Source organism: Cygnus atratus, chromosome 1, assembly GCF_013377495.2.
Source record: "Cygnus atratus isolate AKBS03 ecotype Queensland, Australia chromosome 1, CAtr_DNAZoo_HiC_assembly, whole genome shotgun sequence".
NCBI lineage: Eukaryota > Metazoa > Chordata > Aves > Anseriformes > Anatidae > Cygnus > Cygnus atratus.
The window spans coordinates 74,513,790-74,635,685 of record NC_066362.1 but is presented as its reverse complement, the minus strand read 5'-3'; the positions used below and the strand labels follow the sequence as shown (position 1 = coordinate 74,635,685).

Below are 121,896 nucleotides of genomic sequence, written 5' to 3'. Positions count from 1 at the left end.
CCAGGGTGCTTCCACTCCTGCTGCCTTGCTGGGGCTCTGTGAACCAGCTGCACTAAGAAAAACGCTCCTTTACCCAGACATGTCATTTCACACTCTGGCAGGCAATTAAAATGCAAATTAAAAATGTTAATTAGAAGTGTTTCAACATCTATTCTAATGCACGAGATGGGAATTCTGCATAGTGTGTGGAGAAGGATGCATTCTTCCTCAGGCAAAACCAGACTTCCAGTCTTGCTCTGGAGTGAGCAGAAATAGCTGCTACTTTTTGTGAAAACTGATTGCAGCAAGAAAAGAAAAGAAGGCACCTAGGTCTCATGCTGATCTAATATGCTGGAATAAATCCACTGAAATCAGGGTAGTCACAGTGCTTTGTTGATTTAATGAGATGAGAATTAAGCCCCATAAATGTACTTACATTGAAAGCGGGTCCAAAAGGGTGTCTGCAGCACAATGAAACTTCTGTGTCACATTATTTTTCATCCCCCCCCCCCCCACTTTATTTTTAATCACAGCAAATCTATATTCAGAGATAAGGACAGACAGTAGCTAAAGTAAGGCTCAAGCACACTGGATTGCAGCCTGAGTATAATCCTGTGGCCATGGGGCTGGTTGTGAAGTTTCTGACTGAACATCACCTCAGAGCCGATGGGGCAACATCTACACAAGACTGGAGGAGCCACCAGAAGCTGTGGGGCTCATCAGGGACAACACTGGGAATACTAGTTCAATGCAGAACAAAAATTATGGGCTAGCAACAAGCTGATGGCACATATCACAGAATTTTTAAATATCAACTCAAATTACTGAGGTGTAACATTAACCAGGAGGAGTCATTTGAAGACAGAGGTTGGCAAGTGCAGTGGCAAGAAATGACTCCTGGTTTTGGTGTATGTCAGAAGGAGCACTGCTGCCATTTATTGTTGGAAATCCTGTTGATATTCACTCCTCTAGTGGTGAAAAGAAATAGAAAGGCTTGTTTCTTGCTTTTAAAACTTCTCACAGAAGTTGTTTCTAAGATGGCAATCACTGTTTCCCACCACCCAAGAAGATCCTCATTCCCTTTATATGCAGATCTGAGCCTGGACTCACAGATGTCCTGCTTGAGCACGACAGCTGCAAAACCAAAGCCCAGATGAACATGGCAAACAGTTTCCAATGAGAAACAGGGTTTCCCTATACTACTGTGATGTCTCAGTGTCTACACCGTTGGGAGACCGTGTTTACCCTATGATGCAGGAGGGTTATGCAGCACCAAGTCCTATAGATGCTTTGTTAAGAGCATGACATAACAAATACAGTTTAAGCTCTTTTGCGACTTTCAACTTCCCCAACTCAGCAGGGCAGAAAGAAAGAGGTGGCTGAGGTGCAGTACTGAATCCCTGCAGCCCCACACAGTGCCTGTACACGTGGGGAACCCACAGAGCCTTGCAGAGCCCACTCTGCTTTGGCTGAACTGCACCTGAACCCCCCAGAACAAGCAGCCCAGGAGTACCTCTGTACACTTAGATGTCACCTCCCCCAAGATGAGCCGTCAGCCCTTAATGGGCAGGCCCAGAAATGTGTTTTTATAATGACTCTGACTTATGCATCCTGGTAGGTCTGCTGTCCATTTAAATATTCCTCCATGTTCCTCCACTAAGGCTCATCCCAGTACAATCTGATGGTTAAGATGACGTTCTTCCCTTTCCTACGTAAAACCTACCTACATCAAAGATGAAATCTGGATGCTCCCAGAGCTGTGATGGGGTTGTTTTTACAGTTATTTGAGCAGCATATTATACCTGCTTATCTGAAGATGATGATATTTGTATTGTTGCTAAGAATTCATGCCAAACATAATTTTGGGGTGTTGTGATGATATCATATTTGCATATTTTAAGTATTGATATAATACAAAATTATTTTTATGTCTCTTTTCACAGTGTAATAACGCTCTTTCCATTGCATGACAGCTTTTAGTATAGAAAAATTCAAAAACAGAAGAAAATTATTTTTTGGAAAATGGATTTTTTTTATCTGGTTTTCATTTTGCCATGTTTGGAGCATCCCTTACTGCTCATGACCTGCTGTATATCATCCAGACAAAAACAGTAATTGCACAGAGATATAGGCACTTCACTCAGTAACGCCTTAATCAAACAAATGAAAAAATGAAATGATTTTTTTTTTTTATTTTACCTAAAGCATGCTCTATTTCTAGCCTTGCAGGCTGTATGCCAGTTGCTGATGTAGAAGAGGGGCCACATATTCTTCCCTTTCTCTTCTTCTGTCCCTTTGACTAGCCTCAGCCTTCCCTTTCCCCTTCCCTACCTAGAGAAGGGACAGGCTCTATTTCTGGTCTTGCAGGCTCCATGCCAAACCCTAGCATAGAAATAGCTGCTATAGAGCCTATGAACCTCTTCTTCAGCCCTTCCCAAGGATCAGACGCTGCTCCACAGCTTGCGAGAGGAAGGCAGTCAGGCCGCTGTCCCCCTGCCCGCTATCCCCTACCCCATGTGGCTGCTCCTGGGGCGGCAGAAAGCAGGAATCGGTGTCCTCTGCTCAGCAATGACATCTCCTCTCTTTGCATTGATGTTTTTATTTTCATAACCGCCTTGGTGATTACATGTAGCAGCAGGAGACCGTTATTGAGGGATTATGCTCAATTTCACTGACATTATCTACCTCTTAGTGGAAACAAATGGGATGTCTGCCAGCCTGCCGCTGCTGGATGGCTGACCACTGTTGTGGGGAATGGCTGCAAAAAAAGCTCTCTTCCATTACAAAGTTGATCCAGCCAGCAGTTTGTGATTTTAATACGAAAAATTACCTTGGTTATTTCGAAACACTGGCAGTTGAATTTTTTTTTCTTTTTCTTTTTTGAGGCTGGATAAACAGTTGGCAACTGCTATCCCTGCCTTTAGGAACTCACTAAAAAAAACAGCATGATTTGATTTGTTTGTACAGTGAAAAGATTGTTCTTAAATCCCCTTGGAGTTGTTGGGTTTGATACTCCTGCCAGTGGAACTAATGAAAAATCCTCTGGCACGATGTGTCAAGAAAGCCAGGGATGGCCCTTGCCACTGCATGTCTCCTGAAGACGGCAGAGCAAGGGACACAATGCCTGCACCCTTTTGCAGTGCTGCTCCATACCAGAAAGCAGTGTGGGGATGGATGCCTTATTATATTCGGTACAAAATTGGACCCAATTATCAAACAGGAGGTGTGGGTGATTCGTGGAAGAACTCTACAACTCAAAGCAAATGAGTTATAAAGTAGGTATGTGGTTTATTTCGGCGCCGGGCGCATGCAGGATAGCTCCCAAAGGCATGTGCGCCCTAACGCAGCAACTTGCTTTGGTTATATGCAGTGAAGAGTTACACATGCATGAAGTTTCCCAATATGCCTATACATATGCATAACCTATCCCCGCTTTGTATTAAAATTAGCTCCAAGAAATCATTTCCATAAACTCCTTCTGTCTGCACTTGCGCAGTGCCTTCTGGTGGTGGTCGTCGGGGGGGTTGTGGGGATGAAGGTTGATAATCCTTCTTCATCACCACTAGTTGACCCCTTGCCTTTGTACAGACTCAGCTGCTCCTTGGCTCTTGTCCAAACCACAAGGTCGGTCTCAGCTGGTTTTTGAGACAGGTTCCCCATTTTTGTCAGGAAACATCCTCTGTGAGGGGCCCCGAGACTCCTTGTTTCGGTTAATTTGCACAGTAGTAAGCAAAGACACTCAGCAATATCTATTTTAATGCGATTAAGCAAGCCCCCATTCTTCCATTCCTGGCTTTAATAAGTACGATTGTTTTATTTAGAAATCATTAATGTGATTAAGCAAGCCCCCATTCTTCTATCCCTGGCTTCATGGGAGTATTTTGAAAAAAAAAAAAACAAAAAACAACAAACAAACAAAAACAAAACACCAAAAACCACACACACACACAAACACAACCACTCAATAATCGTTTATTTATTTTTTTCACAGTGGTTAGATCTGTTCAGTGAAATCCACTATTTAAAAATAATTATTGTAGTATTTGTGTTACAATTTTAGGTGTTCCAAATAGCAATTAATTCTTTAATGAGTATGAATAATTAATTATGTGCATAAACTGTATGAAATAATAACAGAAATTAAATCAGGCATGTTGCACCTGATTAGGGTCAGAAGAAGAAGTTGACATTAAGGAAGAGAGCAGTTTGCAGATTCTCAGAAGGTACAAGAATAAAATTAAAAAAAAAATAGACTAACTGGTTCTTCAGTGGGGCTAAGCTGAACCCCTTTTGGGTTCAGCACAGTTTCTGAAACATGATTACCTGCTGCAGCCTGAGATGCCCTTGGGCACTGGGGACTTCCCTATACGGCTGGCTGATGCCAACACAGGACCTCCCAGAGATGCCCAGTACGAATACCTAACTCATGCTACAGGTGCCTACTGGTTCCAGCAACTGCACCAAGACCAGCCCCTTTCAGTCACTTGCCGATATAGGTGTTTGTATTCTTAAAATGCACTGTTTTCTAGTAATGGAAGTAGGAATTTTTGTATTGAGAGAACATCCTTAAATAACTCTAGTCACAGTCCCCTCTGCTAATCCAGTATCTAAGCATCAATTTCAGAGATTTACAGATAGCCATCAATTTTGGAAAAATTGATGGAAAAATTTTTTTGAAAAAGCAAATGTTCTTTTTGTTACTATTTCAAATACATCCAATTCCAAATGTATTTATTTTATAGTAAAGTAGAAATTACAGAAATCCTAGAATCTATATGAGAAACTATATAGAACATCTACACTCCACATCTCCAGGTCCAATTTGAAACATCACCAAGTGCTTTTTAAACAAAATTTTCTGCAAATCTCCTGAAAAGCTCCAAATATGATGAAACATTTCCCCAGAAAAAGAGGCATTAAATTGGTCTACCCTGGGAATCTTTCAGATTCGTGGCAATGGTTCACATATTCACTAGAAATAATAAGAAAATCAGGATTATGTTCCTCTCTCCACTCTCATTCCAAAGACTTCCTTCTATATATTCATGTGTGTATCACACACAGGACTTGCTCTCTTTTGTATTATTATTATTTTTTAAAATTATTTTTACATGTTACTTAGGAGAAAGAAAGATACAAAATACGTACAGGTGATGAAGACAGAGCTCTTCAGTGTACCAGTGAAAACTAATTCAGGAACCCCACAGTGATGTATTTATCTAACAATTCTTCAGAGCAGGTAAGCATTTAGTTGTTGATATAATCCCAGTAAGCAAGCTCAGATGATCATACATCCTTTAATTATCACAGAAGTTCCACAGACAAAACAATTATCTTTCAATTTCCTTCCCAAGATCTAAGTATCTGACAAGATACACAAACAGAACTTTCTAGAACTGGGAAATCTAACCAGAGGGCTTACTTGCAGTTTACTATTTAATTTATGTATATATGTAATCCTTAAAAAAATTAACCTCATGGCTAACACTGGGAATCTATCTGCTGTTAAGAAGCCAGTGCTCATTGGTAAAGTAGCTTCCTTCCTAAACTGCTGAAGGATGTAGAAGAACAGTTTTTAAAACAGAAAGCTGTGGTGTTGTCACATCGCTGGCATCATCTCAGATTTCATAGCCATTCCATATTGACAATACAAATACGTCACTGTAAGTAAAGGGAAAAGATGCACTGAAAAATGGGATGACTTTCTGAATAATGAAGGCTAATGTATTAAAAGTAATATGTTTGGAAAATTACAATTGAGGAAATTGAATAGGATGCCTTGTAAACCTTTTTACTGAAATTAGAGTATGTCATTAATAAAATGTGTAAAATTAAAAATAAAGAATTTTCTTAAGTGAGTTGCTTTTGGAGATGTCTTTAGGAAGTATTATTTTGACAATGTTAATTGTTGCCTCTTTCTTTTTTGATAAATGGATTATGCAGAATTAATTCCCTCACTATGTAGATTTAATCCACAACACAGGATCACTCTGTCAGAATTTTAAAGTATTTTGAGCTTTCTAATGAATAGGTACAAAAAAAAAAAACAACAACATTTATTAGTTTGAAATTTGAAATTATAAATCCGTCACTATCTGTATCTACAGTTTCTTGCGCTTGACCAAATCCTACTGTAAGAATGCCTGGAGAAAATCTTCATAAGATATTTTTGAAGAGAGAGCTTTATCATAATATTCCAAAATACTAAATAACTCCTCTTCACTTAGGTTGATTTTGTACTCATGAAGAACCTACAAAAGACAGAAACAACTTTGAAATTTATTCCAGCACCTTGGATGACGATGAAGTAAAAACATTAGTTTACCTTGTTAAAATTTCTTTACAAAATAACTTTATGATTTAGCTCCACTTTATCTTAAGTTTCTGAGAATATTAGAAAATCAAATCCTCTTTATTATCTCCTGTTCTTCCCATGTCAGTAATGACTCCCTAGAATGTGTTTCTGAAAAGCTGCATACACATGGGGTTTTGTCTGCTATCCCAAATAGCACTTGCCTTAGGGGGAGGTTTGGGAAATGGGTAGCACCAATGTGTGTAGAAGCTGATTTACAAGAAGTGCATGTTTAGAAGGCTTTCAGTACTATCAGGAGATGGGTTCAAGAAATGGAGTATCTTCCTTTCTATCCTCCTTGGATGATCTGTAGTCTTTACATCCAGACAAACAGAAGGAGTAATGCAGTCACTCAAACTGTGCAAATCCCAAAGTATGTAATAATGCTCATGCTGTACTCAGTGCTTTTAATTTTCACAGGACAAATGCTTGGCCTATAGGCATACCTTCCGAACACTTCAGTGAGAAACCAATTTGAACAGGATGCATCTGGTTCACCTAATGCTAAAAATTTCACAAAATGCCTTTTTCAGTACTTCAGCAGTTTATATGTTCATAATGCCCCAACAGGAAAGAAAATAATTTACTGATTTCTGAGGATCCCTTCTGGTTTCAGATGCACTTCGGAATTTGAGCCCTGCAAGTGACCAGTAACATCATTAATCTTTGTGGGCCATGCCAGTTATCATTAGTTTTCTGGAAAACTCAGATTATTCTACATCTTTACCCCCTAACAACTCAGCATCTGAAATCACTAATGGCCCTGTGCAAATAGTACAGCCATAAACAGCAGCGTTACTGAAGTTACTATAGAGCTAATTTCCCCGTTTCAGTAAATTAAGTTACCTAGGAGATGAAGGGATCCATACCTCCACAGATCACTTTCTATCTTGTCAAATGGCCGATTAACACCTTTGCAGTAGTATTCTGGAATTGGGGATGGCTTTTTGATCTAAATCCACGAGGCATTAGATTTTATTCAATTTCTTATTTATTTTTCCTTATCTTAGGTCATGTTAGGGAAGCTTGATTTGAAAGCTGTTGACATAGCTTTAACTAGGAAAGATAATCATCACATGTCCTAGAGGAGTATGACAAATTAAAATCAAATGTAACGGGCCTGATCTTCACTCCTTCTCCCCTAAGTTTTGTCTGCTGAGGCAGTACCCAGGCAGGCAGAAAGCTGCAATGACAGACAGGGAGCCTCAGGCACAAAGATGATACAGCCACACTGATACTTCTTGTCCCCTAGCCTTCATGCAGGGGCAGCAGGGATTAGGTTTCAGCTATGTGGCAGTGCCAGAAGATATCATGTTCCCAACAATACTAAATAAGTAAAGATTTAAAAGAGCCATTCTGTGACTGGTACAATCTAAAGGGTTTTAGGCTGGTTCTTAGCAATGCTAGGCAGCAAGCTGGCTTCCTGCAGCTCCAGGGAAAAGGGAACTTCAGAAGCACACCCCATGACTGCTTTTTGCATTTAGGCATTTGCCAACTGTGATTGAGCATCCCAACCACCAGTTTATCAGTTCTTTAAAGCAGTAGTGATAAAAAGGAGTTTCCCAATGCATGCAGCATTAAATGGGTTTAGAGACCCACTGTATTATTTTCTTGCGATTGAGTAGCAAATATTCAGAATGCCTCTAGAACAGATTGTGATTATTATTCTTAGTAAAAACAATGTCAAATATTTTTAAATTAATTAAAGATTAAGCTTAAAGATTAAGCTAAGCAAAAATCAAACTCCCTGTGGATCTACATGAAGAAGCAACTCCTGATTCCAGACTCAATATATCTAGAATACACAGGTGTATATTTGCTGTTTGAGGGGATACAAGGTACCAAAATATTTGTAGAGGGTATGGATCCCTCACCTGGTACAAAATTATGCTGCACACAGAAAAGCAAAGAGAGAAACCAGTACAAGGGACTCTCAGATGGGGAGTACTTGGGCCCATTCCGCATTCAGAAGGGAACACATCAGTTGAAGGGCAACAGGATCCTGCAGCTGTAGCAGTGACTACAGGGAGACCTACCATAAGGAACTCATTCAATGCAGCCAACACTTCAATTCCCTTCCCGTGCATTTGTGAAAACTATGTATTTAAATGTTGTATAGGGACTAAGATTTTCTCTGTTTTATCTATGCTGTTATAGCAGGATCCCAACAAGATCCCAGACCTCCAGAAAGTATAATCGCGTGGAGAATGATTATCATGAGCAAAGGTCAGAGCTAAGGTTACAGAGAAGCTAGGATGAGTTTATATATCCTAGTTCAGGACTGTTCTTCAGAAAAATTTCAGTCAGGAAGCTCAGATTAAACTACTGTAATTTTTTGACTATTACCTACTAAATGCAACTTTGTCTGAAATCTGCAATATTTAACAGTCCAGTACGACTTTCATCATAAGATTTAAAAGTTCGCTTCATTGGTCTCCAGCAGTGCAATATCTGGGGCTGAATTCTTGTAATTGCACTGCAGAATGACATGGTTTGTGGTCCAGGACTCATCTAACAAAGTTGGATGAGAAATACAATCATTTACTGACATCATGGGCACAACTATAATGCAGAATGAAAAGGTACTGGCAAGTAATACTGACTTAATCGGCAACTGGTTGTCAAGTAGTTGTTTACATATTATTGTAAGATACTGTTTACATAAGATAATTTTAACCTACAGCATTTTAATATTCTTGGAAAGTGCAGATGGTATATTTACTTAATCACTGTGAACGCCCTAACTTTTTATTATTTGAAACTGATTCTGAAGTCAGTGTTACTTCTCAGATCTCAGTGTTTTTACATGTATCGTGCTTGTCCTTGTTTCAACTCCCTTTTTCAGTAATTTTTAATTGCCTGCAGTGTTCATTTTTCAGTTTTTTTTTTTTTTGGCTTTAGAATGACTGAATTCATAATCCAACTATGGGAGCAGTATGGTATTTAAGAAAAACAACCCTCCATGTACATTTTCCTCAGTACCAAAAATACCTTGCAATCAGTTTTTTAACACCTTTATAGTTCAACAGCTGGAAGATAGTGTTAATTTTACTTGGGAAATAGTGTCTTTTGTTATTTAGCCTGGCTAAGCTCCTTATGTCGTTGTACCCGGAACACATGTGAACTACAGAATTACTCCTTATGGTGAATTCATTCCATTTGTACAAAGCATTAATACTCCGGTATTACCATGAGTAAGGGACTTTGAGAAAAGTCAGCAAGCCTCAAGCCACCTTCAGGATCTGGATGTGCTCTATTACCATTTTATTTTCCTACAGGTCCTGCTCAACTTCTCCCCAACGCTCTGCTGGCATTATTATTTTAATTGGGTAAGCCAATTATGCCACATTTGTGCCAGTTGCACATGAGCTAGTCTTCTGACAAATGTCTCATTGTGAAGGAAATGCACAGTGGACTTTATACAACTGCTTTGTGGACATGGGCACCATGCTGTACCTATTGTTGTAAGAGGCCTGGTGGTCAGCTGCACCATTGTTCTGTGCTCTTGGTGTATTCCTCCTTCAGAACATGTAGCTGAGGAATGTGTGGATACATGAATAATGCAATTTCCAACCCAAAATACTGTGCACCCTTGTGGGTTGAAGGGAGGGAAAGAGCTCTTTACAGCGAATGCAACTTGGGTTATTTTCATAGCTCAGAGCCTGGATGCTTCCGTGAATCCCTAGGACATTGATTCTCTCAGGCTTTTGAGAAATAATTTTGCCTGCAACAAAATAAAATAAAAAAGGTTTTATTTGTTTTATTATTATTATTCCTTTTGATATTTATCTGTATAGCTATTAGGTGGAATGGGGTGAAAAATCTATGAGGAAATTTCATTTTAAATATTACATTATATAATGATTCTCAGAACATGGGCTGAGACCTTCATTATGTTTTCTGAACAGAATAAATAAAATAAAAATGATTCAAGACAACTACATACGGACTTAAAAATGACTGCTTTATCCACTCCAGAATACTGGGATGGAATTTTACTGCATCAGATTTGTATATAAAGGAAACCTTATGTAAGATAATGAGGTTCTTTGATGCAAAACTTACTAGTTTTACCTTACTCTCCCTACTTGTAGTGAATTCTTGATAATTCCTAATGATACTTTGGTAGCATACCTTGGTAGCAATCTGTTTGTCCCACATCTGAAAACTATTCAGTAATGTAATTTCTCTATAAAATGCTGCTACTAACCATATCTAAACTAATTAGGCACAGTAAGAAACAGCCTAAAAATGTAGCAGGCTCGCTGAATGAGCAGATTTGGAATTTGGCACTGTTCCTACTACATAACTTGATTGCGACGCTATTACTGATGACTTCCTTTCTGGGCCACTACAGCCAGTATTCTACATTTCTTCCAATCTTTTCTGCCTTAGAGCGGTACTACTGGCAGAGGGGAACAGCCTATGGGTAACTGTCTTTCATTGCAGCTTGAGGAATAGCTATGTGTGACAGGGAAAGCTGCAAGGGCACAATGTGGCTGATCAGCCCTGGCTACAAGGTGTTCTTAGTGGCCATTAACAGCAGTGCAAGTGAGAGCTTCCTCTGGACTTGTCTTACAGGGCTGGGCATGGGGCAGGGGCACAGCCTGCTATCAGTAGCTCCAGACTGGGCCCTCCTGAGACACATTCACTGCACTTTTTATTTCTAACTTGATTTTTATTTAGTTCAGCAAAAGCTCTTAAATGTTTTCCACTAGTAATTATTATCCACATTTTAGCAAATTTAACCAATTTACCATACAACTTGGGTACAAGGGAGCATGATCACAAGGAGTTAAATCTTCCAACTGAAGGAGATACCAAATGAATACTAACAATTAATATAAGAGGATTACATAAGAGAATGCTAGAATACTATGTCACTACAGAAGAAATTGAAAAAAAAAATGTAATTTTAATTTTTATATGCTTTGTTTGTACCGGTTTTTGTGGCTTCTGTATAATCACCCTTTGTAGCAGTGAGCTTTTCTGTGGTTTTAACAACAATATACAACTCTGAAGGAAGTCATGGTATGCAAATTTTCCATTCTTCTTGAAGTCATATTTTGTTGTTATTTGGTTAATTTCCTCTTTACTTAAACCCCAGTGGAATGTCTCTGCTATATCTGAAATAATACAGAAATGCAGAAAGAATATTCATTTTGTCATTCATAAAAATAGACAATCATTGTACTGTACACCAGTTTTAACAGGAATAATGTTGACAAGCTCAGTTTCAGTGACTGCTGCATAAATGTATTATGCAGCTATTGCTAGATGCAGGTATATACATATGCCTAAACTTATAGGGGTGGCAGTTCACATTTAACAGGGATTCAGGGGACTGATATCATGGTACTTTGGTTTTAAATGCACAAGAAGTATGCCTTCGTGCTAACTGTAATAAATGTTCTGATAAGCTAACATGTTCTTATACCAAGGAGTTTATATCTAATTACACAGGTGCACATTGTCTTATCACACATGCAAATGTCCTAAGAAAAACACTGAGAATTCTGTGTAGAAGAGAACACAACAGAAGAGCAGCATAGCTCATCTTGTCTAAGAGTAAAATCCAAGGTCCTTTGAAATCAGCAGGCATTCACCCATCAAGACCAGAGCAGCCAGAAGCACATACAAGATCACAGTATAAGATTGGTGAAGCTGTTCAGTTATCACTAGGCATGCTAAGGGTAGTGTACTGGGAAGGTGATGAGACAGCTTGTATGCAAACCAAAAGTATCAACAAGCATAGCCACGTTCTCTTTTTCTAAACAGTAGATAATTCTGAAGAAGAACATGAACTCATTGCACCCAAGTGTACAGTAAGCTGTTCTGCTCTGCAGTAGCAGGGTGGTACCTGGAGCAATCACACAGTGGATGCCATCTGATTAAAGTGGCCAATGGCCAGGACATCAGAAGGAAAACAGAACACATCTGAGAATGAATAGAGCACTTTTCAGATGGTAACAAGCCTAGGAAGTCTGACACTGGGATTTCTCCTAGCTTGCCAACATCCTTCTGGATGTCCTTGGATATCCTTTCTTGTCTTATTTTCTATTGTTTCACAGTTAAGGACAGGTGTAGAACATGCCGTTGCTGTCTGAGGACGGCTGGATGCTGGTGTCTAAAAGCAAGAGATAATGGTAATATTTTCTTCCAAGTTTTACTGGTTGTGTAGACGAAACACCAGATGACAAATCCAGTTTCTGGCTTTCCAGACTTGAAACTAATGTATCACCCAAACCATTTTTAAGTCTGATTTGAATTGTGTCAGCAAGTTAGAAAATTCTTAGTGTCAGAATGACACTACTCATTTAATAGGCCTTGACCACTTTTTTTTTTTTTAGTCATTATTATTATTTACTTTACTTGTAAATCTTTAATAGTTTCTCCAAACTGTTTCTTATTAAAGAACAGATCCTGTGTTTAAAAAGACATGTAATACCACCTTAGAATAAACAAATCAATGCAAAGTCACTGAATAATGCAGTAACAGTGCTTTGATTTGTTACTAGAGGAGTCAGTTCTGCAGTGCTTGTGTGCAGAGCCACAGAAAGAATAATGTGAGAGGATTGAAGTGCTTGGTGTCTTTTTGATTGCTGCCTCAGGAGTACTGTGGGTGAGCTGGAAGTAAAGCCCCAGCCTACCTATTAAGGTTGCACAAGCCGTAGTTATGCTTCTAGGTCCAACAAATAATCTCATATTTAGTGAGACTTCCCAGTGCTCCCTCAGGGGTCTCACTGGTGCAGACTTGCTGAGGAATCAAGCACATTTCCATGCAGCAAATGCTGCAGGGATGAATGCTGGTGAATGAACATCAGGCTGGCTGGGGTCTTTCCAACCACCGTGAGTTCTGGGAGACTTACATTCCCTTCCTGTTGTCTTATACTATCAGATCTAGCATTTACAGATAGCAAGGAGAAATTTTCCAGTGCTTTCTCTGAGAACTGGATCAAAGCATGAAGGACACATGCAGCTAATTGCCTGGGCTTTTCAAGAAAGAACCTACAGTTATTGCAATAATTGAGCTAGCAATGGGCCAGTGTTTAGATTTGCCAGCCGTGACAAGTTGTTTGCATCTTTAATTTACTCAATCTGTTTTATTTCTTTTTCATTAGCTAAACGTCTCCATGTAGAACCAGTTAGAAAATCCAAGCATGTTCCAGGCACTGAATAATTCTAAATATTTTATTTTTCTTCTGTAGGCTTGATTATAACCAAAGAACATGGAATAGGTGTGTGTAGATCCACAATATTGAATATTTCTGCCAGTATTTATTTCCAATCTTTCTGTCAGTCCTGTCACTAGCATAGAAGGCCAGAATGGCAGCTGAGGGGGACCAAAGTGCATTATTGACATTAAGCATAGATAGGGATGCCAAAGCAAAACTACTGCCTTCCTAATCCACTTCTCTTATCTCTCTTTGAGGTCTTATGATTAAGTTGCTGGTCTTATGATAAGTCTACCAGTAAGACTAGCAGCCATTAACAGCTGTAAGAGCTGTAATTTGGCATCCACCAAAAAGCAGAACAAGACCAGCAGAATGTAAACACCAAGTAGAAAACTGTAACTTCCAATCCTGCCTAGCCTTCTCAGATGACCATCTACATTTTTTATGTTGCTTTTTCAGCTATCGAGCTTTTGTTTACTTTGTTCACAGAAATGTGATTGTGCTTAAGAATAGAAATTTTATTTGCTATACAGTTCTGATGGATGTGCCTAAGGTAACAGCAGGGAATATTACTGGTATAAATCAATATATATGAGTTGACTTCAGTGGAGTTACGATTTAGCCCAATTTTTGTCATTGTAAAGCAAATATTTTACAAATAACTTCATTTGCTTATTAACAGATTTTCATGCCTGATTTCATGGGCAATCAATAGAAATACCTTCACTGAGTCCCACAGGTATTATTTTCAGCCTATGCACAGAGAAAAAAAAAAGAAAATTCATAAAATAACCACACTTACACTCTTTTGCCCTACTAGGGAAGATAATGTATTGGGACACTCAGGCTGAGAAGACACTTGTGGTTCCTGCATGGCACGGGTAGCTAGCTTGATAGAAGTTGCAAGACTAGTAATGCTGGGAGTGCTTGATGGCATCGTTACGAGTTCTGAGCTGAACTTTCTCAAAAAGTCCTGATATTTCAGCCATCCACCAGCATCAACATCCACTGTGTTCCAAAGATTTTTGAACTACTGAAGAAGCAAAAGATGACTTTTGCAAATGCTGGTTTTACAACAGCATCCCCTAAGGTACTAACAATGTGACAAAATGTATTGAAAAAAAAGGAAGAAGATGACTTAGAATAGAAGGAATCCTAGGGTTCATCTTATTAAAAAAATCATAGTTTCTCTGCAGAAGCCTGCACAAAACTGGGAAAACAATGAAAAAGGGACTTCTGCAGGACATTTTTTAATCGAATTGAGCCCTTAGTGTGCTGATTATACTACTAAACCCTGTGATTAGACACAGTGATTGAGGTGCTGTATAGAAGAATAACATTTTATCATGAGATATATATCAAATACAGTGCACGTGCATCCTGACTAAGTACCATTAAGGAGAATTTCTCACGCTATTGGGTACACCTAAGTTCTACAGCCACCTCAGTAAGCCATTAACGTTCCTCAGTTATTGTACTTGCATCACCAAATTATTTCACCCCAAGGGCAAAAAATGAATCAGCATGAAAGAACACAGCAGAAAATCTTTACAGCCTTTCGAATCACATAAAGTTATGAGATACTGCCAGGAACCATACCTCTACACTACTGACAGCCTGTGAAAGTCCTGGGGACAGCTGCTGATGCCCTTGTTTCTGCTGCCTGAAAGGATCTGTGGAGGTCTGATGGCTGCTTGGCACAAGGCAGGGCAGGTATCCCGCTCTCTGCGTGATGTATGGCACTGTAAGGATGAGGTTGGGCTGTTTTTCACTGAACAGCTCTATATTCCATAAGTAGCTGTGCTGAATTTAATGGGACTACTCATGATATAAGCTACTAATCAAAGCAGGGATTATCACAGTCTGCCCTTAAATAAGCTGCACTCATTTTGAAAGTGTTTCAAGAGTCATCAGTATCCTTTTTTAGGGCCTTCATTTTTGATTTTTAATATAAATCTATTTGGGAACCTCAGATTGCTTTTGATTTGATCTTTTCCGTTAGAGACTTAAACCCTAAAGGAAACTAGTCACCTCTTTGATGAATGTGCCAAGTTGCAGTCAAACTTCAAAGGGCAAAGGATACATTTTGAATTTCCTTTCAACTTTCCCCCATTGGCCTGGCTGCTACCACATTATGAATTATAAACAATTCTATTTTGCACTTGTGATTACACTTCACACTACATGTGAGGATCTCAAAGTGTATTACAAACTTCAATTAAATAGAACAATACCCCAATAAGCTGGGTTACCTATAGTTAGAAACTTTAAACAGACAACAAAATGTAGCCATTTTGAGGACTGCAAATAGTTCAAGCAAGTCAAGGTAGTTCAAGCAGAGGAGGAAAGTGCCTGTAATAAAAAGGGGGGTGTCACTCAGGAAGATATTAATCAACAGCTTGTTTGCCATTTGTTTACACCTTTTATGAGAAAGGCCACACTATCAGAAATTCAGAAGACTAAGAAGCCAAATTTCAGGAAGAAAGTCTTTGTCCATTACTTGATATGGATTCCAAACAAGTCTTGCTAATAGCAAACAGTAAGTGGCCATCACTCAGAAAAGGATAAAAGACAACATTTTTTGTGAAGTCATCCAGACTATGACTATTAGTAACACTTTTGTAACAACTCTGAGCAGTGACAACAGCTTGAACAGCAGGGGTTTGGTTTAGCAGTGGCAAATCCTGTACCCAGATTGGAAGGCTCTCCTGGAGCATCTTCATATAGATATACGTAGGCATATCTTTGAGAGACCTGTCAAAATCAAAATATCTGGAGATACAGGGCTTGAGTCTCACTCGCGCAGAGGATGCTGCTTACATAAATGAGGCTCCTCAGGCTTGCTTCTCATTGTTATTATGCATGACAGTTTCTATCAGGATTTTTTTTCTTTACTTCTCTGAGGCTCTTTTAAGTATAAAATAACTCCTGTGTCCTTTTGTTTCGTCTTGAGCGTAAAGTAGACAGAATCTAGTCTGGACAACTTTTCAGCTGGAGATGCCTGCCTTCCTGCTTCTAAAAAGGAAAAAACAAGAGATTTTTCACAACTCGGTTAGGAGTATGTGTGCCCTCCTGCCTTAGAATCATAGAATCATAGAATATCCTGAGTTGGAAGGGACCCACAAGGATCATAGAGTCCAACTCCTGGCAGCATACAGGTCTACCCAAAAATTCAGACCATGTGACTAAGTGCACAATCCAAACGCTTCTTAAACTCCAACAGGCTTAGTGCAGTGACTGGGGAGCCTGTTCCAGTGCACGACAACCCTCTCAGTGAAGAACCTCTTCCTGATGTCCAGCCTGAACTTCCTCTGTCACAGCTTGACGCCATTCCCGCGGGTCCTATCGCTGGTCACTAAAGACAATGGTCACATCACTGGTCACTAAAGAGAATAGATCGGCGCCTTCCCCTCCACTCCCCCTTCATGAGGAAGCTGTAGACCGTGATGAGGTCTCTCCTCAGCCTCCTCTTTTCCAGGCTGAACAGGCCAAGTGACCTCAGTCGCTCCTCATATATCTTCCCCTCTAGGCCCTTCACCACCTTTGTAGCCCTCCTCTGGACACTCTCCAACAGTTTCATGTCCTTTTTGTACTGTGGTGCCCAGAACTCCACACAGTACTCGAGATGAAGCCACACCAGTGCAGAGTAGAGCGGGACAATAACTTCCCTCGACCGACTAGCAATGCGGTGCTTGATGCACCCCAGGATACGGTTGGCCCTCCTGGCTGCCAGGGCACACTGCTGGCTCATATTCAGCTTGCTGTCAACCACAACCCCCAGATCCCTCTCTGAGGGGCTGCTCTCCAGCATCTCATCGCCCAGTCTGTACATATAGCGAGGGTTTCCCTGTCCCAGATGCAGGACCTGGCAATTGCTCTCATTAAACTTCATGTGGTTGGTGATTGCCCAGCTCTCCAATTGGTCCAGATCTCTCTGCAATGCCTTTCCACCCTTAACAGAGTCAACAACTCCAAGTTTAGTGTCATCAGCAAATTTGCTCAAAACACCTTCTAGTCCTACATCCAAATGTTAGCCATGAAAAGACCTTGGATCTTCCACTCAGTGGTTCACAGGGATAAGGAAACAGCATCACCAAATTTTCACTTCTGCTTTCATCTGGTGTGGAGGCTCCAGGTTTGAGAAGACCTGGCAGTTGCTCTTGATACCTCACTAGCAATATGATGACCAGGAATAGAGCACACAGGCCATTTGTTCTGTAATTTTCAAGGGGGAAGCAGAAAATACTTTGATTTTTTTAGTGCTTTCATTTGCTATTATACATATGCATAGCAGTGCCCAATAATATGGCAGACTCTCTACTGTAATTACAAGCAGACCCCACTCCTGTCTGCAATTTGTAGTCGAAAGTGCTGGTGGGAAATACTGGGCCAAAAAATCAGAGGATATATATGTGCAATGAGCAAAGTACCAAAATAATTTTCTAGCATCTAGACAAGCATAAGAGTTCTGTGTCTTGTCTTTCAGTTTCCAAAATAATATTGATGCAGTCACAGGCATGAAGGTTGGAGTGCTGTTAAGTAAAATATGAAACTTTGTAATCAAAGTTACCTCTGGTTTGATTATTCACCTAGTTTTGGACTAGGAAAAAATCACAGTGAAACATCATTAGCAAAGATAAAAAGTTGTCTCTTTTTACTTTAAATTCAGCAGAAACATAATCTTAGGAAAGATGGGAACCTCAGATTCCACTGAGATTAACACATGTCTAACCAGGTGCTTCGTAGAGACAGATTCATGTCATGACTTTCATCACTCAAGCTAAATTCAAGGTTACATGAACTCTGCTAGCACTAATCTGGGGGAATCTTTAATCCAGAAAAGTAGCTGAGAGGTGGCCGGGAAACATCAAATGCTTGCCCCTTTCATTGTCCAGCGAGGGCAGGACAAAATAGCTACTGAGAAAATGGAATTTGCATTAGATCCCCATGAAAGTACTTTCTATTCCATGCTGACAATGCACCTCCCTGCCCCTCAACCCCATCGACCCTAGAAGTGACTTAACTCAAAATTGAAAAAAGAAACTTTTAAAATAGTGAATACACAGATGAAGAGCTAAGGAAAGAGAGCTACTGCAGTTTAAATTCACAACGTTATTAGCAATAGCATCTCCGTGACTTTGCTTTAGAAAGCCTGTGGTTATTATAGTTCACAACTATACTCAGAGATAAGGAAAAAAATGATATCCCACAAATGTAGCAACAAATGTTCATGGAGTGAGAGTCTTAAAACATTTTCATTTATTCCAACTTGTTAAACAAGTTCTTGCCTATTCAGAACAATATGCAAATGTGTCTATAGCCATAGTCAATTTACCTGTTGTACACTTAAACTAACAATAAAAAATAAAAGAGTTTTCTTACTTGTTCTTCAGTCAGCTGCTGAAAATGTCGGTTACAAATATCCCAGAACTCCTCTTTTGATATCGTGTTATCTTTCGAAGAGTCAATATCTTTAAACTCTTGTGCAATCCTGTTTAAGCAAGCAGTTGCTACTTCTGGTATCTGTGAGAGTTTGCCTCTCTTTGACAGCTCCCAAGAAGATTTAGGCAGAATGACTTTTTGCCCTTCCTCAGTCTAGACAAAACATACACACAGAATCAGTAATGGATCCACTGAATAAATTATAAATCATGGTGTGGCATTCAGCCAGCCAAAGAGGGAAAAGTCCACGGAGAAGGTGGCCTTGGAGATCCCGCAGGCAGTAAAACCTGCTTCCAGGAATTCTGGCTTATACCACAAAAGAGAAAAGGGGCTATGTACATAGTTAAGGGGAAAAATAGACTCTCTATAAATGCGATCCAACTGGTGACAGGCCAACAAAAGCACAGAATTCCAAGACTGACCTACACATTTACAAAGGTCTAAAAAACTGGGTGATCTTACAAAGAGGGCTATTCTGTTAATGCAGAAAAAGGGAAGTAAACGCTAAGTAGTCCAAATATCCCAAATACGTTCTTCTCATCTGAATAGTCTTTAGCACACAGTGGAAATCTCTTTGATTTAAAAGGCACTTCAGTCCTGAAATGAAAGAGAGGGCAATTATTTCCCTTCATTTCTAAGTCCCAGGTATATTCACTGTGGCACTTTCAAATCTGGTCATCCACAGTAGGAATACAGCAGCTAAATATTGCAGTTGAATATTGCAAAGGTAGAGAATGTGTAAAGGTAGAGCAGAGAAGGGGTTCGAAACGTGTGTTAATGCTTGCACGAGGTGTGCACCAATCCTTTTTTCTGTGTATTGCTTTCAATTTAACACCAGTGTGTTGCTGTTAAAATCTACCACCAAAGCTTCCTCCTAACTAAACTCCCATTATGCATTCTGCAGGGTGAAAATCCACACTTTGAGTAAATGCAGTAGGAGGTCATGTGGCAAGCAGAGATAAAAGCTACAAAATACAGTTGTTTGGAATAAACTGCAGAGTAAAGAACTGCTGTGCTTTGGTACAGTCATACCTGAGAATACCAAAAGATTCACTGCGCGTGCAAAAAGATACATTTCATAAAATTAAATATCAGTGAAGCCTATATAGCATTTGCATTCTATCTCTAGCAAGCTCAGTTTTTTAAAATGGAATCAAGTTTTACTTATAAAATTAGCCCCAGGAATGGCACAATAATAGTAATTAAAAAGCAGTACCAGAATTCTGAAAAAACAACTACTTATTTTCAGGAACGGAAGCCAACTTTCCACCCACTGGCACTGTCTAAACTAAATACGTAAAATATCTTGAAAGTAAAGTTTTCACAAACAGAAGCAGTAGCCATCTTTACTATAGCTAAGGTAAGAGATAAAAACAACAAAAAAATAATCTGTTTTTGGTTCAAAGATGTTTCTTTACAGCACGTTAAATGTTACTACTATATTTTATACCTCCATGTTTAAGCATATAAGCTTTGCCATCTTCCTGCTCCATGCAATATGAAATATCAAAAAAGAAACAGATGGCTTTTTGTCCTGAGCTCCTGTTTCCTTGTCATGTCTCACATGATCATTATAACTGAATGGAAAAGAAAATATGTTTCTTACAGAACTGCAAGAAGCCTGCCTCTGATCAGAAGACTCCCCTATTTTCAGATGCAAATAACACTTTTCAGTATTAACCATGCTTTACATAAAACATTTCTGCAGGATAGGTATTACAGCTGCATTACCAAGAGAAGAAACACAAGAAGTGGAATTATTCATGCAGACATGGAGCCAGGTCCTTGCTGTTGTCAGGAAATGAAGATTGCCAGGCATGGTCCAGTACCAGGCATACCTTCTGCCTACCTGCCAGTCTAAGACTAGAAACCACGTCACCTCTGCTTTTAATTATTCTTATGAAGCCAAAGACTTAGAGAAAGCATTACTGCCCTGCAACCTTTTAAAGAAGCATAGTTGGAAAGTGCAAGCTTTCCTAATTTATTTAATTTCAAGAGCTTTTTGTTTATTTCATAAGACCTAACACTCTTTGATCTTAAAATGGTCAGAAAGCTAATAAAAAAAACTTGTTCTTCTTGTAAAGCACAGATTGAAAACTAGAAAACCATTTATATTCAGTTATTGCCTTTCATTCATCTACTACCTTCAGTTAGTACATTCATTGTACACCTGTGACTGTATCATCTGCAGCTAAAATTATCACCTTCAGCTGAAGTAGTCGAGCTGGGGCCTAAAATTTCAGCGTCTGGTCTGGGCATCTGGATTTTTAAGTACACACAGCATGGGCATGTTTCTTAGCTTTGTTCTGTCTCAATTTAACCTCATGACTGAAAGGAAGTAACAGAATGAATCTGATTCAGAGCTGTGCAGGTTATGTCCTAGTGGTGCTTACAGACAATTTATAGAAGAATTTTTTTGGGCTAGAAAAAGGGATAGTTTTCTTTTAGCTGATTTTCTGCTATTCACTGCAAAGTACTCCACTCATCCCATCAAGCTCTTTATTTATCTCATTTCAGAATTCAGGGGAGAGGGCTCTGTACCTTGCTCCTGCTCTGTAGCTTCTCAAATCGCTGTAGGTCTTGGAGAGTTACCTGCCCCACACCATGCCAGCTGCTGCTGTAGGCTCTGACCTCCAGACTACCTGACCATCCTGCTCAGCACCCGTGTACCAGGAAGGCTCTGAGCAGGCATGAGACCTCTCTAGCATCTCTCAGCTCTTCACAGACTTTCCTGTCTCTCCTAATACTTTTTGTAAGAGCCTTCAAAGGATCATGTAAATCCACTTTCACCTCCTGCTTTTGCCAAGAGAGATGAGGCATTATTGCAAGGCTTTTCTCATGGGCTGCTCTATGTAGATCACTTGCTGTTCAAAGTAGGGCTGCATTTTTCTTCTTTAGAAAGTTCTCTGCACAGTCTCATGTCCTTTTCTATAAATGGCACAACTATGCTGATTAGTAATAAAAGAAGGCTCCACCACCCACACCTGCTCAGCGTAGCTCCATTCCTGCAGCTCCTTCCTGTTTCTAGAAGAATTTTCTATTAAGTTTTTTTTTTTTTTAATTATAAAGTAAATCAGAACATCCAGATAAATTACAGTTTCGCTGGCCTTGTCACAAGTCTGACCTCTCTCCCTTTCTGGGGAGGTTCAGACAGCAAAGGTCTTGGGAAACTGCTTGCACAAGAAGCCTCTTGTATCTTTCCCTGAAAAAGGATGCATTTTCCTCTTTGTATGTGAGAATGACCTTTGCCAGGAGTAATCATCCTTTTGACAATTTACATAGTTGTAGAGGTTTCTGTGCTTACCCGTGGGACCATCCTTTACCCTAACAACAAGTATCTTCAGGTAGTTTTCCATAAATTGCTCTTCCCTAAAGATGTGTGGAAGCAGCAGAGTTAGTTGCCTGAGTGTGGTTTGGGGTGGAAATGCATTTTGTTCTTGTGTTCAAACAACCAGTAATATATTGCCACCAGCCAGCCAGTTCTAGCTCTTAGATTCTGATTAAAAAGTTCCAGTATTACAGAGAGGCCTGTGTTTTACCACTGGTTTGTAAGTGGAGCTATATCCTCATCTGGCAATGATCAGTTTAGCTGCATTAACCTGAGTGCTGATTTACGCCTGCTGAGGATTTCATAGCTGGTGGGCAACAAGAGCTTGCAATAATAAGTGTAATTACAAATAAAAGATGAATACTCCAGTAAGGGTCATTTTGTAAGGTAGCATTTTTGTTTTGACCAACTGTTTGCAACCCACATACTCAAGTTTTGAGGTCACATTTGCAGGATAAAACACTCTGTAGTGTTTAGCATTTGTAATGGCATACGATGATTTGACAAAATGATTTAACACAATGAGTCAAAGAGTACTCTTTTTCAAACTTTGCCTTGTCTACAAAAATGCCACAGCCCTCTACATGTAATTAAAATAAGAGCTGTATCAAATAAATATGAAACATTAAGCCTAGGTAGAACTGGATTGAGAAGCAGGAGCCATAGGGAGGACTCCCTGCTCTTCTTTCTTCTCAGCAGTGTCTAGCCCATCAGTACTACATCTGATGGTCTAATACTATGTTCTCAAAACCATTATCGCTCCTTTCTCCTTTTCCTCCTCTTCAAGTAAATATAAAGCGAAGGAGAGGCTTTCATCCCAAGGAAAATTTTACCATTTTAAAATTTTGCTTTCTAGCCTTAAATAGGGGCAGAAGCACAACTAGGGGGAGGCTGGGTAGCAGGAACGGAATTTAAATTCCAAAAGATGCTGTTCTGAGAGGGGCAGAGTAGATTATCTGGGATTTTGTTTCAAGAAATAAACTTTCTGAGCAGTTTTGGTTGTGGTATCCTGTAGGTATTTTTGTTAGACCTTTTTGTTCATTACTCCAGAGAAGGAAAGGGAGGTACAGTGTTGGTGAGCATTGTCAATAGGAAGAGATCTCAAACAAGTAATTCCAGCACAATGAGGGATGGCACATCGTAGTCAAGGGGAGGGCAGTGCAAAGAAGAGCAGAAGCAACGAAGGGAAATTTCTGATCCAGTTTCACTATGTATTATTAGTAACTTGGGGTTGTATCATGGCACAAGGAAAGATTTGATATTTGTCAGCCTGAAGCAGATGTAAAACTGGAAAAGACACTAACATGCACATATCCCAGAAGGGATATTTCCCTGGAGAACGGCTGTTCTACGTGAGGACAAAGTTTGTGGAGCTTCTGACTGAGGATAGGCATGTGATCAGCAGGCCTGGTCATCTCTGGTGCAGCAGGTCACGACTGCTGAGTCAGCTGTCTGCCCAAGTAACTGGCCCAGAGCACGAGGGCCAGAGGTTCAGTAGATGAAGACTAATGAACAAACCTGTAAAACTCCCACCCCCAAAACAGGGAAAAGCACCACATCCGTACAGCAGGTCTTCACATATTCCTGGTGCAATTGCACAGGAAGATCATAGCTGCAATTGAAATTCATCTTCCCATGCCTGAACACAGTGCACAAGGGTTGGCTTAATAACACTGATGAATTTAGGAAGCACGAGTATGGAAAGACTGAGGAGAGGATGCCAATCCTATGTTGCATGGTCTTTTTTGGTTTGTTTGTTTGTTTGTTTTTGGAACAATATAGTTACAATATAGTCATAGTAGCTCTGGAACTATATAGTTACAACAGATACACTGTAGAGTTGCACTCAGTGCAAATCAGAGTTTTGGAGAGTCACAGCACAGTCACCCTCTGTTTGTGGAGCTGGTAAGCTGCATCAATGCTGTCCCCTCTTTTGGTTAGGAATAGTTTCCAAGAGCATTAGGAAGCTGCTTCATTTGCATTTTCCAGGTAGGGGTTGCAGCATTGCTACTGCTGAGAGCAATGTGATGTGAGAGCAAGTGGCTTAGCTCTGTAGACTTTCCAGCAGCAACATGCCCAACACAGATGGAGACAGCAACAACAGACTCAATGCTTTTCATTAGTAAATAGTGGATACTAGTCTTGGGACCTGGAGGCACACTTATCACAGTGCCAGGCTTCAAGAAGAGATGCGCATTTGCTATACTCTCCTGGGTATAATCCTCTCATGGGTACTGGTCCAAAGAGAAACAGGATCCTCTCCGGCAGGAAGAGCAACAAGCATGAATAAGTGAGCCTGCAGTTTTTCAGGCAAGTAGATATGATGTAACTAGCTGGAAACAAAATGTACTCAGCTAGAGAAGAAAGCACTCTGCGGCATGAGACCAACTACAGAGAAACTCAACAGGAAGCTAAACACAAACAAATAGAGAACTTGGTGTGCAAACAGAAAGTTCAGGACAAAGCTAAATCAAATGCCTACTTTGATTTTCAAATGTTTCATGATTTTTCCTGGAAAGAAGTTCTGGAAATCAGCCCAATTTCCAAATTTCATCACTTAACATTAAATCACCTTTAAAAAAAAAAAGCAGTTTTGCCGAATATGTTTCTACTTACTCCCTTGTCAGCTGAAAGACACACATGCCAGCAAATCCCTCATTAGCTCAATTCCTGCCCTTGAATGGGCACAAGCAATGATCTATCCCTTCTCTCCATCATCTCCTCAACCTGACCTGCTCTCCTCCTTCTCACTGCTGGTCTCGACAGAAAAAGGCTTATTAAGCTCGCCGCAAATCACTCATCAGCCTCAGCAGCAGGAAGGCCAAACAACACAAAACAATTGCTGGCAATCCCTCCTTTCCTCTTGTGTTACCCACTACAGTGTAGGTGTGCTGATTCTGTGTAAAACCTTGTTGTCCTAGATCTGACCAGCACTCCCTCTACTATTGCTTTTAACACATTCTTTACTTTTTTCCCCTTCCACTACTGAAATTGCTCACAGTGGAGAAGGATGTGTGAGTACACTTTCTTTTAGGGTGGGAGGTGTCTGATTTGCCCATGTAGCTTTCATTAGGCCAGACTGTGTTAGCCACTTATTTTAATGCAGAAGATCTCCACTCAGACCTTGCTAATCATAAGTCTGGCAGGTCAGCCAAGAAAAGTTCATGATGCTTATTCCCAGCTCCAGAGTCTGGACTTTTACAAATGTCCTCAGAGAGTCCACTGGTGCTTAACAGCATCCCCAAGACAATGCCCTCTCTGCCTTCTTCCTCCTTTCTCGGCTCTTCTGCAGTTAGTTAGCAACATCAGAGCTAAGTGACATAACCGCAGTTCTTCCCTACCTGAATATTAAGCTGCAATCACATTGCTTAAAGTATTTCGTGTTTCTTTAGTTCTATTTTCATATAGCGTATCTCTACACCTCTATGGAGCTGTAATTCAGTGGGAATCCTGCTCATATAAATCAGATCAGATGTACAGATGCCATAGTGTGTATTCTAAAGAGTTAGTCAGAATGTAAAGCTCATTAGCATATGTCAAAGCCATCAAAAGATCCATGTGACGAATAAAACATTTAAAAATCATTTCCGCAAGATTTTTTCAACTTCCCTTATTCAGCTATTTTCTAAGCAAAAAAAAAAAAAAAAAAAAAAATCTAAACCTGTATGGCTTTTGGGTTTGTGAATATTTGCTTTTGTGGTTGTGGGTTATATTTATGAGGTGCCATGTGAGACAAACATCATCCCAGGCTCGTACTTTACTAGTTCAGTAAATTTTCCATACTTTAATGATCAAGCTGCATACTTTACTCATTACTTTTTAATATACTTCAGTGATCAAATTGTATAGCGTAATGGTCAGTTTTCCTAATGTGCCTGAATGAGTTGCATACCTCATTAATTTACATACATACTTTACAAGCCAAAGCTGTAGCATGTTTGGATGAAGTGAATAATTTAACTACCAGCCTTCTCCCAGAACCTGCACAGAACCCCAAGAATACGTATGAACCCAGGGTGGGATGAAATTGCAAAGGCATGGGAGATTTTGGGTTGAACCCAAATGGAAAACATGACATTTGAGAGCATCTGGAAGCTGAACCAGTACTGTGAACCTGGTTCATATTTGTTTTGTCTTTTCAAAAATGTCCCCTTGTGGATTAACTTGATTTTAATGATGGATTTATCCCTTCTACCCCAACACAGCACAGAAAAGAGTTCAAGGAGAATGCTCAATATAGAAAAAAGCAGTATAGGCTCCAACCCTGTCATGGACCAAGTACCTCCTGAAAGAGGTACTTGGGGAGGTAGCTTATTTTTTGTTAAGTTGAGGTGGAAAGTACTCAGGGTCTTGGAGTACTGCTAAAGATATTTCATGTTAAATGTACACTTGCAGAACTTGAACCCAGGAGTGTGCAGCTTGTCAAGTTGTTATGGAAGCTTAGCACCTCCTTGGAGGATGAGAAGACATCACAGCTAAACCTTCCCTAGCAAAAGTAGACACCTGTTCTAAAGTCATTATGAAAGCTTGCTGGTAGGTCAATATTGCAGCACTCAAAAACATTCTTAAAATAATTATACAGATGTATTTCACTCAATTCGTCTTTGGGCTGGTATGATTCAGTTGAAACTTACTGAAATTATATCAGCATAATAGCAGAATAAAGGGGAAATGCAGCATTTTCTGACCTATAAAAAGTATTCCAATGTTTTACACTTGAGAACCATGTAATCTATTATATCTATTAAGACTGCATTTTAATTTTAATAAGCCGAAAATATAAATATTTTTAAATCCCCAACTATTTAAAAATAACTATAACTAAATGTAATATTGCCACTAAAGACAAAGTAACAGTTACACTACTATAAATATTAATGCTAAATTTACAGAGAATAAAAGCACTTAAGCAACTGTATAAAATTTTGAATAAAGCTACACTTACAATAAGTATTGTGGTAAATCTATGCCTATTGGTTACTGACACTCATTGGTAAAGTCACTAACACACTAAAAAACCCTATAATATGTTACAAACTTTTGGAGCTGTTTTTGGGTTCTCCTTCATCCAAAAAGTGTGGTCCCTCCTTCTGCTCTTGTCAGTCACTGCAGCCCTGACAGACTTTCTGACTCAGGACACAAAGAGGCTGAAACAAAGATCTCACTGGTTTTCTAGCTTCTGCATTATGACACAGAATTTAATCACCATATAGCTCTATACGGATTTGTTTAGCACAACATTCTGTTATCGCCATGGCAATAAAGTGGTAGGCTTTTTATATGTTTTTCCACTGGGTGATGATTATTATTTTTCTCATTTTATTTGTGCTTCAAGCATATATTTTTGAAAATGAAACATAGTTACTTCCTAGAACATAAGATGCAAGTTAATACTTTTTTTTTTTTTTTTTTTTTTTTTTTTTTAGAACTGCTATGTATCTAGTTAGCAACAGGCTTTCACATCCTTAGCCAAATTCAGAAATGAACGGTAAGGTAACGTCCTTTGGACTCCTATATGCTCACATCTACTTTCACCCTAATCCCACTGGTCAAGACAGACTAAGATGGGAGAAACTAGAGAAAAGGGAAAGACTGTGAAATTAAAATAGGACAAAGACTTCTTTTACTCACGCCTTTTGATATGTTCCTGTTGTTTTCAAGCTCAGTAAGAATTTCTGCCTGACAAAAGGATGCTGTGAGTATGAGCTGTGGGATCTGCTCCTGAAGCCTGCCTCAAGTGAACTAATCTGGGTGAGACACTGCAGACAAAAACATCTGCCACAGAGAAACAGCAACTCTAATTTGAGTTGTTGCAACAAATATGTTCAGAGCATCAGAACTGTGTCTATGGACACAGTCAAGATTTTCTCTGTGCTTGACTAACCTCCATGTTTGACCTTCCTACTACATCTACACTCCTGCTATTGTTTGGTGCTAAGAATGTGGTGAGCTCCACAATCCACTCACTTTTCTGCTCACCTCCTGTCAGTCCATCTAGACAGGTAAGAATTCATCATGCATATTTGGGTATCCCACATCTTACGTCATCCAGTTGGGTAGCATCCATGGTCATGATTTCAGCTTGCCACATGTAGAGACTTACATCTGCATGAGTGCCAGACTTAACTTCTGAGAGCACTTTATAAGACAATAAGGGCTTTGTGGAGCTTGACAGAGATCAAAAGAAAAATATGTGAAATTTAGATGCTTCTAGCACATTAGATTTTATCAACTAAAGAAAAATACAGCTCAGTAACTATTCTTACCTCTGAGAGGAGGTTTATGTTTCTCAGGAAAGCTTTCCAGTATACTGTCAATTCCTTGCAAAGGTTAAGGTTCTTGAGAAGGTGCCTGAACTGCTTGTCTCGTAATTTAAAGCAGAAGTGGTCAAGTACTTGCCGAAGTTCTAGTGCTTTAATTACTCCAGTGCCTTCTTTATCAGATAGAGAAAATGCCTGAGAAGCAAGATTTCAAATTACCTAAGCAAACCTAGACAGTCCACAAAAGAGAAGTCTTTTTTAGCAGCCATTTAGCAGTTCCTATGGAAATGAGTTCTGCATGTTTTTTACTTACAGATTTTTTTTGTTTATACATAGAGAAACAAAAAACATTTTCCAGAACCTTTCTTAGTTTGAAGTTTTCTGTTCTTTCAAAAATGAAAAGCAATTGTTGAAATAAACCAAAAATAGCCTATATTTCTGTGCTACATATAAATATGCAAATAAAAAACAACCTACAGTAAAAGCAATAAGGAATTGTATCAAGCATCCAAATGTTCCTGAACAGTCAGGGCTGAAGACGCGAGGGGAAACAACCAAAAACATGAGGTCTGCCTTAAATATTTTGAATTAAAAATACCATTAATTAAACTCGCCTGAGCATATTTAATTTGCCTTTTGTTCCTAAAAAGAGAATAATTGTCCCTAGCAAGGTGAGTTTATTTTCTTCTGCCTAGTCCATAACGAACTCAACAGTCCTTCCTTCTCATTAGCTTCACCTTTTTCTGAAGGCTTGCTTACTCTGTTCTCATTCTCCCTCATACAAAGTGCCCTGCCTATTCTTTGTGGAAGATTTCCAAAAGCTTCCCAGGGCAAGCATACTAGATTTAGCACAGCTGCAGCAGGACACACGCAAGAGAGTAATACAGATTAGTGGCAGAATTAAGGTGGTCTGGAAAAGTTGTGGATCATACCACTCCTGTTCTGCCTGGCTGCTACCAACTTACCATGTGCCTTTCTTTTTTTCTGCCCTTCATTTATGATACTACATATATATATATCATTCATTCAAGAAAATGTAAATGAATATTACAGCTTTCAAAACTTCAAATTAAGGTCACACTAGTCTGCTAACTGTGTCATGTTGGTGTAATACAGCAGTTTTTGTTTTAGCTTTAGAACTGTTCTAAATAACAGGTTTAAAAATGTATATTTTAATGTACACAAACCTTGTCTAGCAGTAAAATAAACACTACCATATGCAAAGGACATTGGAAAGGAATCCTTTGAACACTAACAAATCCTAAACTATTTGTTATAAAACTTCAAAGGTTTGTATTCATTTGTAGAAGTGTCGTGGATGGGATGTTATTTTTTCCAACTAGCTAGACTTTAAGAACTGTGCTTTCAGATCTGCCTCTAACAAAACAAACACTTTGTTATAAACTCATGTTGTTAGACTCCCCAGTCACAGGGGAGGCAGCAACTCTTACATAAAAAATGACTCAGAAACAAGGGGAGAACTTTCTTATTTTCTCATATAAAGGAAATGAGAACAAGTTCTGCTTTTCCACAAAAAAGTCTGGCTGTCCATGGAGAAAATGTCTGAAGTTATATTAACCACCAAATGGTATCCTAAAAGATCAAATGGATAATTTGTTCATGTCAGAAGTCATTTTCAAGCAGACAAAACTGTGACCTTCCCCATTTCCAAGGCACCCAGGGATGAGAGGACAGATACTGCCATTTAGGACACCAGGAGTGCCTCGTTAAAATTTACCAGACACTAACCTGGACTATTGTATTTATCTACATCCAATTTTAATGATGCAGAGCACAGTAAGGGGTTTTTCCCTTACAGTGAAAAATGCAAAGTGATTACATGAATAGTTCAGTATGCTGTTTAATAGTTAGTCTATCTGGCCAAAAATGTCATGATGGCCCCAGTAAGTTTACAAACGTCACCGGAGTCTCCAAAGAGCATGGAAAGAGATTTCTGTAAAGAAACAGCATCTCCCACAGTATTTTGTTCTTTTTCAGTTATACCAGTGACATCATTAGTGATGTCTTTGTTGCAAGCCTGTGTTATTTTTAACTGCAGGACAAAGCCCATAGATTGAGAATTCAGAAATGCAGCCATTGATAAAAGGGAATTTCTACCCCCATCATGTTTCCAGCCACTGTTCCCTTTTCTTCCCTTGTGCTGGCAGCAACTCTCCATCTTTGCAGGCAGAAGCTTGCCTCTAAGGCCATGAGCTTAGACTGGACCTGAAACTGCAGGTGCAGATGACATGGCTCTACGTTCCTTTGTGATAGGAATGTTTCCTTCAAGGTCTTTTTGACTATTCTTTCCCATGCTTGAAAACAATCTTACTGTGGCATCAAAAATTATTTACTCTAGAGGCTGCTGCATTTCAGTATGCTCTGACACAACAGCCTAAGACTACTTAACATACGGCATTTTTTTTTTCATTCAGGGCTTTCAAAATTCTAGAGAAAAGGGGTTATTTTTATCATCCTCATTTTACAGATGGGAAAACCAGGAAACTTGCTGCTTGTCAGCTAATGTGCCTTATCTGTCTGTGTCAGAGTCAGGAGTGGCCAAGATCATAACTGCAGATAGTTGCAGAAGCCCAGTTGACAGGTGCTAACTTCTGCAGCCACTAAAATATGTCCACATCTGATCATATGTCTGTATCCTCAGTTGCTACATGTTCTTTTCATCTCACACTGATAAAACCATAATGCCTGTCTGCAGTAGCACGTTATACCTACCTATAGGAAGTCTCAGTTTAGGAAACTCAATGGAGATATTCAAAAGACGTGATTATTTACATGCCTGCCATGCAGTTTGCAGATAACTGGAGAAGGAAAAGGGCTTTGGGGAAGAGAGGAGAGTTCAGATGATTTGACATTTTATTTTTCTTTTCCAATCCGTATCTTCAAAAAACCTCTAGGCTTGATTTGATTTGCTTGTTCTGTGAAGTTACCAGAATACAATCAATTAAAAAGTCTGCAGTTGTCAGAACATACTATTCATACATAGGCCAAGCTTTTTGGTAATACTCAATTAATAGTAGAAAAGTTTTGAAGTCTTTGGGCTAGTCCCCAGCCAGGAAGAAAAAAGAGAATAAAAAAATATTCCATGACCACATGAAACTTACCTTGTACAACAAATCATAAGATGTTGCAACTATTTCTTTTATCTTAATTAAGGTCTGTTCTAAGCTGAGCGCTGAAAAGCTTGCAGGTGGTGCAGCCTGCTTTTGTCTCTGTTGGTATTTAAATGCTCTGCCATCATCAGTTGCTCTCAGGAAATCAAAATAAGAGAGCTTGCTGTCATGAATGCTGATTCCTAAGCTAAGGGAAAAAGCACAAAACGAGATATCTATGATTTTAAATAATTATCTTACTGTTGTCTGCAGTGATTAATTATTATGATTTATTATTTGTACAGCAGCAGCACTTCAAGATATGTTTGTGCTGTCAGTGTACAAATCCTGTTAACTCCAGCCCAAGCTCTTTCTCAGGTCTAAGCCACCAATCCCATCAATTAAATGCAACCACACTCTCAGATGCAGATTCAGACCAGTCTCCAGATGCTCAACAGGAGAACTGCTTTAGCCTGGGCTCAAGTGTACAACCTTCCAGTCCATCAGCATTAATTTGGTGCTTTTTAAGCACAGCAGAGTATTTTGATCACAACCTGCTGCTGAGCTTATCAACACCAATGTGGCCAGAGGACACATAGGCTATCAGCCTTGTCCTTTTATCTCCTTTTCATGTCACAATCTAACAGGCTCTATTGCTGAGCTGCTCCAAATTTAGGTAGTTGAGGAGCTTTCCCTTGACTTTGCTTTACAAAAATACCTTTGACCCACAGATCCTGATGTGCTGCTTAAGCTTCTCAGTATGTCATGGTTATCACTACTCCTAAAGAAAGAAGCAGTACCACACACAGTCTGGTATGCTGGTACCAACCACAAGCTCACATATCCAGTACAGCTCTGTGACACACTACGTGGGTGTACCAGCACAGCTGAATACATGCTCAGGATTTGTCTGCCACATCGTAGGAAACAAAATCAGTTTCCACACAAAACTTCTCCTAATGTTTGAGGTGGAAAGGCTTAACTTCACTCTCAACCTATGCTTCACTTTTTGTGGTTTGGCAAACCACTAGAGAACTTTTCTACAGCTTCTTGGCCCTGGTGTCAGTGGCCACAGCACAAAGGTTTTAACATGAAGTGTGGGCAATGAAATGCCTAACAGAGGGCAGGACTCAGCCCCACTGCATTTCAGGCACTGGCCCTCCCTTCCTTTGGTACACCCCCTGAGCTGCACAGAGGGCTGGTACATGTGGCCCAACAGCTGCTGCTGCTGACTTGCAAAGCCCAGTGGCCCATAAGGGATCCTGATCAGATCACTCGTGGTCAGACTGTACCTGGGAGGTCTGCCCAAGGGCTCTGCAGGCTGCACACACAACTTGCTGGATTTACGTCTGCTAAAACATCTGCTGGATTGGGGACACCGGGGATTTTCATGTTCTGTCACATTGGAAACTCAGTGGGTTACATAGCTGACTACAGATAGCTCTGGGTAACAACACTGAATATATTTTTGCATCAAATATCAGCATGGGGAAAGATGAGCTCTCGCATATGATTTTTTTTTTTTTTTCCAGAGAACTTGAGTTACCAAACTAAATTAACTTTTATTCAAAGATGGATAGTTTACCATAAAAAGACTGGAATTAAGGCAAGTTTCACATACGCAGAAAATATGTGAGAATAAGGGTTATTTAGCATGAAAGATTAAGATGAAATGAATAGCGTTAACCATAACATGAAAAGATACTTTCCTCCACTGTCATATGACTTGTGACTTCTTAATGAAAAGACACAGTGTATTTTAAGCAAGGACTTCAAACCTGCCTAATGAACCTGTAGAATTCTTTACCACAAGGGAGTACAATAGCATCGGCTTGCTCTACTCTTGCCCAGTGTAAATCCAGTGTAGTCAGTTATTGGAATTTCCTACCATGCAAAGACAAACAGAGTCTCCAGAGTACAGTATGCTTTGGGGATTTTTCATACAGGTTTATTGGCTCCCATGGAATTGTTCCAGGTTGACCTTTAGAGTTACCAGCCATGGAGAGGATTTTAATAAACTTTAATAATTTTATAGACAATCATCAGAACTGTAGATAATTTGCACACATGTAATAGGTAAGCAGCTACTAAGCTGCAGGGGAAAGGCTGGGGTTTTTTAGTCTTGCATTAAGCTTATTTTTTTTCTTTCTTTTTTTTTTTTTTTTTTTTGGTCAGAATTATGGTCAAGGCAACACCTAGAGAGCCAAGCCTTCACATAGAAGATGGCCTCACCATGCAACCTGATTTTCCTGTGTAAAAAAGAATTACTGTGATGTACTTTCATCTTCTGTTTCCACAATAAATCACTGGAGACCAATGCCTCAGCTACCAATCACCAGAATATCCAGTTACAAGAATGTCTAATTAATGGGGAGAGCTAGTAAAACAAAGAGGAAACTTTATGAAACAGGCTGGAAAAGAAATTAACTATAGACCCCATATCTGCTACTAAGAAAAGAAAAATTCAAGAGCCCTGATTTTGCATCTTGCAGCTGCACAGCACTCCCACATACTACCCATGTCAATCTGGCTCCAATATTGGAGACAGTGTGCGGAAAAGGAAATAATCAACACCATTTCAGCGGAGAAATAAATTGCCAAGTGGGCATTAAAATTTTAGTAATAAAACTAAATGCATATGCTAATCTACTCAGTATTATTTAGAAAAGACTATTTTGGAACAAGAAATGAATGATCTGCACAAAATTACAATGAATGGAGGTGTTTATCATCAAGAGGTCTTTGAGAAAGAAACAAGCAGCAGATTCCTATTAAGGTTTCAATTCATAAAAAGTTTATCACCCAATTAAAGGTGAACTGTGAAAAGTCTTAGTTAATTTTATTTCAAAAAGAGCCTGGTCTGGCAGGCTCTGGAGAACAAAACCCAGTGCTGCCAGGCATATGACCTCTGAGAGGCTGTTTAGGGCAGAGAACCTCAACTACCTAAAGTTGGAGCAGGTCCTTTGTGTTCCTCAGCTTCTACGAAGAGAATTTTCCTCTTGCTCATATTAACACACTGAATTAAAAGCACAGTTTTGCATAGCAGCAGCATTGGATGACTTGAAAGCTATTCCTATTTTATAACCTGATTTTATTCTGCTTTTGTTTGGAACAGGGTCTCTTTCACCCCTTTTGCTATATTACACTGAAACAAATAAATAAAATTAGCAAACAAATACACAGATTCAAAGCAAACCATCATTATGTAAGCAGACTTTTCATTCTCATTACCTGCAGAACCAATACCTGGCCTAAAAAGGTTTCTCAGTCATATGCAGTTTTAAGCATGTAGCTATCTCTGTTAGTTTTAACAAGGCTTCCGATATGCTTAACACTAAATACAAGATTATAGGTTTTGCTGGGTGTGACCAAAGAGATGACTAGAAGATAATCATACAAACCTGTTTAGAAGACTGCTTAACTGATCATGATCAAGGTAACAGTTGAATTCTTGTAGTATCCTGTGCAGGTCAAATACTGTTACACAGCCATCTCTATTTTTATCCATTTTATGAAAGGCCTTCTTGGAATCTTGGAAGTAATCCCTAAATTTATCCCAGAAAGAGAACAGATGTTTATTCTAGCTCATTTGTTACATCACATGAAAAGGATACAAACAAATACACAAAATAGGGGTGGAAGGGCAGAGAAAGATTTTGAGCTTATTTGTGTGTGGTAAATCCATATGATTTATTCAAAGACTGCCAAATTGTTTACAAATAAACCTCATTCCCCCCTCCCCCCTTTTTATTTGCATGTGGAATTGCATAGCCAAAACCTCCCACTGTAAACAAATGTTACTTGGGTGATTAAGTGTTTACTCTCCCCATTCAGAACTGCAGATAGAACATACAGTCCCCTCTTTTAAAGCCTGTTTGATCAGAGTTACAAGATGTTTGGTGTCAGCTGGTAAAATGATGAGGGTTTGGCAGCATACTTCCTGCAGTTTGAAGCTCCTGGAACTTTGATATAGTCAGAAGAACTGTTTTACAAAAAGTTAAACCTGAGCAAATCTGGGCAAAACTGGGCACAGGGCCTGACCCATGCCCAAGGGAAGAAATGCAGAACTTCTGCTGACTCATGTGGACTTCGGATCAGCATTTAAAATTTTTTCTGATATTGACTATCAATTGGCTATTGACACATGATCAAATTCAGGCCTCAAAATCCTGACTATGCCTTCCACTTTATTTTGTCTCTCATATTTCACTGACATCGGGGACCTTTTGATCAAAGTTTGGAAACCCCAGCAATATCCCTCTCCTCCTCATTCAACAAAAACCTCTCCACGTTTGGGCTCAGGAGGATAAGGCAGGTACAAATATCTTTCCTTTCTGCATGTTTTCAACCAGCAAAATTGCTTAAGATTAATGAAAGGTCAAACTAGTTGTGAACTGTGCCTTGATGTGGATTACCAAGTATACATAAATTAGCTACATATATTCAGCACTTAAAAGAGGATACCGTTATGGCAAAAACAACAGGTTTTAATCTGGGTTTATAACTACAGCTGCACTCCATTTGCTTTGGGATTGCTCTTTCTGACAGCCCTAGGGTACAGAGCACAGAGTCTGGGTTCTTCAGAGAATCAGGATTTGTAGCATAAAAGGCTTATTGCAGCGATAACACTGTTCAGCCATGTAACCCACATGATCAAGCATGATTGCCTCAGTCCCTCAACAAGCTGGGCTGTGGATCTAACTACTCAGACCAGTTCACTCTGCTTCTTGTTAAGCCACCACCAATCAGGCAGCACCCGATCCTTACATCTTCTCCTTTGTATGAATAAGGCTAACAGGGAGCATGCTAAATATCATATGCTTTTTATCAGCACTCAGTAAGTCTTTACAGTGCTCTCACGGATCTGCTCAGCAGCATCTGATCTCAGCTCCAGTTACTGGTGCTGTCTTTCCTCTCACAACATTGCAGAATCCTTGATTTTCCATTTGTTTTCAAGAAGCTGTAAGTTCAGTACAGCCTTTACAAGAACAATACATTTTCCTTGCCAATTGTTTTTCCTAAGAATCCATCCTTTTGGAGTTTACACTTCTTATGAACAAAGAATTATTTTCCCACAGCCCTCAGGGTACAGGAAACACCATTGTGTATGCAAACAGCATCACCTACCTTAAAAAATCTGAATTATAATATGACTTTGGTGGGTTGTTACCAATTTATTATATGCTTCAGACCCATTGTACCTTCCAATATTATACGGACTAAATTAGGAGTACTGGGACTCTCTGCCTAACAAAGTTTCAATGGGAATAAACCATTTTTGAAAAACATTCCTCAAGTTTGGTGAAAGTATGGATCACTTCTCAATTTCACAGCTTCCTTTAAATGTCTTTTAAAAGTCTGAACTCAGCTCACCATTGAATTTATGATACTTGAATTGGAAGTAGCATGTTAAAATCCTTCATTCCCTACAAATCTTTCCAGGTCCAAAATGCTGAACAGTGCATCACTGTTAGACAGAAATTCTGGGACTTCATATGCAAACAAATTCAGCATTAGTATGTGCCATAACATGTTCTGATGTTAAATTCAATCCAAACGCAGATTCAGGTTAATGCCGAAGTCAATTACTTACAACAGGTTCAGATGTACTGATTTCTTTCACATTTTTCAAAGGTCTTGTGAGCCTCCTGTACTCTATGAGGCATATCAGGTCATAATACATTGACAACACTATGCTGTTACCTCTAAAGTGTATGCCACTGAACGCAGAAAATTTTGATCTGAGTTTGTCATATGGGCTTGGTGTGCAATGCCCTTGCTACCCAGCAGGTCGTAACCTTCATGACTTTCCGCACTGTCATCTTCTGTATAGCTTCTCCAAACCCAGCCCACCTTCTTCTGAAGTGGGGCTATTCTTTTTTTTTTTTTTTTTTCCCGATCATATTTCCAGGTATTATGTCATTCTCTGTGTTATTGTCAAGAGTAAGCTCATTGAATGCTCAAGAAAGTATGTTTTTGATCAGTAATTATTTCTCCAACTTAAATTTTATTGTAAAATTGAATAGTTTTGGTTAAAGAAGAATGTAAAAACTCACACAAATTTTATATTCCACAAGTTGGTCCTTTTTTTTTTTTTCTCATGTTTACAAAGTGATTTGTGTCAGCTCTGACCATAACAGACCAATAAACAAATATGTGACATTTCTTACAATCACAAAGCAGAGCCAAAGCTCTGCTCTCTTAGTCTCTACCTAGAATTATGGTGTTCACAAGTGCCCTAGAAGCATATGACATGCATTTCCACTAATTATTTTTTGAATAATACTGTTCATAACCCATTTTTTGAAGATTTTGTCTATCTTTTAGTGTCAATACATGTAAGGCAAGTAGTTGTCTTTATAAATGCCGTACATTTTGAGGGTTGGAACTAGATCTTTAAGGTCCCTTCCAACCCAAGTCATTCCATGACTCAGGAATGCTTTTCCCAATTTTACAGCCCAGTATTTTGTGTGGTAACTCAAAAGCTACTTGCACAGATTGTCAGTGTGATATGAACTTTCATGTAATATTCACTGTGCTAAGAGGCTTCTGGACACCCTCATTATCTTTGTGGATGGCACATTTGTAACAAATCTCTTCTATCACGTTTCCAGTTAATCTTTTTTGCCATCTCACTGTCCTTACATTTGTATTTATCTAATTCTACTTCTTCAGATTCCCCACAGTTTTTCTCCCTACTCAACATCTTCAGTACCTATTTAAGCATCCATAGCTGCTTCAAGTAAATAGCTTTTCTAACACTTTCCTTTGAAGACAAGAAAAGGATTTAAGCCTGAAGGAAGTCTTCGCAAGCAGAATGTTCTGTACAGTGATTTAAAGATGCATAGTGTTAAACCCTTGACATCCAAGGAAATTTACTTGGATCCAGCAGAAGAATCTGAATTTACATAAAATGTTTATTTATATTCATAAAAATGTGTGCAGTCATTTTCCTGAAAATATCCTTTATAGGACAGTAAATATAGGACAGTATCTGTCCTGAAAGATACACTTAGCCCCATTTATATAAGGACAATACCAGCAGCCTGCCTTTTGACGTTCCTGTTGTTAATTGGCTCTTCCATTTGTAAATTTCACAGCATTATTCCTATGTGATCCAGCTGCTTTATGAGCTTCTCTCTCATAAACAGAGGAATGTTGCTAAAAGCACAAATTGTTGTGAAAATACAATTTTATATTCTGTGTCTACTTTATTTCAGACATGAAAAATTTCTGGGCACGATCTCTTACAGTTCCTTCATCAGATTCATTTCTTTAATCAAGCCCAGAGCAAGACATATTTTAGACCTAATATTATCTCTTTCTGAGCATAAACTTAAACTACTGTTTTTATCTTCACTTTCCAGTTTAATTTCATATAATCCTTTAGTAGGAATTAGATTCTTGGTAGACACCCTCAGTTTCAGTAGTCTGTCTTTGTAAGTGGAGATTCGTAAGCCAAATTTTGAAGGTAACATTGAGCACCAGTTTTGAATTTAGAGGTATTTTCTCTCAGCCTGCAGATCCCTTCTGCAGCTTGTGCAAATAATCTCTGCTTTGTCGCATGGTTGGTTTGTGCACCCTCATACAGATCTGGGAGTGTGTGGGGTACTCTGTGTTGTTTTTGCTTGACCAGTTGCAAGGTATTACAACGTTATTTCTTATAGCTGCTGCAGTATTTCCAAATTCCTGGACATAATTTGAACCTGCGAATTTTCATATTTTTCACTTTTGTTACTTCTTACTGATAGCTCTGAAGGGTCTCTTCAAAACTGTGTATTTTCATTTCATGACATACGGCATGTCCTCTCCCCTTTCTGATGTTTTCTACTACCCCTTACAACTGTCCTAGCTTGACTAAACAGATTTTTCCTTTTTTTTTTTTTGAAAAAAAAAAGAAAAAAAAAAAAGAAAAAAAAACACCCTACCTTCCTGACATCTTTTCAGTAGCTTTGGATCTTGGATTCCAATCAGCATCTGATCCCTTAAAATGGAATCTCTCAAAATGTCATAACTACTTGACTGATTCATTATTTTAAAATCAGACAAAAATTCTTCAAAGGATTCCTCCCTGTGCATTCTCATATGAAACCTGTGTCTTTCAAAAGTTCACGCTTCCTTGGGAGTGCAATATTGAACTTACTTTCAGTAGCCGCATGGATTGCCCTTTCACCCTGCCATTAAAAACACTGATAGCTTCTACTTCTGTAATATTCCAAAAGATAGTAGTGAGCTTCCTTATGATGAATTTAGCCATTGTATATAGGTTTCAAAGCATGATGTGAATCTTTTCAAGGAAACTGCAATATTGCCAGTGTGTTTTAGAGTCTCTAAAAGCCCCTAAAGAGCTATCACCTTTTCTCTCACTTTCAAATCTCTTTTTTTCTAGATAATACCCTCCTCTATTTCACATTCTGCTCCTGTTACCATACAAGATTCAAGGCAAAACTTGTATTGGAAAGAACGTAGAAGGATGCTATGAAAGATACACATCAGAGTGGTGCCATTGCACTCAAGATAGCTTTACTGTCTTGAATCTCCATGTATCTAACTATTAACTAACTAGTTTAGACTCCTTCAACCTCCTCTTAGATATGAGACCCTAAAGATCCAATATCTGCTAATTGGATCTATGGGTTTTAACTTATTATGTTCAGAAGCCTACAGATTTTCCAACAGAGACACAAATCAAAAATCCAAGATCTGCTGACAGGGTTTTCTTTTTTTTTTTTTTCTTTTTTTTTTTGAGTAACTGTAATGTGCCACAGCTTAAGAACTATGGCTTTACAGAGATGGGAAAGGGAGAATAGTGGAGGAGATGGGTGCTGTGCCTCAGCACTCCAAGAGACCAAGAGAGTCACACCTAGGAAGCAGCATACAGTAACATGAAAACTGAAAAAAATAAATCCTGACTACCATATGGGCACTTTGTGATTTCACTGAGATATCGGTTTGCTCCTCCCCTGGAAGATTGTTTAGCACTGCACCTCCCATCTCGCAAGGGTGTGTTTTTAGGATGTGATATGGTCCACATTTTACCCTCATTGCAAAAAAGATTCTGGACTCCTTTACAATTGTATGTTATTTTCAGTGCCATGCTGTTAAATGATAGCGCTCTATCACCACTATCATCTCCCACTTAAATATTCCCAATGAAAACAAAAGCTGAGGTAAAAGTCAAAACAGTTTTTAAAATTAATATTTTTGGAAAATTGAGGTATTCAACATTTTTGCACTCATTAAAGATTTCTAAGCAGTAATTATTCCACTCACAGCAGTAAATATGTGCATGGAGAAAATGAGGATTAAAACCATAGATCAAACTACATTGCCAAAAAAAAACATTCTTGCAAATGTTTTGCATTTTTCTTGAAAAGCTGGAGAGCCACTGTTCAATGTCTGTTTCTAATTTGGGCGATTTGTTCCTGTGAGTTACAACAAAAGAAAAAGGAAAAAAAGTGCACAGCAATATGTTTTGAATTGTAAGACGTCTAGAGCTTTTGTCTGCTTCACAGTGTGTACTCACAGGGCACTGAAACTGCTCCAAAGCTGTTAGGTTGAGGTTTGCAGCCCTTGCAGAGAGCCTGAAGAAAGGACATGGGCTGGATGCAGCCACTGTGCAAGTAGTACTGAAAGCTTAAGCAAGATCACAGAAGGGGCAATGGGTGCTGTTCCCAGAGGTACTAAAGTGGGTTCTTTCACAGCAACTTCACACCTCATGCAACTGTCTCCTTCCAATCAGAATTTGACAGGAATCAGTGAAATGAATCATTTTTCCAATTCTTTCAAAATAAAATGGAGGCTGAGGACCACGTGGATCACCAGGGTTAGATTTTGCAGCCACTTCATCCATTTTTCTGACCGAGATCTTCTTACACTGACTTTTTAGTAGGAGGGCACAATGCCCACCTTCACTTGCCATATCTCAGCTGCTCTATTTGGTCCTGGACTGGAAGGCTGACCCTTGGCTGGATTGCTTCACAGTGGTTTCAAAGCCACTACATGGTTGCATGTCATTTGTCAGACAATGGCTCAGGCGTAAGAGTCACTTATGGCTTTCTGAGGCCTCATGTAAAATCTGAGGAGTTCAAAGGCCTGGATTCGACTTCTCTTGTTCTTCTAGTTTTCCGAGAGGAAAAATCAGACAGGAACCACTATGACAGGACTGTTCCCTCTGGCCAGGAAGTGGGTGGGAAAGTACGGCAGACAAGAGAACATTCAGCAGAACCAAAAGGTGACAAGAATAGGTAACAAGACTTAGTTTTGCAGACCACAAGTGGTTAAGATGTGAATCCATTCCCAGAGGAAGCCACAGGTGCCAGAAATTTGAAAAGATTAAGAACAGAACTGGATGTTTTATGTATCTGAATCAAGAAAATCCAGAATCTAACGAATAATTATAATGCAGTTTTTGAAAAGGTTATGGAAGTCCTGCCTGCAGGCTTAACCCAAATTCTATCATAACCCAGGATTAGACAGCCCTAGTGCAGGGGCAGAATATTGCACATCCATGGACTAGTAGGCTGTTCCACCTCAACTAGAAACACCTGGCTCTGGTTACTACCAGGTAACTGAATCCAGTTATCCTTGGCCCAGTCTGACAATTTCTGTTCTCTTTGAAATTACAATAAAGAAGTCGCTATGCTCTTTTATGTATGCATTTGTTTGCATAGTTGCCATATACATAGGTATATACATAGTTGTTTTACCTTAGGTTCTCAAAACTAAACAATTGTAAAAGATGTGAACCTGCCACAATTTCACATCACTATTTTATTTTTACCCTGCATGTCTTCCCAGTTGAATTAATTACTCTCCAGCTGCTTCAGGGTGAGGATGTGCAGCTTTGAATCTCACTGCACAATTTCTGTTTGTATTACAGCCTCTTCTCTACTTGCAGAATTGCTCTTTATTTATAGCTCTACAGGTAGGGAGGCCTTGCACTTGGCATTGCACTAAACAGGTTAGAAGTTGAAAGTTGCTGACCAAAAGAGCTCTTCATCCAAGTTTAAGAGTACAGACAACCAGCTGGTACAACAAATGGAGCAGAAGAGCCCAGTATGACATAGTTTCGGCCTAAGTTTCACATCAGACAGTTACAAATAGAATAATAAGCAATGCCTATAACACAGCAGCTGCCTAACCATCTCTGCTGTATATTATGTGAATATTTTACAGGTGAAATGCTCATTGATACCTGTGTGTGTCATGAATACAGCTTATGACACTGGGAACTGCAATGCAGGTAGGAAAGCTGTGATGCTGAAAAGAAAGGAGAGCTTTGTCCTTGATTCCTTCAACCTATCTGGAACACTGAAAAAACAGTATTAAAAAAAGCAGGGTAAAAAGCCCAAAGCCTTAGCTTACAGGCATCTCTGTGGTGTCTTTTTTTGTTGTTGTTGTTTAATGATTTCCCAAGCTGCCTCTTTATCTGCAAGACAAGACTTCTCTTCTTTGTTTTTGAGTGTATCACCTTTACCAAAAATGTTATGAGGAATTATCATTATTATCAACAATAATTTATTAGCTCCCACAACATGTAGACCCTTTCAACAAACCAAATCTGTACTCTTGGAGGTATGTTTTTAAATGTGTTTTGCTCCTGAGGGTTTATAGTCCTAAATAAAAAATAGTTCAGGAGGAGAGTAAAAGCATGAGCAGAAAACACAATAAGCATCCAGATGGTGTCTGTCTACAGCCTGGAAATATAAAGTTTTAACATCATTGTAGTGGGACAGAGGATTATCCTGTTGCCTCATTTTGCTGGCAGGTGTGGGAATCCTATAGCAGCAGCAGGCTGATCACTGCTGACTCACTAGGGCAAGCATGGATCATTAGACTCCACTGTGAGTAGGATATCATTTTGTCATTTGTTTGTCAAATGCTCTTCTCAGGAGCAATGACCTATTAACTCTGAGTGTTGATTTTGTGTGATGCAGAGACTCCTCTTGCTTAGAGATAAGATGTTTATTTCTCTTGTATGGAGCCAGGGTCTATCCTTGTCATGGTTGTCTTTTGTTGCTTCTATGCAGCCGTTTACTGACAATTTAACTAGTGGCTAGAGGGCTGTGAAACCAACTGTGCTTGTACTTGGCTCTCATCCAAGGGACAGGGTAGATAAGGGACCAGAGTGTCCTGCACACACAATCATTCCAGCTAAATGAAAAGCACCTGTTGATGGTGATCCGGTAGGTCTAAGTCCATGTTGCCTGGAGCAGTCTGAGAAGAGACCTGTAGGGTGACAAATCTGCACTTTCTTTTTCCCTTCAACCTGATCTAACAGCAGTGTTCAGACTGTAACTACAAGCTGAAACTATACCAATAAACAGGCCAGGGAGTGCTCTGGACACAGAGGCCAGCTGGCACGTCTCTGCTTAGTGAACCTTCTGACGTGAAAAGAGACCAGTTGCCTGCAAACTGACTATTAGAAATAGTCCTTGGGGCATTCTTGCTCCCAAACTGTGCTGGGAGAGATCAAGGAGAATCGTACTTGACACAGGCCAATGCATGACAAGGATTGTTTTGGCAGGTTATCAGCAAAGATGATTGTGTCTGAGAATGTTCCTGGACACTCTGATTTGTCAGAATAGCTCCTGCCATGAAGTCTGTAAAATAAGTAATATACATCCATGGAGAATATGTTAAAAGAAGTTTCATGATGCACTCTAGGGTAGGCTTATCTCTAGCAAATCCAGGGAATAGCACTATGTATAAGCCTGGTCCAGTACCTTCAGAAACTGCTTTTCAGAGACTGTTTGGAAAATTACATTTGTATTACACACAGTATCAGTATCATCTTAACAAACTAAACACAAACACAGGAAGTTATATGCTAAGCTCGTAAGATCAATTTACTTGATCTGTTTTTTTCATTTTTCTTACATGCAGAGCTTTAGTGTGCTGTTGCTGCTGCTCTTCCAGCTTTGAATGCTTCTTTTGCTGATTATTATAGTTTGCTTTTAAACATGTATAGGTGTCCTCTGTGCTGTGTCTGCTGAGCCCTGTGTCAGCTGGTGCAAACTCTATCCCCAGTTTCTGTAAAAATTTTTGATGAGTAAGATATCCTTTTGCATCTGTATCATACCTAGAAAAAGAAATGCTCTTTTTAAATAATCAAGTGTTCCTCATAAAAATGCATTATAGATGATCTTAAGTGACTTAGTAGCTCAAATCTCACTGACTTCCCTTCCTTGCAGAGGTGCCATACCACACTGAGAGTGACTTTACATGAGATTCGAAAGATAGGACTTCGCTTTGTAATCACAGAAAACACTATCCTGAGCACCAAATTATCAGGAGTATTTTCCAGCTCTCAGAACTGCTGCATTTCAGTGTCTGACTTGAGACATAGAGAACTGGGCTCCTAAAAATTCAGCCCCAAATATCTCAAACAGGTCATGCATATCTGAGATGTTCAGAACTGTAATCATCCTTCAGAAATATGGATTTAGCCTCATAAACACTCTTCATATTGTCTTAGGTATAAACCTTTCCATAGTTTTTTCCCCTGCAGTTTCTCCCCCTGCTAGTGCTCCAGTGCATGGTAATGCCTAATTTACCTTCAGCTTCACTCTAATTCCTTTATTCAAGTTACTGACATATCAGGCACATAAGAGATTTTAGCAATTCTATAAAAGGAGGGGCTGATGGGAGTGGAGTTGTGCAGCAGATAACTACATGAAAAGGATACTCTTCAATGTGCCATGGCATCCATAAGGAATAAGAATGGAAAGTAAAATCTAATGGAGTAGAAAATAATTCAGAGATGAATCAGTACTAAGAAAAAACATATATTTAATGCAGTTTGAAACCGAGAAGCAATACACCCAGGTTCTATACATTAAGAGAGAGTGATGTTTTTTTTTTTTTTAAATAGATCTGTAATGAAGGCAGGTTTTTATATAATGTCAGATACAGCTGATATCTACGCCATTTCAAACACAGTCTATAGCACAGCTCCTCTTTGTTGAAGGCAGACAAGCATTTTACCCATTTCACAACAAATTAGTTGTCTATAAAAACATTTCATGATATTATTTGCCATTTTTACACAGCATGAAATTACCTTACTCTCTTTTGTTATGTCTTTGGTATGCGGCATTTTTCTTTTGACAGAATCACTTTTCTTTAGGTAGAAAATATTGTAAACAATTTGCTCTGAAAATGAGAGGCTGGTAGCACTGACTTCAGACAGGTACATAATACAGACTCTATGGACCTCCTTGATGGAAACTTTCTGTGTATTTCCAAGCTGACCTGAGACACTTGGAACTGACTTTCATGCACCACAAACTAACGCAAGCATTTTGTGTGTATAAAACGAAATTGATGAAAAGGAAGTTAATTTAGCTGGTGACCTAAAGTGCCATTCAAAGAGCAAATGTATGTTAAAGGGATCAGTAATACTGAAATCAAGAGAAAATCCTGTCCTTGAATTCATGGGAAACTAATGTACCTAACTGTATTCTTGAGCTCAGTGTTATAAGATGTAGCCTCCTGTAACATGGTGTCATGACCTAAGGTCACAATCATAACAAAATAAAATATTTCTTGTGCAGCGTAATCTATTGTCATTCGCTGCACTACCAAAGGCTTTGTAATCCTATGGAAGATACATTATTGCAAGAGCTAATCATTTAGAGTTGTCATACCTTGGCCAAAGCTTCTTAAAGTCTTCTGGGGTGACTGGAATGCCAAATCTGAACAAGACTTTTTTCAAGTCCCCTGGCTGTATAATGACATTTCCCTCACTGTCAAATTCCTGAAAATTCTGGAACATAAAAGAAATCATCACAAGATGATTCTAACAAGAACCAACAAGTTCGACTATATGTTTGATCTCTCTATAAGCTTAATGAGTAATGGGAATTGAGAAAGAAATATAAAATAATGCAATAACATGTCCGATTTTCTTTTTTTTTCCTTTTTTTTTTTTTTTTAATGTCTGCCCCCACCAAATTGTTTTTTTACTATTTCCTACTTGATGGATGTGCAACTTTCACAAGCTTGAATGAGGATTGACATCATAGGTCAAACAGATTAAATCAAGGTGATGTAATCTGTAAGTTTCTTACTGATGGCAGAGACAGGGACACGAGCATAAGAATTATGCTTGCAGCTGTGGGTACACCCATTGCTGAGGTATGCCAGTGGAAGATGAAGGCACTGGAAAATGGTAGACATGCAGATTTCCTTGCAAAGTTCTTCTATACCTAATATGAATGAGATTTTGCCTTTTTTTAATCGTTCATTTTACAGTCTGACTACCAGTACTATTGTCCAATTTATGCAAACATTTCATGAAAAAAAAAATATTATTTTTCCTTGAGCTATTCTATTGTTGAAATATTGCAACTACTCAACAAATTAAAAAAAATGCTGAAAAAAATTATAAGACAGTTTTGTGAGAGTCTCTTTGGATGGTGTAAACGCCCCAAATCAATGCTTCTGTGTGCAGGGCAACACTGGGAGTCAGTAAAGCAATAGGTATGTGTTTGTGTACAGCACGTAATCGAATAGGCCTCGGATGAATCCCATAATTACTCTTATAACAGAAACATTAAATAAAACCAACAATAGTAAAACATGAAGTTAGTTTCAGAAATAACTGTAATAACATCTACTATATAATTAGCATTACAAAAATTGAGCATTATTCAAATTGTTTTTTTTTTTTTAACTCACACAGTAAGTTTTTATCATTAATGAGCTGTTTTGCATGGGTCTTTTTGCATATTTATAGACTCTGAAGATCAACATTGCATAATGTTCTGAAATCTATTAGTGCTGCTTATTTATTTAAAGAAAACATTCTTCTTACCCTTGCTAGGTCATGCCATCTGGTTCTTGCTTTGATAACAAGGTAGTAATGAGCCTCATCACAAGCTAGCTCTGCATCCGTTATTATCTGTTTGCTTTTTGTTGATTGTTTTTTTTTCTTCTCAGAAAATAAAAAAATAAAATAACAACTGTGTTTTACATTAGTGGGATCTTTAATCTCTACAAGTTTCCTTTACTTTTGTTGTTCTTCATGGTAGTTGTGGTTTTATTTCATAGTTTAAGATACCCATTAAGAACTGTTACTTCACATCTGTGCAAACTTAATTCTTTAAATATTGCCTTATTTCTCGAGCTGCAGGTTAGTGAAGATGTTTTAAATTTTGTAATTCCCTATTTATTTTCAAATCAATGTTGTTCAATTCTCCCTCAAACTCAAGAGCCCGCGTGGATCATTTGTACGCATAGAAGGAAATGTTAATTATCTCTGAAACAATTAAATCCTGGAGTGACTCCAGGAAGATTACCCTTGATTTACATCAATAACTTAGAACAAAATTGTCTTTGTGAACCACCAAGGCATGGCTAGTAAATTTAGGGAGTAAGACCCACACTTGCAAACAAATTCAATCACTACCAAGTGCCTAACTTCTGGGACCTGGTGCAGTCTTGGCAGGTAGGGAAACATGGGTGCCTCAGATCAGCATCCGGCACAGCTGTCACACTGCACAGAAAGGTGACTAAATCCACACGCTATGCAAGGACACATCTTACTGAGAATTGAGGGAATGTTATGTCTCACTGTTCTTCGAAATTGTGCACCTTCCTCCACATAAGAAGATTCCTTCTTCTGGTGACCACTTCTCTTCAGCCTTTCAAAGCACTTCCAGTTAGAAAATTGAGGAAAGCCTGTTCATTTCTCTTAACACACTATGTTCTAGCACCAGTTTCTTCCCTGTTGTCCTGGTTTCAGGTAGGACAGAGTTAATTTTCCTCCTAGTAGCTGGCAGGGTGCTATGTTTTGGATTAGAATGAGAAGAGCGCTGATAACATGCTGATGTTTTAATTGTTGTAGAGCAGTGCTTACACCAAGCCAAGGACTTTTCAGCTTCTCGCTCTGTCCTGCTAGCGAGCAGGCTAGGGATGCAGCAGGAGCTGGGAGGGGACAGACCCAGGACAGCTGACCCAAACTGGCCAAAGGGGTATTCCATACCATCTGATGTCATGCTGAACAATATATAGGGGTGGCTAGCCGGGGTGGAGGTGGGGGGCCGGCTGCTCGGGGATAGGCTGGGCATCGGTCAACAGGGTGGTGAGCAATTGCATTGTGCATCACTTATTTTGTACACATTATTACTATCAATACTATTATTATTATTATTATTGTTGTTATTTTCCCTGTCTTAATAAACTGTCTTTATCTCAACTCACAGACTTCACTTTCCTGTTTCTCTCCCCCATCCCGGAGAGGGAGGGGGGAGGGTGAGCGAACGGCTGTGTGGTGTTTGGCTGCCAGCTGGGCTAAACCACAACACCTGTCTATTGCTTTATAAACAAATACTGCAGACACAAGGCTTCAGAGCCTGGTTCAGCTGCACTCTTGGATATGCTCTCAAACAAGTGACAGAAGAATACCAAGTCTACAGAAGAGGCAAGACGCGATAACAACATCTGGACTGCCTGCTGTGTTCTTGCACCACCCATGGCACGTGCAGAAACAGAACCAGGTCCTGGAGAACTGCTGCATTGCGAACTCAGGCCCTTCCGAGCTGCCAGAGCTCAGGGCTTCAGCCTTTGCTGAGGGTTCCATCTAGATTTAGACAAACGATTGCCACAATAATCTATTTTAGGTGCCTGGGAACCTGTTGATTTTTTCCCCACTCCCACCATTTGAGAGAAGATTCCATAAACCTAAACTATTCACCAGCAGAAATGGTCTAAAAACTTGGCTGGGAAACAGAAGAGTGTTCTGAAGGCTTTTGAACACCACATTATCATTACTGGACTTCTAAAACAGTAATAGTATTTGAAAAGAGAAAAACCTGGAGCTAAATCCAAACTGTTTCAATGCCTAGCTAAGTCCAAGCTGAAACAGAAATGACAGCGAGACATTAATTGGTCTCAGACTCCTACTGTTTGCAAGACCCAGTCACCATCAGTTTCCTTTCTTGTTTGTACTGGGTTGGTCTGGGATGTTAACTTTCCCTGCAGCAGCCCATACAGTGCTGTGCTCTGTACTTGTAGCTAAAACAGCAGTGGTATCACACCAGTGTTGTGTCTGCTGCTAAGCATTGCTGGCACAGAATCAGGACTCTTTCTAACCCTCCTAGGGGTGGGCAAAAATGTGAGAAAAGAAACATCACCAGGGTAGCTTACCGAAACCAACCAAAGAGATATTCTATACCATATGATGTCACACTCAGCAATAAAAGGTGGAAAAAGGAAGAAGAGGAGGGGGGGTGGGCTCTTCTTGTGAAAACGTCTGTCCTCCTCCCAAACACCGGCTACGTGCGTTGAGGCCCTGCTTCAAGGACGTGGTCAAGCATCTTTCATTTGTGGGAAGTAGAGAGTAATTTCTTTCCTCTGCACTTCCACATAGCCTTTACTTGTTTTGTTTAGTTCTCCCTTTCCCCCTCCCTTTTCTCCTTTCCCTTTTTTTCCCCCCTTTAGTTAAATTGTTAATTGTTTAGTTAAATTGTCTAGTTAAATTGTTTAATTAATAATAATCTTTCCTTAATTATTTCTTTTTTCCTTTAATTAAATCATCCTTATCTCAACCTGTGAATTGTTCTTTCCTTTACTTCTTCCCCTCCTCATCTAAGGAGGGGCAGTGAGAGAGCGGTTGTGGTGTTCAGCTGCCTAGCACAGTAAAACCACCACATTGTTTTAGACTGATGTCCTTGATTCACTCAGTTGTCCAATTCAGAAAAAAAGAAAAGCAAACCAAGCAGATAAATATTACTAACAACAGAGCCCACAGTAATGCTGTAATAGACAAATGAAAACTGGGAAATAAGCCTATGTGTATATATCACATCTTCATTGCCACAGCAGAGATGAGACGCTGATCAGGAGGTTTTTCAGTCCTGCTGTACTACTGTACCTTGTCATTATTTTTTATGACTTTCTCTCTGTTTGCATAGTTAAACAGTTTCACACTGAGTTTTTAGAATGTATTTTTAGTGCCTAAATGATATTCATTATTTCATAATTTATGCATTATTTCAAACTTTAAAATCTCAGACATTTTAGGCAGCTTCACTTCACATAGTAAAGGGGGCTGCTGCAATACTCTCCCTATCCTCTGCCCACTCTGCAGCACCTCAGCATTTCTGTGCACCTGATCTGGTCTACACCCAGTTCCCTAGTGGCATGAAGGTCTGGAGCGGAGGGCCTAGGGCTATGGCAGGGTTCATTGACAATTAGATTAGTCTCAGAACTGACAGAAATGATTTCTGATTCCCAAACCATGTCCCTATTTCTGCATGCTTGTGAGATACAGCCCAGTTGTCTATCTCAGAGGTTAGCTCAGCTCTAAGACTCCAATATGGTTACCAGTATATATATTTAACATTATGTATTTAAACAGACCCCAGGGTAATTCCACAATTTTAACTTAGAGGTGGATTTAACATCTGATTTTTGTCCTATAATCATTGAGCACTTTATAAAGCTACCCAACTTCAGCTTGATAAGGAAATATTAAAATATATTTTCTTTCAATCATACCTAATACCAATTTTCACACAGCATTTTCGTTTCTGTAAACACATCAGATTATTGTAGGTACAACTCAACTTTTTCTTTCTTACTTGCGAGATGGCACCAGCCGAGGGTGTACATCCTCAGTTTCCTGGGTCTGGAACAGCTGACAGAATTCTTGGTATTTTAACGTGGTGGTCAGGTTCATTCCCAAGAAACCAAGTAGGTGCAAGAACTTCTCATCTCTAAGACCACACAGAAAGCTGTCCAAGAATTGCTGAAAGTCAGGCATGTTGATGATACCATCATGGTTACTGTCTGTTTCACGGAAGGCAGAATAGGTGTCCTAACAAGGAATATTTAACTAAATATATTCAGTATGTCAACTACATATTTTAAAACACAAAAAATATTGCTCTAGACTTGTTTTGACAACAGACAAATATTTTAATGCAGTTTAAGAATACAAAACACCAATAATACTGCCTTACTTAACACTTGGGTTAGTCTGCAATAAAGTGTAGTCCTATTGCTTTCATCTTAAGCATGTACAGAACTGAGCAAAAGCAGCGAGCATCAAAAAGTCATGCCCCCAAAATTTACAAAGTAGCCTCCACTTTCCATCAGTACCATACTGAGAGGTGACTCATCTTTACCCATCGTCTTGCACACCCTTAGAAAACCTGGTATGAAGAGAGACTTTACAGCAATTAATCTTCTAGCTGAACACATTCTCCCATTAAAATAGGCGTAAAATGCTCCAACACCTTTCAAATGGTGCAGATCTACAGAAATCCGAAGTAATACCTGTCAATATGATCAACTTTTTTAGGGGTGTCCAGGCTGGTTTGAACAGAGGACCCCACACGACCCCCAGAGGACTGCTGATCTTTCCAGTTCTCCTAGTGAACAGGGATAGAATGAACTGAGCAAAAGGCTAATGACTGCAGCTTCTCTCCTTTTGTAAAATATGCTCTTTTGTATGCTGTGCATATCCATGGTAGGATTTCAAGGGGTACATTCTAATGGTAGTTACAGAAAATAATAAGCAAACACAGAAAAGATGGAAAACAACTCTTGATTAAAAACACCGTGTTGCAAACTTTAGGGACTAAGAATCTCTTCTTTAAAGATCACTGTCATGAATAGATGGACTGTTCCATGAATGAGTAGCACGGAATTATTCTCCTCTAATTGTAGAACCTTTAATAGCTATGCTCACAAAAGGATGGGAAAAAATAACTCGGATTTTATTTTCCTGGCAAAGGCTGCAGAGAAGACAATTAGGGGGAAAAAAAGTTTTTGCCTTGAAAACTGAATGTATTTGAAATGGAAATTTCTGAGAACACAGAAGACATGAAATCTAGCATAGTTTCAAGTCACTTTTCTGACAGCTACTCCAAACCAACTTTTAGAACAAGTGTTTGTATCACAAGTAGCAACCAGCTTCACTGCCCAAAGCAACCCATGTCTTGATGTATTTACCCCATAGACTTCCATCAGCTTATCATTAAGCTGACTGAGACATTCTTCAGCAGTCATGTAGCGATATTTAGCATTATTTACTCTTTGGTTTAGGCTGTTACATAATGTAGTTCCTGGCCCATTCAATCCAGCATATTGGAATAGAGAAATCAGAGTGACAAATTTTGAAAAGATGGTATTAAACATATCTGATAAATAGCACTGTAATATACCATAAATAAAACAAGAAACTCTGCAATCATGTTCTTTACAGCCCAAACATGATGACGTATAGTAGCTGTATACAATACTAGGGGTGTCCACCCAATTTACAGTAACTGCCTCAGCTGCTATAGTTTTCCCAGTACAAGGTGAAGAAAGGTCCTAGTGGATAGTCTCAGTGGAGGAAAGCACAAATGAGACAAGGTCTTTTGCTTTTCCTTTAGCCTTCTCTAGAGTCTGGCTCTTTTGAGGAAGGAAGGTATCAGACTGGGGGATGAGAAGAGGAATACCGTGAAAGCCATGATTTGCTGTTGTATCGTCTATCTCAGTGAGGGAACTCATGGTCTGCAGCTGCTGCAGACAATGTTACAAAAATTAATTTGACTTGTCTTTGACTGTGTAGTACAACTACTGCATGCTAGACCTTCTCCCCTGAAGCATTTCTATCACAGCTAAGCCCTCCTCTGTTTTGAATCAAAGTAAACTATTTCAGAAGACCTGACATCAAAATGATCCTTACTTTCCAGTTCAGACAGAGTATCTCACCTCAGACTATTTCGCCTGATGTTCCTTTCCAGTAAGATTTAGTCCTGCACAAATGGCAGCTTCATATTTTCACAATTTTAATTTGTTATTGCACAACCCAGCAGGATCAGGAATAGGAGACAGCCAGCTTCCCAGCAGGGCACATGTGTACTTCCAGTCCTGAAGGGCTAAGGTATTTTTAGGCCACAGAAAAGCTATTTTGGTCTCTGTTCCAGATCTTCCTGATTCCTTCTGCATATTGTACAGTGATACTCCAGGAAACCATTTCACCATGGTTTTGGGGAAGAGACTAAATAACATATTTTGACGTCTCTTGAGCATTTTATAATTTTTCTACAACGTATGGGGCATACAGGGGATATACAGCAAAAGCATAAATGTCACTGGACAAAAGGAGAAGATTATCTGTGAATGAGCTCTTTGCTATGAAACCTCCACACTACATCCCAGTGTCCTGTCTCACACGGATATGCACAGTGTTCATTGACATATTTGCTTTGTTGAAAAGGTGGGTTTTTTTTACACTAAATCTTCCTTAGGTTTATAGAGACAACAGTTCATCAAGAAAGACAGCAACTCCTAAAACCTAACCAGGTGAGCCATCCCTATGCAGCAAAATGGTTTACATAGCTGAAGCTACAACAAGATTACACTGTACAGCATGTAGCCTCCCAGAAACCTTTGGATGAGAAAAAAAAAAATAGCAACACCCGTATGTCTTCCAATTGATTAAATATTGCCACCAGCTTGTAGGTATGTCTTCCTTCATATGGTTAGCAAATTTCTAGTATGCTCTATTATAACTTGAAAGTAATTCACATCAGATTTTAAAACAGGAAAAACTTACAAAAAACATATGCACTGACATTTCAGTACACCTTCCTCCTCACTGATAAGAAAAATTCTAAATTAATGGTCTGTCCTCAAGGAATGTTTCCTTTCTTTTTACATTATTTACATACTCCTCCACACAAAGAAACCCCCTATAGCTACTTGATGAGATCACTAAATTGTATTCACTGCATCATTTTTCCATTTCTCCCGATTTGATTCTACAAACTGTACTCACCCATACAGACACACGCATCCCTCCCTTTTTTCAGTTCCAGTCTGTATTGAATTTTAGTCAAAATTTCTACTCATGTTATCTTCCTACTAAAACTTACCAGAAGAAAACTAGGACTCTTTACCAGTAATATAACTATAGACAAAAGGGTCAGACTTCTCCCTACCTTAATAAATTACAGAAAAATAGAAGTTAGGGCTTCTTTTTCTTTCCCTTCTGACATTTGAGACTTACTTTATATCAAACACTTCCTCTTACAACTATGAGATAAAGTAACATCCTGAAAGAAAATCTGTGATTCTCAAAATTGATAAAAAGCAAAAGCTTTAAAAACAGGAAAAATACTGTTGATTCTTGACTTAAATCAAAAAGCTAGCACACTCACTTTCACCCAGACCAATCTGCTTCAAATGTCGTTTATTAGGCTACTGGATGAAAGCACGTTATATTGATGGACAGATGTTTAGTCAGCTGTAATCACAAACTTCTAAACTTCAAGGTCTGAATGAAGAAAAGTCTGAATATTATGTCAGCCAGCCACAAGTCAGCTCTCCCCCTTGTCTTAGATCTAAAAAAGAAATAATGACAGCAGAAAATAATAGTAGCAGTGTGGAAAATAGTAAAACCACACCTCTGACAAACACAACAGAGGCATAATACAGAAGTTAATACAGGCCTTGAAGTTGCAAAACTTCCATTGATTTTGGTGGCATCCAAATTTTATGCAGGAAGTCTAGGCATAAAAGAACAATCATAGAATCATTCAGGTTGGAAAAGATCTCTAAGATCATCTAGTCCAACCCTGAACCTAGTTCTAAAGTCCACTGCTAAACTATGCTATTAAGTTCTACATCTACATGTTTCTTGAAGACCTCCAGGGATAGTGGCTCAACCACTTCCGTATTCCAATGCCACACAACCCTTTCAGTAAAGAAATTTCCCCTAATATCCAACCTAAACCTCCCTTGGTGCAACTTGAGGCCATTTCCCCTCATCTTATTGCTTGGTGCTTGGGAGAAGAGCCCAATTCCCACTTTGCTCAACCTCCTTTAAGGTAATTGTAAAGTACAGTAAGGTCTCCCCTGAGCCTTCTTTTGCCCAATCTAAACAACCCCAGCTCCCTCAGCCGCTTCTCATAAGACTTTTTTTCTAGACCCTTCACCAACTTTGTCGCCCTTCTTTGGACACGATATACAAGAAGATATATAGAAAAAGATATACAAAAAAAAAATACTAGCTTTACACTTCACCCAGGGTTCTATCCTTAGAAAATGAATTCAGATTCCATCATATTCATTTTTAAGAGTCAGAAATCAAAACATTTACTCACAGGGCCTTGAAATCAGTGAAATTACTGATGGAGTAAAGCGAATAGCTGAGGTGAAAAAATTATGAATATATTCCTCTGGCCTGCATTCCTCAGCAACAGTAAATCAATAATGGACACCACATCTTCATAATATGGGTGAACAATTCATCTATGTCTATAAAATAGTAAACCTAGATCTCTCACTGGGATTTTTGCTACTCCAATAAAACTATCAATTAATTTATAGATAACCACATTTCAGCATTGTCTAGTAGAGAAGTCCCTTAACAGCTTTAACATTCAAAAGCACTACTTTAAATTAAAGCCATAAACCAATAAGTAACCAGATCACACCACAGAGTTCCAGCTGTATATAGCACCACTAAAAAACTTATCACTAATGGCTTACTAACAGATCTTTCATTCCTGAAACGAATAGTTATTGTCTTTTTTTTTTTTTTTTTTTAAACACAGAACAAAAAATGTTTCTGGACACCACTACGACAAAATCATTTGTTGTAATTTAGGATATAACGCAATCCCCAGACTGTGAATAAGAGTAAGAAATGACGGTGACGACAACACACTCTAGGCAGAGAGATCAGTCGGTCACTCTGCAATCTGTTAGTCACTCTGCAATCTCCATCACACCTCTCTGTGGACTTTTGGCCACATCCCATATGTTCCAGTTTCCCTCCAGCCCTGGGTCAGCTACTCAGCAGTTTAACTGGATCAGAAGTGAAAGAACTACAGAGAGAAAGGTCATCCATGTGCTAAAAATCATACCACTGATCTCTTCCTAATTTCACAATAGTATTTTCTTGAAAAAGAAAAGTTCTGTATCTTCCATGAAAGGATTTTTTCATGCTGTATTGGTGCTAAAGTTACTTTACCTTCCAATGTCGCGACAAAATCCAGATAACTCAACCCTCCATCTGCTACCCCTAGCTTTTTTGTTAGTAGATTGAATTGACCGTCATCCACTGGCATGCCATGATCTTCAACATTTGTTACAAGAGAAATAAAATAAGCTATATAATGGCCCATTTTGTTACTTAATATGCCACTTCGAATAGTAAAAGTCTGAATGTTTTATCCTATGGCTCAACTTGAAATTACTCTGAAAATTGTTCTCTCTTCCTTATATTTGCAGTAAACCATTTAAATATAGATCTACTCTGCACAACTTCAATTCTACACAGAAAGAGACAGAGCAAAATTAGACTATTTTTGAGACTGGCATTTTAAGCAAAAGCACCAAGTGACAGACTAAGATTAAATTTCACCTGGGAAGTAAAAAGTGAGAAGAAATAAAGTTCACTCATTTAGCAGACTGGAAGAAATCTGTCATTTGTAGAGTTTGCTACTACACTTTTCTCCACACACCTGCCAAAAGTACTTCCTGGACAAGAAATGCTGCAGAATGGTTTCAAATCCCTGAACCATACATAGCTGCAGCCAGGTGGAAGGTTAAGATCCCTTCTTGGTTGCTGCTCTTCAAAGAAGATTTGGGGATCCATTTTAGGTAATCTAATTCGTCAAAATCTTTCTGATCTTTCTGTGTTCCTCCTATGTCCCCTTCTCTCTCTCTCTCTCTCTCTCTCTCTCTCTCTCTCTTATTTTTCCCTCCAGACCCTCTGCCTCTCTGTCTCCATCTAAGAGCCAGAGTGCTCCAATATGGCAGCAGTCTCTCATTGTAATGTTACCTGGTAGGTGACTGTAGAGGGGTCCCTGTTTTTCTTCCCCTTTTCCCAGCTCCTGTTTCCCTGAAAAGTTGTAGTTGCAGCCCTTGCTGCTGCTGAGGGCTTCCTGTAAAACCTTTCATTACTTTCAGCTGCTTTGTAACTCCTGATTTAGGTGTTTCCCTTTATAACTATCCTGCACAGCTCTGTCCTGGTTCTCCAAGTGTTCCTACAGTGATTACTCCTGTTATTATATTTTAGTTAATTGCACAGATTAAAAGAAACAATTCATTAAATGGCTGAACTCATACAGAGTGTTAAAAATAAGAATAATTAGCAAATTACCATTCCTTTCTATGGATGTAAAGCTTCTGGATAAGCAAGTACATTTTATGTTCAGTTGAATAAGAATTTACCATTAGATCAAATACATAAATAGTAGCGATAAGAAAATCTGGCCATACAAATCCAATCAAAGCTGAAGAGAATCAGTCACAATAGCAATGTTGGTGACTACAGCCTCAACTATTAGCACTTTCATCTAGAGAAAAAAAAAAATTGATAAAATTCTTCCAAAACTACATGCAAGATTAAGCCATATTAAATTCTAAGACTAGGTCATAGTCTTGTGCTGAATAGCTCACAAAATACATAGTTTCTAAGTCTTATTTAAAGGAAGATGATTGATGACAACCTCACAGTGAGGAGATACTGTAATCCTTCACAAAAGTGAACCCACATATATAACACAAATTGTGGACGTTACTCCAGGACACCTGACAAAACTTCAGTTGCCATCTTCCTGATTTCCAACTACATTAATAATAATCCAAGTCCCAAGGTGCAAAGGCAAGGTCTATGCCTTCTTTCCCTGCTACTAGGAGAGTCAGGCCAGTGAAGCCAGAGGCGCTACATTACCCTTTGGTAAAGGAAATGAAGTTCTGCATCCCCCTTCACTAACCTTCATCATTCCTTTGGTACTGCATAGGCAAGCAGCTAAAAGGTGTCCTTATGCTGTAAGTTGTAAAGAAACACACAGACAACTGGCAGGGTTGGTATAACCCTACAAAGGCTAACTGGCGATTTTTTGTCTGTAGTTTTTAGTTATTTAGACATACAATGATAAGTTATCCTTCAGAGGAATGTAAGTGTGTATTCTGTCCCTTAGTGTCCCTTCTGTCCCTATTCCTCCCTTAGTGCTACTCTTACATCATGTTATCCAAATAAACAGAGCTTATCCACTTCCAAATTAGGCAGACATCTTTTGCCCATTTCTATGGTTTGGCTTGGAATAACAAATCCAAACGCAAACATCCTTTTATGTTTACCACTATACTATTTACTGTTCGAGTAACTTGTTCCACCCTGGAGGACAAGCAACACTGTCCAGCTGTACATTGGCTACCTGGCTGCTCTAGGTGAGTCTGTAGGTCAGAGTAGTACTTTTCAAACTTGACATAAATGTAGGCAGTGAGGTTGGCACACCTCCCCAGCTACAGAGTCAGGATCCAGTCAAAGAAGAGTAGACAATGTAGATCACTTAACTTCAGCGTTACCCAAAAATGCATCACAAAATACCCAACCATATGCACTTAGGACAGGTTACATTGCCTGAATATTGGTGCCCAGTGCCATCTATGATAACATGATGTATCAAAAACATTTACACGTGGCTTGCAGTTGTGATACGGGGAGTCCCACATTCTTCTGAAGCAGAAATTGAAGGCCAGGGTAGATTCCCCACAGTGCTTACAGTGGTAGTAGACACCTATTTCTAGATATTCTTCTAGAGAGATCAGGGGGTTTTGGTTGACTGCAAGTTGAGCATGAGCCAGCAGCGCGTGCCCTGGAAGTCAAAAGGGCCAACTGTACCCTGGGGTTCATCAGGTATGGCATTGCTAGCCAGTCGAGGGAAGTATCAGTCTGCTCTGCTCTGGTGCAGCCTCGCCTCGAGTACTGCATGCAGTTTGGGGCACCATAGTATAAGAAAGACATAAAATTATTGCAGAGTGTCCAAACAATGGCCACAAAGATGATAAAGGGTCTAGAGGACAAGACGTGAGAGGAGCGGCTGAGGTCCCTTGGTTTGCTCAGACCAGAACAGAGCAGACTGAGGGGAGACTCACGGTGGCCTGCAGCTCCCTCACGACGGGAGCAGAGGGGCAGGCGCTGAGCTGTGCTCTCTGGGGACAGCGACAGGACCCAAGGGAATGGCATGGAGCTGGGACTGGGGAGGGTCAGGCTGGGTGTTAGGAAAAGGTTCTTCACCCAGAGGGTGGTCGAGCACTGGGATAGGCTCCCCAGGGAAGTGGTGAAGGCCCTGAGCCTGCCAGAATTCAAGAAACGCTTGGACAATGCTCTTAGACATAGGGTTTGGTTTTTGTGTGGTCCTGATTGGACCCAGGAGTTGGACTTGATGATCTTATGGGTCCCTTCCAACTCGGGATATTCTATGATTCTTTATCTACCACTGAAACTCCACAAGCTCTGGGATGAAAAGCAGCTGTTCTCCTAAACAATTCGGGGCAGGGGTTGATGAACATCTTAGTAGAAATGTCAGGGAAGTTAAAGCAGGAGCAATGCAAAAACTCCCAGCTGAAATTCCACTTGGACGAAGTGGTTAAAACCCCTTTGTTTTGTAACAGGTTCAGAGATTTTTGAAGATCACGAGTGATGGTGACTCAGTTTCAGCTTGCATTTCACCTGGAAATACACATGCCCAGACAGCTCCCAGAGACATAAGGTAGTCAGCCACTTCGGTTCTAACAAGAAATCCCTTTTAATCACCCTTATTCACAGAGCTCTCATCCTCATTCAGTTCAGAGGAGGCTTATTTCACTCAGCATAACAGGCAGGGCAGACCAAGACTATTGCAGGGAAACAGGCCTTTTTTTTGAATGATGAAAAGCAGCAGCAACAGCAGAGCAGAGCTCCTGGACAATATTCCACCTAGCTGGACTCTGCTGAGCTTGCAGGGTTCAAGAACACCACAGGGCAGTATTGTATATATGTGGCTGCACATAGATTATGATTTTTTATCCTTTGCTTATTGCCAAAACTTCAGAAATGCATCATGACTAGTGTAATAAAAAAAAACAAACAATGAAATCACAAAGATTAACTTTCAATGGCTTCTGTTATTAGACAAATATCTTAAATGTGAGTTGTATGCAGACAGCAAATGGAGAAGATAAAGCAGCAGGCAGAATGAGTTTATTCTCCCTAAGAGTGACAAAATGCATGTTACTGCATTAGCTGCAGGCAACAAATAAGCCTCTTAGGTATCACATTGTAGTGTAATTGCAGCAACCAAAGCCAGTATGTCCCAAAGGTATGTGCCACAGTTATCAGATCTATATGGCAGGGATGAGTTGCACTTTAACACATTCTTAATAGGTGTATTGTTAACAAGAAAATTTTAAGAGAAAATAAAAATGTTTTGTGTGTTTTGTCCTCCCTCTTTCCCTTCCCTTCATTTCAAAGCAATTTCACTTTCTGTACACAATTGCAGAAAGATATCTACGTTAAGGGTATGAAGATGTGGCTAGATGTAACTATAGTGTTCATGGGGGAAGACGGTATAGTAACTGAGCGTTCGTCTTATCATATGCATCATGCATTCATGTTAAGACAGGGGGAAAAGAAGGCAACAGATCTGTCATCCCCTTACAGCCAGTACATTTGCCTATGCAACAGTAGCTTGGCAAAAACACGTGCAACCCATGGAACATGGATGGGAAAATGATGTTTATTGCTGAACCACAGTAAAAATAGATTGGGACAAATTTTCCCAAGGGACTGTGCAGGCCATTTTCAAAGGTACAATTCTTTTTTGACCTTCTGACAGTATCTGGACAAAGTGTAGAGTATGAATTACTGTCATAACACTATTTAGCAGCAGCTCTTGCTTAAACCTATGCAGACAAGGGGAGCATTACTGCCATCATATCTCTTTTCCTGCCCCATGTCAACTTTCAGGAAAGCATTTTGCTTTGAAATGTGGAAAGAAAGAAATGTACAGCTGGGTGCCATCAGCATCACAGCTACAATCCCAAATCCATGACCTTAAGAGTCTGTCTAAAGGACAACACGCAGAGTTCGATAAGCAGTCAAGGCTGCGATGGGCCCTGGGAACACCACATAAAAACATACCTCAAAAAGACATACAAAATCCAGTTGGAATCCTTGGCAAGTAAAAACTATACAATTTCAACACAATCATATTGTTGTGGATTCTTTTCCCCAACATATTACAGTGGAAAATTACAACATGCTCAAATCAACTGAACTCAAATAACAGTTAGAGGAAGGTTCTCCTTTCCTATTGGAGAACAGTCAACACTCTGAAATGCTACTAGATGGCTTTAGGAGATATCCCTTACACAACTCCTTTGAAGACAGCCAGGGACCCCAGGGAGTGCCCCCAACCTCAGCATGATTACAAGCCACACTGCAGTCCATGAGAGGTTCAGAGGAGGATGAAGCTCAGAAATCTGAAATATGACGTAAAACTAGTTGACTTAATTCTCACTAAAGTGTCATGCTATATCTGTTAAGAAACTTATTCTTCATGTAACAATATCCAGTTCCTAACAATTACTACTGTGGAGTTACAAAGACAGTTTAAGAGACTCTGAGTTAAGGCTAAGCAATTCTTTAAGATATGCCCACTCACTTTGCATAAGAGGTGTATTAAGAGCTGACATTAGACCTCCAAGTTCCAACTGTGTCTCGCAAATCCCAATTCATACATGTTCTTTTTGACACTGCAAGCTGTTGAAACTTTTAAGGTGAGATGCTGCTACAGGATAACAATTTTATGTCTTTTAACACAAGCTGAGAACCTTTCTCATACAATAACCTGCATGAGGCCTGTTTAGCTCATTAGTGACTGAAACAATCCTGAAGGATTTAACCCTAGCTGTGTGAGCAGGCACAATGAGAAGACAATAAGCATCCTTCTGGAAAAAGCCCAGGAGAGAGAAAAACATTTTTCCTACTTTCTGCAAGCCAGCTTTACTAATTTTACCATGTGATTTCTTGTTGTAGGTAAAAAAGCTTTCTTTAATAGTTGCTGCCTGTTGTATTACTCTGTCCGTCAGCCTTTTAATTACTTCATCAACAGTTCTATTCTTGGCATATTTGTTAGCTTGATCTTCAATCTGCTTCTTTCTAAAATTGAAAGATTGTGCATGAAGACAAATTGCTTATTTTTTGTAGTTTCAAATATTTGATTCAGCAATAATGAAGACGACTAACTACAAACAAGACATGGACACAGAAGTTTTTTTTGATACAAAAAAATATGACAGGTTGATCAAGTAATAGCGCACATTGATTCCAAGGCCTATATTGTGCAAACCTTTCTTAAGTATAGCTGGTTCTTAAGAAGAGTTTAAAAATTTTAAATCTTTTTAATCTTTTAAAAATACAAACAGACTGACATTGCTCTGCAGTATTTATTTTGCAAATGGAGATCCTAGACCTCCAAATCACAGGCTTAGTTTATAATGAGCCTGGGTTTCTACATCAGCTAAGGACCAACCTCTATCCTTTAATACATACTGAGTTAACATGAGAGGACTAAGCCAACATGAAAGAAGTTAATTTATGTCTTTACATCGATTACATCAATTTTTAAAAGGAAAAAATGTCACTTAGGACATATCCTTTTTTCCTGTGAAGGTGAAATTTCCTCTTCTTGGATCCCAAGTAGGTCACTTCCATTTTTTTTCCTTTGTGAGGAATGGACAGCATACCTTTCTTTTTCAGGCCCTCTAAGAAAGTTCATAGATATGAACTGTATACACTTTCTGCTGCAATACCACAACCTTCATCAATAAGCCATTAATGTAAATAACAATTAAATATTTAATAACTTTAAAACACAGAAAATAAATTAATTAAAGGGTATGTAATGTCTCCCACTTGTACCTATTTTGCCTTTGTTATGGATTTACCCCATGAAAATGAATTATAGAACAATTACTTTTGTTTAATCTGAGAGCATGTATTTCCATATAAGCAAAATGCAGAATTATTCAGCACTACTATTTTTATAGATTTATTAGGTATATTTTATAGTATTTCCTAAACTTGAAGATAATCTTAAAATTTTAACTCTCTTTCTAAAAATATGCTAATGAAAAGAGTTATTCTTTGATCTGAGTAGCACATAGAAGATTAACTCTAAGCATCCCAAGAGGAATCAAAAGATGACAGTTACTGGTGGATCTTTTCTGAGTAAGTCAGGTGGACTCATCTGCTGAAGTGACCTGGTCTTCTGAGAGGTCTGCTATCTTGTCTGAATACAAGAGATTGCCAAAACATTACCAACTTTACCTGCCACATCCCATTGATTAATATGCTCTCCTGCTTATCCACACAGGCCTTGGCATGAATGACCCCAAGAAAATGAAAAAGTAAACACAGGACAGGTGAAGAAGGTAAATTCAAATGTTCTTTATATTGTTCCACTTTACTGAAGTTCAAGGCTGAGGCAAAGGCTGGGTGTGTCCTGGAAATAAATGAACGATTACTTGCAGCATGTCATCTGGAAGACTATCTTCCTTGTCAGTGGCTTATTCTTGGAAAGCTTGATAACTTCATAATAACCTTAAGTACTGTGTGTAGTTTTGGGTGCCACAGTATAAGAAAGTATAAAACTGTTAGAGGGTGTCCAAAGGAGAGCTACAAAGATGAAGAAGGGTCTGGAGTGCAAGACGTACGAGGACTGGCTGAAGTCACTTGGTTTGTTCAGCCTGGAGAAGAGAAGACTGAGGGGAGACCTCATTGTGGTCTACAACTTCCTCATGAAAAGGAGTGGAGGGTCAGGCACTGAGCTCTGCTCTCTGGTGACCAGTGATAGGACCTGAGAGAATGGCACGGAACTGGGACATGGGAGGGTCAGGTGGGGTTGTTAGGAAAAAGTTCTTCACCAAGAGTGTGGTCAGGCACTGGAACAGGTTCCCTCAGGGCAGTGGTAATGGCCCTGAGCCTGCCAGAGTTCAAGAAGCGTTTGTGTAGTCCCAAAGCTATGGACAACATTTGGACAATGCTCTCAGACATATAGTCTGTTTTTTTGTGTGGTCCTGATTGGACCCGGGAGTTAGACTAGATGATCCTTCTGGGTTCCTTCCAACTTGGGATATTCTATGATTCTAATAGAGAAGCCTTCAATTAGGATTGAAAAAGGGAGCTGTGCTCATGGGAAAGCATTAAGCACAGCCACCTAGCTGAGGGTCTATAACTACCTGGAATAGGGTCACACATAACACAGTTACACAAGAGACAAAGCCAGACAGAAAAGATCAAGCATGCTGATTGTCAGTGCATGAATACAAGAAAAGTGGTATAAACAAGGGGACATGGAAGTCCTTATGGTTCCTGGAAGACCTTGGAATTTTACCATTTGGTAAATTAAACCTTATTTAGAGTTCTACTGATAAAAGCCTAAGAGAATCTGAGTGCTAAAATTATAGGATGCCTACTATACATCCTCAAGAGGGAAAACAGGATTTAGATTTAAAGCTTTTGGAGATCTGAAGATTTTCTTCTAAGCAAAAAAAGAAGCAAAATCAACCAGGGCAAAAAAAAAAAAAAAAAAGATTTTAATTGGTTGGGTAGAGATTACAGCAGAACACAGGTTGTCCAGTCAATTATCAGAATGTGTCAGTGGTATCCTGTTGATGCTGCAAAATCTAGTGAAGTGAAAATCTTTATAAATTTTATTCTAACTAACCAAGAGAAATGGCTTGAAAAGGCAAAATACAGCTTAGGCAGGAGTGTTGATGGAACAACAAAGCTTATGATTCTTGTAAAAGAAAGACAGGAGAATAGTGAAAAAAAGCATATTTCTACATACTCAAGAAAGTAAGGTCTCATAGGAAATGTGTTTAAAGGGAAAATGACTTAAGTAGAGCTGGCAGTACATCAGTGTAACATGCCATCGTAGTATAAAAGAGAAGCATGACTATATATGACCAAAATCTGAAAGCCCATAACACAATATGAGATTCAGTATCAAAAACACCAAGAGTAATAAGAACTCATTCTAAAAATACTTCAATAATATAAGAGCAATTGAGAAAAATTTGGGCTTTCTATTCACTAGGGAAAAAAAACTACCAACAGATTATATTAAGGGGAATGAAGCTCTTAAAGACTGTTTCTGTATCAGTCTTCAACAAAAAGTCAAATGTGAACAGGTAGCTTGAAAAATGAACACTAGTAAGAAATAAGGCAAGGACACATTATAAATTTTGCTATGTATTCAAATTGGTACATAAAGAACTGGCTAAAATGGTGCCTCAAATTTATGCAGAAAAGCACACACACCACCTAGCTTTAAAAAGAGGAAAGGAAAAGAACTGGAGAGTTAGACGTATTTCTAAGAAAGCTAGGCAGTAATTACAGAGTCACAAAGAGTTCAAAGCCTGTTAAGAGACACAAGAGCCACTAGGGATCCTTATGATCTACCCTGGTTTCAGGCAAGCTTATATTTTAAATTATACTACCCTCCACACAGCACCACTTTCACCTCGGTTTCCTAAGGAAATAAGAATAATGCAATCAACCAACATGAATGGTGGGTAGTCAGGTGACACTTTCAAACAAATGACCTCCTCCCAATAGCTAGTGAAGCACAAAAGTCAAATAGTTGAAAAGGAAAAAAAGAAGGTTCAGGACGATCTGTGACAAGATGCATCACTAACAGGATTGTTGATTTCAGATACTCCTGTCTTCAGAGCTGCTGATGAAAATGTGATCTTTGCACAGGGGGGTAGCCTCTGTTTTACGAAATAGCACCCTTAAAAATGAGGGAAGATAGGCAGTGAGAATACCTTCATGGATGTATTAAGGTAAATATTTCTTACACTGGGTTCAAGTGAAAGGAAATACATGTGTACAATACAATTTTAAGGAAAACAAAGCTCATCACATTAGAATACGTGATTTTTTTTTCAGTTTCTTTTGTTTTTGTTGGTTGGTTGTTTGGTTTGGGTTGTATTTTGTTTTCTGCTGGATTATTCAGACATTTCCATATATTCAAAATAAGAAGTGAGTAAACCATACATCTTTGTAACATGGGTGCCAATATTAGTGATGCTGGTTCAGACAGATGGAGGCCATACATGGAGGCCTGCAGTAGTCACAGCCATTAGGTGTACTATTGTTCCTGAGTAATGAGCCACGCCGGTTCTACAGAGAATCACAAGCTTACTCATCAGATGTTGTCTAAAGGGCAAAACCGCAGTTGTTGAATGGTGCAGTGAGATACAATCCTTGTGGACCCTGTAAAGGAAGCTCAACCATTTTTACCTGAATTCTAGAGTCTTTGATGAATGATCCATATGTGTTTGTTCTCCTGATGCAATGCTCTGAGCATTGTACAACTGAATATATCTCTGTGAAATGAGAGATCAGCTGAGGACAGTACTTACTATTAGAAAAGCAGCACGTACCCTCAGTCTGAGTCATTTTTTTTTTTTTTTACTTTACATAAAATAGAACATTGTCTGTATTAATAACAGTACCTTTTTGAAAGCTCTGTTTGCCTTTTTTCTTCCCTTTGTTGGCCTCCCTTTGATATATGTGAACTGATACCATTTAAGTCACCAGGAAGAACGGCAACTTTTAAATTATCCAAAAGCATCTCGTAAAAGATCCCACCAGAAGTATTATCCTCATATTTAGAGCATAACCTGGATAAAATAAGAATTTGAAAACAATTTCAGAGGTTGAGAACAATACATAATACATATGTCTTAAGGCAAAAATGATCAAAGTAACACATTTCCTTTCCATATATAGTTAGGGGCATTATTCAGAAGGTTATCCTTAAGTATTGGAAACTAGCCTTCCCAGGCTCCTTCTGAAGCCAAAAAGAAAGCGGGAACCTAACGTAAACACGATATCATTACCTGGAAGAGCTCTATTGTCTCTAGAAGGAGCCTAAGAAGAAAAGTATTTCCTGCCTGTAGTTACCCTTTGTGAATACCGTGTATAATTAATGCTTGAATTATATAATGGATGCTTGGAAGAAACTTGGCTCACCCTCCACTATCCTGTCAAACTCAGCAGCACTGGTGGAAGAAGTAGCTAAGATCATAGCCACTGCACCACTAGACCTGACAGAAATCATGAATGAACCCCCTGTCTACCATAACTTGCCACCTGGCATAGGAATGTAAAATGAAATCACTAATGGCTTTATTTAATACTCCTGGCTGTGAACGCTAGCAGTCCAGGGCAGATGCTCTGTTCAGCCCCTTCTGTTATGCTGAAGGTAACATCCAGCCAAGAGGTCAGGTGGGTAACTCTCTGGGCCTATTAAATCACCCTCTTAATTCATTCCCATATAAATTAGCAGAGCTCATGAATCAAAGCCCTTGTCATCAAGTCCTTGTTGTTGCTTCACTGAGCTGTTTAGCCTTCCAGGATTTCATTCATGTTCACAGAGCTCTGGGGAATTCCTGGATTAAAGCAGAATGCTCCTGTCCTTGTTCTGTACTGGGGAAGTATGGCATTCTCTGCACTCCACTTACACCAGAGTCCTGTAGATTGACACTAAAAAAACATCTGTGGTAAAAAAACACTGGTAACTTGACATGTCATGTGTTCCAATGCCTTTCTTCTGAAAAAAATGAAATGCAAGCTTTCATTTATTTTGCAAAATCTAATCCACATCAGGGGAGAAAGTATCAGAATGGAAAGAGGGAAAAGAATCTCCATTTTCTAGTATTTGTTCAGCTCTGCTCAGCGTGGAGGAAAACAAACAAACAAACAAACAACAACAACAACAACAAAACAAAACAGAAACAAACAAACAAACAAAAAAAGAAGTAAAGATTTCACACAGAAAATGGCTGTGAACACTACAGAGCAACATCTGCTTTGTGAGTGTAATCCTTAAAAGTCTCCCAAATGCCCTTAAAAATTGGTCCCTCTTTTCCCCAGTCTGAATGTCATCTCACAGGTAGCCATCTGGGACAAGCATGCCAGCTACTCAGCTGCAGCAATAGCAGTATTGTCCTCAAGTGCCTCAGGATGAGTCACATCAATGCAAAAGTCCAATTATAGTAGAAGACCCCAAAGCAGAAGTATCATTTCAAATAAATAAGACTGATATGGCTGAACCACTGGAATTCAGAATGTAATTCAGTCACTTCATCACCTTTTGCTCAAAAACCCTGCATCCTTTAAAGCACCCGTGCTAAATCCGCAATCTGGTTATGACATTCCCAGCACAGATGTGATAGTCTTAAACCAGTATGTATGCATTTAGAGGAGTCAATTATAATTCTTTTTTTGGTTATTATTTTAAAATACATCATTTTTAAACCTAGCATCTCTTACTGCTGTAGAGCAGCGAATGAACAGTGCCATCCACTGTTCCTCTGCATAATCCACAATGTTTTCCTAGAATAGTTTTAAGTAAGATTTAACAACAACAACAAAAAAAAGCCACATTTGAAGCAAAGAAATATAGATTGGTAAAAAGATGCAAGTCAAAACATTTTTAAAGAGTCAGGCTAAATCACAGAATGACAACTCTAAGAGTAATATACAAAGTAGATTTTTCAAAAATATCTCCTCAAATGTGGATGAACCCTTCTAACTTTATTAGCTAATTTATACTCATTTATCCTAAAACCAAACATTTCTCCAACTGATTAGGTCATCTATTGCATTGCTGAGTATAAATTCTCTCTTCGTCTTATTATAAGAATTACATTTCTTCTTCAATGTGGTCATCAGCTCTCTAGAACACAACCCTGACGAATGATACTACTAAGAACAGGTGCTCTTATTCTTCTGCTAGAGAAGAATAAACAATACAGCATGAATGAGACTGCGTTCATGGACATGGTCAATACAAGACTACATGTCCCTGAATGTCTTCGACAATGGAATTCAAACCTTGTCTTTTAGATGAATATTTCAGAATCCATTCCTATGAAAAGATTCCAAACTCATCCCATCTATGGTGACGCATATCTTGCTTTGCTAAACACAGATAGCTGAACTGTTTAACAATGCTGCAGTTTGATAATGCAAATACGCTCTATGCTCACCATATCAGAAATCCTAAAGTATTAATTTTTTTTCCTGGGGTTTGCTAGAAAACAACTTCAGTGTTCAGCATTTTGCTAGACTGATCTCACAGTGCTTATCTTGCATCCTTTTAAAACAAAGGTAAAATACATATTCACTAAAATCATCAGTGAATTAAACCGTACCAGTCTGCCTTTCACTGCTTTACTCTATGTTGTTTTCTTACAGCGAATGTTTAGAATTTCAAGTAAAGACCACTTTGTGATTCAAAGTGACTGTAATTCCTGACTTTTCCTACAGTACAGATCTCTCATTGACACAAATAATGGTAGAAAAATTATTTAGAAAATTGTATAACTGCTGAGTCCCAGGTAATTCCAAGGATAATTACTTGTTCATGATCAATGACCACTGATTGTGTGCTACATAGTGCAGAGCTATAAAACTGACAGATAATGAAAACATATAGTTATAACAGCACACTGTGCTGGAAACATGACTTTTATGAACCCAATGCATAGCACTCGAAGTTTTCTCTAAGACATTTATAGAAAGGATAATATATACAGTAGAATTGGTTTTACTGATCACATTCATGCTCATTCGTATTTCAGGATCAAAGATAATTTTCCAAAAGCCATTTCCTATTGATGCTGTTGTGTTTGCTGCTCACTGGCAATGATCAGCAGGACAATGGTTGTAAAGTGTCAGACTGGAACTGATTTCTTTGATTTTCCTATTATGTTTTTAAAGGTAGGAAAGAATTTCACATTTTTCTGAAAGTCACTGGCTGTAAGAAGAGAAAGCTAGAGGTCCTGTGAGAGTAGATTAGACCCGATTATGACCCGACTGACCTGTTAGTGCAATAAAATGCCTAAATACAATTCCCTTTCCTTTGGACATAGATATCTTGACCTCATACTCCCCATGCTTGTCGCTATTTTGACTCCCCAGTTTGGGGAGTCTGCTCACATTGAAAATGAGATTTCATGTTAACAATATTAAATTTCATTTCTCTGTTCTTTACAACAATAGCCTACTGAGGAAAGACATAACATTAATTCAACTCATTTTGTATTACATTGTGTTTGGAAATACTAAATAATGCTTGATAATGACTTGGATCTCCAGCACACTAATTGTTCCTTTATAGAAAAGGCTCATGTCACCTTTGAAATAGTGAAATTATGTCAAACTGACAAGTTCCCAACATGTAATTGTCATGGAAATAAGAGATTTACATGCTGCTCATGTGAGGAATGGGGCATTTCCTCCACCAATCTTTTATCTTCTATATGCTTAAGACAAACCAAAATCCTTAATGCCTCCAACTATAGCTGTCATATTAAAAGACAGGAAGAAAGATAGGGTAAGAAAAGAAATTACATTAAATCTATTACAATTCATACATCATCAACTTACTTCATAAATTGTTGTTCTGACAAAGAGGGACAACACAGCTGTAAGACTTTTCTTAGATGACTTCTCTTAATAGTGCCAGTACACTTAGGATCACAGGACTGCAAAGCCTTATGAAAATCTTTCCAATATTCTGTGATTTTATCAGAAAGGATCTCCTCCACCTGACAACTTGTGGTTTAGCCCGGCTGGCAGCCAAACACCACTCAGCCGTTCGCTCACCCTCCCCCCTCCCTCTCCGGGATGGGGGAGAGAAACAGGAAAGTGAAGTCTGTGAGTTGAGATAAAGACAGTTTATTAAGACAGGGAAAATAACAACAACAATAATAATAATAATAATAGTATTGATAGTAATAATGTGTACAAAATAAGTGATGCACAATGCAATTGCTCACCACCCTGTTGACCGATGCCCAGCCTATCCCCGAGCAGCCGGCCCCCCCCCCTCCACCCCGGCTAGCCACCCCTATATATTGTTCAGCATGACATCAGATGGTATGGAATACCCCTTTGGCCAGTTTGGGTCAGCTGTCCTGGGTCTGTCCCCTCCCAGCTCCTGCTGCATCCCTAGCCTGCTCGCTAGCAGGACAGAGCGAGAAGCTGAAAAGTCCTTGGCTTGGTGTAAGCACTGCTCTACAACAATTAAAACATCAGCATGTTATCAGCGCTCTTCTCATTCTAATCCAAAACATAGCACCCTGCCAGCTACTAGGAGGAAAATTAACTCTGTCCTACCTGAAACCAGGACAGATATCCACCCCTTATTCCATACCATTTATGTCATGCTCAGGTTACACTCTTTCCAATACCTTCTAATTAATCACCATTTTCATCTATGATATATAGCAACCATGGTAGTGATGACATACAGCGTTACATGATAATACTATGAACATACTACAATTCAACTCATGGGCTATTCTCACCCAGTATTAGGTCCCCTTGAGGTACACACCGAACCTCCCCATTCTTTTGCATTACCCACCAAGTGCATCCAGGTCCCTGGGCAAAAGCAATCCCATGAATGGGCTTGCCTTTTCCTGAGGCAGGAGTAGCCCAGACTGTCTTACCCAGCATGTTTCTTACGTGCACTACAGGAACTTTATCCCCTTCTACAGTGCGTAACAGGTTTGATTGGGCAGGTCCAGCTCGGTTGGCAGATCCTCTAGTATTGACTAACCAGGTGGCCTTTGCCAAATGTGTTTCCAAATTTTTGAATGTCCCAGCACCCATTGCTTTCAGTGTAGTCTTTAACAGTCCATTGTATTGTTCAACTTTCCTGGAGGCTGGTGCATGATAAGGGATGTGATACACCCACTCAATACCATGTTCTTTGGCCCAAGTGTCTATAAGGTTGTTTTGGAAATGAGTCCCATTGTCTGACTCAATTATTTCTGGGGTGCCATGTCGCCATAGGACTTGCTTTTCAAGGCCCAGGATAGTGTTCCGGGCGGTGGCATGGGGCACAGGATATGTTTCCAGCCATCCGGTGGTTGCTTCCACCATTTTAAGTACGTGGCGCTTGCCGTTGCGGGTTTGGGGGAGTGTGATGTAATCAATCTGCCAGGCCTCTCCGTATTTGTATTTCAGCCATCGTCCTCCATACCAGAGAGGCTTTGACCGTTTGGCTTGTTTAATTGCAGCACATGTTTCACAATCATGAATAACCTGTGCTACAGTTTCCATGGTCAGGTCCACCCCTCGGTCACGAGCCCATCTGTATTTTGCATCTCTACCTTGATGGCCTGAGGTGTCATGGGCCCATCGGGCTATAAATAATTCACCTTTATGTTGCCAGTCCAGGTCCACCTGAGCCACTTCAATCTTAGCAGCCTGATCCACCTGCTGGTTGTTTTGATGTTCTTCAGTAGCCCGATTCTTGGGCACATGAGCATCTACATGGCGTACCTTTACAACCAGGTTCTCTACCCGGTTCTCTACCCAATATCTTGCCACAATGCAGCAGCCCAGATGGGTTTGCCCCGGCGTTCCCAGTTGTTCTGCTTCCATTGCTGTAACCACCCCCACAGGGCATTTGCTACCATCCATGAATCAGTATAGAGATAGAGAACTGGCCACTTTTCTCGTTCAGCAATATGTAAGGCCAGCTGAACGGCTTTCACTTCTGCAAACTGACTCGATTCACCTTCTCCCTCAGCAGCTTCTGCAACTCGTCGTGTAGGACTCCCTACAGCAGCTTTCCATCTCCGATGCTTCCCCACCATACGACAGGACCCATCAGTGAACAGGGCATATTTCTTCTCATTCTCTGGTAGCTTGTTGTACAGTGGGGCTTCTTCAGCACGGACCACCTCCTCCTCTGATGATATCCCAAAGTACTTGCCTTAACAAGTACCTTTTCAAAAAGTTTCTCCAAAGTATTCTCTTTTAGTTGGTGGCCACTGGTTTGTTCAGGTGGGGGGGAAGATAAATTCTCTTTAAGTTGGTGGAACTCTTCAGAGAGTTTCACCACAGCCGAGACGCAGGCCTGTAGGGAAGAGGAGAGATTTCCTTCATACTCCCGGAGTTGTTTAGCCATGTCACCCACTGTGGTATCTTCACCGTTTTTCCAGGTTATTACTGACAATGTGCTGGCCCAAGCTGATGGTGCATTCTGTACAAACTTCCGCCATATGGGTCGAGTACACTGGACTTCATCTGGATCTGTGGATGTTTGTGCGTCGTCTAGGTCCTTATAAATTACTTCCCGTACGGCTAATTCCCTCAGGTACTGAATTCCCTTCTCCATGGTGGTCCACTTGACTGGTAGACATACAAGTTCTTCCTTGTAGGGATACCTTCCCTTCACAGCTAACAGGAGACGCCTCCAGAGGCTGTGAGATCGTGCTCCATCTCCAATTGCTTTGTCAATGCTTGCATCTCTAGCAAGGGATCCCAACCGCTTGGCTTCCCTGCCCTCTAATTCCACATCATTGGCTCCAGTGTCCCAGCACCGGAGCAGCCAGGTGACAAGCTGTTCACCTATACAGCGACCAAAATCTTTTCGCACATCTCGTAGCTCACGCTGGTATAGGGTTCGGGTAGTTACTGTTGATTTCCTGACATCCTCATCCTCATCTTCATCCTCCTGCACACTTGATGGCCCAGCCTCGTCTTCTCCACGCCCAGACTTAGAAGAAGACTTTCTGCGTTCTAAACGACCTGAGTCTCTATACCATTTTTTCACCTTTTCTACAGGGGCAACTTGCACTGCTACAGCTCGCCTCTCCGACCCAGCCACAGGGTCTGCCACAGGGGTTGGAATACCCTCTGCAGGGGCAACTTGCACTGCTACAGTTCGTTTCTCCGACCCAGCCACAGGGTCTGCCACAGGGGTTGGAGTACCCTCTGCAGGGGCAACTTGCACTGCTACAGTTCGTTTCTCTGACCCAGCCACAGGAGTGGGAACGGCTGCGGGAGCTGGAATGGCTGCGGGAGCTGGAACGGCTGCGGGAGCTGGAGCCGGGATGGCTGCGGGAGCTGGAGCTGGAACAGCTGTGGGAGCTGGAGCTGGAACGGCTGCGGGAGCCGGAACCGGGACGGCTGCGGGAGCCGGAACCGGGATGGCTGCGGGAGCCGGAACGGCTGCGGGAGCCGGAACCGGGATGGCTGCGGGAGCTGGAGCTGGAACGGCCGCAGGGTCTGTCACTAGGTTGATAGTAGCATCAATTGCAGCTCGATAGGCACAAGCCAGACCCCAGCACGCCACAGTGATTTGTGTCACTTTGGAACTGCCAGAGTCATGACACCTTTTTTTCAAGCATTCTACCAGTTTTTTTGGATTTTGCAGTTGTTCAGGGGTGAATGTCCAAAATACTGGAGGTGCCCACTGCCCTAGAAATCTGCCCATATCCTCCCACACTCCCTGCCACTCGCAAATATCCCGCCTCAAGACAGATCTCCGGATGAGAGTCCTAAGTAGTTGTTTAACCTTAAACAAAACCTGAAGCGCATTCAGGAGACATAACAACAAGAACATGCTGGTCTGAGTATCCCAAGGATATTCAACATCGTGGAGAGCTACCGTAACTAGCTCGGGGGATAAGAGGGTGGTGAAGGAGGAAGGGAGAGTGAACAGGTAGGAAAAAATATCTTCCCCTGTCCCCTCCAGAGATTGACTCCCTGATGAAAAAAGGCAATAGGTGTAATTGCTAATAGTTTCTGAGGTATGGTTTCCGAAGTATAGAGTCGACGACAGTGCTGAGTACAAATACCAGGTTAGAGTCATGACCAGATATCTCATCATTTCATAAGCCATCGTTACACCACACAGTACCATAACAATCTTGAACCAGGGCCCGGAGAGCATAAACAGCACGACAGGGAGCACATACAGAAAGTAACTTGCTATATAACTCAATTTGGGAAACAGGTACAGCAGACTTTAGATTAAGGCAATCAACATTGTGACTAGCAACTATTAAGCAGGTCGAATACTTATACCAATTTTAGTTTAACACACTCTGGTCAAATCTGTCGATATCTCAACCCTTCGAGCCCCACGTTGGGCGCCCAATGGACTGTTGTGGTTTAGCCCGGCTGGCAGCCAAACACCACTCAGCCGTTCGCTCACCCTCCCCCCTCCCTCTCCGGGATGGGGGAGAGAAACAGGAAAGTGAAGTCTGTGAGTTGAGATAAAGACAGTTTATTAAGACAGGGAAAATAACAACAACAATAATAATAATAATAATAGTATTGATAGTAATAATGTGTACAAAATAAGTGATGCACAATGCAATTGCTCACCACCCTGTTGACCGATGCCCAGCCTATCCCCGAGCAGCCGGCCCCCCCCCCTCCACCCCGGCTAGCCACCCCTATATATTGTTCAGCATGACATCAGATGGTATGGAATACCCCTTTGGCCAGTTTGGGTCAGCTGTCCTGGGTCTGTCCCCTCCCAGCTCCTGCTGCATCCCTAGCCTGCTCGCTAGCAGGACAGAGCGAGAAGCTGAAAAGTCCTTGGCTTGGTGTAAGCACTGCTCTACAACAATTAAAACATCAGCATGTTATCAGCGCTCTTCTCATTCTAATCCAAAACATAGCACCCTGCCAGCTACTAGGAGGAAAATTAACTCTGTCCTACCTGAAACCAGGACACAACTGAATGAATTAGTAGTGCAGGAAAGAGCAAAAAGTGTTCCTGATATTAAACTGTGATAGTGTTACCACATGAAAAACTGTACTAAAATGACAAACATAATTCTGAAAAATGATTAAAAAGTGACTGTGCAGGAAAGCGTATACCTCACTTCATAGACCTGCTCCTTTAAGTGACTGAAGAGACATATGTACTGACTAACAATGCAGGGTTTTTACTGTCTGTCTCTCCCCTTAGTATGGTAAAACAAAACCCACTAGGACTGAATGAGTTCCAAGTGGCACTCAGCTTACTCAGAGCATAATTTGAAGACAACAGGCTTGCACAGGGGAAAATAACGACAAAAACTGGCTTATTTCACCTGTTTTAGGATCTGTCTATAGCAGTAGCAGTTAGAATAAAAATGTACTCAATCTATAAGTGAAAAGGCATTAAAACAAGACGGTTCTGAAAAGAAATGAACATAGGATCGCAGTTTGACAGCAAATCTCCATGTAACTGCAGATCTGGCTAAATACTGTACTGTGCAAAATTTCAGGTGAAAGGAAGGAGGCCGAGATGCCCTTCAGATTGTCTTGGCTGTCTGGAGGCCTAGATGGTTTCCAGGTTCAGGTTCTGCCCATTGCTGTTATTAAGCTTACTCTGATTGAGTTACTTCCTAAAGCAATGATAAAAATGAAGTGATTTCTTGAAAAGGCCATCCTCTTTTATTTGTACAACCTTTAATTGCCTTTTCTACAGGAAAAGCCACATTGATGAAGCTGGCATCACCACTGAGGAGACAAAAAGTAAAGACTCCCATAAACTCAAGCTTACTTGCACCTGCTTTTCATCAATAGCTGGGTACAAACCAGCTATAAAGTCCAGAACAGATCTACTCCTCAGAGCAGAATCTCTCTCCAGGTGTGAAATCACAGTGGTCAGGGTCATGGGTGGCTACCATGTCATCCCAGGTGGTATTTCATCCCAGCGTGACAACGATCTGTGATGCGCAACATTTCCTTTATCTGCCTTCCCCCATGCTAACATTTATTTCATTTGGGATGCTTATTTTAAATGACAAAAAATGGCCACTTTCTGTACCTCTCTACTACAAGCCTAACTGGCATAATTTGTAAATCCAACTCAGTGTGCGTAACGGCTGCATACTTAGGCAATGTCAGCATTTGTGCTTTCCCCAACACGCTAATTTTACAACTACTAAAGTTTGCCCTAAAATTTCAGCCAGACCATTATTCTACTCAAAACCAGCTGGAATGGAGTTGAGCTGCTGCATCAAATGTTGCTGTTGTTGGAGCCACCAGGGTGGGACTCAGCCTGGTTTAACTCCTAAAATCAAAGCCTTTCAAAGCAATGCATTCCATTCAGAGCTGTTCAAAGGGACCTTCTTTTTGTGCATGTAGTATCTCTTGACACTACTCCACTCTTTTGATATCTGTCAAAAACACTATTCAGACTACCCAAAACAAAGCTAAACATGGAGTTAAGTCAGTTGACATACTAATGCAAACCTAAAGAGATTTGATACTCAAAATTATCAACAGATTCTTAATATTAGGAAGATCTGCAAACTGCAGCTTATGTCTTAGAATAATCTGCTAGGCAAAGAAGTATTGCTTAATCTCTGTCAAAGGAGATAAATAGTGAATACCGGCATAGTGAGTTGAAATTTTGACCGCGGGATTCATTATGTATTTATCTATGTACATACATACTGAATATACACTCTGAACATATACTCTCTATGTATGGTGAATGGTTCTAAAGGAAAACATTACAAGGAGGCTGCAAATTCAAAAGGTATCAAAACTGTATCCAGGACAATATACAACCTCTGTGTAGCGTATAGCATACAATTTGAACAGATGTATATTATAGAGAATAAAAGATAAAATAAGAAACAGCAAAATCTCAGCAAAACACATCTGACACCTGAAAGCTAACAAGTACTACTACTGTCCCTCATCTGCTGTACACGCATATGTGAGCTAGTGATTCTGCATAAGTTTTCAAAAACATCACGTAACCATCAGATTCCCTTCCAATTGATGCACCAAAAGAAAGAGTCTAGAAGCACTGATTAAGAAGAAGGTTTACATTGCTGGAAAGTATGTGAACATACTAATATAGACAATAACTGTATGCAGAGTGTAACATTTTACTAAAATACAATGCGGCATTTTGCTGCAGCTGTTATAGGGGAGGTTATCATTAAAGAAATAGCACTTACCATGGATTCTTTTTCTTCAGACAAGTCTAAAAATTCGTGATATTCCAGGTATCCACTCTGTTGTGGATTAATTATCTGGATTAGCTCCTGGAAGTCTTTATCTTTCACTTGAAAAACAAAGTAACGGAAAATGTGATGAAGGTCATTTCTTGTGATCTTTCCCTCTTTTTTTCCTAAGAAAAAAAGAAAGCATAAAAAAATGCATAAAAAAGGTCAAATGTTTACTAAACTAGTGCTAATTCTAACATGCTATTCTATGTGTCTAGATCATCCCAACCTACAACAACTAAGAGCTCTACAGATTTTTCAATAGCATTTGTATATTGAACCTAGTAGTTTTATTCTAGTTCCTGGTGAACATACAACTGGAATATTTCCTGGACAGAAGCCTAGAACTATGGATTGAAACTATAATGACCTTTCCATTACCTTTGCATAGATTATTTAGTGTGCTGATAGACTGTGCCTCATAACCTCGATTTGCACAGACCATTCAGGTCAGCTTATCAGCTGCGTTTTTTTCCTTATCTGTACATGCGGAGCCTTGAGAAATTCTGACTCTTGACAGTAGTTTGTTAATCCAAAACGTTTGACACCTACTGTCTGTGGATTCTGCCTTTCTTTCCTCACGCTGCCTTTGCATCTTCATATGTAACCTTTAAATCAATTCTGCTGCCATGTTGGGTCTGTTGGCATTCTTGACCTGGCTACCGAGGGTGAATCAGCTTTCAGGGTGAATCTTTATCCAGAGCCTGATCCCCTGTCACATTGTCATGCCAATGGATATGCATTTGGACTGTAAGGTAACAGGCAATGTATGTGCTCATGCAAGGGAATCAGGATATTATTATTATTATTATTATTATTATTATTACTATTATTATTTTGCGACATTTGAGGCATAGCTTCCCTCAGTTCCTATGGCAAGTAATATTCTTAATTTATGTAGAAAAGTTTTAAATATGGATTTGTACCAACTCTTTTCTGTGATGGTCTACTGCATTTTATAACTTCAAATTTGTTCCAAACCTTTTTTTATTAGATAATTTATTTATTTTCTCTAAAGAAACCTAAGGAAGTATAATAGGAGGAAAGAAGAAAAAAGAGTGGAATAAAGGCCTTGGAACAATAACAGAAAAATTAGGAGTAAATAATTCCTTCAGTGATTCAGCTCCTGGCTAAGCACTAGAAAAATATCTTTCTGTTCATAAAATTCACCCTAAGAAAATTCTGTTTCCCTTTAGTCCCCCACAGAGATCCAGGGTGGCAGTAATTATATAGAAGATGAGCAATTATTTACTTCATCAGTTGGTCTGGGAAATACTTTGAAGTTTTGCAATCAAAAGATAATGGTCTTCTGAAACTATCTGCTATTTGCATTTTCTTTAGAGACTGTTGTCACTGCATTAAATCATATGGAAACAAAACTTGTTAATATACCTACCTCCCCCAGTAAATAAGTTAGGGAATCTGGTACTGAAGCTAGAAAGATAGCTTGTACTTCACAAGAAACAATTGTACAGAATGAATATGTTTCAACCATGAAGATCTGTTACAATAAAAATGTTTTGTTTAAACCTTAGATAATATGGGAAAGTTAAAGTATACTGCATCAGTATTTATGAAGTAGCTTATATTTGCTTATTTGGCCATCTAGCAAATTTAACTTTATTTAAAATAACCTTATTGCTCAGATTATTATTTAATTCAGTTCCAGCATCAACAGTGTCAATGGAGAAGTGCTGTTTCATTCCAACAACAAAAAAAAAGTAGTAACCATGGTGTTATGTATAAATATAAACATTTGTTACAGGTCTTATGTATAAATATAAACATTTCTTACAGGTCTGTCTTTCAGTGTGGCAGCCTTTAGATATTGCTGATTAAGTGGTTGTTTCTTCAGCCTGTCTTTCCTTTCTACAATCTCAAATACCTTTGTTCAAAACTTCATTCAGTAATGCCCCAGCCCAGTAAATTGCTTAAAATCATGTAGTAAAGAGCCTTATTGAATCATAGCCTGAATGCTGTAGTTTTTATTATTATCTACTGAAATGTATGAAACTGGTTTCTTTTCTTATAAATTGCTAGGTGAATTATTTCTTTTTGTGGTCATATACATACATACACAGATCATATTGTGCACGGCTAAAAATAATTTTTTGTTTGTTTGTTTTGTTTGTTTTTAAAATATAATTATATTGGAAAAGAATTGTGATAGTCCTTCTGAAGATGTGCCCAGTTCTCGTTTTGCTTGTGTCAACCAGACTGAAAGCTTTAATTTTTCAGTCTATTATTTGCTCGTTGAATTTAGAAATAGAGTCTACAATTTAAGAAGTGCAATATGTAAGAAATCAAAGTAATAAAAAAAAAATCCAGAATAAGAAAATCCAGATGTCCACTTAAGGGACGATCACACAATCCAGTGTATGGGACATACATATCCGCATACATTCCATCAAACCTGACAGAAACTCATTTTAGCATAGTTCTGTACATTGTGAAGGCCACAGAACTGAAGATAGACAGTTCTTTATCAAAAGTTCATATTCCAGAACTAGACATGAAAAGGCAATACAAACTCTACAGAAAGTCAGATGAAGTTATTTTTGAAAATGGAGTGAACTATGCAACAGTAGGCTCAATACCATGTCAGTGTCACACATACATTACAATCCACATATCAGATGACAAATTGCACACAAATATATTAGAGACATGATAGCACTTTCTATTTATATCATATGAGCTTGTAATAATTACTGCACAGTTCTAATTCCAATTAACTTTACCTATCATATTGATTTTATCCCTTCATCAAAACAGATTTTCCCTTGCCTGTGTGCACCAGGACCATGGGGATATATATTCAGTGCTATGATGTGTATTTTAATATACATGACATATCCCTTCTTCTCAAAAATGCTGCATCTCAAATTAAGTTGTAGTCTTATCCTGCATGTATTTATGCCTATCTTTAACTTAAATTTCAATCACAACCTTTTTCAGCATGTAATGCTAAATAGGTATACATGTCTCGTAGTTATTAAGATACAATACTAGAACTGGTAACTGTGTACCTGTAAAACTTCTACAATTCTGGAAACAGTGAAATTTACTTGATACCAGGTATCAGCACAAGACAGAAAACAGTTTAGTTTTCTTATGAATCTGATGCATCTAAGAATTTGAGTTAGGAGACTTTCCTGTACCACTTGAATTCCTTGCTCTGAGATAAACAATCTCTTTTTTTAAAACACAACTAAAATATAAATAATGAAATAGTGCATATGAGCAATGACAACTTGATCCCACAATTCTAAATTTCTTCACACAAAGGAAATGCAACAATATGACCCTGAAAGAACTGTGGTGTCACATTTTCAGATGACACAAATGTCAATGCCTTAGGTGACTGGGATAACACGTGATCAAGAACAAGAACTATCAAACAATGCAGGAAGGTATAAAAATAAGAATATACAGTAATAATAACTAAAAAAAAAACCAAACCAACAATAAAATAAGCTCAGCTAATGTATACTGAATATTGCCCATTCAAATTATTTTTAATGTCTTTTTCTTTCCACGTTTTAGAATATATGGAAAACATTTTCAAGATATTCTAGAGGCTAGACAGTTTGGTTTGCTCTCAATTCCTTGGTGTTGAAACACTTGTAAAACTACTTTTTTCTAAGATCTGAGTTTTAAAGTGAATTACAAAATATTCCAAGACATACAACAGAATATCAAAGGGAACTTCATTCACTTTTATAAAACATCAATCTGATTCAACATTTTTGTACTGGGTCTGGCTGGGATGTTAACTTTCCCTGCAGCAGCTCATACAGTGCTGTGCTCTGCACTTGTAGCTAGAACAGCACTGATATCAGACCAGTGTTGTGTCTGCTGCTAAGCATTGCTGGCACAGCATCAGGACTCTTTCTAACCTCCCCCCGAGTCAGCAGGCTAGGGGTGGGCAAAAAGTGAGAAAGGAACATCACCAGGGCAGCTGACATAAACCAACCAAAGGGATATTCCATACCATATGATGTCACACTCAGCAATAAAAGGTGGAAAAAGGAAGAAGAGGAGGGGGGTGGGCTCTCATTGTGAAAATGTCTGTCCTCCCAAACAATGGCAACATGCATTGAGGCCCTGCTTCAAGGACATGGTCAAGCATCTTTCATTTGTGGGAAGTAGAGAGTAATTTCTTTCCTCTGCACTTCCACACAGCCTTTGCTTGTTTTTTTTTTTTTTCCCCTTTTCTCCCTTTTCCCCTTCCCCTTTTTTCCCTTTAGTTAAATTAATTATTAATTAATAATAATTATATTAATAATTAATTATTAATTATAATAATTAATTATTATTAATTAATAATAATTTTTCCTTAATAATTATTTTTTCCTTTAACTAAGTTATCCTTATCTCAACCCACGAGTTGTTTCTTTCCTTTTCTTCTTCCCCTCCTCTTCTGAGGAGGGGGAATGAGAGGGTGGTTGTGGTGGAGTTCAGCTGCCTAGCAAGGTAAAACCACCACAATTTTAAAGTCAAAATTGTAGCTACAGTTACAGGAAATATTTTATTTCTAGATTGCACATTAGAAAGCACTGGTATTAGGTTAGGATTTAGTTTCAGAATATGGATTGACAGTAATGGAACAACAGCATTTTAGACTTCAACACGTCAAGAACAGCTCAGGAAAAAATTAGTTGCAAACAAAAGGCAACAGGCAGTTGCATGAAGGCTAGGCAGTGACATGAATTAGAAGCATGCTGCATGAACTTATTAAAACCTTTTAGATAAGAACATGAATTTATTTTAAGTCCTGCAACAGATAAAAAATTCAACTTCAAATCTTTACCTCCTGAAATAAAAACTGCAGGAAACTTACTTTTGTTAACTCTAAGATATGAGGAAATTTCTCTACTTGGTTTTCATGGGTTTTTCATAATAGCTGAAAACCCACTCATACAGCTCCATAAATATTTAGAAATGCAACAGATTCACACATGTTTAGACATTAAATAATGAGTACAATGGTGAGACCAATGCTCTGTTAGACTATCGCATACAGCAGCTGAGCAGAATAATAGCATTCATTAAGTGTTACTATGCAGACCCTATCATGAAGAGAAAACCATGACATCCAAAAAGATTTTTCTTGAGACTGAATATTTTTCATAGACTTCTTTCTGTACTATCTAATCCAGTGTTATCACATTTCATTTTACCAATAAGGAAATCAACATTTAAAGAAACTACCACACTTGAGAAGAGACTGCAGTAGGCAACAAGAGGCAGAAATCTGCTTGGGCCCAGAGACAGCCCCAAGCAGGAGGAAGACCAGGGAGGGAGGGAATGCAGAACCAGGCTTGGAGATGAACCCTGCATAATCAGAACATAACACTAGATAACTAATTTTACCCAGTCAAGGTGAGATGGCAACAGTTGTGAATTAACACCTCTGGATTCATTCCTTGGTGGTAGCAGCCAACAAGGTTGTCCAGGACTTTGACAGAGGCAAAGCAGGCACTGTGTCCCTTTTGGAGCTGCTTTCCTGGGGCAGTCTGCTGCCTTGGGCGCCGTATACCTTGCTTACACACAGTGACATGCATTTTGATTTAGAAATGAGAACAGTACAGAATCAAATGGCAGATATCAAACAAATGCAATAGATAAACCAGAGAACAGAAACCTTCACATGGAATTATAGATAATAACCATCCTCTAGTGTCTTTCCAATGCGGTCCTGCAGGGGCTGATTTGTAGCCCTGTAATATACATCCTTCTTATGCATACATATGTACATAACATATGTCTCTGTGTGTGTGAGTGCGTATAAACAGTAAACACAGCACTTTTGCTCTCTCTTGCTCCATACACATTTGTACAAATAACCTGTACAAATAAAAACAACCATAGATAACAAAGACAAATGGAACGATAAACTGACAAAGAAAACAAACCACTGATACAGCATGACTCAGAAGATCAAGCACAATCAAAGAATAAGCTTTCTAACAAAGTCCAACATTGAGAAATTGAGAAAATATCCTAGAATAGAAGAGGAGTCTTAATTATAAGCAGCAGTAACTCTGAAAGATTTGCAGGTAACATATAACATATATATATAACATATAATCAAAGCATAAATAAATTGCCAGTATGATGTTAGGCCTAAGGGACTCAAGAAATCCTTGGATGTAGAAACAGGGGAATGTTTTGCAGTATCTGTAAAGTTACATTATTTATTTTTCTGGTACCAATACAACTGCTATGAAAGCACCAATTCTCTTTTCTGTCATAACATTTCATGAAATACACAGAAAAAAATAGCAGGGGTTGAAAGAGAGCCACAGGGATGATTAAAGAACTAGCCAACAAGACTTCCAGTGAAATTCTAGTTCAATAATTTTTCTTTATCAGAAATGTTATTACAGATTATTTAGTCCCAGGTTGCACATATCTATATTAAAGAAACTGGAAACAGTCTCTGCAAGCTACTGTAACACAAAATAAAGACTGGCAGCCGCTAGATTACTTTGAAGCTGGTACACGACACAAATGGTTAGCTGTAAGAGTAGTTAAGCAAGGCAACACCTAACAATAATTGTTCTTACTTCATCAAGCATAAGGAATGCCTGCTTTAAAGACGGATAAGCATCCTGGGTATATCTGCACAGCTTCTGAAGCACAGTGTCACTGGATAAAGCTTCATCTCCTCTAGGTGGATTGACTCTGCAACAGGAAAAAAGACACTCTTGGCAATGCTTTCATGTCTCGTCCTCTTCTGCTCAATACGTTCTTTCTAGAGTAGGAAGAATAAATCACCTCATTAAGACTCAGGGTATGACTGGATTCAAAATAAGAGTGTGCACTTAGAGAAAGCATTGCCAAAAGATTATTTAATATAATTTAATCAAGGGTGATCACTGGTTGGATAGAGTTTCCTCATTTTCAATAAACATTTTTAACACGAGTTACTCAGAACTCACATAAAAAAAGAACTTCTTACTTACTTGTTTTTTCTCATAGGAATTGTCTGCTTGTTTTCAAAGGCACCCCCAGGATCCTCATTTTTTTTCTAAAAATTGTTGCCAAGCAATTTTACCTGTGGCTTTCAGTCCAAACTTGATTAAAAAAAGAAGAACAAAAGAAAAGTTTTAAAAGGTTTTTGTATAAAAACACTCTGCATTCCAAGAGGAATTTTAAATTAGAAACATTACATCATCATTAAGATATCAGTGTGTACAACATTCATAATTAGAGTAAACTTCCACAGCTTTTCTTTGTTACTAAAATGTAAACTGAGCCAACTTATTTTCTCATTTCCAAATGTCTAGCTGTGGAAGAACTAGACCCCAAGTGAGAATTCATCTAACCAAATGTACATGTCTGCACCTGAGTGAGTTACTCCAAATTCCCTTCATAGTCATTGGGAAGAAACAGGCACTTTGAGGACAGGATTCATCTCATCCTAAAGTAGACATCTAAAACCGGTTAGATGAATCCTGCCCATTGTTTCCCTCTAGTGACTATGAAATGCAGTCTAGGAGGAGCAGTTCAGATGTAGATGCTCACATTACAGATGTCTAGAATGACATAATATTTAATGCATCCCTTCTCATTATTTACACATAACAGTAGAGAACCTAACTAAGGGGAATAGTATGTTTGTTTTTTCTTTAATCTTTTGGTGCTGATCACATCCATATGCAAAAACTCCAAAAGTATTGGAAGTGTTACACTGTGATAAAAATCACAGGAACTTAACTAGTATCATATTCGAAGAACAATTACTTTAAAATTAATAAGGACTTGATCCCATGACCCCCCAAATCATTGACGTATTTCCTATTCAGTTTCAATGGTACTGCAGAAAGGCCCAAGTAAGCATGGCTGAATACACTCCTACTTCAGGAGGTGCTTTGTATGTAATTACATTCCTCATATAATATCAGAAATATTCTGATTCGCTACTCTAGTCATCTCAGAAAAGCTTTTAAAACTCCTAATGATCCTTAGAATGGTGGGAGGTGACGCTTAGAGCTTTTGCTAATCCAGGATGCTTAGGACAAATCAAAAAAAAAAAAAAACTAAATGCAATCAGAGGTATGCAAGACTTCCTGGATCTTTTACAAAATCAAAACAAAAAAAAAAAAACACTCAAATTTTTGGACTACATGGCAGTTTCCCAAGCTCAGCCAACAAAGCAAAATGCAGAAGTTACAAGAATCACTGCATTCACTCTGTCTGTCTGAAACTGGACAGCATGTCGTATTTAAGGGAAGGGGATAGAACTGGACTACTTACTATGGTCCTGCCTACAAACAGCACACACCCACCATGGTTTGTTGTCTCAAGGGATGAGCATCTCAGACCACACAAGCAGCACAATTGCACCAGAGCCCAGAACACGGGCTGGGAAGGGCCAAGCACCAAAGTATCAAGGTAGATGAATGCAGAGATAGTGATTTGAGTTTCACCAGGAGAGCCATCTCATGCCCTGCAGGAAGGGACTTTGCCAAGAATACCACTGAGGGATGAGGTATTAAAAAAAGCTGTGGAAAGAAGAAATATTTTATATCTGATTATTGTCTTGGATAAATGAATACGAAACAAACAGTATGAAATAACAGATTATCTTTAAAATTAAGGCCAAGATAACAACTGTTATTTTGAGTCCACAACTGAGATCCCTTCCCACTCAAATGTCTGTGGTCTATTAAATCACTTGAATCATGCTGTAGAGAGCAATTCTGCACTCAGAATGAGCAACCAGCCAAAGCTGCAACACAGCTACAAAGGTGCAGTGGTTTTCCTGCACTCTGCAGATGGTTAACAGGTCACGGAGCTCTTTCAGTTTTGCCCATCTCCCTGTGGCTGGCCAACACAGCCCTTTTCTCTTGCAAGTTCTGTCATGGAAAGGGGTGAATCAGGCCCTCACAGGAACGAGGAAGAAATTCCCCGCAGTAAGTTTTGAGGATCAAATTAAAGCAAGCCCTATTTAGGCAAAGCTCTCATTAAAATCAGTGGGAATGAAACTGAGGAAGGACTTTGGCATATTTTAATGATTTCAAAACAATCCCTCTTTATAGACATAATACTGGCCCTCAGATTTCAAGCTGTGTTAGGAAGGCAATATGTACATAATTTAGCTGCCACAGGTGTAATAAGCGAGGCACAGAAAGATCATTCCACTGTAGGGCCAGAAAAACTGCACACATTTTGAGAGTGGTAAGCCAGCATTTTATCTGCTACTATAGTATGCCAGCTAACTTATTAAAGCAATTAAACAGAACACTGCATTGCTTTTTGGAAGTATACTTAGGGTTATGTCCAAATGAAAAGGAGTATACTTCCAAAAGAACTGACAAATTAGGGCTGTAACAACATGGATATCCAGTAAAGTAATGTGATAAATCATCTCATAGTGATCCTTTACAGTATATTACCCACTGAAAAATTTTCAACCATCAATGCCTTAACATCTGGCAAATCTTAAATCAGAGAAACGAAGCATGAGGGTAACACAAAAAGTTTAAAACTCTCTGCTGCTGAAAACTGTCCTCATGTTTTTAACTGATATAATGTCCAACAAAATCCTGACCAACTGATGACCATGATTTACCTTATATCACAAATGAAGTTCACCAATAAGGAATCTGGGTAGACTCAAGAAAAGGAATGCTTAGAAGGCTAGGCCTGTCATTTGGACAGACTTCACACTGGTCACGTATGATTTGCTCCCTAGAGTCAACAAGAATACCCTTCATCCACACTCCTCAAACTGTAAAGGGAGGTAATGCACAGCAAAGCTCATGTGGTGATACTAAAATACTGTGAAATTCATTCCTTCTACATCACTCTGTGTATAATCTCAAGTTCACAATGTTTCATTTCTGACTGAAGGAATTTTCAACACTAAAAATGATGGAATTCAGGGAATTTGGGACTCGGATGAGTGATGTCCTTTGAGTGAAGTACACCTCAACAGTTTGCCTCTGATGTATTTGATCTCGCTGCAGTGGGGACATATACAGAGAAATAAGTGTGTAGGTAATCTGGTCCTAAACCAGTCAAGGATGAAATCCTAGCTGAAGTCTAACGTAAAACTACATCAAATTCAATGGGCCCTGAATTTTACATGAAAAGTCTATAAGATGTAAATACCTCCAACATCCGTAAAATGCTATCATGTATTATTTCTTATAAACTGCTCACTGCCACGTCATGTCATGTTATTTAAATATAATCTTAAAAACCTTGAAATCATGTCCCTTGCCCGTCAATTACTATTATATTTATTATCAGCTACAATGAAATTACTTTATTATTTGAATTAGATTACTACGAAGAACTTTTGCTGTTGTTCCATTCACCTGGTGGATCTTTTGAATTGCATTATCTGAGAAATATCACCTGAGAGATATGGCATACATAGGCTTGAACATTTCTGTTTACAGCATCATTAAAATGTCACCATATTTTTCAAATGCTAGAGAAAGCTCCAGTGGAAGAATACATGCAGAAATCTTTCCATTATGCAACTGCTCTTAAGAGCAAGATTTACTTCAAGATATAAACTGGCAAGTGACATTAATTGAAAAAACTACAATAGCAATTTTTTGACAAAGTAATAGTTGATCATTGCTATATCACACTGTGAATGACTAGAAGCAAATCTGATTTATCTGCTGAATGCACAAAGCAATATGGTTACTGCAGATGATATTCTCCTACAGCACCTGCTGCTGTAAAACATGTATATGCACTGAGGTCTTTTCAGCTATCTACTGCACACAAAGAAAAAATAATTCAACTGTTTATTTACATGGATGATTCGATTCTTCAAACAATTTAAATGTATAAACTATAAATTAAGGTATCATTAAACAGAGACAAAAGATCTAGTTACTGACCTCCTCACACTGTATGATTTGGGTGCCTTGTCCTGTTGCTGTAAGCTCAAGCAGTATTTTGAAGCAAAAATACTGTGTAAGGGTGAAGCTGTTCTTCCTTTCTCCTTGACTGGCCATGTTCCCTTGGCAACATTGCCAAAGAGTACAAAGTATATTCTGGCAGTATCCTTCTCACAGTTTTTACCTTCTGAGTATAAAAAGATTAATCATGGGATATCCTGGTCTAGATTTAACCAAAAGCCACAAAAACATCTATTCCTATGATATTTTGACTTTATAAAGGAAATATGAGTTTAGGAAGCTAGTCTTCATAAGCCGAACCTAAATCATGTCCAGGAAATCAAATTTTGGAAAATATCTTGTGGCCTAAACTCAGGTTTGCTGAGATTCTTGAAGCAAGGCAGGAAAACGTTTTCTATTCATTTACCTTCTGTACACTATAAAACCTACAAGTTATTTGAGTTTTGGTAATAATAATGCAAAAATATCTGGTTACAGTAAAATAACACATTGACTTGAATTCAGTAGTTAGAATTATTTCTCAACCCTCACAGCATTTTCATAAAAAACATTTACAATGTCAACACCTAAGTTCAAAAGACTTTTGCCTCAATTTAGTTTACATTCAAAATTTCAGGTTTGAAATTGTTTACTGTGCACCACAGAAAGTTCCCTTCAGTTAACTTTTTCAGGGACTAACAATGAACAGGGCAGAGTGAAAGCTTTCAGCATTAGTTTATTCATTGCCTTTAGTTTTACTTCTCCCTTTCTTTTTCTTGCCACACTAGCATATTTTAAAAGGAGAGGCTTGTAGAGTCATACTATCCCTGTGCAATTATGGTACTAACAGTGATGAAGCTGTTCTTCCAGCAAATTCACACACACTAGTCACTTGGATGCAAGACAGTAATGCTCCCTTTAGGAAATTAAGTACAAATTTGTGAGCACATAGAAGAAGGCAAGCAGCAACTTAAAGCTTCTACTCCATTAAACCTCTATACCTTACTGCAAAAACCTTGGCTTTATACGCAGTTATATCAGCTTTTACATACTGTGCTATACACACTGCAAAGCAGGCACCAGGAAGATGAATTAATGATGGTAGACACAAAAAGCAATAATAAAGTTATAAAGCAGCAGTGCTAAAAAGCGTCCCCTAAGAAAATAATACGGTTCTGTGAGAAACACTCCGTGGCCAATAACATAGGCTCAGGCGAGGATCCTGAGTTTCTCCCTTTCTCTGATGGCAATAGAGGATAGTTTCCATACAGCTATTCTCAATCTGGCTGTTGGGTCTCTCCCAGTTATTTGTTCTCTCTGCTCAATTTTCATTGGGCATTTAAGTCTCCACAAGCTAACACCTCACAAGCATCAAACGTGACGGATTGTGGTACATAACCCTCTGTCACATGCACCCATATTTTGAACGGGTATCCCGTCTTACAATTATCTGGTCATGCCTTTTCCAAGTTGCCAATTGACCAATTCCCTTCCCAACAAGTTAGTCCCTGCCTTGGGTAAACAAGTACAAAGGACAAACAAGTACTTAAGTCTCCCTGCTTTAGGTAACTCAGTAAAGTCTACCTGTATACTTTGGAAAGGTCGAATTCCTGGCTCCTGTCCCCCTCTAGGTGGGTTACAGATGACCTTTTTATTTACCTTTTGACATATGGTACATCCTCTGCATATTTGCTTCACAAAAGTATATATTCCTACACAGACATACTTTCTTAGCACAACATCACACATTGCTTGCACCTCCCAATGACTCTCTTGATGTAAAACAATTAATATTTGCCTCGTTGGTGCTTTATTCAGCATTTCTCTCCCATCAGGGAGTATCCATTTTCCTTCAGACTTCATGGCTCCTGATTCCTTAAAAAAATCTTTCTCTTAAAACTTTTTAGTTCTTTCTTAGTTTTCAACAATTCCCTGAATCCTCTCTGAATTTATTCTTCGTTTTCCCTCAGACATTAGATGCCTTATATACTTGACTTCTTTTTCTACATATTGTAATTTATTTTTCAATACTCCCAAGCCCTGTTTTCCCAGAAAGTTGGGAAAGCTTGTTAGTAGCTTCTTTCACAACTGTTTTCCTCCTGTCCTGACCATAAAAGGTCATCCACATATTTGTAACAGTAATACCTCCTTGGGAGGTTGGAATTGCTCCAAAATCTGTTCTAGAACTTGCCCAAATAAATCGGTGGCCCTGTAAACTCCTGAGGTAAAACTGTCCATCTGTATTGTTGCTTCTACCCCCATTTCAGGGTCTTTCCAGTCAGAGGTGAATATATCTTTGCTCTGAGGGCCTGAGAGCGCTCCATTAATAACACAGTTTTTCCAGTCTAAAAATTTACTATTTGAATGCCCAATTTCATCATCAATTCCCTTCCCAACAAGTTAGTCCCTGCCTTGGGTACATACAATAATTGCCCAGTAATCATTTTATCCCCTAGTCTCAGCTTGGTATTCCCCCAAAAGTGGCACCGTTATCCCAGCCCCTTCTACCCCCATCACTTTTAGGGTTTCATTAGTTAATTTAATCCCTGATACTTTACAGGCCAGTAATGACCTAGCTGCCCCAGTGTACTGGGTTCACATGGCAAGATTCTGGGGGGGCTACAGTGGCAGCCCCCATGAGAAGAATCCATAAGCCTCCCTGTGGCAGATAAGGGACAATTTCAGCCGGCCCCGAAGCAGCCCACCGCCGCCCAGAGCCAAGCCATGAGCAGCACAGTCTGTGCCTCTGTGAGAGCATATCCAAGAAAGCGAAAGCAAACAAACAAAAACCTGCTGCTCAACAGCAGCTGGGATAGCGAGGAGCGAGAAACCTCCCCGCAGACACCAAGGTCAGCACAGAAGGAGGGGGAGGAGGAGCTTCAGGCACTGGAGCTGAAGCCCTCCTGCAGCCTGTGGAGAGGCCCCTGGTGGAGCAGGCTGTCTCCCCCGTGTCCCATTCCCTGCCCCCCCCCCCCCCCCCCCCCCCCCCACAATACTTGGGAAATTGACCAAACGCCACAGCAAATATACCAAAACTTCTAGACTGTTACTTAGATAACGCCTACATCCTCTTTCCCTGCTCATTCAACTTCAAACAACTCTGTCAAACTCTACATACCACACCTTTAACACCTTCAATAACTCTTCTAACACTTCTTTTTATCTTTCTCCAGCCTGTACTTTCACCAAAGGCTCCGTCAGGGGCCAACTTAATTCTGTACTTTTTTGCCCTCCAGGATGCTGAAACAACATATCAGTGTACCATATTTCATCCCATTTTCCTTCTCTCCTCCTTCTTCCACTCTGGATATTCCTACCTGAAGTGGCCAGCCTGGCCACACTTAAAACATCTTATCAAAGCCTGTCCCTGCTAGGATTCAGGCTGCAACACATGTAGCTTTCCTTGCCTGCCATTCCTTCATCTCTCTTCCTCTCCTTTCCATCCTGGCCCTGACTCCCCCTGAAGATTTTCTTCGTCTTTCTCCAACCCTCTGCCTCACCACCCGCTACACTGTCAATACCATTAGTTTCGCTCTCTGCTTTTCCTTCTCATCTCCCCTCCGGACATACACCTTCAGGACCTCCCACAGGAGGGCCCCCCCAGTGACTGTTCACTACAACCCCCCACCTTCTGGAGCTTTTTCTATGTATCTTGCCAGGATTTAATCACAAAATGAACTTTCAAGAGCCCTTGGGATACCAGGTCTTTGGGATTCATCCACGAGTATTTTCTCATTCTGACCCCAAGTCTCTCATATGATTTCTGTGTTGCGCATTATTATTATTCCAGCCAGGATCACCAAGTGGATATTTCTGCTCTGCCAGTATTACCCCTGGTCCTGGAGGATGAGCTCTTTCCTATTCTTGTATGGCAGCTCTCCTCCTGATCATTGCCCTTTCTTCCCCTGTAAACAACATACTTAGTACAGACATCATTTCCCCCCAAGAGTATAAGTTAGTCCCTAGGAACTGGTCTAATTGTTCAGCTAGCCTGATGGGGTCCTCAACTAAAGACTTCATCTCCTTCTTAAAACCTCTAACACCCCTCTGCCGGTAAGGAGAGGGGGAGTTCACCTAAGAGGATACACAGTTAATGTTAGTACTGTTCGTATCAGGGAAGGCAAAATTCTCAATATCTCTTCTACCTTGTTCTAATTCTTACCAGAGCCTAGAGTACGCTCTTTCTCTAGGGACAGTGTTAATTGCAGTCCCTGTCTCCCTTCCTGGAGCGACTGCTGCTGCCACCGGTGCAATATTAGGATTTTAGGGAGCATAACTTGGCTCCTTCTCCAGAAAAGGAGTCTTATTGTTTACATATAAATTTAAAGCCTGAATTTTCATCAGACCCGTATTTTGGCCAAAATACTGCTGTTTCCTTAATTGGTTCTTTTGTCCCGACTGATACACAATATTTAACCATTTTCTTTTTTTATCATCTCTAATTTTAGGATTATTTTTCCAATTTCTCATCATTCTTCAGGAAGAACTGCCGGTAGGCACTCCCCCAGGGATATCTCCCTGTCCCCTGGAACCCATATTTTCCCATTTCTCCTGGCCCTTGTCAGTGTGCTGCTACAGAAATTTACCTCCTGGAGGGTACCATACACTAACATTCCAATTCTGGAAAATGGGGGTGTACTGCCAAGCACTTCACCGTGCAAGGGGTACCGCACACCTATGAGTTTACCAGATTCCCTGGTGTACTGCCAAGCACTTCACCGTGCAAGGGGTACCATACACCAAATTTCCCAAGACTCTTCCTTTCTCTTTCATCTCACGCTTCGTCTGTCTCCGGCCACGCCCCTCACGGAGCTACGGAACCACGGATCAGGACTCCACACTCGCTTTGTACAAAAGTATGTCTCAATCACATGTCACCCAGAGTCTCACCCGACCCCCAAAGCAATACTTAATATTTCTTACCTTGGTCTGTGCACAGAGTTACCGGGTCAATTCTTAAACCCGGAGTGTCTACCTTCTTCCCTTCCCCAGTACTTCATGAATCCTGCCTCCTTAATCAGTCTCGGGCCCTCTGTCAGCTCTCCGCAGAACCGCCACCGTGGATGTACAGGACCGCTGAAATCAGCGGGGCATGCCTTCCTGCTGTTGCAGCAGTGGGGCTCCCTGTTAGGTGACTGGATCCCAGACGAGTCCCCAATTCTGAGAAACACTCTGTAGCCAATAACATAGGCTCAGGCGAGGATCTCAGTGAAGTAGCAATTTATTCGCAATTGCAATGGCGGGCGTCCCACAAGGAGGAGCACGCCTACTAGTCACATAGTACAGTTTATATATTTTCTTTCTCGACAACCGGGACCCTCCCCTGTTTCCCCATTGACTGGGTAATCCAGGTTCACAACCTATCCCATGCTTCACAGACAATACATGGCCTTCAGTTTGCCGGCCTGTTAAATTTCAAATTTCTTTTGACTTTTTTGCTGTTTGAAGTGGTAATGTTTCTTCTCTTATCTGACTTGACTTGACACCTTGATTTCTGCCTAATTGCTCTAAGGAGTCTGGTTGTCTGCATTTTACAAGGTCATCTGTTAAGCTTTCTTATCACTGCAAGCATATCTCAATACCACATTCTTTACCTTTAAACAATGTAACTCTGTGCAAACACAACATTTTTATTCCCACAACTGGTTCTGAATTCTCTAGCAAACAGTCATTCTGAAAGGTGAAAACTGCTCATTCTTTCCAAGCAATTGAGTACAATCTGAGGATGGCAAGTGTAAACTGTATTAACAATTTCACTGCTGATCAAGGGAAATATCTTGAAAATAACTACTTGCAATCAAAGGTTAATTTCAAAGCTGTGGAAATTAATACCATGTGGAAATGAGTTCTAATTGCTAGATGCCATTCCCATTTAATTCAAATGAAGCTGCTGCAAAATTTCCAGCCTGCTGTAACATCCAGGCAACTTGCTACAGAGTTTAGGTATGATTTAATGTAAGTGTGGGAATAAAAATGTTGTTTTTGCACATAGTTACATTGTTTAGAAGGTAGGAATGTGGTATTGAGATATGCTTGCAGTGATAAGAAAGCTTAACAGATGACCTTGTAAAATGCAGACAACCAGACTCCTTAGAGCAGTTAGGCGGAAATCACTGTGTAAGAAACATTACCACCTCAAAGAGTGTAAAAGTCAAAAGAAATTTGACTTATAACAGGCCGGCAACTGAAAGCCATGTATTGTCTGTGAAGCACCGGAGAGATTGTGAACCTGGATTACCCAGTCAATGGGGAAACAGGGGAGGGTCCCCGTCGTGGTCGAGAAAAAAAATATATAAACTGTGTTATGGAACTAGTAGGCGTGTTCCTACTTGTGGGACTCCTGCCATTGCAATCGTGAATAAAATTGCTACTTCACTGAGATCCTCGCCTGAGCCTATGTTATTGGCTACAGAGTGTTTCTCACAGTAAGTTATGATGGAATTTGTTTAAGGGTATCATAATATTCTTATATTATTAGAAGAGGAATGCCTATATGCAGATATATTAAAATTCATGTTCGTGTAGCTGGCCAACCAAATGGCACTGTATGTAGGATTTGAATGATATTATGCAGACAGTTCACATGCTTTAGATATAATCTTGGGCAGAGGAAAGAGGGCAGAAAAGAATTTAGTGAGAAGGTAGAAGAAAGTCATTCATTGTTTATTTGTTTTTTTTCACATTCTTTATATACAGTGTTTCTAAACATTTCATAAGTCTCCTATTTCTTCAATTCACTACAATCTAAAATAGTACTGTTCTCTTAAAAATGGCTCTTTATTCTAGGCTGTGGAACTGCTACTGTGTTAGAGACTCTAATACAATGGACTATAAAGAATTTCTGAAGAATTTTGGAATAAGTACAGATACAGTCAAGCAAAAAAAAAAAAAAAAAAAAAGTTCCAGGTATGTGCTCAGAAAAGGAGTGGAAGTTTTAGGGTACTTTTCCTTTTTTCCTTTTTTTCCATGATTGCAATAAAAGCATTTTTGTTGACCTTGATGGATGTGGTTTGGAATTCTGTAGGACTTTGATAGTGTCTGATTCTCAGCAGATCCAGCTAGGACAGGGAAAAAAGAAAGCCAGTCTCCGTTGGCCTGGGAAATTCCCAATTGTGTGTTAAAACTGCCTTTAAAATCAAAAGACACTTGACATGTGCCAAAAATAAAAATCACCACTATGATTTGAAAAATACTGTGGTTTTAGTGTGCTTTTAGTTTCTCACTGTTCTAGTCTGTTAGTGATAGGCAACAAATTATATTAATCTCCCTATGCTGAGTCTGTTTTGCCCATGATGATAGTTGTTGAGTGATCTCCCTGTCTTCATCTCAACCCTTGAGCCCTTTACGTTGCATTTTCTTCCTCTCTTCGTCTGAGGTGGGAGAGGGAGAGCAGCTGTGGTGGAGTTTAGCTGCCCAGTAAGGTAAAACCATCACTTGATAAGAGCAGGATATGGTTGTTTTCCTCAAAAACAAAGTGTATTTAAGTAATTCAGTTGTTGGATGAATGGAGGCAGTGAAGAGAGAAAGCCAGCCGAGACTTGCTTGTACTTTTCAGGGTAAAGAGCATCAGCTGAAACTTGAGCCTATTATCTTCAAACATTGGCCCTTTAGTTTATCTTGCTTAAAATTTAACACTTTGTAAAGAGAGTTATAGAAGAATATACTAATCTATCCTGGTCTAGAAAAGAGAATGTTTCAGGTAGAAGTCTTATGGTTATGTACTTCCTGAAAAAGTCATCTTTTGGGTAGTAGGAATTATTTTTGAACCAACTTTGAATGGATGATCTACTGTTTGGAGGCTCTGACTACAGCCAGTTTACATTGGCTTCACTAGGATCAGAAGAAGCCAAACTCTTTTGAAATCATTATCTAGTATCCTAATGATACTTTTTCTTCTCAGTGTTTTACATGACAGTGGTGTGACTATATAAAAGTTTGTAAATTTATGCAGTAATACCTGAGATGGTTATATTATTTCCAGTGATTATTTACAAACAACCAAAAATAATTTATTTCTTTGTGTGATTTTGTGGAGAAATAACCTTATAGAATAAGGCTCCTCCTCCTTCCTAGTACTTGCTGTACCTACCATTGTGCATGGTTAACCCTCATAATTAACTTAACAGGGCCTGGGACACCTCCCCACTCATTCCACCATAGGATACTTCAGACTAAAATTTAAAGACCTTTCTAGTGGGAAGTTCCTGCAGCCCTATCTTACTCACATTGTCCTGAATTCAGCCTTGTTTCACCTCTCACCCGCTGATTCCTAGTCTTGTCTTTCACCGTAACCAGTTCAAGAAATAGACCCTAATCCATGCATAGTTATAAAAAAAAATATTACTGGGCAATATTTGTTTAAAAAGAGATTTTAAGATGACATAGATACACTAGTACTAACCTCTCTGGCACAATCTTGAGGTACAAAACTGGATGGTATTTGTTGAGTTTTGGTTAGGTACTAAAACTTATTAAAGTGAAATAGAATCATGGAATATCAAGATAGAATATCATAGAATCATATAGAATCATAGAATATCATCAGGCCATTGAGGAACAGGATAGCCCTCAGAGAGCATGTCTGTGGCGTAATGACCACACAGACACCAGGGTTCTTTAAGGATCAATAACTTCAACTACAACTTTATTGAGGACAGGCTCCCTTCTTATACCATTAGCTCTACAAGCGGTACTTTCCCACTAGCTATTCGTTGGTTAACAACTTTGCCCAGCAACAGCGAACATTTAGCAACTTCCATGTCTTAATGGTTGGAGAATAAGCAGTTTGAGACAGCAAGTCCTCTCCTGAATCATCCTTCTTTGTTCCTTCTAACTTATTTACATTCCTCATGGCTTCATCATCACCAGTCCGATGTTATCACCAGCCATGGGGCTTGTCAACCCCCATGGCGATACTCCTACACATGCCCTAAGCACATAGTGGGCCAGGTGGTCATACTTTGATTACCTTTGTTCATACAAAACAGCATTTTGTTTCTTATGCTGCACTGGAATAACCTTTGAAAGAGTTTGGTGCACACACTATTTATGCATAAGATTCTCAAAATGCTTAAATCTTGTCTAGTGAAGTGGTTGCTGCTATGCTGTGAATCAAAGATAAAACATCGATAGCAGAATCTTTATATCAAAGAATCTATGTGCCAGCAGCAGGATAAGTAGAGCAGTATGCCACAAATTCCCAACTCAAAATGAGTTGGTCATCCCACCTGAAATATTTCGCACAATTGCTTTGGGTTTTTATTTGTTTTGCTGTGTGGTGGTGGTTTGGTCTGGTTCATTTGTTTGGTTTAGGTGGGAAATCACTGTGGAAGGCGTATTTGACTTACAGTAACTGAAGGCTCTTCCAAGGACTGTGGCAGCTGAGAAGTTACAGTGAGTTGGAAGTATTTGGAGGAAATGGAAAAGAAAAGAGCCTTTCCAAGTCAGTAAGGATGATTATTACGATAGGCCTATAAGAAAACTGTCCTCCGTTTACTGAAATTATATTTTTAGTAGTAGATCATTCTGGAAACATATTGACAAAGAGTGTGTTAGTTTCTAGAAGTATTTTCTGATATGCTATAATAAAACTAAAGTTGTCTGTTAAGATTTTAAGTGATATGAGTCAATGTTTTTAAAGAAATATGTAATGAAAAGCTACTACAACAAATGCACAGATTAGTTGCCATCATTTTTACCTACTGATCAAGTTTGAAAAACAAGAAAATATAAAATATAGTATATGTTAGTTTTTGCTTTATTCTTTTTGTACATAATGATTTATGCAGTTAACAAAAACAGCCTGTAGGAGTTTTAGATAGCTTTATTTTTTGAAGGTGAGAAAGCTGCGGACTTTGCTAAGCCAGTTCTCTTAACAGATCTAATCTTCCAGAAGATAAAGGAGAAGGAAGAGAAGCAGAAAATACTTTTTCTATGGCCGTCAGTAACAAAACTTTTTCTACAGTGTTCACCAGCTGAGTGCGCTGTGACAGAGCATGGTCTGGATAGCACAGAGAGGGCATTTAGAGAAAAGATAAAGGAGTCCCATTAATACTTCAGAATACTTGGATAGGTGGAGAAGATAAGCAAGGCATACAGGAACACGCGCACAATGTTTCTTGTTTGCTTTTAAAGCCAGATAGCAGAAACAGAAGTTCTGTTTTATTTTGCATGTTCCTGTTTAGCTTATTAGATACACAGCATTAAAAGCATATATTAGAACTCCATATTCCTTAGGCTAAACCAAAATGAGAGCTCATCAAAGCTTGATGACTAAGGTATTTCATAACGTAAATTGCTAGATCACTCTGTCAGATCAAAGTAATGACTTCCTCTGAGTAATGACTAGTTATCATTGTCTGACAATTATTTTCTTACTTGCATTACATAAATTCATAGTGGATAGGTGCTACTGCAGAAACATTTTTTTTTTTTTAACGTGGAGGCAAGCTTAGAACTGAGATTGAAGCTGGAATAAACATGGCCAATGACCTCTTGTGATCATAAACATAATCTTAACTGAAGAAGGTTGGGGAGGATGATGGAGGAATGTAACCGCATTACTGTGTTCTACCTGCTTTATGGGAAGTTGAAAAGAAACAAAGTTTTACAACACTCATTCTTGTGCCTTTATGTCATGAAAATCCTGGCTTTCAGAGAAAAGAAAAGCTGAGGCTGTGCATCAAGACTGTATGATTTACTGCAAACTCAGTTATGCAGACCTGTAACCATGCTTTCTCAGCCTTGAGAAGACAAGAGGGACACGCAGGCTTCAGGGACACTCAACACCTTGACCCTTTTTTGTCTTTTCTATCTCTTTTTTATTCACGATTTATTCACGATTGCAATGGCAGGAGTCCCACAAGTAGGAACACGCCTACTAGTTCCATAACACAGTTTATATATTTTTTTTCTCGACCACGACGGGGACCCTCCCCTGTTTCCCCATTGACTGGGTAATCCAGGTTCACAATCTCTCCGGTGCTTCACAGACAATACATGGCTTTCAGTTGCCGGCCTGTTATAAGTCAAATTTCTTTTGACTTTTACACTCTTTGAGGTGGTAATGTTTCTTACACAGTGATTTCCGCCTAACTGCTCTAAGGAGTCTGGTTGTCTGCATTTTACAAGGTCATCTGTTAAGCTTTCTTATCACTGCAAGCATATCTCAATACCACATTCCTACCTTCTAAACAATGTAACTATGTGCAAAAACAACATTTTTATTCCCACACTTACATTAAATCATACCTAAACTCTGTAGCAAGTTGCCTGGATGTTACAGCAGGCTGGAAATTTTGCAGCAGCTTCATTTGAATTAAATGGGAATGGCATCTAGCAATTAGAACTCATTTCCACATGGTATTAATTTCCACAGCTTTGAAATTAACCTTTGATTGCAAGTAGTTATTTTCAAGATATTTCCCTTGATCAGCAGTGAAATTGTTAATACAGTTTACACTTGCCATCCTCAGATTGTACTCAATTGCTTGGAAAGAATGAGCAGTTTTCACCTTTCAGAATGACTGTTTGCTAGAGAATTCAGAACCAGTTGTGGGAATAAAAATGTTGTGTTTGCACAGAGTTACATTGTTTAAAGGTAAAGAATGTGGTATTGAGATATGCTTGCAGTGATAAGAAAGCTTAACAGATGACCTTGTAAAATGCAGACAACCAGACTCCTTAGAGCAATTAGGCAGAAATCAAGGTGTCAAGTCAAGTCAGATAAGAGAAGAAACATTACCACTTCAAACAGCAAAAAAGTCAAAAGAAATTTGAAATTTAACAGGCCGGCAAACTGAAGGCCATGTATTGTCTGTGAAGCATGGGATAGGTTGTGAACCTGGATTACCCAGTCAATGGGGAAACAGGGGAGGGTCCCGGTTGTCGAGAAAGAAAATATATAAACTGTACTATGTGACTAGTAGGCGTGCTCCTCCTTGTGGGACGCCCGCCATTGCAATTGCGAATAAATTGCTACTTCACTGAGATCCTCGCCTGAGCCTATGTTATTGGCTACAGAGTGTTTCTCAGAATTGGGGACTCGTCTGGGATCCAGTCACCTAACAGGGAGCCCCACTGCTGCAACAGCAGGAAGGCATGCCCCGCTGATTTCAGCGGTCCTGTACATCCACGGTGGCGGTTCTGCGGAGAGCTGACAGAGGGCCCGAGACTGATTAAGGAGGCAGGATTCATGAAGTACTGGGGAAGGGAAGAAGGTAGACACTCCGGGTTTAAGAATTGACCCGGTAACTCTGTGCACAGACCAAGGTAAGAAATATTAAGTATTGCTTTGGGGGTCGGGTGAGACTCTGGGTGACATGTGATTGAGACATACTTTTGTACAAAGCGAGTGTGGAGTCCTGATCCGTGGTTCCGTAGCTCCGTGAGGGGCGTGGCCGGAGACAGACGAAGCGTGAGATGAAAGAGAAAGGAAGAGTCTTGGGAAATTTGGTGTATGGTACCCCTTGCACGGTGAAGTGCTTGGCAGTACACCAGGGAATCTGGTAAACTCATAGGTGTGCGGTACCCCTTGCACGGTGAAGTGCTTGGCAGTACACCCCCATTTTCCAGAATTGGAATGTTAGTGTATGGTACCCTCCAGGAGGTAAATTTCTGTAGCAGCACACTGACAAGGGCCAGGAGAAATGGGAAAATATGGGTTCCAGGGGACAGGGAGATATCCCTGGGGGAGTGCCTACCGGCAGTTCTTCCTGAAGAATGATGAGAAATTGGAAAAATAATCCTAAAATTAGAGATGATAAAAAAAGAAAATGGTTAAATATTGTGTATCAGTCGGGACAAAAGAACCAATTAAGGAAACAGCAGTATTTTGGCCAAAATACGGGTCTGATGAAAATTCAGGCTTTAAATTTATATGTAAACAATAAGACTCCTTTTCTGGAGAAGGAGCCAAGTTATGCTCCCTAAAATCCTAATATTGCACCGGTGGCAGCAGCAGTCGCTCCAGGAAGGGAGACAGGGACTGCAATTAACACTGTCCCTAGAGAAGGAGCGTACTCTAGGCTCTGGTAAGAATTAGAACAAGGTAGAAGAGATATTGAGAATTTTGCCTTCCCTGATACGAACAGTACTAACATTAACTGTGTATCCTCTTAGGTGAACTCCCCCTCTCCTTACCGGCAGAGGGGTGTTAGAGGTTTTAAGAAGGAGATGAAGTCTTTAGTTGAGGACCCCATCAGGCTAGCTGAACAATTAGACCAGTTCCTAGGGACTAACTTATACTCTTGGGGGGAAATGATGTCTGTACTAAGTATGTTGTTTACAGGGGAAGAAAGGGCAATGATCAGGAGGAGAGCTGCCATACAAGAATAGGAAAGAGCTCATCCTCCAGGACCAGGGGTAATACTGGCAGAGCAGAAATATCCACTTGGTGATCCTGGCTGGAATAATAATAATGCGCAACACAGAAATCATATGAGAGACTTGGGGTCAGAATGAGAAAATACTCGTGGATGAATCCCAAAGACCTGGTATCCCAAGGGCTCTTGAAAGTTCATTTTGTGATTAAATCCTGGCAAGATACATAGAAAAAGCTCCAGAAGGTGGGGGGTTGTAGTGAACAGTCACTGGGGGGGCCCTCCTGTGGGAGGTCCTGAAGGTGTATGTCCGGAGGGGAGATGAGAAGGAAAAGCAGAGAGCGAAACTAATGGTATTGACAGTGTAGCGGGTGGTGAGGCAGAGGGTTGGAGAAAGACGAAGAAAATCTTCAGGGGGAGTCAGGGCCAGGATGGAAAGGAGAGGAAGAGAGATGAAGGAATGGCAGGCAAGGAAAGCTACATGTGTTGCAGCCTGAATCCTAGCAGGGACAGGCTTTGATAAGATGTTTTAAGTGTGGCCAGGCTGGCCACTTCAGGTAGGAATATCCAGAGTGGAAGAAGGAGGAGAGAAGGAAAATGGGATGAAATATGGTACACTGATATGTTGTTTCAGCATCCTGGAGGGCAAAAAAGTACAGAATTAAGTTGGCCCCTGACGGAGCCTTTGGTGAAAGTACAGGCTGGAGAAAGATAAAAAGAAGTGTTAGAAGAGTTATTGAAGGTGTTAAAGGTGTGGTATGTAGAGTTTGACAGAGTTGTTTGAAGTTGAATGAGCAGGGAAAGAGGATGTAGGCGTTATCTAAGTAACAGTCTAGAAGTTTTGGTATATTTGCTGTGGCGTTTGGTCAATTTCCCAAGTATTGTGGGGGGGGGGGGGGGGGGGGGGCAGGGAATGGGACACGGGGGAGACAGCCTGCTCCACCAGGGGCCTCTCCACAGGCTGCAGGAGGGCTTCAGCTCCAGTGCCTGAAGCTCCTCCTCCCCCTCCTTCTGTGCTGACCTTGGTGTCTGCGGGGAGGTTTCTCGCTCCTCGCTATCCCAGCTGCTGTTGAGCAGCAGGTTTTTGTTTGTTTGCTTTCGCTTTCTTGGATATGCTCTCACAGAGGCACAGACTGTGCTGCTCATGGCTTGGCTCTGGGCGGCGGTGGGCTGCTTCGGGGCCGGCTGAAATTGTCCCTTATCTGCCACAGGGAGGCTTATGGATTCTTCTCATGGGGGCTGCCACTGTAGCCCCCCCAGAATCTTGCCATGTGAACCCAGTACACTGGGGCAGCTAGGTCATTACTGGCCTGTAAAGTATCAGGGATTAAATTAACTAATGAAACCCTAAAAGTGATGGGGGTAGAAGGGGCTGGGATAACGGTGCCACTTTGGGGGAATACCAAGCTGAGACTAGGGGATAAAATGATTACTGGGCAATTATTGTATGTACCCAAGGCAGGGACTAACTTGTTGGGAAGGGAATTGATGATGAAATTGGGCATTCAAATAGTAAATTTTTAGACTGGAAAAACTGTGTTATTAATGGAGCGCTCTCAGGCCCTCAGAGCAAAGATATATTCACCTCTGACTGGAAAGACCCTGAAATGGGGGTAGAAGCAACAATACAGATGGACAGTTTTACCTCAGGAGTTTACAGGGCCACCGATTTATTTGGGCAAGTTCTAGAACAGATTTTGGAGCAATTCCAACCTCCCAAGGAGGTATTACTGTTACAAATATGTGGATGACCTTTTATGGTCAGGACAGGAGAAAACAGTTGTGAAAGAAGCTACTAACAAGCTTTCCCAACTTTCTGGGAAAACAGGGCTTGGGAGTATTGAAAAATAAATTACAATATGTAGAAAAAGAAGTCAAGTATATAAGGCATCTAATGTCTGAGGGAAAACGAAGAATAAATTCAGAGAGGATTCAGGGAATTGTTGAAAACTAAGAAAGAACTAAAAAGTTTTAAGAGAAAGATTTTTTTAAGGAATCAGGAGCCATGAAGTCTGAAGGAAAATGGATACTCCCTGATGGGAGAGAAATGCTGAATAAAGCACCAACGAGGCAAATATTAATTGTTTTACATCAAGAGAGTCATTGGGAGGTGCAAGCAATGTGTGATGTTGTGCTAAGAAAGTATGTCTGTGTAGGAATATATACTTTAGTGAAGCAAATATGCAGAGGATGTACCATATGTCAAAAGGTAAATAAAAAGGTCATCTGTAACCCACCTAGAGGGGGACAGGAGCCAGGAATTCGACCTTTCCAAAGTATACAGGTAGACTTTACTGAGTTACCTAAAGCAGGGAGACTTAAGTACTTGTTTGTCCTAACTGACCACGTGACTGGATGGGTGTAAGCTTTCCCCTCGGTATCTGCCACTGTGAACATGGTGGCTAAGGTATCACTGGAGCAAATAGTCCCTAGATATGGGATAGTTGAAAACATTGATTCAGATCAAGGAAGTCATTTCACTTCACACATACTGCAAGTGTTAATGCAGGCCTTAGAGACTGAGTGGGATTTTCACACCCCCTGACACCCCTCCTCTTCTGGGAAGGTGGAGCAAATGAACCAGACCTTAAAGAAGCAATTAACTAGATTAGTGTTAGAAACCCAACTTCCTTGGGTAAAATGCTTACCTTTAGCACTCCTACGGGTTCAAACAGCACCAAGAAAGGATATAGGAATTTCACCATATGAGATGCTGTTCAGATTCCCCTATCTGGGCAGAAGGGATGAGATACCACAATTTGAAACAAGAGAGAGTTTTCTTAAGAACTGTATTCTGGGGTTGTCCTCTTCTTTGTCATCTCTCAGGACCCATGGGTTGTTAGATCAAACCCCACCTTTGGAATTCCCCATTCACCACCATCAACCAGGAAATTGGGTCCTGATTTGGACCTGGAAAGAATCGAAACTCCAGCCTGAATGGGAAGGACCATTCCAAGTACTACTAACCACTGAAACAGCCATAAGAACTGCAGAAAAAAGTTGGACTCACTATACCGGAGTGAAAGCATCCATTGACCCTAGTACCCGGGAAGCTGTTCCTACAGAAGACTTGTTGAAAGTTAAAAAAATAAAAATAAAAAAAATCTCATAATAGACTCTGAGCAGGATAAAAGCTTACAATTGTAAACTAAACTTTTATTTTCACAGGTAACTAATGAGTGTGACTTGCAATTGAGAGAAAGGACTGGCCTATAGCGAATCGAAGTGCTCCCAAGGGGATTTTGTTCTAGTAGTAGTGTACATCTTATTCTTTGTATTGATAATTATTTGGAAACCTAACGGTTAAAAATAATGACAGGGAAAAATCAACTATTAATTTTGTTTTTAGTGATTGTAGGCCTCAGAGAAGGCCTTGGTCAATTGTCAACTTGGAAAAGGCATGACCAGATAATAAGACAGGATACCCCGTCAAAATATGGGTGAATGTGACAGAGGGTTATGTACCACAGTCCGTCATGTTTGATGCTTGTGAGGTGTTAGCTTGTGGAGACTTAAATGCCCAATGACAATTGAGCAGAGAGAACAAATACTCCAACAGCCAGATGGAGAATAGCTAAATGGAAATGATTCTCTATTGCCACCAAAGATAGGGAGAAACTTGAGCAGAAAATGGGAGGCCCTCTTCGAAATGCGGCAGTTGTCACAGTTAAAGAAATAAAAGATCTTAGGCAAACATTTGAGATTGAAACAGGGTATGGAGATGCGAATGCCTGGATAGAATGGGTCAAATATACTGTCCAGAGTCTCAACCATAGCAATGGTTATGCTTGTGCCTCGGGACAACTGATTGCCCATATAGTGCCCTTCCCATTGGGGTGGACCAAGGATTCCCAGGGGATATGATGTATGATTGCATTGTATCAAGAAAAGACTGCCTGGGGAAATGAGGCCTGTAAGCCTCTCTCTTTGCTATTCCCTTCTTTGCATGATAGCAATATCAGGGTTCCCCCTGAATTCTCTACAGCTATAGGTAACCACACAGCTTGCCTCTCACGGCAGGGTGTGAGTGCTACCCGGCATCTGGGAGAATTTGCCTTGTGCATGAGAACCTTGAACGCTACCGAGGACTTAACGGCAAACTGCTCAAGACTTGAGATCCCCAGGGCAGATCTCTGGTGGTACTGTGGAGGGAAGATCTTACGGTCTACCCTACCATCTAATTGGGGAGGCACTTGTGCACTTGTTCAATTAGCTATACCCTTCACCCTGGCATTTGAAAGAGAAACATCACATATATCCAGAAGAAGTAAAAGAAGCTTAGGAATATCATTCGATGATAGAGTGTACATAGATTCTATTGGGGTGCCTAGAGGAGTTCCCGATGAACATAAAGCCAGGAATCAAATTGCTGCAGGGTTTGAGTCACTGTTCTGGTGGGTAACAATCAATAAGAATGTGGATTGGATTAATTATATTTATTACAATCAGCAGAGATTCATAAATTATACAAGGGATGCAATAAGAGGAATCACTGAACAACTAGATGCCACCAGCAAAATGGCTTGGGAAAACAGAATAGCATTAGATATGATGCTTGCAGAGAAAGGAGGGGTGTGTGTGATACTGAGCAACCATTGTTGCACTTTTATACCCAACAATACTGTCCCGGATGGCACAGAAACTAGAGCATTGCAAGGGCTTACCACCCTTGCCAGTGAATTGGCAGAAAACTTAGGAACAGACACTTCCATCACCGGATGGTTGGAATCTTGGTTTGGTAAATGAAAAGGGATGGTAATGTCCATATTTACATCCTTGATCATAGTAGCAGGAGTTTTGACAGCCATTGGTTGTTACATTACCCCCTGTGTAAGAGGACTAGTACTGTGGTTAATTGAAACTGCACTATTGAAACAAATGACCATGGAGCCACCACCTTACTCAGGTAAGGTGATGATATTAGAGGAGATGGAAAGCAAAGAAAATGAAGAAGAGGAAGATATCTACCAAATTACACCTTAGAGAAAAGTTTTGCAAAAATCAACAATTTATAAAGAAGAAAAGGGGGGAATTGTGGGAATAAAAATGTTGTTTTTGCACAGTTACGTTGTTTAAAGGTAAGGAATGTGGTATTGAGATATGCTTGCAGTGATAAGAAAGCTTAACAGATGACCTTGTAAAATGCAGACAACCAGACTCCTTAGAGCAATTAGGCAGAAATCAAGGTGTCAAGTCAGACAAGTGAAGAAACATTACCACTTCAAACAGTAAAAAAGTCAAAAGAAATTTGAAATTTAACAGGCCGGCAAACTGAAGGCCATGTATTGTCTGTGAAGCATGGGATAGGTTGTGAACCTGGATTACCCAGTCAATGGGGAAACAGGGGAGGGTCCTGGTTGTCGAGAAAGAAAATATATAAACTGTACTATGTGACTAGTAAGCACGCTCCTGCTTATGGGATGCCTGCCATTGCAATTGCGAATAAATTCCTACTTCACTGGGATCCTCACCTGAGCCTATGTTATTGGCTACAGAGTGTTTCTCACACAGTTTATCGCAAATGACTGTGGGATTTATCTCCAATCTCCATCAGACAACTCTGTTGTGATTTACACTTATTTTTTATCTTCCTAATCATGAAACCTAGGAAGATATAGTTTTTAAAATTAAAGCTCTGTTGCATAAAGAGAAACCATAAAGCCTAAATCTAAATGGTACCATTAGAACATCTTGTGTATCACAAGCAACTAAGTTTCTCTCAACTTCCTTTGTGTTTAGCCCCATAATTAGTGTTTAAATAAAATTAAACTTGTTTGATTAAAGCTTGTCTGACAGAATTGCATCCAGTTAGTCCTGATCAATTTGTTCTAAAAACTAATCAGAATTGATTGCCTTATTTTTTCATTTGAATTTGTCTATCTAGTGAAGATATGACACCAGATGATGTAGTCACCCCTTAAACTCCTTTTTCAAAGGCTAAACAGATTGTCTGCTAACATTAAGCTCTAAAGCATTCACACCATCACTTGAATCATGATTGTGGCTCCCCACCCCACCTCCCAGTTTTTCAACATCCTAGGAATGAGAACAACTAATGTGAAATTCTTATTTTCATATACTGACAGTCAACACCAGAAAAATCCTATTTCTGCTCAGTATTTTTTCCAGACATCTTGCGACATTAACCCTTTCAGAGCCTCATAGTAGAAGCCAAGATGTTACAAAAAAAAAAAAAGCATACCATCCACTCTTTGCACCAACATGGGGGGGGGGGGGAGTGAGGGAAGGGCAAAATCTGCTTGCAATATATGGGATCATTTAGGTGATAAAGAGAAAAGAAACTCGTTAGCCACTTGGCAAATTCCATTTGGGAGAAGTTGAGAGAGAGCTGCACCATAATATTCCCTGTTTTCCTCTCTGTTCCTTGGGTCATATAGCAAACTGGAAAGGAATAATTAGCTGCTAAACTCATCATAATTATAATAACTAGCTGCTAAACTCATCATAATCCAATCACTTTTTGGGGAGTACTGAAAGACAGGAACTCCCAATATTAGATTATATTAATATTAATAATCAATTAATTATAATCATTAATTAATATTAATATTAAAATATTTTATCATATTATTAATTATAATCAATGTATTATTAAAATTAATATTTAAATTAATAATTAATTAATTATAATTAATTAATGTCCCAATATTAACAACAGTTAACAAGAGTTAAGAAGTCATTGGCTTGTCTCTCACCTCAGTTTCTCTCAGTTGTCTCTCACCTCAGTTTCCCATACATAAAAATAGGATAATAATGCTGCCCAAGTCATGGGGCTATGCTGGTTATCACAATAAGCCACAGACCTTTGTTTTAACGCATGTAATCTATGGTTATGTATTCATGGAGGACTTCCATTTCTTTTTTCCAGCAATTCTTTCACATCCTGTTTCCCCTTGAGTTTTTCTCTGTGTCTTATTAGAGGGTGAGAATTCTTTCTGAATTTATTTTCAAGGAGATTTTAAAGGGATTATGTTAGCTATGAGTTGTACATATGGAAATACAGAATGGATATATAGACAGTACTTTGACATCTGTGAAGTGCAGTAAACACATAACTCAGAATGGATAGATTCACTTCCAATTTGAACAAACTTTACGTGCATACATTCAAAATAAAAGGAATACTTCAAAAAATACTTGTGTGATTTGGATTATTTAAAGACTGATAGTTCTATTTTTTTTAAGATTTAAAAAAAAAAAGATTTTTTTTTAAAAAAGTTTTTTTCTATTTTTTAAAGATTGACTTGCCAAGGCGATCGTCTCTGGGGGAGACGAGTTCTGCAGTGGAGTGGTGGATCGAGGCTGGCAGGGCTTTTTTTCTAGCATCGAGGCCACTCAAGGCAGCTGAGGGAGCCGCCAGGACCCGGCAGCCCTCGCGAGGGAGGCTGACAAGGCACGGGAGGAGCCAGCAGCGCCCCCTCCCTGACGTTCAACGGCAGCCCCTAGGGAGTGCAAGAGACCAGGAGCACGGTGAGCAGGACGGGCAAACAGGGCGTGGCAGTTTGTGAGGGCAGGGTGTGCTTGGACAGGACAGAGCATCCCTCCGTGCTCAGAACAGCTCATCTACCGGCTGTCTACCTAGCTGAACCGCCATGGTCTGCGCTAGGCAGAAAGCTCTTTCTAGAAAGTCTGTGGCAACCCAGACTGACTGCCCGCTCAAAAATGCGGCAGTTCAGGTCTCTGGATGCACGGAGTGCCTGAGCCTGTTGCTGCCATCTGAGGGTGGCAGAGACACTGTGTGTGTGAGGTGTGAGCAGGTGGATGACCTGGTCAGCCTGGTGGCAGAACTCAAGGAAGAGATGGAGAGGTTAAGGGCTATCAGAAAGTGTGAGCAGGAGATAGACTGCTGGAGCAACTCCCTGCCAGGCCTGAAAGAAAGGCACCGGGGTGTGACATCCCAAATACCAGCTCTGAAGCTTAGGCAGCCAGCAGAGGCTCCACAAGAAACACATCACCCCCTACCACCTTGTGAGCAGGTAATAGGAGGGGACCAGCAGGCAGACAGAGTTCCTGGTACAGTGAACCCCTTCTCCCCTCCTCCCCCTAGCAACGATAGTGATGAATTGGGGGACAGGAAGCAATGGCAAAAGGTCCCTGCTCGGCATTACAAGCGTAGTGGGTGCACCTGCCCAGTGATTCCCCTGCCTACCCAGCTGACCCTGCAGAACAGGTACATTGCTCTGCGAGGACAACTGGACAATGGAAAGGGTGATGATTCTTCCTACTTGGAGGTGTCACCAAAGTCTAATCAGACCACCCACTGCATTAAAACCTCCTCAGTAAAGAATAAAAGATGAGTCATTGTCATTGGTGACTCACAGCTGAAGGAAGTGGAAGGCCCGATATGCAGACCAGACCCGCTACACAGGGAGGTTTGCTGCCTCCCGGGGTCCTGGGTTAAAGATGTAAGGAAGAAACTTCCTTTGCTAGTACAGCCCTTGGATTATTATCCTCTTTTGTTGTTTCAGGTAGGCAGTGATGAAATAGGAAGAACTCCTCTAAGGACTATGAAGAAGGACTTCAGAGCCTTACGGAGACTGGTCCAGGGTTCGGGAGCACAAATCGTGTTCTCTATCCCTCCAGTTTTAAGAAATAATGACAGACTGGACATGATGAGCCAGTTGATTAATAATTGGCTCTAAGCCTGGTGTCACCGGCATGGTTTTGGTTTTTTTTTGACCTTCGGTTGATTTACATGAGGCCAAGCTTGCTGACGACAGACAGGGATAGCTTTTTCTACCAGCAGAAAAGGGTTTTAGGATGGGAGTTGGCAGGGTTCATTGGTAGAGCTTTAAACTAGGTATGAAGGGGGGTGGGGGTGAAACTGGGGATGCTAGAAAGGAGCCTGAATGTAACATGCCAGTTCTTGTGGGTGAGGAATGTGCTAGCAAGACCTTGCAGTCTTCTGTCTTGGTGAAGGATGAGGATGACATAACATTTTGCAGGAAGGACTCGAGGGTTGGTGAGAGGCTGGTAACAATGGAAACATCTGAGTATTGTCAAGAGGGTATTAGGGCTTCTCCCTCCCAAAAGGTGGCCCGGCTGAGGTGCATTTACACTAATGCACGCAGTATGGGTAACAAACAGGAGGAGCTGGAGGCCGCCGTGCTAGTAGGAAACTATGATGTAGTTGCCATCACAGAAACCTGGTGGGATGATTCCCATGACTGGAGTGTGGCTGTTGATGGCTACAAACTGTTCAGAAGGGATAGGCGAGGAAGGAGAGGAGGAGTTGCTCTCTATGTTAGGAATTGGATAGATTGTGAAGACCTGTGCCTGAGAAACAGCCATGACCAGGTTGAGAGCTTGTGGGTAAAAATCAAGGATCGGTCCAGTAAAGGACATCTAGTGGTTGGGGTCTGTTACAGGCCACCTGATCAGGGGGAGTCTATTGGCAAGGCGTTCCTTCTTCAGCTGCAAGAACTGTCACGCTCACAAGCTCTTGTCCTGATGAGGGATTTCAGCCACCCAGATATCTGCTGGGGTAGCGGCACGGTGGGTTCCAGGCAATCCAGGAGATTCCTGGAGTCTGTTGAGGATAACTTCCTGCTCCAGGTAATAGACGGACCAACCCGAGGTGAAGCCTTACTAGACCTGGTGCTCACCAATGTGGAAGAGAGCATTAGAGAGGTTAAAATTGGAGGCTGCCTGGGCTGTAGCGACCATGCTGGGATGGAGTTTGTGATCTTGAGGAATATGGGTCTGGCAAAAAGCAGAATCAGGACCCTGAACTTCAGGAGAGCAAAATTTCGGCTGCTCAAGGAATTACTGGCTGGGATCCCCTGGGAAACTGTCCTTAAGGGCATAGGAGAGAAACAGAGCTGGCAGCTCTTTAAGGACACCCTTCTGAGAGCGCAAGAGCTCTCCATCTCCCAGCAGAAGAAATGGAACAGAGGAGGTGGGCGACAGGCATGGCTGAGCAAGGACCTGCAGCTTAAACTGAGGGAAAAGAGGCAAATGTACAGGAAGCGGAAGCAGGGTTGTGTAGCCTGGGAGGAATACAGGGGTGTCGTCCGGATGTGCAGAGATGGGATCAGGAAAGCCAAGGCACAGATGGAGCTGAACTTGGCAAGGGATGTGAAGAATAACAAGAAGGGGTTCTACAGATACATAGGCAGGAGGAGACAGGCCAAGGAGAGTGTTCCCCCTCTGATAAACGAGATGGGAGAACTGGCTTCCTTAGACATGGAAAAAGCTGAGGTACTCAATAAGTGCTTTGCCTCAGTCTTCACTGGTGGTCAGGTTTCCTATGTCTGTCATGACCCTGAACCTCAAGGAGTGGGTGAGAGGAGCGGATTCCATCCCGCTGTGACAGTGGAACAAGTCTGGGACTGCCTAAAGACATTGGATGTATATAAGCCCATGGGGCCAGATGGTATACATCCCAGGGTGCTGAGGGAGATGGCTGATGTGGTTGCCACTCTCCACCATATTTGAAAGACCATGGCTGTTGGGTGAAGTCCCCGGTGACTGGGAAAAGGGAAACATTACTCACATTTTTAAGAAAGGGAGAAAGGAAGACCCGGGGAACTACAGGCCAGTGAGCCTTACCTCTGTGCCTGAGAAGATCACGGAGCAGATCCTCCTGGAAGACATGTTAAGGCATGCACGAGATAAAGAGGTGATCTGAGACAGCTAGCAGAGCTACACCAAAGGCAGATCTTGTCTAACCAATCTGGTGGCCTTCTATGATGGAGTGATGGCATCGGTGGACAAAGGAAGGGCGATGGATATCATCTACCTGGACTTGAGCAAAGCCTTTGATACGGTCCCTCACCACATTCTTCTCTCTAAATTGGAGAGGTATTTGAAGGATGGACTGTTAGGTGGGTAAAGAATTGTTTGGCTGGTTGCAGCCAAAGGGTTGTGGTCAACAGTTCTATGTCTGGGTGGAGGCTGGTCACAAGTGGTGTCCCTCAGGGATTGGTCTTGGGTCCAGTGCTTTTCAACATCTTTATCAATGACATAGACAAGGGAATCAAGTGCACCCTCAGCAAGTTTGCTGATGACACCAAGTTGAGCGGTGCAGTCGATGCAATAGAGGGAAGGGATGCCATCCAGAGGGACCTGGACAGGCTGGAGAAGTGGGCCCATGAGAACCTATGAGAATTGCACTTTTGCCAGCTGTTCTTTATATTCCAGCCTCTTATACAGGAACACAAATCCCCAAGAACAGGCAAGGATCTCACCATCATGCAGTGGTGACCATACTGTAAACCACAACATTACAGAAGGGGTATGATATGACAGTGGACACACAGTGCATGGAGATTGAGTTGATCTGTGCAGCCTCTGAAATTGGGCCAGAGCCTGTCTTTGTGATAAAAATCAATAGAAGACTTACTACCACCGTTGTATGGGCATATAAAGAGAACACAAATTATGCAGCATCATTCTTGATTGAGCTATGTTGATATGCCTTAAAAGACCAATTATCTATCCTTACCATCACAATGATTACTTTACTTTAATAAATTTATTGGCCAAAGAAGGTATTGCCAAAGACTACCTTTAAACACTGACAACAGTCTCTTCTATCCTTCTCGACAGAGGGAAGAAAGAAAACACAGGGTGACTCAGAAATCCTAGGTTATGATCTTCCTATGTTTCCTCTGATGAGGATATCTTTCAGCTCATTAAAAAGGGTGACAAATTTCCAGTACTTTAAGTTAACCTTTTTCTTTGCACTTCCTGTCTTTAAATTACTTTCCTATTTATTTCTATGCTTTCCTTATTTATTCCCATATTTATAAAATCTAAATCAATTCGTAGGTTATCATCTGAAAAAAAAAATCCAATAATTCCATATGTCCAATACCTGTTTATTCACTGTTTCTGCTGTACAACCAAGGTGGAAGGACTGGATTGAAACAAGTCACAATGCAAATACTTCCATTACATTCAAGGGACATTGGATCAGACCCTCTTTAAAGCCCTGTTCTTGCAAATACAGTCTTTCAGAGCACATGAATGCCAGCTACATTTAACTTTAATGCTAGTTTTGGCACTGATAAGCTGAAGCATCCAATCCAGTGCAGCCATAATATTCTTGAATCAATGCCATGATACAGCTGGACTACACAGATCCATAATGGGAGATTTTTGAACAATTTTTGCTTAAAAGCCAGCAGGCTAGCACATATCTCAGTGCTGACACAATCAGGCAGAAGAAAGCTATATATTGTTCTATACACTTTAAAGTTTGAGTTTGCTTTTCATTTCAGTATATATTCCTTAAGCAACAATCCAACGGAATTTTTTTAAGTTGGTAATTTTCAAAAAAATTGAAGCTGACAATGCACATTTAATAACTGCAGAAATGGGTTCTGGTTTCCTAAGTATAAAAATATGCTAATTTTAAACAAAACTATTCATTATTTTCCTATGTGCTATTTTTACACACGTACCCCTTAATTGTTAAAATCGAAAAACAAACAAATGTACCCATTATACTTTTTATGAATCCAGCCCATTGTTCAAGGAAAAGAAATCATTCTTTACACAAAGATTTGCTTTGAAGTTGCTGCCAAAGAAAATAACCTTGAGTTATTTGCTGCATAACTGCCACGAGTACATTAAAGGTGCTTAGGGACAGTTTTGTCTTGAACATGTGACTTTTAAGAAAAAGCTTTTAAGTTCAATATTTAAAAATTGCTGCTATATCCCTTTTCTTTCCCTGATTTTTAATTTAACTCCAGTTATCACATATAGGAAAAAGTCAGGTGTTTTTTTTTCCTATGTTTTGAGTTATTCATCTACAAATGAAGGCATGCATTGCTTGGCTGCAATGAATTCAGGATATCATTGGGATGTTCAGGAAACAGGCATATGTATATTTCATAGGTGTTGTTTCCCACAAAACTGGAGAATGTAGCACTGGTATGAAACCTGAATAACTTTCCAGACCACTAGGACTAGTTGATCACGACCGTATAACTATGAAAACCTAAAAGCTCAAGACCTAGGATCTGGTCTTAAGGAGAGTTATATTTTTCATATAATCAAGCAAACCTTTAGATGGGAGGTCAACCCAAAAAGGGGTTATGTCTTCCTAAAAGAAACTGTTAGACTTTTTTTTTTTTTTTTTCCTCCAGAAAAACTTTTGGTGAAGTAACAATTGCTCTGTCTCCCTAGATTTGGGCTGGCCCATCGGAAAGCACTGCTAGGAGCACAAACAGGGCTCTTTGGCAGAGTTTGTGGATCCAAAACAGTTCTCTGAAAATGATTATTTTTCCCAGACTATACAGTAAGCATCCCTAGCCCAAAAGATATTCATGGGCAGTGACTTTTGTCAGGATCTTGACAGAAAAAGCCCTCAATAATTACGGGACTGATCCAAAGTCCATTAAAGTTAATTGAGAGACTCGACACTACGTCCCAGAACAACCATAGCAGGATTATGGGAAAAAATAACTGTTAATCAATTCAAGGCAAGTATTCAGTGGGCTGTAGCTTGAATCAGAAACAGCTGCAGTCCAAAAGCAGAAATCAGTTCAGCAGACCACATTGTGAAGATTCAGCAGAAGGAAATGTGGCAGCAAAACTTGGTCCAAGGGACAATAGTGTTTTCGTTTTCTTCTAGAAAGAACCATTTTAAGCGGATCATATTATAATTTCATTCAACACAAGAAGCCTGAAGGACAGCAATGGCCAAGGCCCTATCACATGAGATGCATTTTCTCTAAAAAACACATTCAGAGGCCTATGCTATGAAAGCTATATTGTCCAGAGAAATTGATAGATAAAGATATAAATGAAACATGGGCTAGCAGCTAGTTAAGCATCTAGTACCCTAGATCATCCCTGGAACCACCGATTTGAAGCAAAGGCTCTCTAGATTTACAGAAACGTCACTGGGAACCTCAAAAATATAAAATGTATTTCTGATTAAACTGAGTTTTTAGGCTGCTGCCTTTGGAATACAACACTCCAATTCTTTGCCTGAGAAAATGAGTGAAGTAGGAAGAAGAGGGAACAGATACATCAAAACAGCCTAGAAAGACTGAGACTGAGCACTTATTTCACCTTCCTGCATATATGGCCCTCATGTAATTAAAAAAAAAAAAAAAAAGAGAGAGGGAGTGCAGAGGAAGGTGGGGGAAACTGGAAAGCTCAAGAATTTTTGTTATAAAGAATTTCCTGGATGATGATTTGGAGCATTTAAATATTCCATGGGAGACAGAAATCTGCAATGTTTTACCTATTACTATTTCACTGCTTGCTTTGTATTTCTGTTATTTCTCAGCCATTTTCACCACTGTCAGCCACGTAGATTTTTGGAGTTGTCAAGTTCCCAACATGAGAGAAGAAGTGTTATGCTTGCCCAGTTGATTAGGAATTCAGAGGGAGACAAGGATATACTTGAAAGATAGTTGAGTATATTTAAATTCAAATTTCTTCAGCTGCCGTGCCTCCCCAACCAAGTGGGATACAGACAAAATAAACTCAGTCAACCTGACCTAAGTTGCTCACTTGGACAAAGTTCTTTTAAGCCATGATGATTACAGAAAATTAGCTTTTGTACATCAATAAGCGTGCAGGCAGATGAGCAGATTCACTAGTACTCTCATCTGTTTTATGTTTTCCTTGAAATTTAACTCGATTGCTGCAAAATTACCAACACAGAAGTGAATTTGACCCATGATTTTAACCACACTTTCAAAAGAAAAAGCATTTTATTCCTTCCTTAAGCATATTATTTACATTAATGATCTTGAACTTGTACTTTGGAAAACAACAACAACACACTTTGATTGCTTTATGGCTCATCCATAGTAATAATAATAATAAAACAAACAAACAAACAAAAAGAACAGACATAGTTTGGGTATATTTATACACTCTCAGTTTCAATTGGCTTTTTCAAAAGAATATTTCAGTAGTTTGTGTGATGTTCTTTCAGTGAAAAATCAAATCAATGTAATATTTATATCTGTGTTATTTCAGATTTTCTCTTGTTTCATACAGAGGTGATTCTCTACCATTATTTTTATTTGTTAAGCTTCAAAAGTTCTTCTGATAAAATTTCATCATTTTAGAGCTTTAAAACCCCCCGAATAACATTTTGTGATCTTTTTTATTATTCAATACTTACAAGATGCAGTAACATTTTTATAGATTTATTGCCTTTCAGATTGTGGTGCCAAACACAAGGTTTATGACCAAATAAAGCATCGTTTCATTTTTTTTGATAGACTGTTTTAGAAGAGTATTGCTTCTGTTCTACAATTGCCTGTACCAAATTATTTAATTGGTTTTGTTCATATCTAATTCTGGAAAGTATCTGAACCAGAAAATATACACAAAGTATAATAGTGTAGCCAGGCAATATGAACTGACAAAAATCATTCTGGCATTGCTCACAATGAAAAGAATATCCAAATAAAAATCCTCAAGCAAGAAAGTATCATCCTAATTTCTTTTAAGTCCCTTTCCAGTAAATGCAATCACCAACAGTATTTCCTGATGGATTTCATAGACTCCAAAGTCCACAGAAAGTGATTCAAAATTATAAAACACTAAACATTCTTTGGAAACAGAGTATGGAGAGTCAGATTCATGTTGGTTTAAGGCAGCTTGTAGCTGATCTCCCTGCATGTCACCAGCATCAATTCACAGACGTTGTCATCACTTGATCTCCTTCAACGTTTCCATCAGAGTGGCTTATAAGCACAATGTCACAAAGCCAACAGCAAAGATATGAAGGAAATACTCCACATGCTGTTTGGATGTGCACTCTCCTTCCCCATCATGGTTGGGTCATCTTTCTTCCTGCAAGCGCTACTACACACAAAGCTCCAGTTATGTCTGATTCACACACCTCTGCTCAGAGAGATCAGGCTCTGCTACAGCTTCTGTCAATACAGACTAGTAGAGGCCCTAAATCTGACAAATCTGAAGCATCATATGGACTCCCAAGATTAATACTTAGCCATTGCTCTGACATTGAAGATCTTAGGATCTTCTTGGGAGACCAGCTCTTGGGTCTCATCCTGGGAGTCCACGTGGCTGAAGATGGTAGAGCAATCCTATTTCCAAATGCTCTACGAACATTAATTATGGTTCACAATGAACTTCAAGGGTAAGCAAGTATTATTTCCTTATGCATCTGTGCAAACTGCAGCCCTAAAAGTTCAAGGGTTTTTTTTTTTTCTTTTTTTTTTTTTTTTCCCCCTGAGGTTCCTGGTGAATCAGGTGCCAGGCCTAGAGTACCATATCACTGAATCAAGCCTCTCCTGGCTTTCTAGCTTCATCCTGGAGGCAGACTCTAAATTTCCATTTCATTATATCATTTTACATAAAACCATGCTAAGGGGAGAGAAAGCCAAATATAGTATCCATGATACAAGATTTCCCTGTTTACTGCCTCAAGTTGCACAAGGTGTGAAGACCTGTCACAATACCATTTTACTTCAAACAACTGCATTCTTCTACCCTGTGGTTAAAAAACTTCACATTCCCATTATCCGCTAGAATTCAGCAAAAGCATGAAACAACAGATCAGAGCTATTGCCTTCCTCAAATTCAAGAATTCACTAGTCACCTGGTCATCAGGATCTTTTTCCAGAGAGAGGCAACGTCTCTCAGCTTTTACCATTCACTGATCTCAACAGGAGCAAGACACCACCTTCTTGTTCAGAAGCCAACAATTTCAAATCAGCTGTGAAAGGGAAGGGGCCTGGCTCCTGTATTTAAGTCTTGTACACACATTTCATCCTCTTCACCTGGTAAGTTGGTTCTGCTGAATAGTATTTCAAAAAAAGTCTTATGTATATCCTAATGTAAGCCAAAGAAACAGAAAGGGTCAAACAACAGACTGTCCTAATACCTCTTACAAGTAGACGAAGGAAATCCTCTCCTCTGTTCACCACTTCATCCTCTGAAAACAGCCTCCGGGGTTCGCACTATTTCTTCTGCTCAGCTTTCATAATGGAACAAATAGGCACCAGCATCTCCAGACTCCTCAACCCTGACTGCAGGCAAGGGGAATCCCATATTGTTTCTCCACCATCTTAACTTCCATCTTGAAAATCAAGCTGATTTAATCTGGGATGAATTCTGATGCAGGACTCATCCCTTTGAAATGACTTACTGACACATTTGTCCTCATATACTATTACATCCATTTAGTCAGAGAAAGACCGAAGGCAGCAACTTGCATACAGAAGATAAACTAGCAAGTTAGCCTGCTGCAAGCAGCCCCCAGCTACTGCTGTTCAGAAGATCACAAAAGCCCCATCATTTATTGTTATTATTCTCACAGGAAAAAAAAAAAAAGTTTCTTTACTTACATTTCAAATTCTGGGTCCTTCATCTTAAAACAGGTGATCTCAAGAATTTGCCACAGTGCATGCCTCTGTATCCATCCTGCATTGTTGTAGTCAAAAAATCTGCAGCACCTGATAACGTTTTTCACATTCTTTGCAATCTACAAATTACAGGTGATTTCAATAAACAAGAAACTAACACTGACATAATTGACACAAACGTAAGCACTGGAAAGCTTTTCTAACATATAATAAATGCCATTTTATACCTGTTTTGATAATACAAGACCATATTTCCTGACACAGTAAGAAATGTTAAAATAACACTCTATGAGAAATGAATATTTTGCATTTAGTGAACATCTAAGGCAATTTCCTCTTCAAATGGCACTAGTAAACTTCGAAATTCCTTTAGGCAAAGCAATGAATTTCAGATACAACATTTTAAGCACTAGGCAGAGCATGACCCTCCTTCAGTGACTGAAAACTAGAGATTTACTAAAAAACAAACATCAAAGATCAAGGCAGGTATACATTTCATAAGTATCAAGGCATTTTGGAATATCAGTGAATAGTTTGTTCTTATGTACACAAATTTTTTTTCTTTTCACTTCAAAAATTACGACGAATCAAAAAGATTTTGAGGTAGAAAGAAAAAGTATACAGAAAACAAACTAATAGCTAAACATTCTATCAGTTGCAACTCTCTTCTCCAAGTCTTAAAAATCTCAGCAATCTAGACCTGTGGTGGTTTTACTCGGGTGGGCGGTCGAGCTCCATCACAACCGCTCTTTCACTCCCTCTCGTCAAAGAAGAACGGGGAGAAAATATGATGAAAAGGGCTCGAGGGTTGAGGTAAGGACAGGGAGATCACGCAGTAATTATTGTGACGGGCAAAACAGACTCAGCATAGGGAGATAGTAAGATTTATTGCCTATTACTAACAAGCTAGAGAGGCGAAAAACAAAGGAAAGAAATGAAAAGCATCTTCCCCCCTATCCACCCTCTTCCCTCTTCCACCTCCTTCCCCCAGGTGGCGCAGAGGAACGTGGGAATGGGGGTTATGATCAGTCTATAGTGCTTCTTCGCCGCCGCTCCTTCTTGGTCACTCTCGTCCCCTGTGCTGTGGGGTCCCTTCCATGGGATGCAGTCCTTGGTGAACTGATCTGGCGTGGGCTGCCCACAGGCAGCAGCTCTTCAAGAACTGCTCCAGATATGGGTCCGTACCACGGGGTCCATCCCTCAGGAGCAAACTGCTCCAACCTGGATCCCCCATGGGCAGCAGCTCCTGCCAGGTCACCTGCTCCTGCGTGGTCTCCTCTCCACGGGCTACAGGTCCAGCCCGGAATCTGCTCCAGCAAGGGTCCTCCACAGGCCGCAGCCTCCGTTGGTGCAGGTCCACCTGCTCCACTGTGGTCTCCTCCACGAACCGCAGTGTGGAACCCTGCTCCACTGTGGTACTCCATGGACTGCAGAGGGACAGCCTGCTTCACTATGGTCCTCACCACAGGCTGCAGGGGACTTCTGCTCCGGTGCCGGAGCACCTCTCCCCCTCCTTCTTCACTGACCTTGGTGCCTGCAAGGCTGTTTCGCACTCCTCTCACTCTCCCAGCTGCTGTGTGGCACAGCGTTTTTTTTTTTTTTTTCCCTGTCTTAAATATGCTCTCACAGAGGCGCAAACAACATCACTTATTGGCTCAGCTCTGGTCAGCAGCGGGGCCCTTACCTAACATGGGGCAGCTTCTAGATTTTTCTTACAGAAGCCACCCCTATGGCCCCCTGCTACCAAAACCTTGCCACGTAAACCCACTACAAGACCTTAGAATAAACGTACAAACTGAAAACTGACAATAAAGACAATACTGAAGGGTTCCATGCTTACTCTGTTCTTTGCTGAATTTGCTCAGCCTACAAGTATAAAGCCTTGTTTAAAAATATCGCTCTTTAACTGATATTTCTGCAAATCCAGCCAGCGAATGGAAAGTCAGGCTGTGTTCCTTCTGGCTCACATAATAGCACCAATGATCAAGATTCTGCCACTGCTCCTTACTTGCTTTTTCAAATGTGGCTGCCTGAGACAGAATTAAATCCAGCTCAGTCACATATGATCTGCAGTGCTACCAGGAGTTTGGAGGAGGAAAGTCTT

The 121,896-nt window shown here is 39.9% G+C and overlaps 1 protein-coding gene across 1 annotated transcript; it reads right to left on the bottom strand.

Annotated features, from left to right (window-relative positions):
- Positions 1 to 6,107: 6,107 nt before the first annotated feature.
- Positions 6,108 to 56,779, bottom strand: EFCAB6 (EF-hand calcium binding domain 6). Its single transcript, XM_050710361.1, is given in 16 exon segments — positions 6,108 to 6,230; positions 8,678 to 8,842; positions 11,273 to 11,457; positions 12,307 to 12,388; positions 14,309 to 14,536; positions 18,889 to 19,101; positions 28,543 to 28,731; positions 30,455 to 30,589; positions 31,659 to 31,854; positions 33,454 to 33,530; positions 44,529 to 44,730; positions 46,298 to 46,416; positions 47,467 to 47,560; positions 51,236 to 51,471; positions 52,611 to 52,723; positions 56,626 to 56,779. Coding segments are annotated over 16 exon segments (2,511 nt in total).
- Between the last annotated feature and the right edge of the window lie 65,117 nt (positions 56,780 to 121,896).